The 144,179-nt window shown below is 41.0% G+C and overlaps 1 protein-coding gene across 1 annotated transcript; it reads right to left on the bottom strand.

Annotated features, from left to right (window-relative positions):
* Positions 1–45,516: 45,516 nt before the first annotated feature.
* LOC145397160 (uncharacterized) lies at positions 45,517–140,319 on the bottom strand. The gene is made up of 14 exons (XM_080270357.1): positions 140,244–140,319; positions 138,137–138,261; positions 132,979–133,092; positions 130,786–131,009; positions 126,401–126,529; positions 125,218–125,346; positions 123,831–123,921; positions 87,674–87,974; positions 85,083–85,300; positions 62,414–62,594; positions 61,692–61,795; positions 59,116–59,408; positions 56,203–56,348; positions 45,517–45,716 (listed from the first exon to the last, which is right to left on the bottom strand). The coding sequence occupies exons 1-14, from the start codon at positions 140,317–140,319 to the stop codon at positions 45,517–45,519; spliced, it is 2,331 nt and encodes a 776-aa protein (XP_080126483.1).
* Positions 140,320–144,179: the final 3,860 nt, after the last annotated feature.

The following is a 144,179-nucleotide window of genomic DNA, read 5'->3' as shown; positions in this document are numbered from 1 at the left end:
CAACAACAACCACCACCATCACAAAAACAAACACCACAACACTAACCACAAGCACAACAATAACCACCACAACAACAACAACCACATAACCTACACCACCACACAACAACCACCATCACTACAACACGCACCACCACAACAAAAACAACCACAAAACCTACACCACCACACAACAACCACCATCACTACAACACGCACCACCACAACAACCACCAACACAACAACAACCACAACAATAACTACCACAGCAACAACCACAACAACAATCACCACAACAATAACCACCACCACCACAACAACAACAATCACAACAACAACAATCACAACAACAACCATCACAACAACAACAACCACAATAACAACCACAACAACAACCACAACAACAATCACCGCAGCAATAACCACCACAGTAACAACAACAACAGCAACAACCAACACAACCACAACCACAAGAACAACCACCACCACCACAACAACAGCAACAACGACAACAACCACCACCACCACCACCAATGCAACAACCACCAACACAACAACCACCACCACCATAACAACAACAAGAACAACAACCAACACAACCACAACCACCACCACTACAAGAACAACCACCACCACCACCACCACAACAACAGCAACAACGATAACAACCATAAAAAAAACATCACCACCACCACACCACCACTACAACCATCACCACAACCACGACCACCACAACAAGAACAGCAGCAACAACTATAACCACCATCACAACAATGACCACCACAACAACCACCACCACAACAACCACCACCATAACAACTACAACATCCACCGCAACCACCACCACAACCACCACAACACTAACAACAACCACAATCACCACCACAACAGCCACCATTATAACCACCATCACAACAACCACCACCACCACAACAACCACCACAACAACAACAACCACAACAACAACAACAACCACAACAACAACAACAACCACAACAACAACAACCACAACAACAACAACCACAACAACAACAACCACAACAACAACAACAACAACAACCACAACAACAACAGCAACAAAAACTACCATCACCACCACCACCACCACAGCAACAACAACAAAAACCACCATCACCACCACCACCACCACAGCAACAACAACAAAAACCCCCATCACCACCACCACAACAACAACAACAAAAACCACCATCACCACCACCACCACCACAACAACAACAAAAACCACCATCACCACCACCACCACAACAACAACAACAACAAAAACCCCCATCACCACCACCACAACAACAACAACAAAAACCACCATCACCACCACCACCACCACAGCAACAACCACCACTACCACTACAATAACCACCATCACCACCAACACAACAACAACAACAAAAACCACCATCACCACCACCACCACCACCACGGCAACAACCACCACTACCACTACAATAACCACCATCACCACCACCACAACAGTAACCACCATCACCACCTCCACCACTACAACATTCATTTTCATAGTCTGAATTCACTCTAAAATAAAAGCCCCACTATTACATGCTTGTCCGCTCCAACATGGCGGCCACAAAGACGCATAGCCGTTGTGCTGAGGAATGGGAGATTTTTTTCTTTTTTCCTATCGACCATTGAGGCCGGAGCCTCTGGTCATTAAGGCATATATATATATATATATATATATATATATATATATATATATATATATATATATATATATATATATATATATATATATATATATATTGACACATATATACATATATCCGAACACATATATATACATACATACATACATACACTCATCCATGCATATGAACATACACACTTTCATGCACACGTGCATATATATATATATATATATATATATATATATATATATATATATATATATATATATATATATATATATATAATAATTTTAATTTTATTATTTTTTTTTAGTTTTATTTTTATTTTTATTCATTTTTCATATTTTTAACCTTATATTACTTATAATCATAAATACCTAATCTAAATACCCTAAAACTAATCACCTAACAGACAAATCGCTAACCTATACTAAATTCTAAGAGACAAATAACTAGACCTACACTAATGATAAAAAAGTCTCGACCAAGAGAACACCATCGACTGCAGATATGTAATGCCTTTCTACATTACATACCTGCACTCATCACCTGGTAACTGTTAGTCGAGGCACAACCTAATATAGGGGACATCAATATATGAAAGGGAACCAGACGAGTCAGGAACATTTCCATATACGTCAGGTGTCGTCCCTAATTAGAATAACTTAAGCAAGATAGTATAATGTATTTACATAATTTGTACAAAAAATGAAGAACCTCGCCCAGCAGACCACCATCGACTGCAAGTGCCCAATACCTTCCCATATTGCACACTTGCACTCATCAGCTGGTGACTGTCAGGCGAGGAACTTGGCTTAATGTAGGGGACATCTATATTAGAAATAGACCGGTGGGAGGAGGAACTATTTATAATATGTCAACTGTCAACCCTAATTAATATTACAATATATACATAATTACCGTTGATAAAAACCATAACCACACAGTAAAAAAGTCACATCACTCTGATCAGTCCGGTCTCTCTCAAGAAAGCCATCAATTTATCAGTCATAACAATCTCCCCATCACCCAGGATCGTGGAAAGGGTGAAGGGGACGTCTACTGCGCCGCAGTAATTTATAAGTGAAGCACGTTCACGAATAAATCGCCGACAGCGCAGGACGATATGACTGATAGATAACACTGCATTACAGATGTCACAGTGCGGTGGGAAGCGTCTTTCCATGTATGGTTTCATGTGAGTTAAAATGGTGGCATTGAGCCGTAACCGTGCCAACACTTTTTCTTCTAGGCGACTGGGATGGTTGGCAGTGTCCCAGTCGCCCAGGTACGGCTTACAAGTTGGAATATTTAGTCTGGTCCACTGACCTTGCACACAGAAGATTTATTGATTTCTTTCCGAGAGATAGACTTGACCGTATTTCACGAGGAACGTCCCAAGTCTCCTCAAGCTCTACAGCCAACTTTGCAAGTAAGTCAGCCTGCTCATTGCCGTAGATACGACAATGACCAGGCACCCAGATCAGCGTGAATGACTTGTTGCATGAATGCAACTTATTAACGATGCGGCCCTGGATCTCGTGAAAGTCCGTAGTGCAAGATGCAATTGCCTGAAGGGCTGATTTTGAATCTGAGAATATGACAAATGAGTCATGCCTAGAATTGAGAGCATAGTCTATGGCTTTGTCAATAGCAAAAAGTTCTGAAGTAAACACAGATGTATGAGTCGGCAACCGAAACCTGAGGGCACATTCAGTCGACCACACACTTGCACCCACACATTAACTCGACTTGGAGCCGTCGGTGTACAATTGATGGGACCCCAAGTGGCGAACAATGATGTTACGAAACAAGTGATGGACCTCCGCCTCCAGCACCTTGGCCTTTGGTGCTGGGAGCCATGTAACATCCACTGTAAAGCCGGGTGGCTCCCAAGGCGCTATATTTTTAAGCACCAACTTGTCACAGTCACTGGGGTCCACACCAAGCTCCTGAGTCAGTAAGTGGAGGTGAGCGGCACGTGGCCAACGCACCCCCCGAAGAAGGTGGTGGTATTGACACAGGGGGGTACAGGCCACATTGCCGATATTACTTTTCCTAAATGTCCTTATGCCATAGGACACGGCCAGGTGGTCACGGCGAATACGGAAGGGAGGCACATTCGCCCCCACTTCCATACGAGCCACACGGGTATACCGGACGGCTCCAAGACACATTCACAAACATTTGTTCTGTAGCACATCCAATCCTTTCAGCGTGGCATCAGATACCGAGCCATACACCTGTGCGCCATAGTCTAGCTTCAATCGAATAAGGGACTTATACACCATTAATAAAGATTTTCTGTCGGCACCCCAGGTAGTACCCGCTAGGTACTTGAGGACATTTAACGGTTTATCACAACGAGCAAGCAAAGTCTTAATGTGAAGTTTAAAATTCATTCTACGATCAAAATGTATTCCTAAAAATTTTACAGAATTTTGAAAAGGTACCGCCTGATTATCCAAAGTTAAGCACAAATTAGGTACGTTACGATTAGTGAAGACTGCAGCGGCACACTTACGGATGGAAAACTTGAATCCCCACTGCAAGGCCCAATGGTGGACGGAGTCAAGGGCTGCTTGAATCCACCCAGCCGAAAATTGTGCATTACGGGAGTAGTGCCATATTGCATAATCGTCAGCGTTAAGCGAGTGTTTAAGATTCCTCGGGATGGGAGCTGATGACAGATGTTACATAGCCTATGATTTCATAATCCTTTGTGTAATTCTAACGTACAGTATGCTGCATGTTTGATCACGAGCTTGTTCTACCTCACTCCCCCCCTCCTCCCTTATAGTAGAGTAAGTTGTTCTTTCTGTTGTTCAGAGCAGGATTGTCAACTCTTTGTCCCCATGGCTTCATTTGCGCGTCCTTCTTACAAGTTGTATCAAGCTCTGCCGGCCCCTATATAATGAGCTCAGTCTCTGCATTATTCCCACTTAGATCTACTCCTCATTTTGTTCACATCTCTGTCCTCCCCTGTACAGTTGTTATTACTGTGAGTGCTCAGGAAGTCTCCAACCATCTAGCAGCTGTGTGATTTGAGTATAAGTGTTATTGCATTTTGTTCTTGTACTGTATAGCATAAGGTGTTAATTTGTAGGCCTAGTGAGGTTTTTGTGATTAATGTAAAGTTTGGATGTCAGTCATTGTTAATAATATTTTGTATCTGTAATAATATATCTTGCATTCACTGAGTATTATCTAGTATTCTCATTTTATCAGGGCTGACTTAGATAAATTTACTCTTACTAATTTCGTGTTAATAGAGGCTATTGCAGTTAACCATATATTTAACCTGTTTTTTGCCATTACATTATCCTTATGAGTCCTGAATGTTTTGTTGTTAGTTTGAGCATTAAACTTTAACTTGTAATTTTACCTAACTCTTTTTTTTTTTTTTAACCTGGAACTTTACGGGACAGTAGTGATTTTTAGTATTCTCACTTAAAGTGTACATTATCTTTCTCTGTTCCGTAACATAAATTTGGCAACCTCTTATCAGGATATTCAGGATATTATCATAAGGATATTGCTTGATATTTTGTGACTGTGATTTATTCATGATGTCTACTATTACTACTCTTCATGAAGCCAAAGATTTTTTGTCAAATGTGCAAACAGTGTGTGATGTAGAAAACAGAACAAAGAATGAAATTAAGCTTGTTGCCCAACAACTGAGAATTGCTGTTCGCTCTCATCATTCTAAAGATCAAATTGTTGACATGATTAATGAAAGTTTGTTTAATGTAACTCCTCCAAATGAGCAAACGCAGATTGAATTAGCTAAGTTACAGCTAGCCCTGCAGGAGGCCCGTGCTAAGGAGGCTGAATTTCAGGCAAAAGCTAAGGAGGCTGAGTTTCAGGCACAAGTTGAACTTGCTAGGATTCAGGCAGACCATGAGTATCGCATGAAACAAGGTGGAACTGGATCATCTAGCTCTGATGATTTTGATGTGGCTAAAAATGTTAAACTTGTCCCTCCTTTTAATGAACCTGATTTAACGAAGTATTTTCAGTTGTTTGAGAAGGTAGCTACAGGTTTTAATTGGCCCAAAAAGTATTGGCCAGTACTCCTTCAAACTGTTCTCACCGGTAAAGCTCAAGTAACTTATGCATCTTTGCCTCAGGATCAATGTGATAATTATGATGTAGTTAAGAGCTTGATTCTTAAGGCCTATGAGCTTGTTCCTGAAGCCTATAGAGTAAAATTTAGGACAACTTATAAGCAAGATAAGCAGTCTCATGTTGAGTATGCAAAAATCAAAGAAGATCTGTTAGAGCAGTGGTTAAATTCTAAGAATGTGGATTCTGATTTTGACAAATTTAAGCAGATGATTTTGCTGGAGGACTTCAAAAGATGTATTTATAAAGATGTAAGGCTATATCTTGATGAGAGAAGAATAGATAATTTGTCTGATGCTGCAGTTTTAGCTGATGAATATGTTCTCACTCACAAGAGATATTCTAAAGAAAAAGGGAAAGCTGAGAGTAAGTACGTTGCCTCTACTCAGAGTACAGGTAACAGGAAGGAGAATAAAGATGATGTTTCTCAGGAAGTAAATACCAGCTTCACCTCTAGATTTCAGAAAAGTAAATGTACTTATTGTAGTAAGCTTGGTCATACTACGGAGAAATGTTTCAGGAGACAGCGTGATGTGAACAAAAAGGAGTCTTTAAATATTCAGTCAATTGGTCTAGTGTCCACCCTTGAGAGTTCCCAGAATTCTTTAACTGAGTTAACTGAACCTGCTTTGAGGGGTAACTTAAATTCTCATGATGGAGCTCCTCTTTTGAGCAGTAACGTGGGTGACACTCTCAAGAGTTCATGTGCTAATTTCCTGTCTGATGGTTTTGTCAGTCCTCTGGACAGTAATGACAGGAAATCAGTTAAAATATATCGTGATACAGGTGCTTGCCAATCCCTTATACTGACCAGTGTTCTAGGCTCTAATGTTAATTCCTCTGATGAAACTGTAATATTACAAGGTGTAGGGAATAATTACTTCTCTGTCCCTCTGTGCAGAGTGAATTTAGAGTCTGGTTTTGTTAATGGTTCCGTTATGGTTGGGTTGGTTGAGACACTCCCAATGTCAGGTGTAACTTTCTTACTTGGAAATGATATTGGTGGAAGTCAAGTGTGTCCAGCTCCTCAGTTGTCTAGTGAGCCAGTGGCTGCAGCCCAGGATTGTGATGTCCCTGATGTGTTCCCTGCATGTGCTGTCACTAGGGCTAAGTCTAAAGTTACTGGTGACTTAGAGGATAATGATGATGATGATGTTATCCTAGCTGACACTTTTCTTGCTAATTTGGACCACTCACCAGATGAGGCAGTACCCCGTAGTGTTGATAATTTGTCTCGTCAAGAGTTGGTTGAGTTGCAGGTTGCTGACCCTGAGTTGAAAGGTCTAGCTAACTCTGCTTGCAGTGAGGAAGAGTCAGCTGGTGCTTCTACTTGTTATTATATAAAGTCAGGAGTACTTATGAGGAAGTGGAGACCCCCATCAGCATCAGCCGACTGTGAATGGGAGGTTGTACATCAAGTTGTCATCCCTCGTGTTTGTAGGCAGGATATCATTAGAGTGGCTCATGATTCCAGTTTGGCAGGACACCTTGGAGTGAGGAAGACTGTGGCACGCATTTTGAAACACTTCTACTGGCCAGGTATCTTCAGGGATGTTTCCTGGTATTGTAAGTCTTGTCACACCTGTCAAGTTGTGGGGAAGTGTAATCAGACCGAAAAGGTTGCACCTCTAGTTCCCATTCCTCCTTTTGAGGCGCCATTCACCCGTGTGTTGGTGGATATTGTGGGCCCTCTTCCTAAGACTTCTTCAGGATTTTCTTATGTGTTGACCCTGATTGATATGGCTACTCGTTATCCTGAAGCCATTCCACTTAGAAATATCTCAGCAAAGAACGTGGTTAAGGAAATGCTAGAGTTCTTCACAAAGTTTGGTCTGCCCAAGGAGGTACAGTCAGACCGGGGAAGTAATTCATGTCAAATGTTTTCAAGCAGTCTCTGAAAGACTTGGGCATCACCCAGATCACGTTTTCAGCTTACCATCCCCAGACCCAAGGAGCGTTGGAGAGATATCATCAAACACTCAAATCGATGCTCAAGAAATACTGTTTGGAACATCAGAAAGACTGGGATAAAGGTCTTCCATTCGTTGTATTTGCCGCAAGAGAATCTCCAAATGAATCACTGGGCTTCTCACCTTTTGAACTACTGTTTGGCCATGAAGTAAGAGGACCCCTTAAGCTACTCAATGAATGCTGGCTGTCGGAGGAAGATGACGTCAACCTGCTGGAGTATGTGATGAAGTTCAAAGAACGGCTGTCCACTGCTTTACAGCTGGCGAGAGAGAATTTAGGAGCTGCTCAGGAGAAGATGAAGACTTGGTATGATAAGAAGTCCAGATTACGCCACTTTCAGCCAGGAGATCAGGTTTTGATTCTGCTACCGGTGCATGGGCAAACTCTCCAAGCCAAGTTTAGTGGTCCTTATTTCGTGGAGAAGAAACTCAGTGATGTCAACTATGTCATCGCCACACCAGATCGTAGAAAGAACAAGCAACTTTGTCACATCAACATGCTAAAGTTATATCACAGGCGGGACGAAAATAACCCAGTCTGCACTGTAGCTGTTCCACCTGAGTCTGCAAGTGAAGTTCTCCCATGCAGCATGAGCCTGAGTGATAGTTTGGAGAAGAATCCTGATATCATGAATGATCTCCAGACTAAGCTTTCTCATCTAGCTCCCGAGGAAAGGCAGGAGTTTTCGGCATTACTGCAGGAGTACCTGCAAGTGTTCCGTGCCACTCCAGGAAGAACCACTGTGTTGATGCATGATGTCGATGTTGGAGACGCAAAGCCAATTAAACTGCCTCCTTACCGTGTGAACCCAGTGAAAGTTCCTCTCATCCAGAAGGAGCTTGGCTACCTGTTGGACCACAAGATGATTGAGCCCTGTCAGAGCGAGTGGAGTTCTCCTGTCACTCTAGTCCCTAAGCCAGGTGGGTCACAGCGGCTTTGCATCGACTACAGACGTGTTAATCAGATAACCAAAACAGACACTTACCCTCTCCCTCACGTGGAAGATTGCATAGACAAGATCGGAAAGGCTAGGTACATAAGTAAGTTTAATTTGTTAAAGGGATACTGGCAAGTACCTATGACTGAACGTGCTAGGGAGATCTCATGTTTTGTAACACTAGGAAAGACTTTTGCATGTTCTGTAATGCCATATGGTATGAAGAATGCACCAACCACATTTCAGAAGCTCATGAATGTTGTAACAGAGGGTTTGGCAGGGTGTGTTGTTTATATTGATGATGTATTAATCTTCAGTGACAACTGGAAAGATCACCTATGCCATGTCAGTAAATTTCTTGAGCGTTTGGTTCAGGCTAATCTTGTAGCTAATTTATCAAAGTGTGAGTTTGGTCAAGCTAAAGTTCAGTACCTTGGGTACGTAATTGGTGATGGACATGTTGCACCACCAGGAGCTAAGGTTCAGGTTATAAGTGATCTTCCCAGACCTAAAAGTAGGAAAGAGCTACAAAGATTTTTGGGAATGGTAGGTTATTACAGGAGATTTGTTCTTAACTTTTCAATTCTTGTATCACCGCTTACAGACCTACTGAAAAAGGGAGTTAAATTTGTCTGGACCGATAACTGTGAATCCTCTTTCAGCAAACTTAAAGCTATCCTATTAAGTCAGCCATTGCTCGCTACTCCAAATTTTGCTAAGCCTTTTAAGATGGCTGTTGATGCAAGTGATACAGGAGCTGAGGCTGTTTTGCTGCAAGAGGATGATCAGGGTATTGAACACCCTGTATCTTATTACAGTAAGAAGTTCACTCCACCTCAAAAGAACTACTCAACTATTGAGAAAGAGCTTTTGGCCTTGATTTTGGGTTTACAGCATTTTTCATTTTATTTGTGTTCTGGTTTTGACCCCATAGTCATTTATACTGATCATAACCCACTGAAATTCCTTAGTAAGTTTAAAGATAAAAATCAGAGATTGACAAGATGGAGTCTACTTCTTCAGGAGTATTCATTAGACATACAACATGTCAAGGGGAAAGAAAATGTTATTGCAGATTGCTTATCTGGACTTTAGACAGATTGTTTTAGAGTAATAAGAAATTTCCTTTGTAAATTTCTTTTTTCTTTGTCGGGAGGTGTTACATAGCCTATGATTTCATCATCCTTTGTGTAATTCTAACGTACAGTATGCTGCATGTTTGATCACGAGCTTGTTCTACCTCACTCCCCCCCTCCTCCCTTATAGTAGAGTAAGTCGTTCTTTCTGTTGTTCAGAGCAGGATTGTCAACTCTTTGTCCCCATGGCTTCATTTGCGCGTCCTTCTTACAAGTTGTATCAAGCTCTGCCGGCCCCTATATAATGAGCTCAGTCTCTGCATTATTGCCACTTAGATCTACTCCTCATTTTGTTCACATCTCTGTCCTCCCCTGTACAGTTGTTATTATTGTGAGTGCTCAGGAAGTCTCCAACCATCTAGCAGCTGTGTGATTTGAGTATAAGTGTTATTGCATTTTGTTCTTGTACTGTATAGCATAAGGTGTTAATTTGTAGGCCTAGTGAGGTTTTTGTGATTAATGTAAAGTTTGGATGTCAGTCATTGTTAATAATATTTTGTATCTGTAATAATATATCTTGCATTCACTGAGTATTATCTAGTATTCTCATTTTATCAGGGCTGACTTAGATAAATTTACTCTTACTAATTTCGTGTTAATAGAGGCTATTGCAGTTAACCATATATTTAACCTGTTTTTTGCCATTACATTATCCTTATGAGTCCTGAATGTTTTGTTGTTAGTTTGAGCATTAAACTTTAACTTGTAATTTTACCTAACTCTTTTGTTTTGAACCTGGAACTTTACGGGACAGTAGTGATTTTTAGTATTCTCACTTAAAGTGTACATTATCTTTCTCTGTTCCGTAACACAGAATATCATTGAGCATAATGCTAAATAAAGTAGGACTAAGCACACTTCCCTGTGGCACCCCGTTTTCCTGGATAAATATATCCGATGTTATGTTACGGGGCAATTTGACAGAGAAAGTTCTGTCCCTTAAGAAATTTGAAATAAAAATAGGCAATTTTCCTCTTAAACCATAAGCATAGAGCTTCATTAGTATACCGTGTCGCCATGTCATGTCATAGGCTTTATGGATGTCCAAGAACACCCCTATCATGAATTCTTTATTGGCAAATGCCTCTGCAATACAATGCTCCAAATTCATTAAATGATCTAGTGAACTGTATTTATGGAATTGTTGATCATTTAACAAATTCTTCAACTCTAAAACAAAAAGAAGCCTATTGTTTACCATACGTTCCATGACCTTACATAGACAAGAAGTCAACACAATAGGACGAAATGAAGTGGGATTCATAAGACGACCAGCCTCTTTGGGTATCGGTATGACGTGTGCAAAGTGCCATGAGTTTAGGAACGTTCGAGACGCCCAAATCTCATTGTACAATGCTAACATCTTAATCAGGTTGTCCTGATTAAGATGCTGGATCATACCATACGTGATGGTGTCTGGTCCAGGGCTGGTGACTTTACAGAATTTAAGGGCAAGGAGCAGTTCATCTAGCATAAACTCTTGGTTGTATGGGGAGTCTACGTCTTCTGTGGCAAAGTCTAATATCTGTAGCTCAGCCATGCGTTTATGATGTTGAAAACGCGGATCATAATTGGCTGAGCTACTTACATGAGAAAAACTCCTGGCGAGGATGTTAGCAATGTCGATGGGCTCATCATAGATGTTATTATTTACCTGACGGGTGGTGATCGGGAAATATGGGCCTTTATTATTTAATATTCTTATAGTGGACCAGACTTTACGTAATGGTGTTGTACGAGTCACCGTGGACACAAAGGACCGCCAGCAGTCACGTTTGGCCCTTCTTATTATTCTCCTTGCCTCAGCCCGTGCCTGTTTGTATGCAATAAAATTTTTCTCAGTGGGCTGACTATCAAAAATCCTGTATCTCTTATTGCGTTTTCTTAATGCTTGTCGGCAATCCGGCGTCCACCAATGTGCTCTATTCTTTGCATGAACTGTAGAAGTCTTGGGAATAGCAGCCTCAGCTGCATGTAATATGGATTGAGTTATATTTTCAACCTTAACATCCATGATCTCCCCAGATATATCTAAATTGGCGATCCTTGAGAAGGATCCCCAATCTGCTTTCTTATAGTTAAATTTTGGAGGTGGAGGGTCCGAAACAATGTCGCATGTATAAGAAAGACAGATGGGTAAGTGATCACTTCCCAAGGAGTCGTCATAAGGATTCCATAAATAATCTTGATGTATACCAGGGGAAGCCAAAGATAAGTCAATGGCCGAAAAGTTACCAGTGTGATCATCTACACGAGTTGCTCTACCATCGTTCAGAAGACAGAGGTTGGACTGTAGTATTAGGTCGGCTACTCGCTCCCAACGACCATCGATCCTCAAGCTACCCCATTGATAGTGATGGGCGTTAAAATCGCCCAACACTAACTTATTCCCAGGGAGATGTTCAACTAGTGAATTTAAAGCATCACTATCAATGGGGCCATGTGGAGGACAGTACAGAGAGCAAATAGACAGATATGTGTTATTAAATTTTACTCTGCACGCGACCGCTTCCAAAGTAGAATTTAGAATCGATTCCGTTTGTGGGTGTGATTTGTGTGTGTAGACTGTAGCACCAGTCGAGCAGGGCAGTACTCCCGAGGTGGATGGAAAGCTGATGACAGGGAGTGCTGGAGCTCCCGTTTCATCAGCCCTCAGGACTAGTTCCTGACCATCCCCCTTTGCTGAACTTTTTCAGTGTCTCAGTTACACAGAGAGTAGGCCAGCATGCTCTCCAGTACAAATTTCTCTAACTATCTTCACCAAACTACATGCACAGTACACACTACACTTGCTATTCAAAATTCACAAAAATGGCGTCGATTAATCAAGCCTCGGAGTCCCCGGGGGGGGGACCATAAATGCCCCACCATCTGCCCCTCTCCCGGTGACGACTCGAGGTGCCTGGAACCACTGTCTGACTCTCTTCTTCTTCATTTCTGCAACATTTGCGGCCTTTCATCTAACTTTCGCTCTGTTGAGCACCACCTCTCCTCCTCTAAACCTCACCTTCTTTTTCTGACGGAGACTCAGCTGTCTGAGGCAACCGACAGCAAACCCTTTTCTGTATCCTCCTACTTTCTCTATACTCATTTCAAAGCCAAAGGTGGCTGTTGTGTATACATACGCAACGACTTATCTTGCTCTCGTGTTCCTGAACTTGATTCTTCTGAATTCTCCACACTCTGGCTTCGGCTTTCCTGTCATTCTCTGACTAAATATATCTGTGCTGTTTACTTATCCCCTAATTCTACTGACTATCAAAAATTCTTCGACTATCTTACTTCTACGATGGAACACATTCTGTCCATTTCTCCTTTCTCTGAAATCTCCATTCTTGGAGATTTCAATGTTCACCACCACCTTTGGCTCTCCTCTCCTTTCACGGATCCACCTGGTGAACAAGCCTACATCTTTTCTATCCTTAATGACCTAGAGCAGCTTGTACAGCACCCTACCCGTATCCCTGACCGCCTTGGAGAGAGCTCCAACATACTTGACCTCTTCCTCACAACTAATCCTTCTGCTTACTCTGTTAATCTTTTCTCTCCGTTGGGCTCCTCCGATCACAACCTTATTACCTTAACCTGTCCTATCACTCCGGTACGGCCTGTGGACCCTCCAGAGAAACGTCGTCTGTGGCATTTTGGAGCCGCGAACTGGGAGGCCCTCAGGCAGTACTTCTTTGATTTTCCCTGGAATGATTATTGCTTCCATGGCCGTGAGCCATCTGAGTGTGCCTTGCGCATTACGGAGGTTATTCTCTCGGGCATGGAAGCATACATTCCTTTCTCATATCCTTTGACTAACGCAAGAAAGCCTTGGTTTAATCACGCTTGTTCTCATGCTGTCCGCAACAAGGAGAGGGCCTACAAAAGGTACCGGAGCCAACCCACCCCTGAATCACATCATCTTTACGTTTCTGCCCGGAATCGTGCTAAGTCTGTTCTTCGCTCTACTAAAAATAATTTCATCCATACTAAATGCTCTCAACTCTCCAACTCGAATTCTTCCCGCTCCTTCTGGCACCTTGCCAAAAATCTTTCTAACAACTTTACCTCATCATCCTTCCCTCCTCTTTTCTACTCTGATGGTTCTGTAGCTATTTCTTCTACTGATAAAGCAGATCTCTTCCCACAGACTTTCTCCTCCAATTCCACCTTAGACGATCCCGGTGCTGTTCCTCCATCACTTCTCCCCTCTGACTTCCTCATGGCTGACATTAAAATTTCTTCAGTTGATGTATTTTCTGCCATCACTGGCCTCAGTACTAACAAGGCATATGGGCCTGATGGGGTCCCTCCTGTTGTTCTCAAGAACTGTGCTTCTGTGCTTACACCCTGCCTAGGCAAACTCTTTCGCCTTTGTCTGTCAACTTGTACCTTTCCTTCTTGCTGGAAGTTTGCTCTCATTCAGCCAGTCCCAAAGAAGGGTGACCACTCCCAACCCTCCAACTATCGTCCAATTGCTTTAACGTCCTGTATTTCAAAAGTTTTCGAGTCAATTCTTAATAGAAAAATTTTAAGGAATCTTTCCTATCACAAGATTCTTTCCGATCGTCAGTAGGGGTTCCGGCAGGGGCGCTCCTCTGGCGAGCTTCTCCCTACCTTTCAGACTCCTGGTCATCCTCCTTTCGGGACTTGGCGAAAGCTTTGCCATTGCACTTGACATCTCAAAGGCTTTCGATCGAGTCTGGCATAAATCTTTAATTTCCAAACTGCCCTCCTACGGTTTCTATCCTTCTATCTGTGCCTTCATCGCTAGCTTCCTTTCTGGTCGTTCTATAGCCACTGTTGTAGACGGCCATCGTTCTTCTCCTAGATCTATCAACAGTGGTGTTCCTCAGGGCTCTGTCCTGTCACCAACTCTCTTCCTTTTATTCATCAATGATCTTCTAAGCTGTACATCTAACCCTATCCACTCATACGCTGATGACTCCACCCTTCACCTTTCCATTCGGTTCCCGCAACGCCCATCTCAACAGTTACTTCAAGAAACAAGGGATGAGGCTATGGCACACCTAATGTCTGACTTGGCTCATGTATCTCTGAAAGCTGGGGTAAAAATAATATGGTTGTCTTTAATGCATCTAAGACTCAGTTCTTACACCTATCAACCCGACAAAATCTTCCACAGGTATACCCATTAATGTTTAATAATACTCAGCTTAATCCTGCGTCATCCTTGAACATGCTTGGGGTTTCATTTACTCGGGACTTATCTTGGAAAGATCATATTACATCTCTTGTAAAATCTGCTTCCAAAAGATTGGGTTTGCTAAGCCGACTCCGCTCTTTCTTTACCCCTGCACAATTGTTGTCTCTATACAGGGGTTTTATCCGCCCCTGTGTGGAGTTCAACTCTCATGTGTGGGGAGGCTCCCCACACACAGCTCTTCTCAATAGGGTGGAGTCAAAGGCTTTCCGTCTCATTAACTCTCCTCCTCTTACTGACTCCCTTCAACCTCTGTCTCTTCGCCGCACTGTTGCATCTTTATCTCTTTTCTATCGCTACTTTAATGGTCACTGCTCCTCTGAACTGTCTGCTTGCATTCCTCCACCTCTACGACGTGCGCGTAGCACCCGTCTGGCAGCAAACTCTCATCCATTTTCTGTCCAACTCTCTAATGCAAGAGTTAACCGTTACTCCCAGTCTTTCATTTATGCAACAGGTCAGCTCTGGAACTGTCTCCCTCTATCTGTATTTCCTGCTGCCTATGATCTCCAGTCTTTCAAACACAGTGTGTCCAGGCATCTCAAAATGATCGGATCTTGAATTTGGCTCTCTATTGTATTTTGTTTTTCTCTTGGAGGGAACTGTTACTGCGGGCTCATGGCCTTTGATTCCTTCTTCCTCGCATAAAAAAAAAAAAAAAAAAAATATGGCGACTCCGTGACCTTCATATCTTCTATATGAGTGGTAGTGTTTTAACTGTGGAGGATCAGGGAGATCCTCCAGGCGCGTCTCCTGTAAACAAATAACGTCTGGCCTGTGTATTAACAGCAAAATTGCTATATTTGGTAACTTATTCCCGACACCTCTACAAATCCACTGTAACAGAGTGAATGCTGCAGTTTAAGATTTTCGTTGGGGACCAGTGTGCTTTGTCATTTTTGGTCGCCCGCCAGAAGGTGAGCGACTACAGGGGGACCTATCCCGGTGCTTTTTGACGGAAACCTCCATATTTTCATCAATAACTAGGTTCCCAGCCTCCCCCAAGGAAGAGCTAACCTTTCTCTCCCTCGCTGGAGTAGGAACCGGAAGGACATGAGGACGTGACTGTTTCGTGAGGGTGGTCATGTTATTCTCAGTAGGCTTGTCAGGCTTCGCTTTAGACCGTACTGATGGAGAGGCAGCAGCAGCCTGAGAATAAGTTGAAGCCTTAGGGATGTCAATGAGAGAGTTGGAGCGGATAGGAGGTCGAGATGGAGATGTACTGTGAGTGGCAGAAGGGAGAAGGACAGGATCAGTCTGCGTCTCTACAGAGCACATCACAGGACGGGACATTACCGCCGAAGCATAGGACCTATTCGGCGTGGGAGTTGCATGCAACTCCTTCACCTTTTTCCTAGCTTTGTAATAGGAAATGCCCTCAGTTGCCTTCACTGTGCAGACCTCCTTCTCCTCCTTCCACTTGGGACAGTCCCTAGAGGAAGTGGAGTGATTGCCCTTGCAGTGAAAGCAACATACCGTCTCAGATGTACAATGTTCTGCATCATGACCTTGGCTTGCACATTTGCCACACACTGGCTGGGAAGCCTGACAAGTCTTTGCGCCATGCCCATATAACTGGCATTTCATACAACGGAAAGGGTTGGGGATGTATGGCCGGACATGAACAATTTCGTAGCCGATTTTTACTTGGCTAGGCAGTGACACTTTACCAAAAGTTAGAATGACGGTTGCAGTCTTTGTCCTGACATCTTCCGAAAATCTAGTGATAAATCTAGCATCGATCACATCTTGCTGAGCGAGTTCCTCTATGATCTCTTCCTCACTCATCACCATGAGATCCCTGAAGTGATAACAACCTTGCAGGAATTCATGGAAGTTGGGATCTTGGCTTTGACATCATAGATATGAAACTTGCACAGCTTCAACAAGTCCTTAACCTGGGAAGAATTGCAAGTCTTTATGAGGAGGTCTCCGTTTGCAAGTTTTTTTACTTGTTCCACCTCCCCAGCACAGTCATCAATAACCTTCTTAATCATGAAGGGATTGAGACTGCTCAAGGAAGTGGAACCTAGAGCATGGACGAGAACGAATTCAGCATTATTTACATTTATGTCACGGGGCAGACAAGTCTGGGGCCGTTCTGTCTGGAGGCTGTCAGTCCGTGGTTCAGTCGGGGATCGGTCAGGACCACCTCCCCCCCTTAAGGGGGGGGAGACAGTAGGGGCGTCCACCATAGTACCACTCCCCCCTAATGGGGGAAGTGGGAAGGAGGAGAGAAAACAAGCAAGGGCCAATCAACCTGGGACCAAACACCTATGTCTGAGGTTGCCCTCTCAAACCACTCCAGGGAGGCCCGACTGTGTCAATTCACGCCCCAGAGCGATCAGTGGGGGGAACCCTCCATGGGCAATAAGCAAAGGTAAACTCAGTATAATAGAACAGACACCTACTGTTCTAACTAACAGGGAGGGGAGGAAAATGAGTACTAACTATCCTATCGACCACCAGAAGGGTGAAAAAAAAAAAACTAAAGCCAGTAAGGCAACCCTACAAGCTAGAGAAGAGCTCAACACATGTCCACTCTCTTCACAAACATGCATCAAAGTCCCGTGGGAGATGCGGCATCTAGTCTTATTTATATCTATGCTGTTGCCATCCAGTGGGAATGGTTGTCCTATCCCTACGCGACGTCTTAGCTGCATGCCCTCTCTGGTCAAAATTTGTGCCAGTTAATGCCGCTAATTCATAAATAATTATTACGGTATATATGATGCCAATACCCACATATAGTGGCACATGTTTTTTTACTTCTTGGAAACTGCTAAATTGCAGACTGATTGAAGAAATGTTGGCCCCTGTCAATAAACGCAGATTATTATATTATGGAGGAGAAACCATAAGAATATGGTAATATCAATGCTATGAGGAGTAATACGCTTCAGATCACCTGGTTACAGTTCTTTGCCCCATCCACTAGTGCGGAGGCTGTGTTTGAATGCGTGGCTCGTGTGTGGTCATAACACTGCCCGACTCGTGTCCCTGGTCAGAGATTAGTCATCATGAGTGTTGTTACATAGCCTATGATTTCATTATCCTTTGTGTAATTCTAACGTACAGTATGCTGCATGTTTGATCACGAGCTTGTTCTACCTCACTCCCCCCCTCCTCCCTTATAGTAGAGTAAGTCGTTCTTTCTGTTGTTCAGAGCAGGATTGTCAACTCTTTGTCCCCATGGCTTCATTTGCGCGTCCTTCTTACAAGTTGTATCAAGCTCTGCCGGCCCCTATATAATGAGCTCAGTCTCTGCATTATTCCCACTTAGATCTATTCCTCATTTTGTTCACATCTCTGTCCTCCCCTGTACAGTTGTTATTGTTGTGAGTGCTCAGGAAGTCTCCAACCATCTAGCTGCTGTGTGATTTGAGTATAAGTGTTATTGCATTTTGTTCTTGTACTGTATAGTATAAAGTGTTAATTTGTAGGCCTAGTGAGGTTTTTGTGATTAATGTAATGTTTGGATGTCAGTCATTGTTAATAATATTTTGTATCTGTAATAATATATCTTGCATTCACTGAGTATTATCTAGTATTCTCATTTTATCAGGGCTGACTTAGATAAATTTACTCTTACTAATTTCGTGTTAATAGAGGCTATTGCAGTTAACCATATATTTAACCTGTTTTTTGCCATTACATTATCCTTATGAGTCCTGAATGTTTTGTTGTTAGTTTGAGCATTAAACTTTAACTTGTAATTTTACCTAACTCTTTTGTTTTGAACCTGGAACTTTACGGGACAGTAGTGATTTTTAGTATTCTCACTTAAAGTGTACATTATCTTTCTCTGTTCCGTAACAGTGTACCTTGATGCAGGCTTCTAACAATATTTACAAACTTTTCTGGCATACCATAGCTCCATGTGAAACACTATGCAACGCCTTTTCAGATCAACAAAACACATATTAAATGGCATTTTCATCTCATTAGCTTGTTGCATTAGATGCCTTACAATAAAAATTTGATCATTACAACCTCGACCCTTTCTAAATCCCGCTTGTTCTTCTCTTAAAGGTTATCAATTTCTGGCTTTATTCTGTTCAACAGGATTTTGGAAAATACTTTTGCAACTGCAGGTGTCAAAGTTATCCCCCTCCAATTTCCACACACACTTAAATCTTCTTTTTTTGGTATTTTTATAATCACTCCATTTTTCCACTCTTCTGGAATTCCACCATTATCCCAAGCCATACTAAAAAGTTTCAAAAGCGCATTCATTTACTCATCGTTTTCCACCTTAAGCATTTCAGGAAATATTCCATCCTCTCCTGGGGCCTTTAAATTCTTTAATTCCTTTACAGATTTTGCTACCTCCTCCAAGGTTATATCCCCTGTTTCTATCTGCAAATCTCTCTTAGCTGGCAAAATGTCCTCTTCAGCTGGGATTGGACTGGTTAGAATGATTACAGTATCAACATGCGGCTGGTACATAAATTGGACATGCTGGGATTGGACTGTTTAGAATGATTACAATATCAACATGTGGCTGGTAGATAAATTGGACATGCTGGGATTGGACTGTTTAGAATGATTACAATATCAACATGCGGGTGTTAGATAAATCTGACATGCAAGTTGGTGAGGTCGATTGCCTACGTAACTCCTGCAGGTGGTATATACAAAAGGTGTTCTGACACCTTCTTGATATCGCCGTCCTGAACAGTTTCATACTGTTCAAGGAGTTTGTTGGGAAACCTCTCTCTCTACGAGAGTTTAAGAGAGAGCTTGCACGCGAACTCCTTGAGCAATATTCAACTGCTCAGGTGACATGTCTAGGCGGGGGACAATGGCTCCAGCGGACAGGCTCAGGTGTGCTGAGTATTTCCGCAGCACTAGATTGTGGTGATCGGGAGAACCGCAGCAGGTCGTCTGGCATACAAGCGGTGCCACGTCTGCCGCACAACCAAACGCCGTCCCCCAGCACGAAAAGAGACCTTGTACCAATGTGCAGGATGCAAGGTTCCCCTATGCCCCAAATACTTCTCAGAGTATCACTAGGAGCGTGACTACTGAGCAGGTGTGTGGGGAAGTGTAAATAGTGTAGAGCAATGCACAAGTTTGTGTATTTTCATAAATGAGTGAAAAGTGTGATATTATAAGTGAATTATAGTAAGTACTAAGACATGTCTTTTATAAGTTCTACAAGTGCATATAAGTGATTTATGGTAAGTGCAATACAGAAATTTATACTGTGTATTGGATATTGGTTAGAAAATTATTGGTAATACTTTGAGTTTGCCTACCTGTTACGTGAAAGAAAACAACTCGTGAGCGGGCCACAAAGAACAATACCTGCTTCGCTATACCTAAATTATTTCACTCAGTACTCAGGGGGATTGTGCCAAATATGAGCATCATTGTATCTGTGACGTGAAGTACAATAATGTTACGTGTGTAAAACATTTATATGATTTTCACTATAACCTTGATTACTACAAAGCAATCTGACTTTAGGTACAAATCATTACCTCATGCTCTACAATAATGTGTGAAAGAGCAACAGCATTTATATACTTGTCGAAGTGTAATTACCCGTAATCGTGATGTGCAGTGCAGTTCTAAGTGTCTTAGTAAAGGAGAAATATGATTATTTACGGAAGAAGTGAGTACAGAAAAACGAAGTTAAGGAGAAATACTCTACGGAAGAAGTGAGTACAGAAAAACGACGAGATATTTCCTTTCCCACACACCTACATGGCATAGCCTAGAGGCATAATGAAGCGTGCGGTAAATCCTTGGGTGAGCCACATGAACCGGGTGATGACTCATTTTCATGGCGGTGAGTAAGGAGGAGTAGAAAAAACGAGTGGAATCTTCCGCAGTCCATCCAAGGACGCACGTGCGGTGGCTCAATCGGTAGAGAGGTGGTCTGCAGTCCTAACGGACCCAGGTTCGAATCCCGGCTGGGGCAGGAAACAGTTTAAGGATTTGAATATCATTAAATCAGGATTTAATGATCTACCAGAAGACCCGCCGACATGTCGTAAAAATACCCCAGCTAATACCAGTACACCAGTCCTGTATGAGACAGCCCTAGCATGTATTCAATATGGACGGTGGGTGTTAACGCCGAAGTGGTGACATGTAGAGGTGTATGGTATGTAGGAGGACTGCTGGGCCTTGATAACAGGCTGTAAAGCCTATGCCCGGAGTTGGAGACATAAAAAAATAAAAAAATAAAAAAAAAACTCCAGGCAGTGCTGCCAACGCTAGCCGGCTGGGCCAAGGCCATGGCCAGTGGCGCGTGCTCAGAGCCGCCCGCCAAAACATGAAAAAACACTCGTCTTCAACTCATCCTTACTCATCGAAGGGACCACCTAGAGACCTCGGGATACCTTCATTGGAAAGAGGAAGAGTTGGTGAGTCTTTTGAACTTCATTTGATTCTCTAGCTACTATAATTTTTCAGATTTAAGGGTTCGAAGTAAGGGTATTTTTCCCAAAATCTCAGAAATCACACGTAGGGAGGAATGTCCAGCGGCCAGGAACCCCCCGGCGGCTAAGGATTAAACATTCCACCAACTTTGATCCAAATCTTTGTGGCATAGAACCATTGACATTCCCCTGTTACCTATAATTTTTAAAAGCCATTTATGACGCCATTATACTCGCCACCAGACAACTTGTCTCGTAAGTTTCCCCTTGCCCCCGTGCCCACTGCCCTAGGAATAGGTGAGGAGGGGTGGGGCTACGACATCAGGAAGGGGCAGGGCTTAAGTGACAAGTAGCCTGACATCAGGTGTACTCAAAGGTGATAATTATAAAACCAGGAGGTGGTCGTACCTATAATATTTTGAAGAGTCATTAATAGTCATGATTATGGCATTCATTGATTTAAATGTCTTATGTAGGATTCGATGATGAGTAACAGGGATACGGGTGATGGCGAGGAGCCTTGTTGACCACACCAGGAGGCGGCCCTTGAGGGACCACTCGGCAAAAGCGGAGAGGAAGGCTGGGTCGTCACTCACCACCACCACCATCACAGACCACGACGCCAGCCGCAGCTGGTGGATTAATTGATTGATATCATTAAAGAGAATATGGCGGGTTAAATTACCTGTTAAGGTCATTGCCGCCATACAAGCCTAGTAAAGGCAGAACATGGATAAAATATATACATATCTATATGTTTATACATAAGTATATAATACATAAAACGAGTACATATAGATGTAAAAAATCAAGGACACAACATAAAAAGTATGCAAACAGCAGCTACAGTTAAAACTTCACATAAAAATTAAAGTTTCCTCAGCAAAGGAGAATGTGGCTCCTCTCGTCATGCACGCGTCCTCTTCGAGCGCTGAGAAGAGAGTAATATGATGAAAGTACTCTAAGAAATCAGTACGATTGTCTACACTTATAACTTCTACAGAAGCTGGTATGTTAAGGGTCGTGTGTGGCACCAATGTATTTGTTTACATGTCATGTCCTCTGGTGTGCTGAAGGTCGCATGTGGCACCAGTGTATACGTGTCATGTCTCCTGGTGTGTCGTATGTGGCACCAGTGTATTTGTTTACAGGTCATGTCTACTGGTGTGTTGAGGGTCGTATGTGGCACTAGTTTAATTGATTACGTGTCATGCCTCCTGGTGTGTTGTGGGTCGTATGTGACACCAGTGTATTTGTTTACATGTCATGTCTACTGGTGTGTTGTGGGTCGTATGTGGCATCAGTGTATTTGTTTACGTGTCATATCTACTGGTGTGTTGTGGGTCGTACATGGCATCAGTGTATTGGTGTTGGGAGTCTTGTATGACAGCGGTGTATCTGTCTATGTCCCGTATCTAAAGATACGAGACATGACACATATGTAGCACTCTGTATTGTGTCACCAAAGATCTCCAACGCATGACATTCTGTACTTATATTTGGTGGAGCTTGTACACATCCACGAGCAAAAGTTTACAGACAATTTCCTGACCATATCTTGTCCAGCCTTCCATATTTCTTATTCGTCTCATAGTGTTAGTAATCATCCTTAATCCCCTCTTAATACTGAAAAGCTTTCTCACACCTCCCTTAATGTAAAAAATAATCCTCTTTCATCCCTTAATATTAAAAATTTTCGTCATTCCTCCCTAAAATTTAGAAAACATCATTTCTCCCTTAACGTTAAAAAGCATCCTCATTCCTCCCTTAACATTCAAAAGCATCCCCATTCTCTTAACGTTCAACGGCATCCTTCCCTCTCATATCCTTTCGTTGTGTGCTTCGTTTTGCAGTCACAAACAACCATTTCATATAACGCTTTCCATCACTTCAGTCGTCAGGGAAGTGTCGCTGAACTTACGCCCACAGGTGAACAATATGCCAGTACTATAATAAATATTTATCATATAGAACTGTGTTATGCACAAATGCGTGGATTACATTCACCGAACTGTATAATATTAAACTGTTATATTAGTTTGTATATTATGTCTTGCTACATATTTGCCTATTACAACTTTTACCCAGTGACCTATTTCTGGATGTATACTATAAAGCAGAGTTGCAGTGCTGATGTGGATGCAGTGGAAGACGTTAAGGGAAATACATATGGTTTTGTCATGTGGGGAGAATGAAGAGCATTTTGAAACAGGCGGGGCAATGTGGGCGGTGGGTCATGCCTATTTGAGTCTTACCGGCGTGTGTCCTTAATAAGAGAGAGAAACTTACCTGGCGAGCTTGGGAGACGAGCCGAGAGAGTTGTGCCTGTGTCGTGTTATCGTCCTGGCCATCTGACACCTCAAACGCACTTACCCCTATGTGCGTACGACGGCTCAAAAATGCCTGCAGCGAGAAAATAGTATCCTTAAACCTTTTAACTCCAGAGGCGTGATCATAATTGTATTCATGCCGCTTCTGCGCAATTTTACGCCAAATAGTGAAGTCAGTTTTAAGACTCGTTTTACTGAAGGGGTTTATGAAACTATCTCTAACCTCGCCACTTACAAAAGCGTCTCGTAAGTTGAACGAAATCGCCTTAAGTTGCCAATAATAAATGAGAGAGAGAGAGAGAGAGAGAGAGAGTCACCTGATAGAAGTTAGCAACATGATATTCCAGCATCTGACGCATGTATGTATTTTTATTTATTAATCTTTTGCGCACAAAATTACGTAATGAGCATAGATCTAAATGCTGTTATTGATGTTGCCGTGGTCCCAGGCTCATATCAACGTGAACCAATGGACTGCAGGCTGATAGTGGCATTTTCCTGCTGTCCACCATCTCTGGTTCCAAGGATAGATTGATAGATAGATAGACAAATAGATAGATAGGTAGATAGGTAGATATCCAAGTAATGTTGTTAATATTTTTACTACTAATAATCACAAACTACCGAAGTGTTAGTAAACACAGTAGGCTCTTTTCATTTGTTTTTACATACTTGCATTTTGTTCAGGTTTTCTAGATACACTGAGACTCTCCAACAACAAACTTTCCACATGAACTTCTCTCCCAACACACCAGAAGCCTTCCACACGTATATCCATGTGTGAAGCTGTGGATGAGGTAAGCTACTTCTTTGACAATAAGTGTTCTATTTTGGCCAAATGGATTATACCCTTTTTATCTTAACTTGGCTAATATTTTCGTTCTCTTGCACCTAATTGCACGCAGATCATTGAGGGAAAAAGAGAACACTACGCCTCTACATCCTTTCTATAACATTTCTTCCTGATTAGCATCGTATTTTATTGTTAATTTATCGTTATAGCTGAGTACTGGAAATGGAGAGAGAACAATTTTAGGCCAGGTTAAAGTAAAAACAGTATAGCGGTTCGGCAGGAGCCACAAAATACGACTTAAACGAATATAACAGAGACACTTATGTGGGTGGATTACTGCGGTGCACTAAAATACTATAACTGATGACTCACAAGAAGAAGGGAGGTGGTAGTGTTGGTGCCATCAATGACAAACACCAGTGAGCTGCGCGCGTCACTCAGTGTTGTCAGAACTGACTCCAGGGCGTTGATGTTCAGAGTGTTGTCCATTGGCAATCCTGAAATGACACAAAGAAATGTTAGAAATGATGACGAAGAGATATCATATTTTCCAAAGTTCAGCTCAGACGATGCCCGCCACATTATTGTTCACAGGGAATCCTGAAATGACCCAAATAGTTATAAGGAATAAATAAGAAATGAAATTAAACTATGGAATGAAATATGATCGATTCATATGATGCCTTCCCAAACTTTTATGTATGCCAGCCGTATTAATCCATTTGCTGGTTTTAGCCTAATTTATTTATTTATTTTGCATTTTTATGATTCGTATTTTGTATTGTTCTAAGGCCATTTGTAACAATTAACTTAGTTGATATTGCTTCAAGTGTAGGTGAATTTCCCATCCACACCATCCCCTCCCACATAATCACTGTGGCTCGCAGTGAATATGTGCGCATAGCTGTGCCTTGCCAGTGCCATCGTGACATCTGCTACCGTCGATAAGAAAGAAGTTAGAAAGCTCTAGAAAGAAGTGTGTTGTATGTACTGTATGTGTGACTCTCAGCTTGGACCTTAATTCAGTATACTTGTGGCTCTCTGTCTTGGTGCAAAATATTTGCATGGCTTGTTATCGAAGCAGTAGTAACCTTCAACCTCTTTAAATGGTGCTCCAGAGGGACGTCTTCGCGTGGTGGCACTGATATGACCGGATGGCTCTGCTGCCTGATCATACAAACGTCCCTCAGTTCCCTCCCTCTCTCCCATCCCTCTCTCTCCCCCAAAAGGAGGAGGATGGACTGCAGGAGATGGGCGATTTCAGCCTTCAGTCCACTGGGTTCACATCCAGTTGATTCTGGGGCTGCAGCTATTACACCTACTGCTACTACTACTACGACCACTGCTGCTGCTGCTGCTGCTACCACTCACTCTTCATACTTCTACTGAAGGGGCTATGAAGGTACTCTTGGTCATATGCAGTGAATCTGGTGACATCCTGTTCTGCTGTGTCTTATTATCTCAGCGCTGCGACTTGATGACCTGGCAGAATTGTAAATACATAAGAGTATTTTTTTAGGGAGGGGGTGGGGAGAAGATGCAATCAGATTTGAAATTAGCTGTCGTCCGTTCGTCCAGGAGTATACCCTGTTCACTTTTACTTGACCTGAAATTGTCATCGTTCCATCTCGAATGATGAGCTATGACAAGAGATTAATACAAGAATATGGAGCTGGTCATGAAAAAGTGCTGTGGAGAGGATGTAGAGCCTTAGTATTGCTTTATTCTGCACAGATTACGATAACTATGACGCACAAGGATAAAATCTAGGTCAAGTTTAAGTGAATGAACTGTTCCAGAATTTATGACGGACTACAAAATTTCCAGCACTGCTAGTCCGATGCACTAACAAAACACTACAAGATCTGACCTGTTGAAAAAATAACAAAAAAAATAACTAAATAAATCTAATGTTGTAGTAGTTATGGTTTATGATTGATTATATCCCGTCTTTAAATCCAAATAAACACTTTATGTCGTATTCATTTTAAAAAATTCTGGTTTTATATATATATATATATATATATATATATATATATATATATATATATATATATATATATATATATATATATATCATCATCATCATGAGCCGTTTAAGTATCCACTGCAGGATCGGCCTATCCCGACCGAAGTCGGGACGATACAGCCATATATATATATATATATATATATATATATATATATATATATATATATATATATATCGGAGCCTCTGTGGTACAGTGGTAGAGTGTGCAATTCGCACGCTGGTGAGCGCGGGTTCGCCTCCCCCCAGAGTTGTAAAAACTTTGGGAAGCGTTCACCACTTGCTACTTTGGCGGACACAAGGGGTGCTGTGGTTGAACCAGTGTTGCATACTAGTATGCTTGCACCTAATCCGCTTAAGGCGGGCCGATTACATTTGATTCACAGACTACATACACATTCAAAGTCACTACAATCACACTCACAAGCTCTTCTCACCCTACATGCAGTCTCTACCAGACAGCCTAAGCCACTGGCTAGAGATACATTGGCTGTATCGTCCTTGCTTCGATAGGGATAGGCCGGTCCTTCAGTGGATTTCAACGGCTGATGATGATGATATATATATATATATATATGTGTGTGTGTGTGTGTGAACTAACTTACATCTCAGTGGACCGCCCATTTGTCAAGTCTGGCACTCCAGAGTACAATTTGTCTAGTTTTACTCATTACACAACCTGGATTCAAGGGTATCGTCCGGACAATCTTCCTGTATTGATGAGAAGGAAACAAACCTGCTCACATTCCCTTCCTAGCAATATATAACGACGGTCCGTGTTTCTGAAGCTGCTATATCACCTCAGAACAACTTTCTAAATGAGGAAATGCCTTCTAATATACAATAGCAGTAACTGTGTGTGTGTGTGTGTGTGTGTGTGTGTGTGTGTGTGTGTGTGTGTGTGTGTGTGTGTGTGTGTGTGTGTGTGTGTGTGTTTTGGTCAGCCGAAACTACACATTCAAATCGCACCAACATTGGCACAAAAATTGCAATAAATTCGCTGATGTGAAAAAACTTGGTCCCATCACGATTGGAAAACTTTTACTATCTGACCAAAAAACGCCGCTCCCAGCGTGAGTGCATGAAATTAGGGTTGCGTTCACCGTACAGTTTTTGATGGCTTTATATCGATGTCGCCTTGACGGCCGATTGTGACAACGTTAGACTAGAACAGCACATAAACGTGACTCAGTTTACGTGAAATGATCGCAACGAACGCGCGATGTGTGAGAAAATGAATGCGAAGCACGAGAAAGCGAGCACGCAGCGCGAAAGCCCTCCACAGGAGCAAATGTGAGAGGCCCCGAAGGGCCCACGAACACTTGGCTTCTACTATGAAACTGTTTCTTATCTTATTCAAGTTAAGAAAGCCCTCTCAAATTCACAGGGTTCACTATGGTTTCATCTACCAGGACCAGTCTGAAAACTCTTTCTCAGTCTGAATAAATTAGTCTGTAGCTGGCATGAATAAAATGTAAAAGACATCCTCGGGTTGAAAGGGTGAATGAATTGCTGGAGAACTGACCAGCTTGATGCAGGAGGGGCGTAGGCGACACCAGAGCGGCAGCCAGTGTCCCTATTAAGAGGGGAGCGACTTTCATGTTCACCCCACCAGGATCTGAAAGGGATAAAATGAGAGAGAGAGAGAGAGAGAGAGAGAGAGAGAGGTTAATTCGGGAACGATAGAGACTATAGTCTAGATGAACTGTTCATGCCTTATTCCTTACAGAACTTGGTCCTCAGTTACAAAAATATGGGAGATATAATATATTCATATAAACAATTTATGCATACAAATACTTTAATAAATAATATATTCATATAATTTCCCATTTTCAACACCAGATATCCACAGTTATCATCAGGACCAGCAACTTTTAAACGTTTTTCCGGCAACCGTGTTTACAATCAAATTAGTTGAATGCACTTACTCATATTCTTTTACATACAACTATAGAGTTAAGGAGTTATATGTTCACTACGTTTCAATGCATTTCAAGAAAAGCGCTGGAAGTCCCTGCGTGTTTGTAGCAAATGCCATGATTTACAGTACAATAGGGCTCTCTGTAAAAAAAAATTAGAAAACGTGATAAATGCATCTCATATATTTCATCTGTAAAAGGAAGCTGAATACCAGGTATCCTGAATACTAATGGACTTAAATATTATTCTTTGCGGCACCAGTGAACTCAGATTCTTTCGTTAGACAATAATTATTCTCCCTGTTAGGAGTGGTAGGCAAGAGAGAGAGAGGAATCATGTACTGAAGCCCATGAACTATTGGAAATCATATAAAACAATTGTTAGCCTTATTATTTATTAAAATGTTCAATTATATATACATAAGAGGTAAAATTATCTTTACAGTAAATATATTTTGCTCTGCTGCATCACAATACGCGGAAACTTGTCGGTTGGACTCGATACTTTGAGCCTTAACACATCTATACTCTTCTCACCTTAACTTGGTCCAGATTTTCGTCCTTGTGCATCTATTTTCACGTAGTTCAGTGGCAGGAACAGACAATAACACAGCTTTCCATCCTTACTATAGCATTTCTTCCTGACTAGCATAATTTTCTTGGATTAGTCTATTGTTACAACTTAGTATTCATGAGAGAGAGGTAGCAGATTTAGGCCAAGTTAGACTACTAAGAGCATAGTTTAGTTGATGTGGGTTTGTGTAACGCAAACAACAATTGCAACCCTGATATGAAGGGATTAAAAATGGGAAGATGGCAAGAGATGACTATCTTTAGTACAGATAAATTGATGGATAGATAGATAGCTATATAGACAGATAAACAGATTGATAGATAGACAGATGGGTAGATGTGGATAGACAAATAGACAGATATGGATAGACAGATAGATGTGAACTTCATCCCTTGCATATGAAGAGTATTAGATATTTACTTCGTGCATTTAGGGTGTAATGTTCAACACACATTAACACTTTTTGTAGTGAAGGGTTTGGGTATCTGTCAACCCCTTCAGTACGATGACGTCTTATTCATCTTATGGGAGATTTCTTGTAATCATGATCTTATAAACTATCTTACAGTAAATCCTTCTTTACAATTTTTACACTACATTCTGGCAATCGTAACACATTTTAATTCAACTTAGGAAACAACACTCCTACAAAACATTAAAGCTGCAAAAAATGACATTTCTTTCCTCAGCAGCTTTGATATTATAGGTAATTTTGTAGACTGTTCCTTTCACGAAGTGGTCATAATTTATATCTAACTCCATATATTGTTGCAGCGTTTATTGTATTAGTCTTCATGTACATACTGTACAAACATACACAGAGGGCCTGACTTAATCTGTGTAATTCCTCTGCCTAGTAATCCCCCCTGAAAGTGATATTTTATATATATTTTATTTTGGTTACTGCCAAGAATTAGAATCAGTGAGGCAGTCTGATAAGGCAAATACTACATTAAGTATGCCTACTGCTCATTCTGAAAATACTGTGACCTGATTGTAATTGTATATTTCATGTGACTAACGTAAACACTGAATAAAAAGAAATGTTTGTTTGATTTTAGTGTTAATTATCGTTCATTTATTAATGGGCGCATTCTCTGGACAGTTTCTTGCATAAATACATTGATGATGTTTAATACACTGCATATTTATGGGATCCGGTGCTGTAAGTTAGGTTCAGGGTAGTTGAACATCTTATCAAAATTTGCCAGTAATGGATATATTCATCCTATCTTTGAAAGCAGATACAAGTAATCAATGTAGGAAACCATGTGGTTAGTGTAATTACTCTCAGCTGAATTACTAACACATGCCAAATCTAGGCTCTGAGCAAGGAGATAGAGAGTTTCGGTTGGTATAGGGTAGTTTAAGGGCATAAGGATATTAGAATGTAACATGTCTGCTCTGGGATAGTTCAAGGATAAGGCATCTGAGTTTGGTGTTTTGGTGAGGTGTTTGTGGGGTAGCTTTGTTTTCGAGGTACAGGAGAATCACTCACTCTGTGTAGCAGGGTATGTGAATGAACTTTTGCTTCTACTCCTGAAATCATGTGCTTCCATTGTTCAGGGTAGTGATGCACGCAAGTCAGACCTCTCGTTATATCGTTTCTTAGGGAGATCATGTATTAAAGACATTGAAGGAAGTGATATGTGTAAGTCTGAATTTTCAATAATTTGTTTACCAGGAGGATCGTGTGCTTGAGCCATTCAGGGTTGTGGTACATGGAGATCAGAGTTCTCGTTTTGTTTGCTAGGGCGATGTTGCGTATTAGCACCTAAAGGTAGTGATGCATTTACGTCTGAATTCTCACCCATTTGGTTCCCAGGTGGATCTTGCGGGGGAGCCACCGAGGGAAGTGATAAGTGAAAGTCTGAGGTTGCATTAATTCATTTCCCAGGTGGATCAAGTATTGGAGCCATAAGGGGAAGAGACAGTGGTGCTTGAAGTTTCAGTGAATTCTTTTAGATGGATTGTCTGTCTCGGTCGATAAGAAAGTGATACATGGAGGAGGGAGGCATTATGTTTTCAAGGTAAATCTTCCCCAGTGTATCTTCGAAGACTTATGTTGCTGACGTAGATTAAGCATTGGGTGTGTCCACAGAAGTGATACAGTTCACCAGCGATTTCACCGAGCTGCATTCTAAATTGATCTTCCCCTGCATAATTAGGAAGGCTGTTATGGTTTTGTCGCAGATTATGCAATCTAGTAAATGAGGGAAGAGATTCGTTTGACATTTCACTAAACTGCTCTCGACACTGATCTTCACTAGTGTATTTAAATGGATTATTAAGGTGGTGATGTTGCCGGGCTTGCGGTATGCGTCCAGATAATCTGGTGTTGACGTGTCCTTCTCTCTGCCAACGATGTATCCACCTGTACACCGTTGTGACGCTTGCCCCTGTGTGTTTAGCGATGGTGCGCAGTGACATCCCCCCCACCCACAGCAACACAAACATCGCCCTTTCCTTCATGTCGGTCGGTTTAGCTCCTCTGTGCCGCTCCATTGACTGCTGTGTGGGGAAATGACCTCACTTGTAGGGTATAAGGGACATGAATCTAAATGAAGTATTTCATCTTCTTCAGATCTGATGGTTATCATCACATTATATTACCGAGTTTCGGTTTATGCTGCTGTATCACAAATTACACAGATCTGTCAGTACATTACACTTATCCTAATCAAGATTCTCCAACATATCTCAACAAACACGATTCATTGCTACTGTTCAATGAGATGTGTGAGGGTGTATGTTTAGATTACCTGATCTCACGCAACAAGCTTCCTAGCCGTTGTCCTGAGTCGAATATATGAGTTTAAGAAGGTAAAAAATTTTCATGCACAGATGGCAATGTTTATGTGGATTAAAGAGATTAATCAAGCCACTTGTTGCCCGAGAGGCTTCTAAGCTAACTTATATTGTCTGATTTTAATCAAAATAAAATTCAAAAGACGACTTCCTTATGAAAGGATTAAAGTCCATGGGTTTTCCTTAGTATGTTGTTTCTCGAGAATTTCAAGAACTAGTTAATTACAGTAATGAATTCATTCTAATGGGGCAAGATCGACATTAAGGAAGTTTTGTCATTTTTAAACCACTTCATTAACGAGGATAGTATTAAATGCTCTACTATAACTGCTAAGGATATTGAGACTATACTAGAATGTTTTCTGAGCTTTACGAAAGGAATGCAGTAGACTGAAATGGTTGTAATTTTGCTTTATTAGTTAGGAACATCAAACTTGCAAAAGGATCCGTCATCAGAACTGTATGCAGTGTAGCCCGAAACATATGTGGCCATCGAACAGAGTAAGAACCACTTTTAAGTCGGCAAATACCAGAATTGAGTGCAGGATCACCCCAGAAGATACGTACATTAACTTCAGTAACCCACTGATAAACATTGATAAATAAATAAATAAATATCTGTCTATCTCTCTATCTGTCTATCTATCTATCTATCTATGTGTGTGTGTGTGTGTGTGTGTGTGTGTGTGTGTGTGTGTGTGGTGTTCCATTATATGTGTAATAATGTGCTGGATTATTATACAAGCGGGTGCTGTGTAGTATTCCATTATGTTTCTTGGACTATGTATAAGGCTCAGGGAAGACCAAATGCAATTTATGGACCATCCTGTACTTTTCATACTTTCATACTATCTTATTCAACTTGGGGAAAACTTTGCTACCCACATCCTCATTAGAAGATTGAGCTGTCTCTTCAACACATAAAATACTACCAAATGACTTTCCAATGAGGCGTTATTTAATGACCACCTTGTATTTTTGCTGATGCATTTATTCAGCTTAGGAAAAAACTTAGGTATCCATACCCACACCAGTAGACTGAGCAGTCTCCAAAACATATAACGTACCTCCAGGTGATTTTCTAGTGGAGTGTTATGTACAGAGTACCCTATATTTTTGCGACTTCCTCTCTCATTCAACTTCGAGAAAACATTGGTTGTAAAACAGTCCCCCATTCCAGAATTAAGGCGTCTGGCTATAGATGCATAGATAAGTAAAGGTTTAATCACAAGCAAATAAAAATTAATGAGGTTCCCTAACACCTTTTCTGAAGCCATTTATTTTGCCTATTATACCTTACTGTCCTATCTTGTGCTATATAAATCCTTCTAACATTGCCATACTCCGCATAAACAATAACCAGCCATATTCAAAAATAATCACTAAGAAAGAGGTGTTACAGACCAACTTTACCCAACGATAATACTGGTCATAGTGATAAGCACACATTCTGTTTCTGAGGGTTAAGCTTGTAAGACTGTCAGGTATTTGGTAACTAGGACTGAAGCTACTAGCATAAAGAGGTAATAGTACAAGTAATTGGTCACCTAGGGAATGTACTGATCTACTACCTGACATTAGCTTCAAGAATCCTTGTTGGTGCAGAAGAGGAAATGTCGTGGAAGTAATCACGTTCCTACACAGGAGACAGTATCATATCTGGCAAATGCCACAATAGAGGGAGAAGTGTTCGCCTTGATTACCAGTAAGTCTTTTTGTAGTCTGAGTAATAAGTGTCTGATCAGTAGCTTCACACACAGAGGAAAGTTCTCTGGGATGGGCAGACAAAGACGAACACTCACTGGGTCGGGAACACACACTGGCAGATGAATATTCTCCAGGAGGGGCATCCGCTGCCAAAAGCTCTCTGGTACTGGGACACAGCCTGGACGAAAGCTCTCTGGGATAGTAAGACACAGACGATAGCTTTCTGGTATGGTTAGACACACTGATCGAATGCTCTCTGGAATAGGGAGACACACATGTAAACGAAATCTCACTGGGACTGTAGGCAAACTGTGACTCTTGTGGACAAAACAACAATAGTCTGATAAAAGAAGAGTAGAGTTTATCACTCGACTTTCTGGAGCACAGGCTGCCTTCCCTCCTCCACCGCTGCACCCATCTGCGCACTGTGGATGTGCTAGTGCCTGTTTGCTCGGCTAAGGTCCGTAGGGAGAGGCCTGCGGTGCTCAGTCTTATTAAGTTCACACGCTGCTCTGTTACAGTCTTCTTGAATGATGTTCGAGTTTCATTATTTCGCTCTGCGTGAGAGACTGACTGGAATAAGAAATGGAATGGTAAGGGACAAACTCATGTTCTTTAACCCCTTCACTGCGAGAAGCCCTCAGTTAGCTAAAACAAAAACAAAAAAATCAACAAAATACGGATGCAAAAACAACTGTCCATAGCAGTAATAAAAAAAACAAAAAAAAACAAGTAGACTGAGGCCCCCCCCCAAAAAAAAAAAAAATCTTAGATATAAAAATGAAAACCTCAACAAAACAGAATTTCTCCCCTCGCCCTTTTCAGTGTCATTTCTTCTTTTTTAATCTAGGAGATATAGGAGGCTTTTTAGCATCTGCTCCTTCGCGATTTATTTTCATTTCTACACCAAAAAAAAGTATACGACGAATGGCAGTTTGCAGTATACCGGCCTCGTAGCCGCCTCACCACTGTGGGTCTAAAGGTGTGAGAGCACCACACATGGTGATGTTTCCTTTCAGATTCCCACACGTCGACCCATTGCAGAGGGGGCGACAGTGAATACCCGCAGCAGCGATGTGACTACGAAGCCTTGCTCTTAGTGGTGTTTAATCGACCTGATGGTATACTGCAACCTGCCATTCTGCATATATTACTCAACTATTGTGGCCGCATTAACTTAAATCACTCAATTTTCCAGTGCCATGGGTCGGGGTGTGGGAATCCGAAAAGAAACATGACAATGCGTGGTGCTCTCATACCTTTCAGTTCCGCAGCAGCGAGGTGGATATGAGGCCCCGCTCTTAGTAGAGTTTAATCGACCTGATGGTCTATTAAAGAATGCAAAGTAGAGAGTTTTTAACCCCATTTGTATTAAAAAAAGAAATGGATTAATAGGTAAAGTAGTTGGATCCAAATAAGAAAAGAGCATGCAGATCTTGTTAATTTTTCAGGTATGTCAATATTTTCGTGTGAATATTCCGGACATCCTCGTATGGAAAAGAAAAGAAGCTCAATAAAGTATGGCAATGTGTTGAAAAATGGATTATAATGAGAGAGAGAGAGAGAGAGAGAGAGAGAGAGAGAGAGCGACTTGGAATGAAAGATACTACAGTACAACAGCTGCTGCTACTGTAGAGGACTCCATGTTATTGTTCGTATTTTTATTACCAACGCCGAGAATACAGCTAACGTAATGTAATCCGTTTCTATCTATTTATATGTGTCTGTATATTTACTTATGCTGTATTAACAAAGCATCTCGTCATAGCTTAATCCGGTTTCGATCAGCCTTGGCACATAAATCTTGTATGGAGATGGAAAGAAGTTATCTGAATTTATTGAAGACTTATCAATGTTCAGGTCATGGTTCACACTCAAACTTCGGGTGAGGCGTTGCTGAGCTGTTCAAGCACTTTTAATCTACTGTATTTATAATTGCTTTTCCAAGGACTCCTGTGGTGTTATACTCATTAAACTGCTTTTATTTTAACTTGGCCTAAAATTACCATCTCCTCATCTTGAATGCTATGTTGTAACCCTAAATTAACGCTAGAAAATAACACAAGTTACGAAGAGTGCAGTGGAAAGTGTGTATAGCCAGAGTAATTTTGTGCCACTGCGGAACGTGAAAAATGACACAAAGAGATGAAAAATCTGGTACAGGTTACGGTGAAAGGAAAAAACTCATTTATCATTTAAACGTTTCACTACGAAAGATATCCCCCTGTGAACAGCATCTCATTGTCAAGACTTACACGTACCCAGTAATAATGTAACACAAAGACAAAAGGCCAGTCTTTTAAAGCGTACAGGCTTGGCATTTCGAAGCTAAAGGATTACACAAGTACAGCCTATTTTGATTTATTTTATTATTATTATTATTATTATTATTCCATGTGGTTTTTGTATAGTTTTGGTTGATGAGCTCAAAAATGAAAACCACTTTGTAGTAATCAATTACATGTTTTTTTTTTCTTAATTCGCAGTGTATAATTATTTACTTACACAATGATAATGTATCTGAATTTATTACATTCTAATATTAAAATCTGTGTTCAAAACAACACTGCTATTTTATTTGATAATAAGCCATAATATAGCTGGAACAGAACAGAGTGATGAGTCATACCTGTATTGAAGTGCAGCAAACATACCTCAGTGTGACTCAGTTGACCAGCGCGCTTGTAAACTATTTTCACTGGGGTGTTCTTTTTTACCACACTGATATTTATTAAATATAGTGGTGTATTATAGAAATAGTGATATTTATTGTTTTTCCATTCTTTACAAATAAATTTAAACTTTGTTGTACTGTTAATGATCGGTGTCTAGAGGCTGTGTGGTCTTTTTTTTTTTTTTTTTTTTTTTGCTACATTTCTTGAAAAATTTTAGTGAATAAACAGAGACAGAACGTAACAGATTTTGTTAACAAAGTTTATTACGCCAACTTTGGAATAAAACTTGGTGACCAGGACAAAAATTGGGTCCCTCACAACGTCTGCTCTGTTGTGCTGAAGAACTAAGACAAGAGACAAATGGTAAATAAGAAGGCTCTAGCTTTTAGCATGCTGATGACATGAAGGGAACTCAAAAATCATTACAACGATTGTTATTTTTATTCCTGCAAAATTCAAGGATACAACAATAAGAATGAGAAAGAAATACTTTATCCTAATCTTCCACATGGACCTCTCTGCCAATCTCTACTCCCCATGATAGCCTTGATTACGTTGAAAATCACTCAGAGGAAGGGAGTGCTGCGGTAGGCGATGAACCAACGTGTTCAAACAATGAGCCATAACCATTCTATCATGATGAACTTAATGATTTAGTAGGAGATCTGTTTCTCCCTAAAGATGCTGCAGAGCTCTTTGGGTCCCGATTAAATGATAAACTCTTACTACATTCAGATACAACTTTCTTTTAATATGGAAATAAGGAAATTTTGAGTTTGCACCACATGTCAATAAAGATATATCCTTGCTTTATTGCACTGACGTAAGTAGCCTAGTGCAGATACTTGGTAGAGATTATAATTCAGAAGAATGAAGACTATTTATAGATTCATTTACAAGAAGCCTGAAGGAGATACTTTTTTCATACTGGTAATAAATATGCATCAAAACATGTTGCTCATTATGTGCATTTAAAAGAAACGTACCAGAATTTGGCAAATCTCCTCGAGAATATCACCTACAATGAACTCCGTTTGTTCATACGTGGGGACCTGAAAGTTCTGTGAATCTTACCGAGTCAGCAGTCAGGGTATACAAAATTTCCATATTTTCTCTGTGACTGGGACAATAGAGCCAAGGATATACAATGGTTTTAGAAGGAATGGCCAAATAGAAAAAAAAATCTACAGCTTGGTGCCACCATCACCATCAGACCAAGCTTGAAGAATCCAGATAAAGTGCTGCTGCCACCGTTTCATATTAACCTTCGATTAATGAAGCAGTTTGTCAAAGCCGTATCAAAGACAGAGCCTGTTTTATGTGTTTGTGCCAAAAGTTTCCTGGTTTATCTGAGGCTAAATTAAAAGAAGACGAGTTTATGGACCTGGTATGAAAACTGAATTCTGACCCAGAATCTGATGGTGTGATGAAGGGCCAGGAATGAAAGGATTGGATATCATTCAAAAAAGTAATTTCTAAGTTTTTACATAACAGTAAGGGTCCAACTTACGAGGAAATCGTGAGAAATTTTGGAGGTAAGTATCCCTTTTTTAATTTGCATTTTAAACATTTCCCCGAAAATCTTGGAGTGGTGAGTGAAGAACAGGGTGAAAGATTCCATCAGGATATCAAGAGTAGGTTATGGAAAGAAGGTACCAGGGACGCAGGGATGTCAGTATGATGGAAGAACTACTGTTGGATGATTCATAGGGACTCACCAGAGTAGGTGCACTGGATTCTTCTGAATTCTCTACACTCTGGCTTCGGCTTTCCTGTCATTCTTTGACTAATTATATCTGTGCTGTTTACTTCTCTCCTAATTCTACTGACTATGAAGAATTCTTTGACTATCTTACTTCTGCGATGGAACACATTCTATCCATTTCTCCTTTCTCTGAAATCTCCATTCTAGGAGATTTCAGTGTTCACCACCACCTTTGCCTCTTTTCTCCTTTCAGTGATCCATCTGGTGAACTAGCCTACACCTTTTCTATCCTTAATGACCTAGAGCAGCTTGTACAGCACCCTACCCTTATCCCTGACCGCCTTGGAGGGAGCTCCAACATACTTGACCTCATCCCTACTACTAATCCTTCTGCTTACACTGTTAATCTTTTCTCTCCGTTGGGCTCCTCCAATCACAACCTTATCACCTTAACCTGTCCTATCGCTCTGCTACGGCCTGTGGACCCTCCAAAGAAACGTCGTCTGTGGCACTGTGGAGCTGCGGATTGGGAGGCCCTCAGGTAGTACTTTTTTGATTTTCCCTGGAGTGATTATTGCTCCATGGCCGGGAGCAATCTGAGTGTGCATTGCACGTTACAGAGGTTATTCTCTCGGGCATGAAAGCATACATTCCTTTCTCATATCCTCGGACTAATGGAAGAAATCCTTGGTTTAATCACGCTTGTTCTAATGCTGTCCACAACAAGGAGAGGGCCTATAAAAGGTACCGGAGCCAACCCACCTCTGAGTCACATCTTTTATACGTTTCTGCCCAGAATTGTGCTAAGTCTGTTCTTCTCTCTCCTAAAAATAATTTCATCCGTAATAAATGCTCTCAACTCTCCAACTCGAATTCTTCCCGGTCCTTCTGGGATCTTGCCAAAAACCTTTCTAACAACTTTACCTCATCATCCTTCCCTCCTCTTTTCTACTCTGATGGCTCTGTAGCTATTTCTCCTACTGATAAAGCAGATCTCTTCTCTCAGACTTTCTCCTCCAGTTCCACCTTAGATGATTCCAGTGCTGTTCCTCCATCACTTCCCTCCTCTGACTTCTTTAATGGGTGACATTAAAATTTCTTCAGCTGATGTATTTTCTGCCATCGCAGGCCTCAATACAAATAAGGCATATGTGCCTGATGGAGTCCCTCCTGTCGTTCTTAAGAACTGTGCTTCTGTGCTTACACCCTGCCTAGGTAAACTCTTTCGCCTTGGTCTATCAACTTGTACCTTTCCTTCTTGCTGGAAGTTTGCACTCATTCAGCCAGTCCCAAAGAAGGGTGACCATTCCCAACCTTCTAACTATCGTCCAATTGCTTTAAAATCCAGTATCTCAAAAGTTTTTGAGTCAATTCTTAATAGAAAAATTTTAAAGCATCTGTCCTGTCACAACCTTCTTTCTGATCGTCATTATGGGTTCCGTCAGGGACGTTCCACTGGCGACCTTCTCACCTACTGACTCCTCGTCATCCTCCTTTCGGGACTTTGTGAAAGCTTTGCCATTGCACTTGACATCTCTAAGGCTTTCGATCGAGTCTGGCATAAATCTTTAATCTCCAAACTGCCCCCTTACAGATTCTATCCTTCTATCTGTGCCTTCATCTCTAGCTTCATTTCTGGTCGTTCTATAGTCACTGTTGTAGACGGCCATCGTTCTTCTCATAGATCTATCAACACTGGTGTTCCTCAGGGCTCTGTCCTAACACCATCTCTCTTCCTTTCATTCATCAGTGACCTTCTAAGCCGTACATCTAACCCTATCCACTCTTATGCTGATGACTCCACCCTTCACCTTTCCATTCGGTTCCCGCAACGTCCATCTCAGCAGTTACTGCAACAAAGGGATGAGGCTATGGCACACCTAATGTTTGACTTGGCTCGTATCTCTGACTGGGGTAAAAATAATCTGGTTGTTTTTAATGCATCAAAGACTCAGTTTTTACACCTATCAACTTGACAAAATCTTCCACAGGTATACCCACTAATGTTTAATAATATTCAGCTTAATCCTGCATCATCCTTGAACATGCTTGGGGTTTTCATTTACTCGGGACTTATCTTGGAAAGATCATATTACACCTCTTGTAAAATCTGCTTCCAAGAGATTAGGTGTGCTAAGCCGACTCTGTTCCTTCTTTACCCCTGCACAATTGTTGACTCTATGCAGAGGTTTTATCCGCCCCTGTGTGGAGTTCAACTCTTATGTGTGGGGAGGCTCCCCACATACAGCTCTTCTCAATAGGGTGGAGTCAAAGGCTTTTCGTGTCATTAACTCTCCTCCTCTTACTGGCTCCCATCAACCTCTGTCTCTTCGTCGCACTGTTGCATCTTTATCTCTTTTCTATCGCTACTTCAATGGTTACTGCTCCTCTGAACTGTCTGCATGCATTCCTGCACTTCTACAATGGGCACGTACCACCCGTCTAGCAGGAAACTCTGATCCCTTTTTTGTACAACTCTCTAATGCAAGAGTTAACTGTTACTCCCAGTCTTTCATTTATGCAACAGGTCAACTCTGGAACTGTCTCCCTCTGTACTTTCTGCTTCCTATGATCTCCAGTCTTTCAAACGCAGTGTGTCCAGGCATCTCGAAATGATCGGATCTTGAATTTGGCTCTCTCTTGTATTTTGTTTTTCTCTTGGAAGGAACTACAATTGCGGGCTCGCGACCTTTGGTTCCTTCTTCCTAGCATAAAAAAAAAAAAAAATGGCCACCAAATGAATTTTTTTTGGAAAAAAAAAGCTGAGAAGTGACAAAGCCTAGAGAAGTTATATGTGAGTCATATAATATATATAGTGTTATTTGCTTCATGTGTATGTTTAAAAAATTACAATGACTAAATATTTTCATTTTAAAATTATTTTGAATAATATTGTACAGATCGATTGAAATGTATATTTTCTTGTATTTTGATTAAATTTCTTTTTATTTTGTATATAGGCCTAATGTGATGTGATGGAAACATCCTAAATGTAGTGTCCGCTGTGTTCATCAGCACAATAAAAGATTATCTACTCAGAATTAAAACAATTTTTAATGACTTTCATTTTTCAGAATGATAATTATGGCTTTCTCTTGATTACCTGTCATTGAAATGGATCTCTCTAGCCTCCCCTCAAACTTCGTTTTTATCTACGTACATCTATTTCATTTTTATCTGTCTATAGATAGACTCCTCAGTTCTGCAGGGGATGGCTACAGACAAATCACTTTCACGTGGGCCTGTCCTGTGCCATTAGGCTGCCGTTCCTCCATCTCACCCCACTGTTTCATATACCTCTCTACCCCGTCCCTCCACTTCACCCTCCCTCTTCCTCACTGTGTGCACGACTATACTCAAACCCTTTTTATTCTAATCTGACCTAAAATTGCACTCTCCATCTTAGATGCTGATTTGCAACATTAGATAACACTAGTGTATGGTGTTATTCTCGAAATAGTGCTATGGAAGGTTTGTAGAGCCGTATCACTCTTTCCACCACCGAGCTATGCGAGAAAAGCTGCAAAAGGACGATTATGTGGCCTAAGTTAAAGTAATACTAGTCAGCCTCTCATTCTCAGCTTAATCAACATAACCAAACCCTCTCACCATACGCAAATCGACATCTACTTCTCAGCATAGGCTAATCCACATCAACACCACAACACTCCCTGATTTCCTCATTTATCTGTATTCCTCTCCACGAAGCTCCACCTGCTCCTCTCAAGTAACTCATTTCCTCTATTCCAACTATTGACTTGTTGCCCACGCAACTTAAAAATCAATATAGTTGCTTTTCATTTTCTTATTTCTAAAAGAAAGTATATTATCAATTATTTTTTTTTAAGTTTCTGTCATTAGTTTTTGTGAATGCAAAATATGACGGACAATAAATATAAGTGGGCATTATGTTCAACGTTTCCTTTAAAAATGGAACATTCCCTCTCCATCGACCTGCCGAGTAAACGATACTTTTATTTTCAGGCTCAAGATTTCCTTACCATCTGCATTTCATATTCTGACCACCTTTCTAAAAATTCTTATTTCTGCCGAAGGACAGTGTCATAAGCATGCTGCATACAATTTTATATAACTCTGCAGCCTCCACAACCCCACCCCTGACCTGTATCCACACTCGCGTATTGAATCAGTCTCACTGTTCGTACTTTAATCCTTTTACAGCAACGCACCACACTCTCAAGACTTACCAGAGGAGAGGCGATGGTCAGGCAGCGGCGGGTGATGTAGTCAGCCGCACAGGGTCAGGCGACCAGTGAGGCAGACACCCCAGCACGACCGAATTTATTGCAGTGATCTCTCTCTCTCTCTCTCTCACACACACACACACACACACACACACACACACTCACGTACTCTCTTTGACATATACTGGAGGATACTTTATAGCACTTCTTCCTTGATGACTATTCTGCATTTTACACCTTAATAAATTCAAGTATGATTTTTTTATGCCTTCATTCACTGAGAAGAAAGTCAAATTCTATTCTGGACTTAAAAGTCTGTAATTATAGTGAATGATGAACAGACCTCCTGTACTCTTTTTATTCTGACTTGGCCTAAAATTGCCATCTCTCCAGTTTGAATGCCGAGTTGTAACATTGGACTGGCATTAGAATATGACACTAGTCACAAGGAAGTGTTCTGGAAAGGATGTAGAGCTATAGCATTGTCTTTTTCTGTCAGTGAGCTGCGTGAAATTAGCTGCAAAAAAAAGGGAAATCTGTCCCTAATTAGTGTAAAAGCATTACGGTATTAGTAAAGAAAAGTAGTAATCAAATCTTCTGCACTAATTGCTTTATTATGCATTCACAGGGTCACAGGTAATTACATATTAAGCGATCTCAACCCAGACCATTTCATCCTTCTTATGGGAGTGCTCTTGTGCTGATGCCCATTCTTTGTTATATTTTTGTTCTTATTTCTTTTTCAGGAAGTGTATATTTGGTTGAGCGTGTTTTCTTACTATAAGGTTAGGTTACTCTGATAGTTAAGTTAAATGTTGGATCAGGATACGATAGGTTAATTTAGAGAGAGAGAGAGAGAGAGAGAGAGAGAGAGAGAGAGAGAGAAGGGGAGGGGGAATGAATGGGTGATCATCCGGGGTAAATAAAACCTAGAAAGTAGTGTAAAAATAGTGTAAAGACCTGATGTGCTGCCAATTAGTGGAGGGGTTAATGAAGGCTGTATTTAACCTTACCATCACCAAAAGTGTCCTGAACGGCATGGAGGTAACAGGAATATGATGATACAATACTGTACTGTAGAGAAGTACTACGCAACCGTTTCTACTTCACGGCACATTATACAATTTGTTGAACTATTGTGGCACACCTATAATATACAGGGTGTTTCAAAAATAGTGTTCATAAAATTCAGAACGAGTAGAGTAGGAAAATATATATATATAAATTATACTTTACTATGTGACATTTTTGGGAATTTGTCATATTTACCGTGATAGGTTTAATAGGAAACTCTAGGGGATGAAAACGATCAGTAGCTTATCATCACCTCAATACCTTTATTTTTTCATAATCTTGTGTACACCGATGTTATGTACATTATTAACGAAACCTACATAAATGTGAACCTGAAGCAGCAAATCATGTTTGCCTCATGGGTTTGAACGAAGCTTCGTGATTTGAAGGTACTGTGAGAAGGTGTGAGAAAGAAGGATGTACCGGCAGTCATAAGTCAGCACCGGACATGGAGCCATACACGTCTGCAGAGTACACAGACATGTTACTTACGTTGGGTGCAGCAGGAGGAAATGCAGCTGAAGCAGTAAGGATGTATGGTGAGCGATATCCTAACTGGAGGCAACCATCTCGGCCTACTTTCCTCCATGTAGAACGACGACTACGGGAATATGGCACACTGAATCCACGTGCAGTAAACAGAGGAACGCCTCATGCTGAGCACCTACTCGATGCAGAAAAGGATATTCTCAACGCCATCTGAGATGAACCATCTACATGTACACGTCGACTTGGTGCACAATTCGGTGTGGCTCATGCATCTGTATGGAGGATTGTACACAGACAAGACCTGTACCTGTATCATAATCAGCCCATCCACTCTGACCGAATGTGATTATCCCCTGCAAGTGGCTTCTTACTCATGCGAGGGAGAACAACGGTTTTCTTGCACATGTTTTGTGGAGTGATGAGGCTGTGTTCACAAGGGGTGGCATGCTAAACCAACATAATAAACACATATGGGCGACAGAAAACCCACATGTAACAACAACAAGGGGACATCAAGAACGCCTTGCGATCAATGTGTGGGCCAGTATTCTTGGTGATCGTCTAATCGGACCATTTTTGCTACCACAACGACTTACAGGCAATGTGTACACGAGATTTCTTCAGGATGACCTCCCCATACTACTTGAAGATGTGCCCCTCAGAATACATACGAGAATGTGGTTCCAGCATGATGGGGCTGCACCTCACTTTGCACGAGGTACGAGGGATTTCCTTAATGCTAAGTACCCTGACAAGTGGATAGGCCACGGAGGTCCCATTGCCTGGCCACCTAGATCACCCGACCTAACTCCACTTGACTTTTATCTCTGGGGACACCTGAAGAACAGGGTGTGTGCTACACCAGTCAACATCCGTCTGGAACTGTGGCAAAGAGTTCAAGAGGCGTGCAGACAGGTAAGGAACACACGAGGGGTATTTAAACGTGTACGCCAGTCACTTCTACGCCAAGCCCAAGCCTATATCAACGAGGAGGGGAGGGGGGATTTCGAGCACCTATTGTAATTCTGTAATGTACAATACATCGGTGTACACAAATGTATGAAAAAAATTAAGGTACTGAGGTGATTGTAAGCTACTACTCGTTTTCATCCCCTAGGGCTTCCTATTAAACATAAAATGTGTAAATCACGGTAAATATGACAAATTTCCAAAAATGTTACATAGTAATGTAGATTTATATTTTCCTACTCTGTTCATTCTGCAATTTACGAACACAATTTTTAAAACACCCTGTATATGACTCCAGATGTGGACCTTCGTGTGGGTCTTTCTATAACAGAACAAGGCATTACAAACCTGTGTTCCTCAAAACAGGCACAAGTTTCTCATTAATTTTCAGTGAAAGTATCATATATTTATTTTCTAGGAAAAATATTTTGACTTGTTATTATTACAGAAAGTTTCAGTGGTAATTTTAATTTTACTGGGCCCAGTAAATATTAATTTTGTAAAATGAGTTCGGTTAATACCCTATCACAGTAAAATTGACTGAGTTTATCCACTGAGAAAAACATTTTTTTTTTTTTTTTTTGAAAAATTATCCCATGTGAAGTAAGCAAATATATAATAGTGCATGCACCCACAATAGTCTCTTATTTAAGGATTTTGTAAATATCCTGAACACTAGATAATTCAGTACGTTACCTTAAACACGCGGTGCTGTACAATGAGGAGCAGTAGTTTCCTTTCATCATTTAAGAAAATTTAAATTAACTTTATGCAATTAAATTCTGACATGACAAATATATATGTGTTAATACTGAAAAACTTAGGTGACAAATGTTGTTGCAACTGACAGTATCACGTCAGTAACACACTTGGAGATACTTGGGTAATCTCTTTTCAGCTCTGCCCAGAATATGTCTAAGGATACGTCACTGGATGTTACTTTGAGGTTACGGTAATTCTTAATATCCAGAAGTTCCTCTCGTACCCTTGGAAAGATATAACCAAATAATGCTTCTGCAGCTGAAGCAAAAGGATCACGATCACATAGTTCTGTATAACACAAGTTTTCTCCTAAGACAATCCTTCCAAGTAAATAACTCATTTCTAGGGAGGTGTGACTGTGTGTTCCAACACAAGTTAATGTGATATGGTGCATAAGGTGTGGGTGATGAAAAAGAGGACCTATGTACCTAGAGAAAAAATGGAAGTCGAATAACCAAGCAGTAAGGGATATCTTCTACTGCGAGATAAGTAGAATGGTGGCTGAACAGGGAGACGTTGATAGCGGCGTTAACGAAGAGACAAGAGCCCCCCAAAACAACCTCTTGAGAGTTACTGATTCAGTGTGTGAGTGGACAAGGAGCCCTCCAAGACTCAAAGTAACTTGGTGGTAGGATGAGGGTGTAAAAGCTGCAGTTAAGGAGAAAAGAAGGTTTCTCCGGGAGTGGAGAGAGGGTGGTAGAAGAGAGGAATACTTGGCTGCCAAGCTTAGGCCTAGAAGAGAGGTTTAGAAGGCAAAGTCTGAATCTCAGTTACATTTACTGGACAATCTAAATAGATGGGAAAGGAAGAATATGATATTTAAGGTGGCAAATCAGATGAAGAGGGAGAATAGGGTTATCATAGGTCAGCAGGGTGTGAAGAATGATGATGGAAAGGTAGTGGTGAACAGTGGAGATATTAAAGACGCCTGGAGACAGCACTACAATCGGTTGTTGAATGAGGAGTTTGACTGTGACGGGGAAGGTTTGGAGTAGAGATGTATTGGATATCCATATCCGCATATGTGGAAGATCCGCATCATTCTTTACAGCCGCATCTGCATCTGCTTTTGTGATATAAAAAAAAAAAAATCTGCATCCGAATCTGCATTCGCAGTTTAATAAACATCAGCATCCAAATCTGCATCCTCACCACACTCAAACAGGATGTGGTGGATAAAAAAAGAAGACAGAAAAACAAGAACTGGCAACACTAAACACTTCTTATCACTCGGTGATACAGTGCAGCGTGGCCAGATGTTGCATAATTATGTTAAAGTTAGCATATTTCTCCGGCAAATCATGGTTAGCATGAAGTTTAACATATTGTCAAATTGTTCATATTACCAGAGAATTTTTGTTCATTAAACACTCAGAGACATGATCAATTATTAATATGTTGGTTTTTGTCACAAGATAGAGATGTATCGGATGTCCTCATCCGCATATGTGGAAAATCCACATCATTTTTGAAATCCACATCCACATCTGCATCTGCATCCGCGTTTGTGATAAAATCAACCTCCGTATCTGTATCTGCATCTGCACCAACATTCGCTATTTAATAAATATCCGCATCCAAGGATCTCTGAATTCAGACATCCAATACAGTACATCCCCACAGTACGCGAGTTCCGAGTACGCAATCCCCCTTGTACACGAGGGCCTTTTTTTGTTTTTTTAGTGTATTTTTTATTAGTACGCGGAGTGAACTCCTTGTAAGCAAGACGGTCAGCGAAGAGTGGCCCAAATCCGGGGTTACCCTGAGTTCGTGACATTGCCCCTCCAAGAAGCAATAATGGTTGCCTATGTTCCGCCCACCTGGAGCAGGAGATAGCAGCAGAAAAGGCAGCAACACCAGTGATTGAGAGTGAAGATTTGACCATGATGGAGATCAGCAGGGTACTGTGTGCGCTTGATAAATTCAAGGAACAATTCAGGACATCGAACACTCTCAGTTGCAAGTGGAGGAGGTGATGTCTTCACTGGACAGAACCTTCTGCTACTACACCGACAAGCACAACCAGGAAGTAAACAGACGGAAGCAAATAATCATCACCCGTTTCCTTTGGCTTGGACAAAGTGAGGAATCACTCCCTTCAACATCAGAAAAGCCATATCCTGAGGAGGATCAAGAGGCAGATTCGATGACTGAGGTGTCAGAAATAGACTTTGAAGGGTTTATGAACGAAGTGAGTACATTAGGTAGTGAAAGTGTCGAAAGTGCTGATGACGAAAGTGGCGAGGAAAGTGGTGTGTCGGCTGGTGTGGTAGGTGATGCAGGAGACCTACGCTAGGTGTCTCATCCTGCCTCGGATCCTCTTCTTACTTCCATCACGTCTGTTGTCCTCTTGGGTAAAGGTGAGCAGCCATATTCTTGTTGGTTTAGTTAAGCCATATCCTTGTTGATCCTAGTAAAGCCAAAATCTTGTTGGTTTACTTTATCTTAAGTAATATGTCTTAGATAGTTTCCCTGTATAGTACAATACTTAGGTCTGAAAGGCATCTCAAGGGCCGCCCATATGTAATTTCTTCCATAAGTTTATGTATTCACAGTACGCAAATTACAGGTACGCAACGTCCTCTGCTGCCCATATAGGCGCATACTAGGGGGATGTACTGTACATCTCTAGTCTGGAGCCAGCAGATCCAGTGTTTGGCCGTTGACAAAGTGTCAAGGGCCAAACACTGGATACTGTGAGTAGGGCAATAGGCAGGATGCAGGTGGGGAAGTCAGCAGGTATGTCTGGGTAGACTGCTGAAATGTTGAAAACCTCAAGAGATATTGGAGTGGGGTTGGTCACTGATTAGATAAATACAGTTATATATGAGTGTGTTGTCCCAGATAATTGGTTGAAGAGTAGATAAAATGTGTACAAGGGGAATGGTGATGACCTGGAAAGAGGAAATTATAGAGGCATAAAGCTTTCTGACCAGATAATAAAGGCAATGGAGAGAGTTCTAGAAGGTTTGATTAGAGAATGGGTGAATCTTGATGAGATGCAGTTTGGGTTTAAGCCAGGCAAAAGGATCACTGATGCCATTATCAAATGTTCGACAGCTTCAGGAAAGATGTATAGAAAACAAACATTCTCTTCTACCATGATTGATGAGAATTAGGAATGGCAAAAGTGCACAGATGAAAAAAAAAAAAAACAGAAACAAGAGACCATTCAGAATGGGGGGAGATTTGGAGATCCATACTCATAACTACATTCCACACTTTAGCCACAAACTTGTAACTGGTGGAATGAAGTAATGGGTCTACAGTAGGTTTCCAAATCTCCTTCCATCCTGAATGCTCTCTCGTTTCTTTGCCTGTTCCATCTCTTATCTGTGCACTTTTGCCATTACCACTTCTTAACAATCATTTTAGAAGAAAATTTTTGTTTTCTAGTTAATGATCTCTTGGTGGAAGTATAATTATGCATAAAGCAAGTGTTAGATTTGGCTTTATACATGCACAGCACACTGAAAGACAAAAAAGAAGGTGCCTTCCCATGCAAAGAAGTGTTTTGGGAAGTTCTTTAACTGTGGACGAGCTACAGCTAACCAATATTGTACAAAATGGCGTACTTACGGGTGACTGCAATGCGGTTTTGAGGCTGTAACGTAAGAGCCGTAGCCTTAATGCTTTTTTTAACACTGAGAGCAACATCTACACTCGACAAGTAGCGCTATGGTGTATGGTACGCTCACGTACTCCTTTTTGTTGTGGAGTTATAACTGATGAGGAAGAAAAAAAGAATGAAAGAAGAACACAATTTATATTTTTGCGGTTCGATTTTGCGACATCTGCTAAGGTTGGCATGACTTTGCAAGTAGTTTTGCACTTGAATGCCGAAAGTCTCTTATTTCGTAAGCTTAGAACTGGGTTTTGCGACCGTTTTAGCGTGAATGCTCCTATACCCAATGTACAGGACACTATTTTGAACCTGCACCATTCCTTCTTACGGAGTGGCTACCGCACTCCGTGACAGGATAGAAAAGGGAACTGTACTTTGTTTTTGCTGATTTGGAGAAGGCCTTTGACAGGGTCCCTTGAGAGGTGGTGAATTGGGCAATGAGAAAGCTTGGGATTGCGGAGTGACTTGATAGGGTGGTTATGGCCACATATGTGGGTGATCTCACCCAGGAAAATTTGAATGGAGTTTCGAGTGAGTAGTTTTCCGTGACTGTTGGTGCGAATCAGGAGTCAATCTTGAGCCCCTTTTTGTTTATTATTGTACTTGAAGCCCTCTCACGTGACTTCAGAAATGGACTCCCGTGGGAGATGTTGTATGCTGATGATTTTGTGTTGATTGCAGAAAATGAAAGGGAAGCAGAGGAAAGAGTTAGGAAATGGAGAGATGGTATGGGGCACAAGGGTTTAAGAGTAAATGCAGATAAAGCAATAGTGATGGTATGTAGGGCTAGGGGCAGAACAGTCAAAGAAGAGGGGGTGTGGCCATGATCGATTTGCCATGAAGGCGTGGGAAGTAATATTATTCCATCTTGCGCAGTGTTTGTGATATGTGGGTGCATAAGAGATGTGATGGTTTTAGAGGTACACTGCAGGGATAAGGGACTAAGCAGCAAAGCTGCCAGAAATCGAGCAGCATGGAGAGCCGCCATTAGGTGACCAAGGTCAACGCATGCAAGCATGTTGGAGTCTTCAGAAACGAAACGAAATGTCAGGATAAACTCTTATAATAATAACAATAAATCACAAGCAACCAATCTCGCGTATAGAGCACTCTAAAGGGCCAAACCGCATCACACTGAATTACATACACTCCAAAACATCATATCCATGTCCAAAAGAGAATTCTTGGCGACGGTTTCATAAAATGCTTACTCGTACTACAGGAAAATAAAGTACTGCAGCACATAGGAAACTTCGGGTGGAGATCATGTAGCAGATATTATAGGGAGAAATTCTGATGCATGAATGGGCACAACAGGGAAGGAAGGTTGTTGGTTCACTGAAAGCAGTGATGAGAAATAGGGAGGTGAGTATGGAAGTTAAGAAGTCACTGCATGACAGTATTGTGATCCCTACCCTGACCTATGGAAGAGAGGCATGGACCTTGCTAGAGGGGAACAAGTCAAGAGCGAGAGCAGTGGAAATGAGTTACCTGAGAGGAGCATGTGGAGTGACATGGAGGGACAGGTTGACTAATGAAGAAGTGAAAGACGGTTGTGGGGTGGACGTGGATGTGATTGAGAAAATTATGAGAAATACACTGAGGTGGTTTTGACATGTGGAGTGAATGGAAAATGAGAGACTATGAGGGTGTATGTAGGTGAAGTGGAGGAAAGGAGAGGGTCGGGGAGACCAGGGATGAGGTGGAGGGATGGAGTTGAGAGGTATATGAGGGAGAGGGAAGTGAGTTTGGGGGGAGGGCAGTCAAATGGTGGGTGACAGAGCGATATGGAGGCATTTTGTCTGCTGCCATCCTTTGCGGGATTAGGGCGTCGGGCTATAGGTAGGTAGATAGAATTCTGGTGGTCTTGCTACGTGGAATGAATGGAAGGTTTGAGACTGACAAGGGAGATTGTGGTGACTTATTTGGACTGCTGGCTGGGGATTGGGTGGGGAATGCATGGTTATGGGTTGAATTCTGGTTATTGCTGAGATTATTTTGTGGATCTCAGAAGAGAGAGAGATGGAGGGAGACACACACACACACACAGGTAGACAGCTACAGAAACCTGTCAGATATGTTCCCGAATATCCAGCTTCAGGTTCACATAACAGGGACGGGGGGAAGAGCATCTGCATTTGTCCATCTTCCAGCAGCTTTACTAACAAATTCAAAGAGCAGAATCAACAGACTGGCAGCGTGTCCACCAGCCAGAACTGCAAACATGCCCTGGAATGAGATTTGACGACTTAGGCTATCCACTTAGATGATTTTGTTAGATTAACGTTTGACCTAGCCCCGTCACCTTGATCTTTGACCTACTGGTCTAAAAAAAATTAGTAGGTTTACCATGTTCTTACCCTTAACTAAGTATAATTAAAATCGGATGAGAAATATCTGAAATATTTTGTTCACACACACACACACACACACACACCGAGTAGGCACCAAGGAGAGCAGACGCAGGCCGACAACTCTCCATACCGGGCCAGCATTGGCCAGTGGTATTACCTAAATAAGTATCTCTATATGAGTCAAGCTCTGTACCAGGTTAGACTAAATGGTTTTCTATTATTTAAAAAAATAAAAAAAAATTAAGAAGTAGAAGCTTAAGCAAGACTTGTTCAAACAGAAAAGAGAACAAAGTAGCGAAAGAATGCGCTCAGTCAGCTGATTGTTTGTTTAGACTACAGCTGCCCCAGGGAATGTAAGTACTCTATGTGCTTTTAGTACTGCAAAATGGCCACATACTTTAGTAAAGCAAATTTGGAAAAGAAAAGGGATAAAGGTAGAAAGCAGGATGATGATTTCTACCAGGAACTGGTTGAAATGGAGACTCACAATAAACTGGTGGAGTGTGTACACAAACTGGAGATGGCTTTTCAGAATGAGAATGATGAAATTAAGAAGCAGATGCACTTGCAAAAGGAAGAAATAGATAAACTAGGAAGGGAGGTCAACAAGAATGGCACAACCATAAATGAACTAACAGTGGAGGTGAGTACACTTAGGAGGAAAATTAGTGAAATGGCAAGTACAGTAGTCAACCACAAGAGTATTATGGAAGAGTTCAAAAATGATACAGAGACAATTAGGCAAGTAAGCAGTCTGATAGACCAGAGCAGTGATACTGAGGAGAAGATAACACAGGTAAATGAAGCTGTGCAAAGCTACAAAAATGATGTGGAAACCACGTGTGCTGAAATGGTGAAAGTAAAGAAAGACTTAGAAACAAGGGTGGCGGAAAAAAAGCATTAAACAGGAAGTGAAAGGAATAATCCAAAACAATCCAAAGTTAGTCAGAGATTCAGTAGATGTCAACAAATCTATAGTAATCACTGGTATAGAAGAGGAAGAAGTAAAAAACAAGATCTCAAGAGACAAAAAGGAGATGGCAAATGTAATGAGCTTATTGAAAGAAGTATCAGAGGAAATCTGTAGTAAAGACATAGAGGAACAAAAAAGGTTAGGGAAATACGAGAAAAGCAAGTCAAGACCTCTAAAGGTAACCATCCAGAGTATAAACACCGTGGAGGAGATACTAAAAAATGCAAAGAATCTTATGGAAAAAGAGGAGTTCAAAAATGTATGGATAAAAAGATGCCTAGCACAAGAGGAACTGGAATTACTGAAAGAGAAGAGGGAGGAAGCAAAAACAAAAAATAAGGGAAGATCAGAAGAGGAGAAGAAGAATTTTTTTTAACAAAATAATAGGATTGCAGGTGCTAAAGTAGTACATAAACAGGAGGGAATAAAAAGGAGGAAGGTAGTAGAACCATGTCATTACAAGTATATAAACAAGATGATGTTGATGTACTCAAATATGGATGGAATGGTAACTAAATTATTAGAGATGAATGATTATGTCAGAGAAAATGAACCATATATAATATGCCTAACTGAAACAAAATTAACACCAAGGATGTCGAATGACATCCTAAACTTAAAGGAATATAATATATGGAGAAGAGATAGGAACTTAAAAAAGGAAGAGGAATTAGAATATTAACTAAGAAAAATCTAAAAATCAAAGAAATAGAACTAGATATACCTTCACAAGTAGAATTGATTGCAGTAGAGATCAACAGAACTGAAGGGAAGGTAATTGTAGCCAAATTGTATATGCCACCTAGATCAAACACATGGGAAAGAGACGAATATGAGAACCTGGCAGAGAGTACAATTCAGAGTTTAAGAGCATTACTACATAAAATGGAAGAGAAATCGGAACGAATTATACTAACTGGAGATTTTAATACAAATATAAATTGGAATCCTCTAGATATAATAAGCCAGGAAAGCTGTTGGGGCCAAAAGCTCCTGGATCTCGTGCAAGAGTTTTTCCTAACGCAACAGGTGAGGGAAACCACCAGAAAAAGAGGACTCGATGTACCCTCAATGCTAGATCTCATATTTACTAGGCAAGAAAATGATATTGACAGTTTAATATATCGCCCTCCATTCGGCACAAGCGATCATGCAGTACTAAATTACAACTTCAGGATAGCATATGACATAGTTAACAGCAATGAAAGTTACAAAAAGAGCCTAAACTATAAAAAGGGAAATTATCATGACCTAAAAAAGTACTTCTTAGAAACTAATTGGGAAAAAGGAACTTAGAGGACAAGATTTAAATGCTGTATATAAAAAATTCTGTGAATTTTATGAATTAGGAATCCAAAAGGACATCCCTCAGCACAAAGAAGCAGAAAAGAATATAGAGAAATGGTTCAATACAGAATGTAAAAAACCAAAAGAAAGAAGAGATTTGTTGTGGAATAGATACAGAAGACATAATAGTGAAAGGGCATATAATAATTACAAACAGGCAAGAAACGATTATACAAGAATAAGGAGGGAAATCCAAAAACAATTTGAGGAGGATATCATAAATAAAAGTAGCGATCAACCGAAGCTATTTTACAGCTACATCAGAAGCAAAACCAAAGTAAAAGATAACATACAATCCATTATGGACGAAGGAATCACCTATACACAAGAGAAGGATATTTGTGAAGCACTAAATAAGAATTTCCAATCAGTTTTTACAGAAAAAAAAAATTGAGAGGAACTATGTGGAACATACATGCCCACACATACTACCAGATATACAAACATCAGAAAAAGAAATACAGTAGGAGCTAAGTAAATTAGACAAAGGAAAATCAAATGGTCCTGATGAAATGTCATGTTGGGTGCTACGTGAATGTGCAAAGGAGTTAAGTAAACCATTATATTTAATTTTCAAGAAATCCTTGAGCCAAGGTAAACTACCTGATATTTGGAAGAAAGCAAACATTGTCCCCTTATTCAAGAAAGGGAATAGACAAAATCCACTCAACTACCGACCATTATCACTGACCAGTGTTGTAAGCAAGGTATTAGAAAAGCTTATAAGAAAGGCTTGGGTAAATCATCTAGAAGAACTCAATATGATAACAGAAAGACAGTTTGGTTTCAGGAAAGGAAAATCATGTGTTACTAATCTGCTGAGCTACTATGACAGAGTAACAGACACAATACAGGAAAGAGAAGGATGGGTGGACGGTATCTATTTAGATTTCAAGAAAGCATTTGACACAGTACCACACCAAAGACTTTTATGGAAACTGTACCATCAGGGAGGAATTCGAGGCAAACTGTATTGTTGGATGCAAGATTTTCTCATAAAAAGAGAAATGAGAACAGTACTAAGGGGAAATTAATCATCATAGAAAGAAGTGACTAGTGGAGTACCACAGGGCTCCAATCATGTTTTTAGTGTATATAAATGATATAGACAGTAACACTGGAAATGACAGCTATCTAAATATGTTTGCAGATGATGCAAAAATACAAAGGAGATTTACTAACACAGACTCTTGTAAAGAGCTACAAGAAGAATTAAATAAACTTCATGAATGGAGTAATACATGGCAAACGGAATCCAATGTGGACAAGTGTCAAGTAATCAAGTTTGGTAAAAGTGGAAAAAGACCTGATTGGGACTATACGTTAGGAAATAAAACCCTACACACATCAGAAAGAGAGAAGGACCTAGGTGTGATTATCAATAACATACTATCTCCGGCTTACCACATCAGTGAGAAAGTACGGAACATGTATACTATCTATCTATTGCCAGACACCACAATCCCGCAAAGGGTGGCCATTTGACACTGAGTTAGTTGTTTTACAGGGAGGGGCACCAACCCTCCACCATCCCACTTGTTGACACGTAGGGAGCACGTATGGTTTAGTTATATGGTTACCACCCAGCGTTGTAAATGGTTTCTTGGCTTACAGGAAACCATTTGGTTTGTCACTCAATGTAAAGCCACCTGTAAAGGAAAAAAAAGGGAATAAGAAGTGACAGGAAAGACAGGAGAAATAGGAAGAGAGGAGGGCAGGCACAGAAAAAGAATGATAAAAGCTAAGGAGGTAGGCAGCACTACATCGTGAGTGGATGATGGTCGCCACCACCTACCGCAAAACATGTATACACTGCTTACAAATATGAGAATAGCATTCACATACATAAATGAAGACATGCTAAGAAGGATAATAATATCATTCATCAGACCAACCCTGGAGTATGCATCAGTAGTCTGGAGTCCTCATCTCAAAAAACACAGACAAGATCGAAAAAGTTCAAAGGGCCGCTACAAGATGAGTACCAAGCTTAAGGGATCTAAGCTACGAAAAAAGACTAAATAAACTGAATCTACCAACACTACAGGAGTGAAGGAAAAGAGGTGACATGATAATGCTATATAAATGCATATCAGGGAAGGAGAAAATAGACATAAATGATTACTTAACCTATGGGGAAGCATTGCAAGAGGACACTGCAAAAAACTGCACAAGAAGAGAGGTGATAAAGACGTAAGGAAATTTAGTTTCCCAAACAGAGCAACTGATCAGTGGAATGTACTACCGAATGAAATAGTGTGTGCCAAAACAATTCACAAATTTAAGGATATGTACAATAAATATGGTTTAAGACACGGGACAGTACGAGCTTGACCCATTCCAGTAAAGATACAATTAGGTAAGAACAATTAGGTAAGAACACACACACACACACACACAGCATGAAAAATATCACCCATTATGAGTTGAAAGAGCGAGCCATACAGCTGTCAAGACCCACCCATAGGTTTGAGAGGGTGAGTGTTGTACTGACGGTGATCCTGGTGGAAAGGTTGTGGCAGGAGGTGGAGTTGGGAACCATTTTCTTGATCCACTGGTAGTACAAGCCAGCCTCAGCCATGGAAGACATTCTGTACAACAAGAAAAATGTTTTTTTTATGTGTCCGACTATGGGCATACACCTAACAGCCCATTCCCCAAGAACCAGCAGCCTCTTACATACAATGCATCTCCACATGCCACTGCTTCGGAGGAAACACCCACCGTCCATACTGAATTCATGCTAGGGTTGTCTCATACAGAACTGGTGTACTGTTATTAGTGGACATGTTTTTACGAAATGTCGGCGGGTCTTATGGTATATCATTAAGGTCTGCATGAACGCAATTCAGTTCCTTAACCCCTTAACCGCGGGCTTGTTTTGCTTTGACTTGCAGCTCCCGCGGGCATATTCGTGTTCTGACAGACTCTCTAAAAATATTTGCCAAAAATCAGTTATTAGTCATAGAATATTAAAATCATATATGCATATAGCACATACCTTCAGCTTTCTCCTGGGATGTTTGTTGAGCCTTCGTCGAGTACCATAGGACTTGTGGAGACCTCTGAAGTTGGGTAACGAAGTCTCCACTTTACACTTCCCAACAACCCGTAATATGATTACCACAGCCTGATAGTATCACTAGAAACACTATTCTATGATTCTCAAATAGTTTGGAATCCATACTCCAGAAAAAAACAAAAAAAAACAGTGAAAGCAATGAAAATTATGAGCGTGTATATGACCTTCCCACTTGAGATCATTCGCCGCTGGTGTTCTGTCATTTATTGTTCATAAAACCCCTCACACTTTATATTTTTGTTACTATATAACACTTATATATATCTACAGTCTTTATCTATAAGTTTCTTTCAGTAATAGTAGTTTATTGTCACTGAAGGCATTCAATTTCTCTTTCAGTAAAGTACGTAGCATTCACTTTCTCGTCCTGTATACTAGCGTTGAGAGTGAATGTCACTTTCACCTTCACTTTCATAACTCACAGTATTCATAAATGCTAGAGTGAAACTTTCACTTTCATTACTCCTAGTATATATACTCGTATTCTTATAACACTACTCATTTACATTTCTATTTACATTCTTTATTTTATTTACATTATTTACATTTCTATATTATTTACACTGGGTTATGCACTGTCACTTGCAGTAACTTATAAAACTATTTTCCATTTTTCACTTATATTTACATTCATTGCTTTCACTTGCTGTTTACACATTATTTACATTTCCACATGACTTGTTTTACTCACCAGAAAGATCATAATCACTCTATATCATTTGTCAGCCCTTTACCTCTGTCCACATGAGGTTTAGTAGGGGGTAGAGGTCACAGGGCCCTTTGCATGGGGCTAAAAATTGGCGGAATTTGGCAGGCACGAATCCGACGTACTTTCACATTGAAAGACGACAGTAAACTGGTACTGGTGGCCTGCCTAGGGAGAGTGTAATACTGCCAACGTCAGCCTTGTGAGAGCTGCTAATATATAGCTATGAAATGATTGGCAGGAAATCTAGACAATACATAATAAATTAGGTAGTTCCAGGTGAATGTAAATATCACTTAGGCTTCTCCCTTCCCTCCTTATATATATTTTTATTACGAGAATAGATTATATGGCATACTTCAAGGAGAAATAAACAGTTAAAATTAGCGAACGAGTGCACGTGAGGAGTTGTCAGGTGATAATTAGCCAATTCCAGGTGTATGGTGGTATCACTTATCTTATTTTTTTTTTTATATACTGTATATTATTTAGTATAAGAATAGGGCATAGGGCTTGTTTCAATGGATGAAATCATTAGAAAATTCCAGGGAAGATTTACTTAGCGTAGCACGGCCGGCCAGGCGAGAGGAGAGGGTAATGGAGGGGAGGTAAGGAGGGGAGTCAACAACGGGGAGAAATGGCTAAATTGTCAACAATGGATAGGAGTACAGATGAGATTAGGAGTGCTGACGTAGTGTTGGACATTGGCAGTACTGATGGATGATACAAGCCACCACTTGAAAGCCTGGACAAGTTCAAAATAACACAGAATCACAAAAGTGATGCCCCGCAGTATGATCCCTTGCTCCCAAGCATCACAAAAGTGATTCCCCTGTGGTTAAGGGGTTAAACTGTCCCTGCTCCAGTCAGGATTTGAAACCGCTTCCACTGGGACTGCAAGTCACCTCTACCGACTCAGCCACCGTCGAAAAGTTGTGTCAGGTGAAATACTAGTTTCAAAAGAGGAAGTATTATCAAATTAAACAATAGTACCATTAAATACAGGCAGTCCATGAGACTCCGTTACCTAGGAAGAAAATGGGATCAATTTTAGTGTACAAAGCTTCAAAATACTCAGAAGCCTGAAAAGCAGTGAAACAAATCCTCAGAAAATACATTAGTGCTAATAACACTTTTCGAGGTAAAAAAATCAAGCCCATATTTTTTTATTGCTTGTTTTTAGAACAATTATGGGGATAATTCATTCACTGGTCAACAGCCAAAATGGTTCTTATATGTGAGTATATGTCCCTGGCTAATTTGATAGCACTGATTTAAAATCTGATATTCATTTTGCACTATTGAGCCAGGTTTCCTGAATATGACACTGAAAACATTCAGCGTGGCATAACTCGTCTCAACCTTGTAACATATTTGAGGTACACACTGATAATACTTTAATGATTTATGGTACAAAAATATGGAAATCCAATGCACATTATATTAGCAAGCAATGAAGTTCTAAAAGTGCTTCTGCACTTTGCTTTTCTGCTTGTTCAGCTGACTCGCTTCATGTTGCAGCATCCAGCAAAAGTCGCCCATCATGTTGGGTCTAAATCAGCCTTGATACCTGCTTTCCATTATAGCAATGTCTTGGTAAAACCTTTCACCGTGCTCATCATTGATGTCTCTGAGGTTATATGGGAAGAAATCAAGGTGGGAGTGAAAGAAATGAATCTTCAAGGACATCTGTGAGCCCAAAGCTCGATAACTCCATAACATGCTTGCCACAGTTTCCTCGTAGATGTCTGCACGATGGTTTCCAAGGTAGTTCTGTGAGACATTCACGAATGATTCCCATGCATCCCTCTCCAGCGGGTTTATTGCACTGATGAAGTCACAACCATTAACCAGCATGCGGATCTGAGGACCATTCAAGACCCCAGCTTTCAAATTGGCTTTGGATACAATGCCACCGAGCTTCATAGACAAGTATTGAAACCCAGTACCCGTTTGATCCATGGCTTTTACGAAATTTATCGTCAAGCCCAGCTTGAGATGCAGTGGAGGCAAGAATTTGTTTTCTGGATCCACAAGGGGTTTGTGAAGAGTGAAGACAGCTGAACCTTCCGGGTGTATCATTTGGTCTTGCTGGCCATTCTTTTCATACATAATGCTCAACATTAGCTCTACTGTTCCACAAGCAGAGAAAGCACATGTGCTTTGTGTAACCACTCTGAAGGCTCAGAAGTAACCTAATTACTTTGAGGTTACCACATATTTTCCACTGATGCTTCTCATACTCGATTGCAGAAAGCACAATCTTCATAGTTTCATAGCTCTCGGTCATCTTCTCCACATGTGCTATTGGCATGGATGGAAGCCGATTCCCATTGTGTAGAAGGATTGCCTTCAGGGTGACTTTTCCTGAATCTATAAACAGACTACAATCATCCGTCTTGTATGGATCAGACTTGCAGAGTTGTTGCATGAGAGACACCATGTCATCACAATAGCAAAGGTTGTCTGCCATTTTGAAAAATGCAGAAGTTGTCTATGCCTTTGATGTGCCGTAGTGATGCGCACTCCGTCTTCCAGCAGGTTACGTTGTTTCAGTCATGATCCCAGGAGCTCTGTCTTTTCTTTAGGCAAATCAAGGTCCCTTATGAGATAATGAAGAGCTCCCTGGTTGAATGGTTTGGGCCCACTGTTTCCTGATTCATCCTGGTAGTCATCATCCATGAGGCTATGACTGGAATCAGATTCGCTGCTTGGCTCGTGTTCAGCAGGTGGGTTTGGAACCAGTAGTTCTGCACTGTGTGGCACTAGTCGGATTGCAGAAGCGATACTGGGGTACTGTACTGTGGCTCATATCTTGATGTTATTGAGACAAAAGTAGCAGTCGTTTCTGTGATCTTTGGACTCTCGCCACACCACTGGTACGGTGAATGGTAAACCCGAACTTCGTTTTCCATGCATCCATTCACTCAGGTGATTGACACAGGACCTACACGCTATGTGAGGCACCCATTTCTTATCTTGGTCTCCCAATGGACATTTGAAGTAGCTTTTGCAGTTCACTCGAACAGCCTTTGTGGTGGGTTTCTTGAAGCTTTCTGGGGTGAACGCTCCACAAATATAAAAAAAAACGGTCAGGATCGTTTACACACTTGCGGTGTTCCATCTTTCACCACTGTCAAAGTAATTGAGAATTTCTGCAAGAAGAGAAGTGGATACCTACAACAAAAACCCATATTTAATCGAAGGAACTAAACAATCAAATGTATGAGTCAAATCCTGTGACCAAGATACACCGATATACTGATTTTCAAGAACCGGACCTGATACATCCTTACTGGTGCCATATTCGAGTTCAGCACCTTTGATTACCCTACAATCAGACCATTTCAATTCACAATCATAAAGTAATTTTATTTTTGTTGACCAGTGTTATGGTTGGTCTGCATACTACGTTATATAATAGATTCAAGGGTCACGCAGAGATTAATATATCTATATCTTATCACTATAGTTCTTTCACTTTAACTTGGTCCAGATTTTTGTCCTTCAAATCTGTCGTTAGGCAATGTGGCCTGTGTTCTCGTTGATTAAAGAAGCTCCCCAGCACCTATACCTGTGCAATTTATTTCGTTTATTACTTCATACTGTCTTCCTCTGTGTCATTTAAATCATTCAAGTATCATCATACTCTAGCATAAATAACAAATCGCTAAGGAAGAGATGCAAAGGAGCTTCATAAACAGACGAGAATCACGATCCCCCCCGTCTCTTAAGCTATTGCCCTCTTCCTGAAGCCGTAGCCCCGTCCCTCTTCGTCCACTCTTCGGGCGGTGGATGAGACAGGACGGGCTTAAGAGGTAAGCTGACTGGCGCCAGGTACAGTAGTCCCTTTCACATAATTCAGTAGTAGAAACTGATACAGCTACGAATTATCACTCTCTCTACCGCACTCCTTTACCAGTATCATTTTCCAGTGTTTTTTCTGTCGTTTACACTTCAGTATTCAAGACTGAGAAATAGCTATTTTATTTTAGGTTAATAAAAAAAAAGTATATCGTCCAACTATCTTTGTACGTCATAGTATAGAGTTCATCTATTTTTAACACTTTAGCATTCAAGATTGAGAGATAGCAAATTTAGGTCAGGTTAGAAAGAAGAGTATACCCAACACGTCTAAGCATCCACTTCCCTTTTGCTAAGTGCTGGAACAAGAGGACTGTCCTTCTGGCCTATCATTGACAGGATCACGGGCAGGAACCGCTCCTTTGACGTGTAGAAGTCACATCTCCCTGGAGAACGATGACAATATTATTACTCTTCTCAGTCTAACATGGCTCAGTTTTTCCTCCGTTTTTAGCTTATTTCACCTAAATTAGTGGCAAAGAAAAAAAAAAAAATACCAGCACTACATTCTTTTCATGACACTTTTTTGTGACTAACATCATATTCTATTGTTATTCTGTTGTTATAATTCTGCATTCAAGATGAAATGATGTCATTTTTAGGACAAGTTAGAGAAAAATTAATTTAGTTCTTTTCACATTAACTTGGCCCACATTCACGTTGCCCACTGGCAGAAAAATAACAAGTGTTCCGGCTCTACGTCCTTTCCGTAGCACTTCCTCGTGACCATGGGTTTGTGTTTTAGTGTTAATCTATTGGTATAACTCAACATTGAAGATGGAGAGATGGCAGTTTGGGGCCAAATGAAAGTAAACAGAGTATTGGATCTCTGCTCAAGACAATTTCCACATTAGTAACACTCCCACCCCACACACCCATATTTATCGGAGACGTCAGATGATATTAATTAGCAATAGATTGAGGTCCATTAGTATCCTAAAGTACAAATGACTCTCTCTCCCTCTCTCTCTCTCTCTCTCTCTCTCTCTCTCTCTCTCTCTTACCTGTATTGGTGTAGTCTTGTCCAATCATCATAAGCAGCATCAACTCAAGCTCCACAAGTACATGGTGTCCGGGTCGAACCATTGTGTTCATCACGTTGGAGAATTCCATCAGTGTGTGATGTCTGACCCTCCCAGCCTCCTCTGCCTCCCTCACCTCTCGATATATCCCGGATTCCACTGACTGGGGGAGGAGGGTGAGAGAGGTCATCATTATCATCATCACTTTCATCATCATCATCATCATCATCATCGTCATAAGAATTCTAGGTAAGCAGAGCAAGAATTTCTGAGAAGTGAAGAGACGGTGTTAGAAAGATCTGAAGTTAAGTCTGCTCACCTGTAGTAGTGCACAATAAAGGTGTGTTCTGCCATACCAGAATGGCGAGATAATAACAATGGATATCTGACACGTTAGCCTGGTTTTTCTTGTGTTATTTTTCCAAAGCAAAATTTTACCTTCGGTTTGGAAACGCAAAAATGCCATTACGTTGATATTTCTTGAAGTTTCCAGATGATTTAGTTAAGATTTAAAGTCATTTTTGTACCACCATACTTCTGAGTTGTTGTTATTGAGTAACCTCGGTTTGTCTGGCCGAGCAGACCCATTAATACCAGGTAAGCAACCGCCCCTGCATGGCCGTCCTGTGCCATGCACTGATATACCTTTGTGTCAGACAGTGCCTCGCGACAGCAAAGCGCCGGTAAGAGATTAGAGGTTTGGTCCTGGATGGATGCCGCACCTGCGTCCCTCAATTCTGGCAAAAGGGGCATCATATTAGGCTCCACATCACTCCATTATTTGTTTATATGATTATTACCTAGCATTGTAAATGGATCGTCGGTTACAGGAAGTATGAGGCTTATCACTCAGTGTAGCGTCGCCGGAGGTGGAAAGAAGAGTGATAAAAGTTAACAGGAAAGATGGGAGAAAAAGGAAGGGAGGAGGGCAGACAGAGAGAAGGGATGGTAAAGATGATGGAAAGAGTAGGTAGCACTGCTTCAGGTGAGTGGATGATAGTTGCCACCACCTCCTCCCATACTTCTGAGCAGTTATCTTATGTCAAGATTAGCTGGCAACACATCAGTTTTTGCCTCCAGATGCTGCAAGTGACAGCTCCCTTATGTAATTATTGGCTAATCCACACAGGGGCAGTAAAACGGAAATCTGTATAATGAAACTTTACAGAAGGATCTTGAAATATTTATCAATGCAGAGAACGTTTGGAAGACTTAAGCAGTGCAGAGGGATCATGAAATAATTACCAGTAAGGAGAGCAATTTTGTAAGAACGTTGATCACATTTTCTCAAATGAACGTCGCTGAGGGGGATCACCATGACGTGGTAGCAAAGCTTGAAGCTTGGCTGGCAGTGCCCCCTACTCTGGAGGCCCGCCTACCTTTGTAGGGTTCGGCATTTGTCGATCTCGTGGACCAAGAACGACCCCCAACCTATAACACTGGTAGAGGAAGCCTGCTTGTGATGTTGCTTGCCCCTACCCACCTTCCTTCTTGGGTGGGTTTTCTTGTCCCCTAACGTGTTTGGGATTCGTGGCATCCTATAACGCTGGGAAACGGGAGTCCAGGGGGTTAAGTGATGCTGCACAATGCGCCCTGCAGCTTGCATCACACCTCTTTGGTCCCCCTATTCTGGCTAGATGGGTGGCCTGGTTTGGCCCGATTAAGTCAATTGGCTGGTCACTTGTTGGCATGGGTCAAGTGGGCACTGCATGGCCTTGTGACTCCTATTGTCCTGGACACATCCTTGTCCGGGTCCCACAGTGGTTACCTGCGTGTTCTCCCTCACTACCTCTGGGGTTGCCAGTGATGTTATCCCTGGCATATGACCTCCCCCTGTTGGGCTCTGTGGTAGGCGGATGGGTGGGGGAATGAAGTTTTTCAGTTGCTATACATGGTGTCTTCAGTAAGTGTTGTTGACGATGCTCGGACAATCTTTAGATGTTTCCTCCGCTATTGCTACTCTTGAGCCTTACCAAGCACCTGGGAACTGTCGTCCTTTGAAAGAACGTCGGCATGGTGGGACTCTGGGGTTAGGCCCAGGCAAAGCGGTGCCCATGTCATACGCGAAATATCTAATGCTGAAGCCCTCTGAGGGCAGGTCAGTCCTAGATATTGATATATTTGCTTTGCACTGATCCATTGTTTCTGCATGTGGCAGAGAACCTAAAATATCTTCTTCAAGGGATATAGACATCGTTGTTGAGGTGTCCTCCCCAGAAGAGAGCTCCCAATTATTGGCTCTGACCTCTGTTTCTGGTGATGATGTTACCTGTGTTCCTTATGCAGCCTTTAACTGATGAGAAGGAGTCATTCTTTCCCGTGACCTATTCCGATACTCAGAGGCACGGCTGTTGGAGGAACTGCAGGTGTGTTGAATGTTCAGCACCTGCAGAAGAAAATAGTTGGTGTCCTGACCCCAACTCTGACCTTGTTCCTGGCATTTGACAAGTTAACCTTACCTGCTTCTCTGAAACTCAGTTGTCACTTCCAGTGAAGCTGTATCTGCCAACTCCAAAGTGGTGTTTCCACTATCAGCGTTATAGACATGGTAGCTGCATTTGCTCCCATGCACACGCTTGTCTTCCTGGTGTAAGTGTCTCCTGTGGCGAACCAAGCCGTACCGATATATGTCCATGACCCTTTAAATGCTATCACTGTGGGGTCCTTAACCCTATTCGGTGCAACCCGTGATAGGCTCTAACTAATTTTTACCAATACTCTAGTTTGTAAGCAATGCATGGTCTTACGATGGTTTTCTTATTAATTCACTGGAAACACAAGTGGTGATTCTGAGCGAAAAAACTGGGTTGAAACGAGCGTTTTCTCTAAAATTAACGATTTTTCCCCGTGGAGAGCGCTAAACAAAAAAAAAACGCTCGATGATGAGTGGAATATTTGGGACCTTAGCCTACGCAAGCCTAGCGATCATCAACACAGCTTCCAGACGTACGATCGTTTCCTATTTTCATTAAAACTATTTTCTATGTATTATTCATTGTTCATACTTTATGCTCCTCATACCTAGTGAAATGGTTATTTCATGCACTAATTTTTTTTATCTATGTATTATTCATTGTTTATTCTCTATGACTCCTCATAGCCAATGAAATGCTTGTTCGTACGCATACACACAGATACACACACGTGCATTGTAATGTGCACACACACACACACACACACACGAACCTCGCGGCTCTTGTAGGCGTACCGGACGGACGGTTAGTTAGGCATTAATTAGGGGACGGGGAAGACGTGTTGACGGACGTAGTCATGGCTTTTACTTTCGACTATGTTGACGACCCAGACGAAGATTACTCGGCAGAGGTAGTTGGCGATGATGATGATGATGACCTTGCCTTGGATAGAGTAACTGAGGATGACGATGAAGCTGAGGATCAGAATGATGACATTATGAATGAAGAAGAGTGGGTACCCGTCAGAAACAGAAAGCCACTGGTGAGAAATTGATTAATCAGTTCTTTGGACCAATGCTTGAACAAACAAAATTATGACGAATTTGTCCTGCCACACGAGCTCAGGGAATATAACTGCATTTTAGAGAAACCCCAGAGAAAATCAGATAACGGTAAGTCAATAACATGGACCAATCATACAGAAGGTAGTGTGTGTGTGTTGATTCGTCCACCTTACTGAGAACAGAAGGTAGGCATGTTGAGAAGATATTGGCCAGTGAAGGATGTTTGTTAGGAGAGGCAAGGTCGGCTAATACAGAACTAATGGCATGGGAGTTGTTTATAACATCTAATATGATTGATGGTATTGTAACCCATACTAACAAGAAAATTCAAGGTATAATTACCGAAATTTCTAATACTGACAGTGCTGAAATACCAACACACGTCAAGGTGACTGATGCCATAGAATTGAAAAGCTTTTTTGGCCTGCTGTATGCAAGAGGCTTGTTAGGACAAAATAAATATTGCTATAAACGTCTCACTATGGAAGGGTTTGGTCATCCAATATTTGGAGCCGTCATGTCTGTAAAACGATTTGGTTTCTTACATGCCAACATAACTTTTGACAACACTGATACCAGACACCAGAGATGGGTACACGATCGGTCTGCAGCAATTAGCTTTTTGAACAGTTCAATAATTGTTGTTGCTCAGTGTTAGAGCCAGGTGACTTCTTGACCATTGATGAAATGTTGTATGGGTGTAGAACACAAATAGGGTTCAGACAGTACAATAAGAGCAAACCCGTACGCTACGGCCTACTATATAAATCTATTAATGCTGTTAGATATCCATTTACCTTTAGGACAGCTGTATATTCAGGTAAACCTTCTGGAGAGCCAGGACCACACTACATACGCGGTACAGTCCCAACAGTGAAAGCTCTGGTAAGTCAGTTACAAGCCTCAGTCGACCTTAGAGGTAGGATTATTAGTCTGGATAGATTGTACACAAGTATAGAGTTATTGGAGTGGCTTCAAGCACAAGGTATCTCAGCCTTAGGTACTATAGATTCTACCAGGAAAGGCATACCACCAGAGATAAAGACAGTCACACAAAGGGAAGATAGGTCATACAAAGTTTACTGGAAGAAGCACGGGGAGGAAATGACACTGAACTCCTATGTAACACCCACCAAAAGGAAAGGTAAGAAAAATGTGTTACTTCTGAGCACAGTCTCCCCTATATTAGGCATTACCAAGGATGATGATCTGAAAAAAAACAGCTATATTTAAATTGTATGATTTCACTAAAGGAGGCACTGACATTATGGATCAGAGAATAAGTTTTCATACAGTACACACTAAATCTAGATGGACAGTGAATGCCCTTGGCTACATCCTCGACACTGCCAGAGTAAATTCACAGACAATTTATTCACCGCATAATAATCAGGACCCAAGAAAAATTGCTTCAATCTCCTATGGCTGGCAGTTAGTGAAGGCATTGTGTAATATGCAAATTGAAAGAAGAAAAGTTCAGGCTTGTGGTTTGACCAGGAATACAATAGCTAAGATGAATCTGATGCTCGGACAGGGAGATGTAGAGGAGGCCGTCCCAGAAGTATCACATGAGATTAGGTCAGGGAAGTGGCGCAAATGTCATTCATGCCTGGAGTCTATTTATGGTCCAGGATACACTCAGAATCGCCCTAAAGTAAAACTGTCCACGAAACAATGTCAAGTATGTCACAAGCACACCTGTGATCAGCATTTAAATAAAATATGTACGAAATGCTATGGTAACATGCCCAATCAGTGAAAGTCATGTTTTGGAAATTAAAAATGACTGTGCACGTCTGCGAATATGTATAGATTATGACTGAGTTTACTTTATTACGGATTATATTTTTATGTTTAAAAATTTCCTTATATGATAGATGTAGAGATACGGAAGGTGAGGATTTTGCAGCATAAGAATCCTCCAGCTTACTTATATTAGTTGGAAGTATAGAGTAATAAGGATGTTCGAGTGTGTAGGATCAAATACCGCCGGACAATACATAGACTAGGAGCATAGGCATCGATAGCCCCGAGTTAACGGTTACTGCTATTACTTTCGACCTGTGATGGGCTGTGGGTCACTGAGGGCCCTGTTAGTTAATTGGCACCCGTCGGAATCTTTTTAACGTACCAGGGGTCGATGCTGCAGGGGCTGGATCAGCTGAAATGAAGCATGGTCTCGCAGTGGAGAGGAGCTGGGGCCTGATTGACTGCTGTCTCCCTTGAAAGCGCCAGGCAAGGCTCTGGACCTCACCCCTCATATCTACACTGTGTCTGTGCATTAACCAGGGAACAGCTTGTTCTCCAGTTAATAGAGATATAGGGTTTAACCAGGAAGCTACGGGCTGCTCTAAGCGATTCAGTAATCCAAGGACTGGCACGTTTCCTGGTTAATAATCTACTCGTAAGAATTTAATGGTGACCTCGCATGTACGGAGCTCTGGCTGGCAGCTGCATTTCCTCGTGGTGACTACTAACAAAGGATCAAGGGACTGACTGGCTGACCGACAAAGGTCTCATTGATAGGCTAGTGATTGACCAGTGGGAAATTACTAAAAAACTGACATCAGAAGGACAGTCTACTGACTGATTTGTAGGTATTTAGGGATTGACTGCCTCACTGAGTAACAGTTTATATACTGATGCTATTTTGGATATAACTATACATAACTGAATGTTTGTTATTGCATTGTTCAGAATACTCCTTGGGGCGTAGCATGAGCAGATAGAGCTACCGTGCCCTTTGAATAATTGGTTATAACTGAATATTTTTCTGTGCCCTTCAATTATAATTTGCAGTACTCGAATTTAGAAATTCCTATATATTTGTGACAGATTTGGCCTTCTCAAGGACCCCATTCAGATGTAAGTAAGGAGTGACAAGCAGGTAGACCTTTATTATACAACACAGGGGCGGGCAGAACAGGAGGTAGATAAGGCACAAGGCTGTTGATGTGGAATTATGCAATTAATATTCTTTTTCAAGCATTTTTTTCCCGTACATCTACCGCCTTGTGCCTTATCTACCTCCTGTTCTCCCCGGCCCTTTCTTACTCGCCATCCATTTGTATGATAAAGGTCTACCTGTTTCTCACTCCTTAGTTACACGTGAAGTGGGTCCATGAGAAGGTCGAATCTGTTTTGTTCTCACGAATAGATTAGATTTCACACACCAACACAATCCTCACAAACCACCACAGTCCTCACACACCACCACAGTCCTCACACACCACCACAGTCCTCGCACACAACACAGTCCTCACACAACTAAACAGTCCTCACACACCAGCACGGTCCTCACACACCAACAGTCCTCACACACCACCACAGTCCTCAGACACCAACACAGCCCTTACATACCAACACAGTCCTCACACACCAGCACAGTCCTCACACACCAACACAGTCCTCACACACCACACACGTGTATAATTAATTAATAAGGATAATACTGTAATTCATTATTATAGTGGTAATGACATTTGAATAATTAATGTAACCACTTTCTAAAGGGAGGAGGTTGGGGAAAGTGGTTGGTGGGATACATAGCGAGTTGGGTCCTCGTCCCGTATACTGGTAACACACTTTTTTTTAGTGTGGCTGAAACTCGCTTGGCTAAATATTATATTCAGTCATTAGAAAGAAATATATAGTAGCATTATCATCATCATCACCATCATCATTATGTACTTTCCGTTTTTAGTCCACAGCAGGACTGGACTCTTTACTTAGGGAGGTTTTAGTCAGGAAGCCCTAACCCACGGCCCTGCACAGTTGTTGTCTTTATACTCGGGGTTTTATTCGCCCCTGTGTAGAGCACAACTCTCATGTGCTGGGGAGGCTCCCCACACACAGTTCTTCTCAACAGGGTGGAGTCGAATGCTTTTCGTCTCATTAACTTTACTGGCTCCCTTCAGCCTCTGTCTCTTCGCCGCATTGTTGCATCATTGTCTCTTTTCTATCGCTACTTCAATGGTCACTGCTCCTCTGAACTGTCTGTTTGCATCCTTCTACCACCACGGCGGGCACGTAGCACCCGTATAGCCAACAAACTCATCCCTTTTCTGTCCAACTCTCTAAAGCAAGAGTTAACCGTTGCTCCAGTCATTCATGTATGCAACAGGTCAACTCTAGAATTGTTTCCATCTCTGTTTTTCTTACTGCCTACGGTCTTCTGTCTTTCATACGCAGTGTGTCCAGGATTCTCGAAATGAATGGATCTTGAATTTGGCCCTGCTGTCTTGTTTTCTTGAAGGGAGCAGTTTGCAGGCCCCTGCCCTTTGGTTCCTTCTTTCTTGCATAAAAAAATTATTTGTATGTATAACCAGTAATTATATACATGCTTACATTATTTGATTTCCTTTACTGATACCTCTCTCTCCATCAACTAGTCTACCTAGTAGAGGAAAAAATAAATCCACTGAAAGTGAGTTTAGGAGTTATGATGGTGAGGGAGAAAGAGAGCATTAGTGGTGTAGAGTGAGTGAGAGAAATAGTGGTGAGAAAAAAGCGGTGGTGGTGAGACAGGGAGAGTAGGGTAGAAGGAAATACAGTGGTGAGTGTGAGGGTGATGGAGGGAGGGAAGGTGGTGGTGAGGGAGGAAGATGGGAGGTGGTGAGTGTGAGGGAGGAAGAGTGGTGATGATGATGAAGGTGTGTAGGCTATCAATTCCATGTTATGGTCGGTGTGTGTGTGTGTGTGTGTGTGTGTGTGACAACAGTAAACGGTTTATTGATACTGCAGCCCTGTGTGTGTGTGACAACAGTAAACGGTTTATTGATACTGCAGCCCTCAGACAGAAAATATAGCTTTGATTTATGGCAAACATGATAAGCGTTGGTGAATGGTAAAATATTTGGTCATTTGATATTTGCATTAATTTTAAATTTGATAATAGTTAAACGTGTGTGTGTGTGTGTGTGTGTGTGTGTGTGTGTGTTTGTTTGTGCGGTACGATATGTTTGGCGGCGCTTGCCTTGCAACGGCGCCGACGTGTCCGAATGCGTTCCTTTCACTTCGTCAAACCAATAACATTACTCAAGATTCTTTTCACGATACTAGGGTCGTAAGTGTGGGAAATCACCAAGTGATGCATCGAATAAGGTTAAGCTGGATAGGTCAGAAACTGTCCTCGATACTCCCTGGAGAAGGAGATTCTGTCCATTTGTACATGTGAGCGAGTATCGTTTCCTGAAGCAAAGAGGAGAGCACAGACCCATTTCTTCCAGCCCAGGGTTACTTATGATTCTGTCTTTCTGGAGAGTTTGTGCGCTGTCCTGTTTCTCAGAAGCAGCCTCAACCCATTCCATTGCCCACCTCTTCATCTGGTGATTTGACCGATGTTGTCCCCTATGTTGGTACTGCATGTAAGATTGGTGTTCGCCCACCCTCGACTCCGACTGTTTCTGCCCCCACTTTGGTGCCTGAGGGTTTGCTCACTTCCATGGTGGTGGCAGATGTCCATGTTGATGTGTCTCCTTGTCCTGCCTTGTCCAGCACGCTTGAAGTTCCATCTGTCCCAGGAGAACGTCACTGTGGTTCGACAGAGTCCTCACAGCCTGAAGACCGTCCACTTAAGGTTTCTGTTTTGGAACCTAGTGTCGACCTCTCTGCTGTTCCCTCTGCCCTGGAGGTTGTGATGTATGGCCATTTGGAGGCTGAAGTTTATGGTTTGTCTGTAGTCCAGTCCCCACCAGGGGATGATGTAGCACAGACCGTTGGTGTTTCAGTTGTGCCGCATACCATTTCACCCGCACAGGGTTCTGGTCCTGTGGACTCAGCTTCTACTTCTGTGGCTACTGATGGTGGCACTTGTTGTCCTGCATCATCGAAGGCAGCCTCCAAGCCACCTTCCAAGCAAACTGTTGTTCCCCCACAGGAGGAGTATTGTAAAACTTTCTTCTTCCTCGTCTCCACATTTGCCTTGGGATGTTCGGCATAGGGTGTGGGTTGCTGGTGCTGGGCAGGCTCTTCCTAAGGACATTCCTAAGCATCAATCCTGCTTGCTTGTGAGGAGTTGTAAAGTCCTGCACCTTAACCTGATCCATTATCTATTATGGGTTCTATCATTCAGTGGAATTGTCGTGGTCTATGTCCCAGCTATGAGGAACTGTGTCATTTTGGAGTACAATTTTCTCCTACCTGCATGTGTATCCAGGAGACCATGGTTGGTGATGATGTTCCTTCTGGTCCATCTGGCTACGATGCCTTATATTCTCATCCTCTGCCAGGGGAAAGTCATAATGGAGATGTTGCTATCTTCTTTCGTCAGGATATTCCAATCACTTGCCTGAACATTTTCATTCCCTTGCAAGCTGTTGCTGTCCAGATGTTTTTACATTGTAATTATACAAGTACTAGTCTTTACCTTACTCCTATAGTCAAGGTGCCCGACTCTGAGGTTGTCATTATTGTACACTTGCAACCTACCATTCAAAAGTGCGTCTGATTTCATATCATATTATACACGAATCATATTATTATGCACAAATATATTATAAAAGAATATTATTATACACGAATCATACACATCTCATACACGAAATCGGACGCACTGTTGAGGGGTAAGATGCCGGGGCATGTTAATGAGAACCTCAGAGTCGCGCGCTGCAACTGTAGTACTACTGTCGAATGGGCGGATCTGGAACACCTTATTCATGGCCTTCTTTCTCCTTTTCTGTTACTAGGAGATATGAACATTATCATCCATTATGGGGTGGCGGTGAAGCCAATCCCTGAGGTGTTACGCTGGCTTCTTTAGTGGTCTATGAGGAGTTTGAACATTTTAAGTTTTAAGGAAATTACTAAGTTCCATAGCAGTAATGTAACTTTTACTGCTATTGATTTGTCCTTGCGCTCAGCTGATTTTAATTTGGATGTGTTGCCTGACCTGTAAGAGAGCGACCACATCCCATTACTTTCAACTGCAGCTGTTGATGGACTTTACCCTCGGCTTCATCACTAGCGACTGGGAACTTTTCGTGGAATTAAGTTCCAACACCTTTTCTGTTAAGGAGTTTGGTTGTCTTGCTGAGGTTGTGTGTTACTACACTGAAGGTTTGCATTCAGCGGCCCTGTTATCCAATCCAGGAACAAAGGGTCAGTGTCCGATACGTCTGGTTCCATAGTGGAACCCTAAGTGTAGTTCCACAATGAGAGCCAAACAAGTTGCCTTCTTTCAACTTCGTCGCCACCGTCAGGATCATCAGTATTTTGTGGTATATCGGAGGACGCAAACTCATATAAGGCGGATTTTAAAGGAGGCCCAGCGTTCATTCTAAGAAGGTTATGTTTCCTCAATCAGTTCCAGGACTTCCTTCACTCAGGTGGGGAAGTGAGGAAGAAAAATTTCGGGAAAATTTATTATTCCCGCCCTTCCTATTTAATCTGCAGCATGTGGAGCTGTGGCTGATCCTTTTGCTGTTGCAGAGTTGCTTGTTGATCATTTTGCCAGTGTGTCACAGAAGGATACAGATTAGACTTTGGCTTGCCACTGTCGGTGCCTAGAGGCTCGTGGCCTCAGTTTTGCCTTTTCTGGGGGAGAGTCTTATAATGTCCCCTTTTCTGTTTCCGAACTTCAGGTGGCTGTGTCGAAGTACAGTGATTCCTCCTGGTGGTGATGATATTCCTTATACCTATTAACATCACCTTTCTGATAATTCCCTTGCACTTTTGCTGTCATTGTTTAATAAGCTCTGGTATCCTGGTGAGTTTCCGGCTTGTTGGGATCCTGCTGTAGTTATCCCCATTCCCAAGCCAGGTAAGGGTCTTCTACAGGTAAGGAATTACCGGCCCATTTCTCTGACTTCTTCTATGTGCAGGGTCTTAGAGAAGATGGTCAATGTTAGGCTTATGTGGTTTGTGGAGAGAGGTGACTTCTTATCCCCTGTCCAGTATGTCTGTCTATCTATTGCCAGATGCCTCAATCCCGTTTGGGGTGGCCACAAACAAATAGCCTCCAAGTCGCCCTGTCCCCCGCCATTTCACTGCCCTGCTCCCAACTCACACCCCCATCTCTCATATACCTATCCACCCCATCCCTCCATCTCATCCTCGGCCTCCCCCTCCCTCTTCCCCCCTCCACCTCACTCACATACACTCTCGTCGTCAGTCTTTCACCCTCCATTCTCTCCACATGGCCAAACCACCTCAGTGTGTTCCTCATAACGCTTCCTATCACATCCACATCCACAACACAATGCTCCTTTATATCCTCATTCGTCACCTGTCTCTCCATGTGACTCCACAGGCTCCTCTTAAATAACTCATTTCCACTGCTCTCACTCTTGTGTCCTTCCAACAACGTCCAAGCTTCACTTCCATGCTCACCTCTCTGTTTCTTATCACTGCTTTCAAAGAACCAGCAACCTTTCTTCCCTACTGTACCCTTTCAAGCACTTCACCCTCCAAACCTCCATCCTTACTCATCACGATACCCAAGTACTTAAACGTACTCACATTTCCAATTCCTCACCATCCAACCTTGCTGTGCATTCACTGACTTCACCTCTCTCAAAGACCATCACTTTACTCTTCCCTACATTCACCTTTAGATTCCGTTTCTTACACACTCTTTCAAACTCATCCACCAAGCCTTGCAGCTCCCCTTCGTCTTCACTCAACAACACATTATCATCTGCAAACAACAGTACAGGGAGTTTCCAAACACTATCCTCTCTCATCAGGGCCACTCCAACATCCACTACCCTACCTTGTACCTCTTTTATTACCCGATCCATGTACAGATTGAACAACCATGGAGACATGACACATCCCTGTTTCAACCCAACTTTCAAAGAGAAAAATTCACTTAGTTCACCATCCACACGCACTGCAGCCTTCGCACCATCGTACATACTCTTCACAGCATTCAACAACTTCCCATCTACTCCATATATTCTTAACACTTTCCACAATCCTTGTCTATCCACCCTGTCATATGCTTTCTCCAAATCCATGAAAGCCGCATACAACTTCTTTCCCTTCTCTAGAAACTTTTCCACTAAAGCTCTATGAATGAATATCTGATCTACACAACCTCTTCCCTTCCTAAAGCCTCCCTGTTCTTCTCCAACTAATTTCTCTGTTCTTTCTCTAACTCTGCCAATAAGTATCCTACCAAACACTTTTCCTATTATACTAAGAAGACAAATGCCCCTATGATTACCACACACTTCTTTTTCCCCTTTTCCTTTGTACAAGGGAATAATTATACCTGACTTCCAATCCTCCAGGACTACCTTCCTCCCAGGCCAATCTGCACATCTTCCACATCCATTCTACTACTATCTCTCCCCCATGCTTCAGCATTTCACCACACACTCCATCAATTCCTGGGGCTTTCCCCGATTTAACTTTCTTCATTGCTTCCACAACTTCTATCCTACTGATTTCTTCCTGTCTTCTTACCTCCTTCCTTCTCCCAGCCATTCCCCAGCCACTTATACTCGCATTACTTCCATCCTCTATGTTCAACAATTCTTTAAAGTGTTCTCTCCATCTGCTCACTTTTTCTCCCTTCTCCACTAGTAATCTACCATTTTTATCTTTCACTCCCCTGCTACCTTCACTTCCACCCTGTCTTACTCTTTTCACCTCTTTCCAGAACATTTTCTTACAGGCCCTCCACTTTACACTCAAATTCCTTCCAAATTCCTCATCCACTCTCTTCTTTCTCTCACTAATCTTTTCACCTCTCTCTTTCTTTCTACATAAAACTCTCTCTTCTGCCTCTCAACTTCTTCCACGCCCCTATTTCTCATCCATTCATTGTATGCTTTCTTCTTTTGTGCCACAGCCTGTCTCACCTCTTCAGTCCACCACGCTGTTACTTGCACCGCCCTCCGTCTTCTCTTCCTTCCACACACCACATCACATGCTGCACATATTTCTTCTGTAAATATCCTACACACACCTTCCACGTCTCCCATCTGCTCCAATTCATATTTGCCCAATCGTTCCTCCACTTCTCTCTTATACTCTGCCTTTTTCTCATCCACTTGTAACCTTTCCACTCTCCTTGCAACTACTCCTTCCTCTCTTCTTTCCCTTCTTCTATTCCTCCATCTTACTTGAATCCTAATTCTGGCCACCACCAAGTAGTGGTCAGTCTACCTCTGGTGCCCTACTGTCTTTGGATTCTGTCTGTGAGGCTTTCTTCACTAACCAACAGCAGGTCATTCTTCGACCTTGAGAAGCCATACAACACTGCCTGGCATCATGGTAATTTATTTTCTCTTCATGAGTTTGCTGTTTGTGGGTGCCTGCCTATTTTTATTCATCAGCTCTTATCTAACCGTTTTTTTTAAGGGTCTGAGTGGGAAGAGTGCTTTGTAATGCCCTTGCACTTGTACATGGGGTACCACAGGGGAGTATCATTAGTGTTCTGTGGCCATCAACAGTGTAATCAGTGGACTTCCTGATGGTGTACTATACCCACTATGTGTAGATAACCTCTCACATTCAGTCACTGCATCTAGAATGTATCTGATAAAGAGGAACTTGCAAACTGGCTCTTGACAGAATTTCTGAGTGGACTGAGCCTCGTGGCTTCCGCTTTTCTTTAAGAAAGACTGTGGCTTTGCATTTTTGTCGTTTACAGGGGTTCACTCAGACCCTGTCTCGTATCTCTATAGTCGGTGAATATTCTCTATAGTCGGTGAATATTCTGTGTGGAAGAGTCTCAGCTTCTGGGTCTTATATTTGAAAGACGACTGACTTGGATTCCTCATATTCATTCTGCTAAGGCAGCATGTATTTAAGCTTTGAGTTTTCTGAGGGTTTTTGCTCATATCTCTTGGGGTGCTGACTTCCAGACCCTGCACCCCTTGCATAGGTCCGTTATCCTTCCTAAACATGAATATGGGTTTGAGATCTGCTCCTCTGCAACAGATGCTCGTCTCTGGATATTAGATTCTGTGCATCATGCTGGTGTACGTCTGGCAACTGGGGTATTCAGGTCATCCTCGATTTCGAGTATGCTGGCGGATGCTGATTCCCTCCCTTTGAATATACGCCGCCAAACCTTGATGATGTGTTGGTCTCGTCTTCACTTCCCTCTGGACTCAGTTCTTTGTGCTATGGGCTCCCAGGATTCCCGATCTTCTTTTTATGACACGTTCCAGTTTCCCGAAGCCCTTTGGCTGCAGGGTCTGGTCTGTTTTGTTAGCCCCCTGTTCCAAGACTGGCATCTAGTCCACATCAGATCCCGAGGATGGGTTTTTGGCAACTCCCTCATGTGACATTTTGTAGGTCCTTTGTTGGCAAAAAGAGGTCACTTCCCTTTCAGGTGTCCCTCTCTCCCTCTTTTCAAAACATGCCTCAACTCATGATCTCTCTGTCCCAGTCAGTACTGACTGATCTAAGACAGATGCTGGAGTAAGCTTTGGCATCGTCCTCCCTTCCTTTAGTCAGGGCCGAAGCCTTCCCTGTAATACATGAGTATATTCAGTGGAACTGACTGATATTTTATCTATCTATCTATCTATTGCCAGACGCCTTATTCCTGTAAGAGGTGGCCGCAAACAAATCGCCTCCATTTCACCCTGTCCCTCGCCATTTCACTGCCGTGCTCCCAGCTCACACCATCCTCTCTCATACCTCTCCACTCCATCCCTCCATCTCATCCTCGGTCTTCCTCTCCCTCTTCCCCCTCCACCTCTCTCTCACACACTCTTCTCGTCAGGCTCTCACTCTCCGTCCTTTCCACATGGCCAGACCACCTCAAAATATTTCTCCTAACGTTTCCTATCACATCCACATCCACACTACAACTTTCCTACACTTCCTCATTCGTCAGTCGGTCTCTCCATGTGACTTCACATGCTCCTCTCAAATAACAAATTTCCACTGGTCTCACTTTTGACTTGTGTCTCTCCAACAAGGTCCAAGCTTCACTTCCATACTTTAGAGTTGGTATCAGAATACTCTCATGCAGTAACTTTTTTCACTTGCATGCTCACATTCCTGTTTCTTATCACTGCTTTCAAGGAACCAGCAATCTTTCTTCCTTTGTGTACCCTTTCAAGCACTTCACATACTAAACTTCCATTCTTACTCTTCACACTACCCAAGTACTTAAATGCACTCATATATTCCATTTCCTCCTCATTCATCCTCACTATACATTCAGTGGCTTCTTTTCTCTCGAAGACCATAACTTTACTCTTCCCTACATTCACCTTTAGACTCCGTTTCTTACACACTCTCCGACACTCATTCACCAAGCCTTGCAGCTCCCCATCGTCTCCACTTAACAACACAGTATCATATGCAAACAACAGTACAGGGAGTTTCCACACAGTATCCTCTCTCATTAGGGTTGTTCCAACTTTCACTGCCCTGCCTTGTATCTCTTTTATAATTCCATCCATATACAGATCGAACAACCATGGAGACATGAAACATCCCTGTTTCAATCCAACATTCAAATAGAAAAATTCACTCAGTTCACTATCCACACGCACTGCAGCCTTAGCACCCTCGTACATAGTCTTCACAGAGTACAACAACTTCCCATTTATCCCATATATTCTTAATACTTTCCACAATCCTTGTCTATCCACCCTGTCATATGCTTTCCCCAAATCCAGGAAGGCGGCATACAACTTCTTTCCCTTCTTTAGACATTTTTTCACTAAAGACATGAGAAAAATTATCTTTAATCACTCAACCTCTTCTGTTCCTAAAGCCTCCCTGTTCTTCTCCAACTAATTTCTCTGTTGTTTCCCTAACTTTGCCAATAAGTATCCTCCCATATACTTTTTTCCTATTACACCAAGAAGACACATGCCTCTATGATTGTCACACACTTCATTTTCCCCCTTTCCTTTGAACAGGGGGATAATTATACCTGACTTTCAATCCTCCGTGACTTTACCTTCCTCCCAAGCCATTCTGTACATCTTCCACATCCATTCTACTACTATCTCTTCCTCATGTTTCAGCATTTCATCAAACACCCCTTCAGTTCCTGGGGCTCTCCCCATTTTGACTTTCTTCATTGCTTCTACAATCCCACCCAACTGATTTCTTCCTCTCATCTCACCTCCCACCTTCTCCCAGCCATTCCCCAGCCACTTATAATCCCATTGCTTTCACTATCTGTGTTCAAAAATTCCATAAAGTGTTCTCTCAGTCTGCTCACTTTTTCTCCGTGCTCCACTAGTAATCTACCATTTTTATCTTTCACTCCCCGAGGGGCTTCTTTAATACCCTGTCTAACACTCTTTATCTCATTCCTGAACATTTTCTGAGATTCTCTCCATTTCTCTAATTCCTTCCAAATTTCTTATCCACTCTCTTCTTACACTCTCTCTTACTAATCTTTTCACATCCCTCTTGCTCTCTACATATAACACTCTCGTCTGTCCCTCAACTTCCTTCACACCCCTGATCCTCATCCACACACTATATGTATTCTTTGTGTCACAGTCTGTCTCACCTCTTCATTCCACCATGCCTTTCCGTTCACCCTTTTTCGTTTTCTCTTCACTCCAAACATCGCCTCACATACTGCACAGATTTCTTCTGTGAATATCTTGCACACACCTTCCACGTCTCCCATCTGCTCCAAACCATTTACCCAATCGCTCCTCCACGTCTCTTATAATCTTCCCTTTTTTCATCCTCTTGCAACCTTTCCACCCTCCTTGTAAGAACTACTTCCTTCTGTCCTTCCCTTCTTCTATTATTCCACTTCATTTCAACCTTAATTAGTCCACTCCCCCATCTTCTACATGCTCTTGCATCCATTACACACCTTTTCGTTCTATCATCCACAAACCTTATCAGTCATTGCCTTCCGTTCATTTAGCTCACCATCCACCCTTTTCACCACTCGCCATAAATACCTGTAAATCATTTTGTGTCTGAAGAGGGCATTGGCTATCACCAACCCCCTCCCAGCACAAATGTCCACTAGAGTACTGCCATTCTCATTCACTACTGCAGGCACACCCCTCTCCCGCTACTCCTTCCACCTTCACTTTCCCTAATTTTCTATTCATATCTCTAATCAAAAACACTCTCATTCCCTTCAGACTTTTCCATGCATGCTTTCACATTTGTCCAAAAGTCTTCCTTCACTCTCTTTGCACAATCTTGCACTGGCGCACACATACGTATCTTGCATTGGCGCTCACACACGTACCCAATTGACCACATTTGTTGTCCAACTTTCAATCTTACCCACACAATTCTTGAGCCAACTGATCTACACTCTCTTCTATTCTCCTTCCATCTCCTGCACACAATACACACTTCTTCTTTTGCCCTCTCATTCTCACCCACTCCGATGCATTTACTCCATCCATACTCTTATTCTCACCCTCTCACCATTTAGTTTCAGCTAAACCACACACATCCACGTTTCACCATCAAGAACCTGGACAATCTCTCTCTCTCTCTCTTACCTCATCATTTGCACCCATTACATTCCATGTCGCAATCTGTACCATGACCTTTGTTGGTCAGTCCTGGTCCGAGGCTTCGTGTTCGTATTTTTAGTTAGTTGTTTTCCGGGGAGGGGCACTTACCCCCCACCAACCCACTTGCTGGGCTTTTAAGTGGTGGCTTGTATCATCTGTCAGTACTGCCAATGTCCAACACTACGTCAGCACTCCTAATCTCATCTGTACTCCCATCCATTGTTGACAATTTAGCCATTTCTCCCCGTTCTTGACTCCCCTCCCTACCTCCCCTCCGTTACCCTATCCTCTCGCCTGCCCGGCCGTGCCATGCTAAGTCAATCTTCCCTGGAATTTTTCACTGATTTCATCCATTGAAATAAGCCCTATGCCCTATTCTTATACCAAATAATATATACAAAAAAAAAATAAGATAAGTGATACCACCATACACCTGGAATTGGCTAATTATCACCTGACAACACCGCCCGTGCACTCGTTCGCTAATTTTCGCTGTTTATTTCCCCTTGAAATATGCCGTATAATCTATTTTCGTAATAAAAATATATATAAGAAAGGAAGGGAGAAGCCTAAGTGATATTTACATTCACCTGGAACTACCTAATTATTGCAGGCCACCACACTGTATTGTATGCTAAGTAAATCTTCCCTGGAATTTTCCACTGATTTCATCCATTGAAATAAGCCCTATGCCCTATTCTTATACCAAGTAATATATACAAAAAAGAAATAAGATAAGTGATAGTGCCATACACCTGGAATTGGCTAATTATCACCTGACAACACGTGTACTCATTCGCCAATTTTCGCTGTTTATTTCCCCTTGAAATATGCCATATAATTTATTTTCGTAATAAATATACATATAAAGAGGGAAGGGAGAAGCCTAAGTGATATTTACATTCACCTGGAACTACCCCAATTTATTATGTATTGTCTTGGATTCCTGCCAATCATTTCATTGCTATATATTAGCAGGTCTCACAAGGCTAAAGTTGGTAGTATTGCACTCACCCTAGCCAGGTGGCAGGAGGCCACCACCATCAGTTCACTGTCGTCTTTCAAGGTTAAGGTATGTCTGATTTGCTCCTGCTAACTTCCGCCACTTTTTAGCCCAATGCAAAGGGCCCTGTGACCTTTACCCCCTACTAAACCTCGTGTGGAAAGAGGTAAAGGGCTGACAATTGATAAAGTATGACTACGATCTTTCTACTGAGCAAAACAGTGCAAGTGGCATTGTAAATAATGTGTAAATAATGTGTAAACAGCAAGTGAAAGCAATGAATGTAAATATACGTGAACAGTGGAAAACAGTTTTATAAGTTACTTCAAGTGACAGTGCATATAGTGTAAATAAAATAGAAATGTAAATAATGTAAATAAAAGAGAACGTAAATAGAAACGTAAATGAGTTGTAGTATAAGAATACGAGTATATACACAAGGAGTAATGAAAGTGAAAGTTTCACTCTAGCATGTATGAATACTATGAGTTATGAGAGTGAAGGTGAAAGTGACATTCACTCTCAATGCTAGTATACAGGACGAGAAAGTGAATGCAACATATTTTACTGAAAGAAATTGAATGCCTACAGTGACAATAAACTACTATTACTGAAGGAAACTTATGGATAAAGACTGTAGATATATATATGTTATATAGTAATAGATATATAAACTGTGAGTGTTTTTATGAATAATAAATGACAGAACACCAGCGGCGAACTAGCGCAAGTGGGAAGATCATACGCCCTCGTAATTTTCATTGCTTTCACAGCTTTTTTTTTTTTTTTTTTTTTTTTGGAGTATGGATTCCAAACTATTTGAGAATCATAGAATAGTGTTTCTAGTGATAATATCAGGCTGTGGTAATTATATTACGGCTTGTCGGGAAGTGTAAAGTGGAGACTTTGTTACCCAACTTCAGAGGTCTCTACAAGTCCTACGGTACTCGACGAAGGCTCAGCAAACACCCCAATAGAAAGCTGAAGGCATGTGTCATAAGCATTTATGATTTTAATGTTCGAGGACTAATAACTGAGTTTGGGCAAATATTTTTAGAGAGTCTATCGGAGCGCGAATATGCCCGCGGGAGCCGCAAGAAAAAGCAAAACAAGCCCGCGGTTAAAGGGTTAATCTCTCCAAGTCTGTTTTCGTGATTTCTAGCGACTCCTGCTGTACTCCATTTTTTTTTTTCCAATTTTAGAATGACTATCTCCTCGACCATCGTGGCCATCTTGTGGACTTCAGTTGGGTTCCCACGCATGTTGGTGAGGTGGGCAATGGGAGGGCGGATACATTAGCTAAAGCTGCGTCTTCTCGATGGCCCGCTACCAACTATTTATTTCCCACTTCCGATATGACACCTTCCCTGAAGTACACGATTCGTACATGTTGGGAGAGACAGTGGGATGGTGTTGCTCGTAATAAGCTAAAAGAAATTTTTCAGAGAATGGTTGTGCCGAGAGTTCTCCCGTACATGCCTCGGCGATTGGAGGTGACTGTTGCCTGGCTTCACATTGGGCACTCACGGCTTAAGCAGTTCCTGATGTGCGGTGGTACTTAACCGTACTTTTATGATTGCCTTGTTCTCCTTACTGTCCATCACTTGCTGGTTCAGTCCCAAGTCTGGGGGACCTTCGTCAGAGATTCCTCCATAGGCAAACGCAGGTGGATGGTGCATAATGTCAGGTCGATGCTTAGAGGAGTCTACGGCCATTTTACCGATTTTTTTTTTTTTTTCTTTCTTTTTTAGTTTTCTTCAAAAGGGGGGGTTCCTACCACTTTTTATAGGTAATTGAAGAAAGAGTTATATGTAGAGAGGAAGAGAGAGGTGAAAAGATTAGTAAGAGAGAGTAAGAAGAGCGTGGATAAGTAATTTGGAATTTGAGTGTAAAGTGGAGGGGAGTCTTAAAAAAAAAAAAAAAATCTGTTAAAGGTAAAGTGAGTTAGGGTGTTAAAGAAGTTAGTCGGGGAGTGAAAGATAAAAATGCTAGATTACTAGTGGAGAAGGGAGAAGATGGATATAACACTCTAAGGAATTGTTGAAAATAGAGAATGAAAGTAATGCGAGTGTAAATGGCTGAGGAATGGCTGGGAGAAGGAGGGATGTGAGAAAAGAGGAGGAAATCAGTAGGACGGATGTTGTGGAAGCAATGATGAAAGTCACAATAGGAAAAGCCCCTGGAGTTGATGAAGTGTGTGGTGAAATGCTGAAGCACGGGGGAGAGATAGTAGAATGGGTGGAGAAGATCCGCAGATTGGTCTGGGAGGACAGTAAAGTGCCGGAGGATTGAAAGGCGGGTATAATTATTTCCATGTTCAAAGGAAGGGGAAAAACAAGTGTGTGGTAATCATTGAGGCATTTGTCTTCTTAGTGCGACTGGAAAAGTATATGGTAGGATACTTTTTGACAGAGGTAGGGAAATAACTGAGGAATTAGTTGGAGAAGAACAAGAAGGTTTTAGAAAGGGAAGAGGTTGTGTAGATCAGATATTCATTCTTAGATTTTTAGGGGAAAAGTTTCTAAAGAAGAGAAAGAAGTTGTATGAGGCCTTCATGGATTTGGAGAAGGCATTTGACAGGGTGGATAAAAAAGGATTGTGGAAAGCATTAAGAATGTATGGAGAAAACGGAAAGTTGTTGAATGCCGTGAAGAATATGAATAGGATGTTAAGGCTGTAGTGCGTGTGGATAGTGATCTGAGGGAATTTTTCTATTTGAAGGTTGGATTGCAAGAAGGATGAGTTATGTCTCCATGGTTGTTCAGTCTGTATATGGATGGGGTTGTAAACGAGATACAAGGTTGGGAAGTGGATGTTAGAGCGGCCCTAATGAGAGAGGGCAGTGTGTCGAAATTCTCTGTTCTGCTGTTTGCAGATGATACCGTGTTGTTAAGTGAGGAAGAAGGGAATATGCAAGGCTTGGTGAAAGATTTTCGGAGAACATGTCAGAAACGGAAACTAAAAGTGAAGAGTAAAGTTATGGTCTTCGAGAGAAATTAAGTCAGTGACTGTACAGTGAGGCTGGATGAGGAGGAAATGGAAAATGTGAGTGCATTTAAGTACCTGGGTAGTGTGATGAGTAGGGATGGAAGTTAAGAGGGTGAAGTGCTTGAAAAGGTACAACAAGAAAGAAAAGTTGCTGGTTCTTTTAAAGCAGTGATAAGAAACTAGGTAGTTAGCAAGGAAGTGAAAAAGTTACTGCATGACAGTATTGTGATTCCAAGTCTAATGTATGGAAGTGAAGTTTGGACCTTGTTGGAAGGACACACGTCAAAAGTGAGACCAGTGGAAATGAGTTATTTGAAAGAAGCATGTGGAGTCATATGGAGAGACAGACTGACAAGTGAAGAAGTGAAGCAGTGTTGTGGTATAGATGTGGATGTGATAGAAAGTTAGGAGAAACACATTCAGGTGGTTTGGCCATATGGAGAGAATGGAGAGCAAGAGACTGACGACGAGGGTGTGAGTGAGGTGGAGGAGGGGGCGAGGGAGGGGGAAGCCAATGATGAGATGGAGGGATGGAGTGGAGAGGTATATGAGAGGGGAGTGTGAGCTTGGAGCAGGGCAGTGAAATGGCTAGGGACAGGGCGACATGCAGGCTATTTATTTGTGGGTACCCTTACGGGATTAAGGCGTCTGGCAATAGATAGACAGATAGATTGAATTAATCAATTAAACAAGGAAGCAACTGCTCACGTGGATAAAACTTTACAAAAAAACTAAGACAAGGTACAAGCTGCTCACCCTGTAGTACTGTACATTAGAGGTGTTGGTTTGCCAGACCATAGTGACGTGAGGGTCGTCCAGCACGTGTCTGAGGCTCTGATACGGCTGCTGGATGTGCCGCACTGCCAACACCGACATCAGGTTCCCAGCGTAGCTCCTTACTACCACCACAGCTGCAAACATCCAGCCAGCCAGTCCTACTCGTCTCCACCACCGCCAGCCACTTAACCAGGTGTCTAATTGTGCACACATCATCACCTTCATTATCAGTGCAGTAATAACCATTACCATCATCATTATAGGAATAATAGTCACCATTACCATCACAGTAACCATCATCACCATCTTTAGCATGACAATAATAGTGATAAAATAATAATAATAATTATGTGGTAGGTGGGGGGGCTCACCATCCACTCAGTCGATGTAGTACTATTCTTGTTTGTCTGTCCTTTCCTTTCCTCCTTCCTTCTTTCTTTCCTTCTTCTTCTGTCGTTCTTTACTTCATTGCTTTTTCGTCCTTCTCCCTACGGTTGATTTCACACTCCCCCGTCTATCTATCTTCCCTTCATTCTTTCCTTTTCCTTCTGCCTGTGGGTGATTCTACACTGAGTGACAAGCCAAATGGTTTCCTGTACACCAGGAAACCATTTACTACGCTGGGTGGTAACCACATAACCAAATTTTGGCGCCTGGTGGTTTAGTGGGTAATTACAGCACCCCAATCGGATTGAGCCGGTGAAGGGGTATATCCAAGGGGTGCTTAGGGTTTATGCGTCACGTAATGCCACTCAGGGATGAGTGAGGCTGGTCACTCTCATCTTAAATGTCAGGACCAACTTGCCTAGCCCCGGGCTGCTACGCTTCGCATGGAGCAACCTAGGATTGGATTGATGGATGGATGGATGAATAATAATAATAATACTAATAATAAAATAATCAATAACAATAATAAAAACAATAATAATAATAATTATTATTATTATTATTATTATTATTATTTATTATTGATGTCACTGTTAAATCCCTGACCTCAGAGTGGCTATCCAAAAACAAATGCTACAAGTCATTACAATAATCATGTACTGAGGTTTTGACACATCTGTCTCCTGATTTGGACAGCATACCACTGGACTGCTTAAACGCCTCTAAGAGCGAGATCTCGATGTGGACTAAAGATTTAAAGCGACAACTGATATTTCCTTTTGGATTCTGACATACTGACATTCTGAACGTGCTGAAGAAGTGAATATTAACAAACGTGGCCAAATTTGTTGAGAAATATATGCAGAATCGGAATTTGCAATATATCAGTAGGTCAGTTAAACACATCTGAGGGCGAGACCAGGATGCCACCTTGCCACTGCCACCTCACTAGGTCAGGATGTGAGAATACAAATTGAAGCGTCAAAAAATATGATGTCATATATTTCAGACCTGCAGTTGAGAGGGAGCATACAGGCCTCTCTCCTGGGGATTTTGCCGACTCCATAGTAAATTGCAGTTTTTCATATGGATTTACAGTGCTTCTGGATTGTCTCTTATTTCTTATCGGGACAGAAGGAACCCTGTTATTTTTAATGCCTTCTTTCCCCATCTCTCATCTTGGCAATTATCTTGCACATGACACTCCCATACCTTCAACTACATACTTATCTTCATCTTCTCTTACTGTTCTTCGTCTCATCTGTTCTTCTGACCTATCTTAGAAGGATCATATATCTTAATAATGACAGCAGCTTCGCAAAAAGGCGTACTTTCCCTCCCCTTCATATATGCAGTGCAAAGTATCCATTCACCGTGAAATGAAGCACCTTTGAATTTGGCTTTCTAACTAAGCTAGCTTTGCAGGCTATAAGCCTTGGATTCTTTTTTTTTTATCCAACTCATTTCTCTGACAGAAAAAGGGAAGTGGTAGCCTGCAACCGCTAGTTCAGAAAGTACTGGCGTGTATACTGGCAGCACTGTTGCTTTTCAAATGCATTATTCTCAAACACAGCTTCTCATACTCAAGATTAACTGACAAAAAGTATTACTGTGATCTTAAATAAAAATCTGAGATATAGCATACAGGGAACATAAAGATCCTCCCGTAGTTCAAGTTCCCAGGATTAGTGGCAGTGTCATGGCCAGTTTGGCATTCCCTTACCAGGTTTCTCCTCCCCTTTGCTTGGTACACTGAGAACGTAGCTAAAGTGCATGACCAAGGGAATAAGTAGAAAAGAAATATGGTAGTCACTCGACAACTTGTAAAACTATTTTGTTGTGAAAGAACTCGAACCCCAATAAGGGATTATTTTGCAAGCTTTCCCTACCCCGTCCTCGGTGTGTTAGCAGTGGGAGAGGAGATAAAGGATATAGGAATAGCCAGGAAACAGATAACAGTAGCTATTCTATCAACAACTACGTTTTTACTGCTGTTTTGTTCAATTACGATGTTGAAGTTGTACTCAGGCCATAGTAAAGGTATCTTCTGGCCAGCTTTCTCCACACTTGTTCTCGGTGTTTAGGTAGCAGGAAAGAAGTTAAAAGACCGTAGAAATAGCCAGACAGGAGTTTACAACAATACAAAAAACAAGTTATAGAGTAGCCACTGTTTAATTACTTACCCTGTTGAAGCAGCACTCGGACCATAGTAAAAGTATCCTCTGGCCAGCTTTCGCCACCCCGGTTCTCGGTGTGTTGGCAGTAGGAGAGGAGGTACATAAGAGTAGGAAGAGCCAAGAGGGAGATGGCGATAGCGAGCCACACAATAGGCTGAAGAGGGAGGAGAAATCCCCAGGGATTGATTTCAGGACTGCCCCTTGCCCCAAGGATCATGGCGTATTGCACCAGCACAGGGTAAGTGAAGTCTATTACCTCGGAACGACTACCTGACAGGCTGAATTGCCCCATCGAGAAGTCGGCCTCCTAGACGTCACCAATGAAGAAATAAGAATGATAATTACATATATAAATATATAAATACATACACACATACACACATTATATATATATATATATATATATATATATATATATATATATATACACACACAAACATAGATAGATAGACAGATAGATATAGATATGATATTGGGGGCGCCCATGATCCACCCACTTCGTGCGGCGATCCTTTGAGAGTAGCGCTAAATTTTGTACATTAAGTGACAAGCCAAATTATTTCCTATAAACCGGTAAATCATTTACAATGCTGGATGGTAACCTTATAACCAACCAACACGTCTTCCCTAAGTGACAACAAGTTGGTTTGCGGAGGGTTAGTGCTCCTCCCCGGAAAACAACTATTTAAAATTTTCAAACAGGAAACCTCGGACTAGGCCTGACCAACAGGTGACGACTAAGAACCGAACAAAGGACATTGTACGGATTGTGACACGGAATGTAAGGGATGCAAATAATGAGGTGAAAGAAGGAGAGATTGTTCAGGTGCCTGAGGATGCAAAAGTCAAAAACACCTGAATCACTCTCCCAATTTAAAATTGCTAGAAATCATGCAAAAGCTGTATTAAATCTATCTAAATCAAACTTTCTTCAAAAGCAAGCATCAAAACTACTTAACAACCCTAATGACAACAGAATATTCTGGTCAACTCTTAATTTTTTCAATAATAACTTTAACAAGTCATCTTCCATTCCCCCACTAAAATCTTCAGATGGCAATATTACAAATGACCCACGTGGGAAAGCAGATATCTTTGCTAGTACCTTTGCAAGAAACTCTACCATAGATGATACCAGCCAGAATGTCTCAGTACTGGAACTTGATTCTCCCGAAATTGCCCCACTTAAAATACAGACAAGATTTGTAAAATCCATCCTAGACAATTTACCTTCCAACAAAGCTCCAGGTCCAGATGGAATTCCGCCAATTGTTTTGAAAAAGTGTTCCCCTGAACTTGCCTCTGTCCTAGCTAAATTATTCAGACTATGCATACGTACTTCTTTATTCCCAAATTCATGGAAAGAAGCCAATATCCACCCAGTTCCGAAGAAAGGAAGTTCGTCTGACCCCTCCAATTACAGACCAATAGCTATCACATCTTCTCTTGGTAAGGTATTTGAAACTTTAATTAATAAGCATATTGTTAAACATCTTGAATCCAACAACTTAATTAATGATAGACAATACGGTTTTCGCCACGAAAGATCCACCATTGACATACTCAATCTCTTAACTCATACCATCCATCAATCAATTGATCTTTTTGGAGAAACTCATGCAGTAGCTCTTGATATCTCTAAAGCTTTCGACAGAGTATGGCACTGTTCCCTGCTGTCCAAACTCCCTTGCTATGGACTAACGTCTTTTGTTCCTTTGATTTCTTCTTATCTTAGTGACAGGAAAATAAGAGTAAAAGTAGATGATGTATATTCGAATTTCCACTCAATTAACGCCGGCGTGCCACAGGGATCAGTTCTGGCGCCAACCCTATTTCTGGTTCATATTAATGATCTCTTATCTGTCACTCACAATCCCATTCACTCATATGCAGATGACTCAACACTACATAGTTCATTCACACTCAGACATCCATTTACAAAGTCTAATATCTCTACCTCTCAACTCAATACAGCCATCTCCATAAATCACGATCTATCTACAATCAGTGAATGGGGACAAAACAACCTTGTCTCTTTTAATGCTAGTAAAACTAAATATATACAGTTTACTAATAGACAGATATTGCCAGATTCGTACATTACCTTCAGTGCTACTAATATTCCCATCTCCAAAAGTATTGAAATTCTTGGTGTCTCACTTAACAGTGCCCTCAGCTGGACCTCTCATGTCAGATCACTTGCTAAAACCGCCTCAAGAAAACTTGGATTATTGTACAGAGTCCGTAACTTCTTCGCCGATGAGCAGTTAGCTATAATTTATAAGAGTCATGTGCGCTCTCAGCTTGAATATTGCTCACCCTTGTGGAATGGTTGTGGAGAGGTTGCATTAAGACAACTAGACAAAATTCAGAATAAAGCTGTTAGAATCATTAACAACCCTGCCATTACATATAAACTACCTCCCCTGCAAGTAAGAAGGAATGTTGCCTCCCTTGCATTATTTTACAGATATTTTTTTGGCAAATGCTCAGACGAAGTTGCGTCCATGGTGCCACCTCTCCATGCCTTCCCTCGTGCTACACGGGCATCTGGTAACGCTCATGACTGGAATGTCACTCAACCACATTGCAGAACTTCTGCCTATCAGAATTCTTTCATTCCCCGAACTGCATCTCTCTGGAACTCGCTTCCCCAGAGTTGTTTTCCTCCAAATTTCAACCTACAACTGTTCAAGTCTAATTCTTACAGATATTTTATGAACAGAGGACACCAGTAATCTGGTGTATGGATTATTTTTTTTTCTCCATTTGTTTTTCCTTCCTCCGTTCTGTTATTTAAAAAAAAAAAAAAAAAAAAAAAAACTTAAACTAAATGGTAAGGTGAGAGTGTGAGAGTGAGAGAATGGATGGGGTATATGTGCAGTAGGTGAGAATGACAGGGAAAGGGAAGGAGTATGTACAGTAAGCTCTCCTCAATCATGTTCTCGCCGAACGCAATCGCAATTATATGCGGTTAGTGCTGGGATGCATATAAGACAACGTAAGATTAACCCGCCCCATCCCGACGTTTTCTGGGCAGTGGTACGCCCCAGTCCCGACATTTTTGGATCTTTTTTTTTTTTTTTTTTGCTCAAACATCCGCTTTTGGTGAGAAACATCGAAAATTCATAGAGAAATCGCTCACCTGAGGTTTAAAATACTCGATTTAGGTACGAGTACTTCCTTACCTGACTGGGTTTTCTAACAGGCTGGCACCAAAGAAAACGAGTTCCATGGGAGGGTTACTATTTTATCCACTCATAAACAGTATTTATTTATTTACTTGGTACGAATTTATATGTAGTACAAGAGTATATTGGTTTTCAAACAGTAATATAGGCATTATAAGCATTGTTTCACTCACTAACTCATCACCATTCATGACCTTTTTTTTTCCCACATTACCTGATCATCATTTCTGACTGTTTCTTCCTCTAATGCTATGTAAACTTTGTCCTCCACATTGTCATCGATTGGGGAATCATTCTGGCCCTGAATGTCTTTATTGGCCAGGTCACTGGTAACAGGTGAATTGCCGAGACAATGGCGTGCAGGGGGGGGGGAGAGGTTATGCAGTGTAAGGCATTGTCCCTGCTTGGCATCTTGTAGAGGAATAGAGGAAGGTGCCTCGTGTATACATGCCAAAAATCACTCGCGAAATCACTCGCGAAAATTGAAAATTGTGCAAATTAGGGACCTTGCAATGTTGCCGCGTTAATTCACGTCGCCAGGACATGACTGCACATCATGTGCGGACGTTAATTCACATCGCCGGGACGGCGCAGGTTAAAGAACCATTACAAAAACTAAAAATTTACGCAAGAGAGGCCATTGAAAGGCCAAATCCTCGAACATCAGTGCAGCGCGCATAGTTTGTTTTGATCATGTGATCATATGATTTGCTGTACTGCTTTTCCACAGTACTGTATTTGTAAGTTAAATATTTACGTTACTGTTCTGGTAAGTTTATGTGCAAGTTAAATTACTATTAAATAACGTTAAAGCAAGAAATGAAGGCTTATAACCAGTTTACCTGATAGGCGTCGGAATATTGCCTTTTTTATTTGTTCGTTAAATATTTGCTGCACTGCTTTTCCACACAACTGTATTTATAAGTTAAATATTTACTGTTCTCGTATGTAAGTTAAAGCACTTAAAAAAAGTTAAAACCTTAAATAAAGCCTTGTAACCAGTTATCCTGATTCATATGATTACCTATGATTGGCGGGTTCCGACACAATTCTCCGTCAAGTCAATTCGCCGTCCAATTCCCCGTCAAAACATGGACAATTCCCCGTCAGGACATTTCGCACACTGAACGATTCCCCGTCATGCTATAAATATACTTATTTCGCCTTTGAATTATATTCTAGTGTCACCCATCATTGTCTTCATTATTGTCGGCGAATTACCTTGTTATTGTTGTGATGGCGAATTAACTTGTTGACGAATTGTTCCGAAATGAATCGGCTTTGGAATGTTGCCTTGTGTTTATGTATTTGTATCTTGAAGTTTTGCTGTGCAATACTGTATTTGTAAGTTATAACTTTAAATAAACCTTCTAACCACTTAAAGTGTTTCATATTGATTACCAATGGCAGATAACAGCAAAATACCACATTTAGGGGGTCTAGGGAGCAAAATAAGGAGTAGTTAAAACTTACGCGGTTTCGCGCCGAATGCACCATGGTTGGAACGAAACCCTCGCGTTAGCGGCAAGCTTGCTGCACTCTTGTGTGCAGGGGTGGAAGATCAATATAAGAGAGTATGGATCCATTGGCTCAAGGATTGTCTGGGTAAGATTGAAAGTACGACTACAAATGTGGGTGACTGTGTGTGTGTGTATATATCAATGTAAAATCGTGCAAATAGTGTGAAAGAAGAATTCTGGGCAAATGTGGAACTGGGCAGGGAAAGTTTGAAATGAATAAAAGAGTGTTTTTGATTGGAGATATGAAAGGAAAAGTAGGGAATGTGAAAGTTAATGGAGTAGTTGCTGAGTGGGGTGTGCCTGAGGAAACGGATTCGAATGGCAGTAGTATACATTTGTGCTGGGAGGGGGTTGTTGATAGTTAATACAATTTTCGGACACAAAATGATCCACAGCTATACGTGGCGAGGTGAATGGAAGGCAGTGATTATGTTTGTGTGGTTCACTGAATGAGATAAGAGAAGACGAAAGCGGATGCAAAGAACAGCATGGTGGAATGAAGAGGTGAGACAAGCTGTATTGCAAAAGAAAAAAGCATATAGTGAGTGGATGGGAAGCAGGGGCGTGGAGGAAGCTGAGAGATGGAAGAGATTTATATGTAGAGAGAAAGAGAGAGGTGAAGAGACTGATAAGAGAGTGAGGAGAGAGTGGATGTAGAATTAGGAAGGAATCTGTTTGCAGAGTGAGGGGAATGTAAGAAAATGTTCGCGAAAGAGGTAAAGAGTGTTAGACAATGTGATAAAGAAGTTAGTAGGGAAGTAATACATAAAAATGATACGTTGCTTGTGGAGAAGGAAGAAAAAGTGAGCAGATGGAGAGAACACTTTCACGAACTGTTGAAAATAGACAAGGAAAGTAATGTGGGTATAATTGGTTTAGGAATGGTTGGGAGAAGGAGGGAGAAGGGAAAAGAGGAAAAAATCAGTAGGATGAAAGTAGTGGAGGCAATGAAGAAAGTCAAAATGGGGAAAGCCCCAGAACTGATTAAGTGTTTGGTGAAATGCTGAAGCATGGGGGAGAGATAGTAGTAGAATGTATATGGAGGATGTGCAGATTGGCCTGGGAGGAAGGTAGAGTCCCGGAGAGATTGAAAGTCAGGTATAATTATTCCACTATACAAAGAAAAGGGGGAAAATGAAGTGTGTGATCATCATAAGGGTATTTGTCTTCTTAATGTAAGAGGAAAAGTATATTGTACTCTCGGAGGATTGGAAGTCAGGTATAATTATTTCCCTGTACAAAGAAAATCGGAAAAAGAAGTATCTGGTCATCATAATGGGCATTTGTCTTCTTAGTGTAATAGGAAAAGTATATGGTAAGATACTTATTGACAGAGGGAAATAACAGAGGAATTTGTTGGGGAAGAATAAGGAGGTTTTAGGAAAGGAAGAGGTTGCGTACATCAGATATTCATTCCTAGGGCTTTAGTGGAAAAGTTTTTAGCGATGGGAAAGAAGTTGTATGCGCCCTTCACGGATTTGGAGAAAGCATATGACAGGGTGGATCGACAAGGAATGTGGATAATATTAAGAATATATTGAGTAAATGAGAAGTTATTGAATGCTGTGAAGAGTATGTATGATGGGGCTAAGGCTGCAGTGCGTGTGGATGGTGAACTGAATGAATTTTTCTATTTGAATGTTGGATTGAAACAGGGACTTATTTTTCCATGGTTGTTCAATCTGTATATGGATGAGGTTATAAAAGAGAAATAAGGTTGGGCAGTGGATATTGGAGCGGCCTTAATGAGGGAGGGCATGCATAATTATGGAAACGCCCTGTACTGATGTTTGCAGATGATATTGTAGTGTTAAGAGAAGACGAAAGGGAACTGCAAGACTTGGTGAATGAGTTTGGAAGAGTGTGTAGGAAACGGAATTTAAAGATGAATGTAGGGAAGATTAAATTTATAATCTTCGAGGGTAATGAAGTCACTGGATGTACAGTGAGGTTGGATGTACAGTGAGTTGGAATTGGAAAATGTGAGCACATTTACGTACTAGGGTAGTGTGACGAGTAAGGATGGAAGTTTGGAGGATGAATTGCTTGAAAGGGTACAACAAGGAAGAAAGTTTGCTGGTTCTCTGAAGGCATTGTTAAGAAGCAGGGAAGTGGACATGCATTGGATGACAGTATTGTGATACCAACTCTAAAGTATGCAAGTGAAGTTTGGGCGTTGTTGGAAAGACACAAGTCAAGAGTGAGAAAAGTGGAAATAAGTTGTCTGAGAGGAGCATGTGGAGTTACATTGAGAGACAGACTGACAAATGAGGAAGTGAAGGAGCATTGTGATGTGGATGTGATAGAAAGTATTAGGAGAAATACACTGAGGTGGTTTGGACATGTGGAGAGGATGGAGAGCGAGAGACTAACTAGGAGAGTGTATGTGAATGAGGTGGAGGGTGGGGTAGAGGAAGGGGGAGGCCAAGGATGAGATGCAGGGATGGAGTGGAGTGGCAAATGGGAGAGGGAGGTGTGGGCTGGGAGCAGGGCAGTGAAGTGGCTGGGAACAAGGCGACATGGAGACGATTTGTTTGTGGCGACCCCATACGAGATTAAGGCGTCTGGCAATACATAGATAGATATTTATATGTAAGTATAAATACACACACACACACACACACACACACACATATATATATATATATATATATATATATATATATATATATATATATAAGACAAATAAGGATGGAGATGACACCCGCCAGCATTTTCCTTCAATATATTTCTCCGAATTATCAGACACTTCACGTGGCCATCATCAGGGTACATATGTGGGATCCTACCAAAGAGCAACACTCGTTGTACTACAACAGATATGGATCTAAAGTTCACCGTTTTCTCTCTCTCTCTCTCTCTCTCTCTCTCTCTCTCTATATATATATATATATATATATATATATATATATATATATATGTATTATTAAAATGAAGAACATGAACAAAAATTATCTATCTATCTATCTATATACCTAGGCTGCTTCCCCCAAGGAAAGGGAGGTAGCCGAGACAGGACGACTCACTCTCCATTTACTCATCCATTCAAACACATTCATTCGCATCTTAGCCCCAAAGGGGAGAACGGACAGATCCTCACCGCATCACACCGCACAAGGGTCAACTGCGCAATGCAATCGGTGACATCCACAGCAGGGCCCGACAGCAGAACTGGTTTACCCCTGCCACATCATAACAGACCCATCCCCTTACCCGCACCTGACCTGACTAGCTGATCATACCAAATGCGGGAGAATATCCCCTCAGGGCTGCGTCATCACTTATTCATTCACAATTTCTTTCCATTTATTTCTGTCACAAAAATTATAAAGTAACATAAACCAAACTTATCAAATCTATAGTCTTCGTATAGTATAAATAAAGACAAGGAAAGGAAACTACAGCAAAAATGCACATATAATATTAATACACAAAAGCAATGCACAAAAAAAATATACAGCTCACCAATCGGAAGTAAAGCCCCCAAGACACTAAGCTGAATAGAGCTCGTAAGGAACTGGTACAACTATGTCAAATGACAGGTCAGACATCAGCAACGTAACAAAGAGTAGTGAACACAACAGAAACCCCATCAGACCACTAAGTATTGTTTACAAGATTTAATTCCGGAACAAGCTTTTTAATTAACAGTTTTTCTCCCAATAATGCATCCCCGTGAGTCCCAAACCTACCAATAATTTGAAAAACATTCAGCGTGAAAGGGTGATCATCGTTCAGTGAATGATCCCTAACAGCAGAGAAGGACATCTTACGCAAAAACTTTCCAGACCTGTAACTTTTCCCAATGTGCTCGAATACTCGTATTCGGAATGCCCTACTAGAGCACCCCACATACCTAGCCTGACAACCAGGACAAGTGAACTTGTAAACAATATTCGAGCACAGAGGGTCCGGCACACGATCCTTGAAGTTGAAAAAAAGATTCTATTCTGAAATCGTTGGTAAAGATAATCCTAAAATTTGCGGCAGGGAAACTATTTCTTAAAATATTCAGAACTAACTTACGATACTCATAACTAATTTTACCATAAAATGGCATCTTAACATATTTCACCAACTTAGGTACATCACATTTCTTTCTGTAGTCCTGTGTTAGCCTGTTGCTAAGAAATTTCTTAAGAATACAGTCAAACAATTCTTCCTTATAGTTGTTACTTACAAAATAGCTTCTCAATTTACATGTCATATAGCTGGAGCAGATATCATAGGCCCTATTTAGCAAGGTTGTGACTGAATTAATCTTCTAGATCTGAGGGCAAAAACTAAACCAACTTAATCCAAGACCTGTGTTTGTAGGTTTTCTATAGACCCCAGTAACTAACCCATAACCAGACACTGTAATAAGATGGCCACATGAAGTGTCCGAAAATTCGGAGAAAAATATTGAAGGAAATTGCTGGCGGGTGTCATCTCCATCCTTATTTGTCTTTTATGGAAGTTACGGTGCCATGGGTCCATTGCTGATGTGCTATATATATATATATATATATATATATATACATATTGTTACATAGCCTATGATTTCATCATCCTTTGTGTAATTTTAACGCACAGTATGCTGCATGTTTGATCACGAGCGTGTTCTGCCTCAGTTCCCCCCTTCTACCGTTATAGTAGAGTAAGTCGTTCTCTCTGTTGTCCAGAGCGGGATTGTCAACTCTATGTCCCCATGGCTTCATTTGCGCGTCCTTATTACAAGTTGTATCAAGCTCTCCTGGCTCCTATATAATGAGCTCAGTCTCTGCATCATTGCCACTTAGATCTGCTCCTCATTTTGTTCACATCTCTGTCCTCCCCTGTACAGATATTATTATTGTGAGTGCTCAAGAAGTCTCCAACCATCTAGCAGCTGTGTGTAATTTGAGTATAACTGTTGTTGCATTTTTTCTTGTACTGTATAGCATAAGTTTAATTTGTAGGCCTAGTGAAGTTTTTGTAATTCGTGTGGGGTTCTTTATGTCAGTTATTTTTGATAATAGTTTGTATCTGTAATTATTTATCTGGCATTCACTGAGTATTATCTGGTATCTCATTTTATCAGGGCTGACTTAGATAAATTTACTCTTGCTAATTTCGTGTTAATAGAGGCTATTGCAGTTAACCATATATTTAACCTGTTTTTGCCATTACATTATCCTTATGAGTCCTGAATGTTTTGTTGTTAGTTTGTGCATTAAACTTTAACTTGTAATTTTACCTAACTCTTTTGTTTTGAACCTGGAACTTTACGGGACAGTAGTGACTCTTCGTATTCTCACTTAAAGTGTACATTATCTTTCTCTGTTCCGTAACATAAATTTGGCGACCTCATATCAGGATATTCAGGATATTATCATAAGGATATTGTTTGATATTTTGTGACTGTGATATATTCATGATGGCTACTATTTCTACACTTGATGAAGCCAAAGATTTTTTGTCAAATGTGCAAACAGTGTGTGATATAGAAAACAGAACAAAGAATGAACTTAAGCTTGTTGCTCAACAATTGGGAATTGCAGTTCACTCTCATCATTCTAAAGATCAAATTGTTGGCATGATTAATAAAAGCTTGTTTAATGTAACTCCTCCAAATGAGCAAACGCAGATTGAATTAGCTAAGTTACAGCTAGCTCTGCAGGAGGCTAAGGCTAAGGAGGCGGAGTCTCGTGTTAAGGAAGCAAATGCTCGTATTGAAGAGGCACAGGTACAGGCTCAGGCACAAATTGAACTTGCCAGGATTCAGGCAGACCATGAGTATCGCATGAAACAAGGTGGAACTGGATCATCTAGCTCTGATGATTTTGATGTGGCTAAAAATGTTAAACTTGTCCCTCCTTTTAATGAATCTGATTTAACAAAGTATTTTCAGTTGTTTGAGAGGGTAGCTACAGGTTTTAATTGGCCTAAGGAGTATTGGCCAGTACTCCTTCAAACTGTTCTCACCGGTAAAGCTCAAGTAACTTATGCATCTTTGCCTCAGGATCAGTCTGATAATTATGATGTAGTTAAGAGCTTGATTCTTAAGGCCTATGAGCTTGTTCCTGAAGCCTATAGAGTAAAATTTAGGACAACTTACAAGCAAGATAAGCAATCCCATGTTGAGTATGCAAAAATCAAAGAAGATTTGTTGGAGCAGTGGTTAAATTCTAAGAATGTGGATTCTGATTTTGACAAATTTAAGCAGATGATTTTGCTGGAGGACTTCAAAAGGTGTATTTATAAAGATGTAAGCCTGTATCTTGATGAGAAAAGAATAGATAATTTGTCTGATGCTGCAGTTTTAGCTGATGAGTATGTTCTCACTCACAAGAGATATTCTAGAGAAAAGGGAAAGCTGAGAGTAAGTACGTTGCCTCTACTCAGAGTACAGGTAACAGGAAAGAGAATAAGGATGATGTTTCTCAGGAAGTAAATACCAGCTTCACCTCTAGATTTCAGAAAAGTAAATGTACTTATTGTAGTAAGCTTGGTCATACTACGGAGAGATGTTTCAGGAGACAGCGTGATGTGAACAAAAAGGAGTCTTTAAATATTCAGTCAATTGGTCTAGTGTCCACTCTTGAGAGTTCCCAGAATTCTTTAACTGAGTTGACTGAACCTGCTTTGAGGGGTAACTTAAATTCTCATGATGGAGCTCCTCTTTTGAGCAGTAACGTGGGTGACACTCTCAAGAGTTCATGTGCTAATTTCCTGTCTGATAGTTTTGTCAGTCCTCTGGACAGTAATGACAGGAAATCAGTTCAAATATATCGTGATACAGGTGCTTGCCAATCCCTTATGCTGACCAGTGTTCTAGGCTCTAATGTTAATTCCTCTGATGAAACTGTAATCTTACAAGGTGTAGGGAAAAATTACTTCTCTGTCCCTCTGTGCAGAGTGAATTTAGAGTCTGGTTTTGTTAATGGTTCCGTTATGGTTGGGTTGGTTGAGACACTCCCAATGTCAGGTGTAACTTTCTTACTTGGAAATGATATTGGTGGAAGTCAAGTGTGTCCAGCTCCTCAGTTGTCTAGTGAGCCAGTGGCTGCGGCCCAGGATTGTGATGTCCCTGATGTGTTCCCTGCATGTGCTGTCACTAGGGCTAAGTCTAAAGTTACTGGTGATTTAGAGGATAATGATGATGATGATGTTATCCTAGCTGACACTTTTCTTGCTAATTTGGACCACTCACCAGATGAGGCAGTACCCCGTAGTGTTGATAATTTGTCTCGTCAAGAGTTGGTTGAATTGCAGGTTGCTGACCCTGAGTTGAAAGGTCTAGCTAACTCTGCTTACAGTGAAGAAGAGTCAGCCGGTGCTTCTACTTATTATTATGTAAAGTCAGGAGTACTTATGAGGAAGTGGAGACCCCCAACAGCATCAGCCGACTGTGAATGGAAGGTTGTACATCAAGTTGTCATCCCTCGTGTTTGTAGGCAGGATATCATTCGAGTGGCTCATGATTCCAGTTTGGCAGGACACCTTGGAGTGAGGAAGACTGTGGCATGCATTTTGAAACACTTCTACTGGCCAGGTATCTTCAGGGATGTTTCCTGGTATTGTAAGTCTTGTCACACCTGTCAAGTTGTGGGGAAGTGTAATCAGACCGAAAAGGTTGCACCTCTAGTTCCCATTCCTCCTTTTGAGGCGCCTTTCACCCGTGTGTTGGTGGATATTGTGGGCCCTCTTCCTAAGACTTCTTCAGGATTTTCTTATGTGTTGACCATGATTGATATGGCTACTCGTTATCCTGAAGCCATTCCACTTAGAAACATCTCAGCAAAGAACGTGGTTAAGGAAATGCTAGGGTTCTTCACCAAGTTTGGTCTGCCCAAGGAGGTACAGTCAGACCGGGGAAGTAATTTCATGTCAAACGTTTTCAAGCAGTCTCTGAAAGAGTTGGGCATCACCCAGATCACGTCTTCAGCTTACCATCCCCAGACCCAAGGAGCGTTGGAGAGATATCATCAAACACTCAAATCGATGCTCAAGAAATACTGTTTGGAACATCAGAAAGACTGGGATAAAGGTCTTCCATTCGTTGTGTTTGCTGCAAGAGAATCTCCAAATGAATCACTGGGCTTCTCACCTTTTGAACTACTGTTTGGCCATGAAGTAAGAGGACCCCTTAAGCTACTCAAGGAATGCTGGCTGTCGGAGGAAGATGACGTCAACCTGCTGGAGTATGTGATGAATTTCAAAGAACGGCTGTCCACTGCTTTACAGCTGGCGAGAGAGAATTTAGGAGCTGCTCAGGAGAAGATGAAGACTTGGTATGACAAGAAGTCCAGGTTACGCCACTTTCAGCCAGGAGATCAGGTTTTGATTCTGCTACCAGTTCATGGGCAACCTCTTCAAGCCAAGTTTAGTGGCCCTTATTTCGTGGAGAAGAAACTCAGTGATGTCAGCTATGTCATCGCCACACCAGATCGTAGAAAGAGCAAGCAACTATGTCACATCAACATGCTAAAGTTATATCACAGGCGGGACGAAAATAATCCAGTCTGCACTGTAGCTGTTCCACCCGAGTCTGCAAGTGAAGCTCTCCCATGCAGTATGAGCCTGAGTGATAGTTTGGGGAAGAATCCTGATATCATGAATGATCTCCAGACTAAGCTTTCTCAACTACCACCCAAGGAAAGGCAGGAGTTTTCGGCATTACTGCAGGAGTACCCGCAAGTGTTCCGTGCCACTCCAGGAAGAACCACTGTGTTGATGCATGATGTCGATGTTGGAGACGCAAAGCCAATTAAATTGCCTCCTTACCGTGTGAACCCAGTGAAAGTTCCTCTCATCCAGAAGGAGCTTGGCTACCTGTTGGACCACAAGATGATTGAGCCCTGTCAGAGCGAGTGGAGTTCTCCTGTCACTCTAGTCCCTAAGCCAGGTGGGTCACAGAGGCTTTGCATTGACTACAGACGTGTTAATCAGATAACTAAAACAGACACTTACCCTCTCCCTCGTGTGGAATATTGCATAGACAAGATCGGAAAGGCTAGGTACATAAGTAAGTTTGATTTGTTAAAGGGATACTGGCAAGTACCTATGACTGAACGTGCTAGGGAGATCTCATGTTTTGTAACACTAGGAAAGGCTTTTGCATGTTCTGTAATGCCGTATGGTATGAAGAATGCACCAGCCACATTTCAGAAGCTCATGAATGTTGTAACAGAGGGTTTGGCAGGGTGTGTTGTTTATATTGATGATGTATTAATCTTCAGTGACAACTGGAAAGATCACCTATGCCATGTCAGTAAATTTCTTGACCGTTTAGTTCATGCTAATCTTGTAGCTAATTTATCAAAGTGTGAGTTTGGTCAAGCTAAAGTTCAGTACCTTGGGTATGTAATTGGTGATGGACATGTTGCACCACCAGGAGCTAAGGTTCAGGTTATAAGTGATCTTCCCAGACCTAAAAGTAGGAAAGAGCTACAAAGATTTTTGGGAATGGTAGGTTATTACAGGAGATTTGTTCTTAACTTTTCTATTCTTGTATCACCACTTACAGACCTACTGAAAAAGGGAGTTGAATTTGTCTGGACCGATAACTGTGAATCCTCTTTCAACAAACTTAAAGCTATTCTATTAAGTCAGCCAGTGCTCGCTACTCCAAATTTTGCTAAGCCTTTTAAGATGGCTGTTGATGCAAGTGATACAGGAGCTGGGGCTGTTTTGCTGCAAGAGGATGATCAGGGTATTGAACATCCTGTATCTTATTACAGTAAGAAGTTCACTCCACCTCAAAAGAACTACTCAACTATTGAGAAAGAGCTTTTGGCCTTGATTTTGGGTTTACAGCATTTTTCATTTTATTTGTGTTCTGGTTTTGACCCCATAGTCATTTATACCGATCATAACCCACTGAAATTCCTTAGTAAGTTTAAAGATAAAAATCAGAGATTGACAAGATGGAGTCTACTTCTTCAGGAGTATTCATTAGACATACAACATGTCAAGGGGAAAGAAAATGTTATTGCAGATTGCTTATCCAGACTTTAGACAGATTGTTTTAGAGTAATAAGAAATTTCCTTTGTAAATTTCTTTTTTCTTTGTGGGGAGGTGTTACATAGCCTATGATTTCATCATCCTTTGTGTAATTTTAACGCACAGTATGCTGCATGTTTGATCACGAGCGTGTTCTGCCTCAGTTCCCCCTTCTACCGTTATAGTAGAGTAAGTCGTTCTCTCTGTTGTCCAGAGCGGGATTGTCAACTCTATGTCCCCATGGCTTCATTTGCGCGTCCTTATTACAAGTTGTATCAAGCTCTCCTGGCTCCTATATAATGAGCTCAGTCTCTGCATCATTGCCACTTAGATCTGCTCCTCATTTTGTTCACATCTCTGTCCTCCCCTGTACAGATATTATTATTGTGAGTGCTCAAGAAGTCTCCAACCATCTAGCAGCTGTGTGTAATTTGAGTATAACTGTTGTTGCATTTTTTCTTGTACTGTATAGCATAAGTTTAATTTGTAGGCCTAGTGAAGTTTTTGTAATTCGTGTGGTGTTCTTTATGTCAGTCATTTTTGATAATAGTTTGTATCTGTAATTATTTATCTGGCATTCACTGAGTATTATCTGGTATCTCATTTTATCAGGGCTGACTTAGATAAATTTACTCTTGCTAATTTCGTGTTAATAGAGGCTATTGCAGTTAACCATATATTTAACCTGTTTTTGCCATTACATTATCCTTATGAGTCCTGAATGTTTTGTTGTTAGTTTGTGCATTAAACTTTAACTTGTAATTTTACCTAACTCTTTTGTTTTGAACCTGGAACTTTACGGGACAGTAGTGACTCTTCGTATTCTCACTTAAAGTGTACATTATCTTTCTCTGTTCCGTAACAATATATATATATATATATATATATATATATATATATATACACATACATATATATATATATATATATATATATATAAAATAGAGAGAGAGAGAGAGACAGACAGATGGCAAGAGACAAATATTGGTGGAGAGTTCATTGAGGCCCTATGCATCCCGTGGGGTGTCACAGGAAATGATTGACTGATTGATTGATTGATATATATATATATATATATATATATATATATATATATATATATATATATATATCATGTACACCAGGAAACCATTTACTACGCTGGGTGGTAACATATACCCAAATTATGACACCTGGTGGTTAAAGTGAGTATTGAAGGTGCTGCAATCGGATTGAGCTGTGCAGGTTTATATCCAAGGGGTGGATAGGGTTTATTGCCCATGCAATACCACTCAGGGATGAATGAGGCTGGTCACTCTCATCTTAATCCAACTTGCCTAGCCCCGGGCTCCTACGCTCCTCATGGGGCAACACAAGATTGGATGATGGATGGATGGATGGATGTATATATATAATTATCACTATCATCATTAGGCTTGTGCAGTGCTTCTCAAATGTTTCCACGTCATTCCCCAGTTGTGGGTATCTTGACATCCTCGTGGCCCCCATAAGTTTTTCCTCAAGTCCCCCACAAATAGTGATCAAGAAAACTGTTTCGGTGTTTTACATTTATTGTAATGCTTACAACTATCACTCAGAATGCATATTTTCTTACATATCAAAGTGATGGATGACTGTTTGGTTTCAGTCAGTCGCCTGATTCGACTGAGTCACTGATAACGCACGTCTGATATCTGGGTCCATATCGAACTGGTTTCGGTTTTTACATTTTATGTGTGGGTGGGTGGAGACACCAGATTCACATTAATATGTTATGGAAAAGGGAAGAGGACTCTAAGTGCGATTTCACTAACTTTTGGGTATGACTGATACAAAGAGCACCAGAACACACTCAGAGGTTTTTCCGCATTAAAGTCTCTGGCAGCAGATTCATTCTTGAGGTGAAGGAATTCGTCCTGAACATCATCGGGAATGGCAGCAACATCAGGAGTGTCAGAAATGATTCCTCACCAATTTCCCTTCTTCCTCCTTGAATTCTGGGAAGTATTTTATGAGCTCACTTTCCAAGGATTTCAGATGCTGAGTTATTTCACTTTTGAGTGATGGGTGAAGCAGGAGATCCTTTTCAATCTCATCAAGAAGACGAAAGATTTCCAAACATGGCAAAATTTTCTGCATTCACTTTCCTTTGCCAGTGCTGGAGTTTAGTAAGAAATGCAAGCATGCAGTCCATAAGGTGAAATACTTTTCTTTCCTTGCCTTGCAGTTTGGGTTTCAGAAAATTTAGCTGCTCAAAAATGTCGTCCAGTTACGCAAAACCTGACTCCCTCAACACCTGGTTGAAGAGACAATATATTAAAATCATCCTTCCCTTTCATTTCCAGGAACACTTTAAATTCTCTCCGAAGCTCAAATACTCTGATCACAACACTGTCCTTGGAAAGCTTTCGCACTTTTGTGTAATAGAGGAGCAATTAATGCTCTGAATCCATGTCTTCACGGAGTTGCTGGAGAAGGCGAGAGTTCAGATTTCCTGTTTTCACAAAGTTGGCACATTTAACCATTGCCTCCAGGATCTTGCAAACGCATTTTGACGCCAGTGCAAAACGATGAATCATACAGTGAAACATTTGCACATTCGGAGACACTTCCTTGACATTGGCATCACCAGGGCCACATCAGTACAGACTCCACAATTATTTTCCCAGGATGTTCGGTAGCTAAGAACAAATCGTCATCTTTTCCATCACATCTAAATCCTTTGTGGTAACATTAAACTGCGTACAGAACGTATATTCATGTTTGTTGTCATGTATGCATACATACTGTACCTAACAAACACGAATAGCTGTGCACAAAACTCATCCCTTGCCTCATACAACTGTACTGTGAACATACCAACTGGAGATAGTTTAATCTCCCTTTTCACTTGTTCCATGATATCAGCAAACATTTCACTGATATTCCAATTTACTCTGTAGTTTGACGAAGACTGAATTTAATGTGCACTTGGCTTTCCAAGAACCCACTTGACCATCTTTATACCACAGGGCTTAATGAAAGTTTCACCAATCAGCTGGGCTTTTTCTTCCTTGTTGTTTCACAGGAAACCTCATATGATGTTGTAATGCCGGTAATTTATATTATAAAGATGCCGCTACTCACCAGTGTATTGCTGGAAATAATTTATATACCACCGCTGACCACCAGTGTAATGGTCCGAACTTTAGGGGGTATCGTCACTTAATACAACCAGTGTGATGTTCAGAAAATTTTTAAATCACCTTCAATGTATTACAGAAACTACTTGGATATCACCACTGGCCACCAGGGTACTGTACCGAATTTAAAGATGAGACTATTAATAGGGTCAGTATGGTAATGGGAATTGAGTATGTTACATAGCCTATGATTTCATCATCCTTTGTGTAATTTTAACGCACAGTATGCTGCATGTTTGATCACGAGCGTGTTCTGCCTCAGTTCCCCCCTTCTACCGTTATAATGGACTGAGTCGTCCTTTCTGTTGTTCAGAGCAGGATTTTCAGCTCTTTGTCCCCATGGCTTCATTTGCGCGTCCTTCTTACAAGTTGTATCAAGCTCTGCTGGCCCCTATATAATGAGCTCAGTCTCTGCTTCATTGCCACTTAGATCTACTCCTCATTTTGTTCACATCTCTGTCCTCCCCTGTACCGTTATTATTGTTGTGAGTGCTCCGGAAGTCTCCAACCATCTAGCAGCTGTGTAATTTGAGTATAACTGTTATTGCATTTTTTCCTTGTACTGTATAGCATAAGTTTAATTTGTAGGCCTAGTGAAGTTTTTGTAAATCATGTAGTGTTCTTTATGTCAGTCATCATTAATAATATTTTGTATCTGTAATAATTTATCTTGCATTTACTGAGCATTACCCAGTGTATTTTCATTTTAACAGGGCTGACTTAGATAAATTTACTCATGCTAATTTCGTGTTAATAGAGGCTATTGCAGTTAACCATATATTTAACCTGTTTTTTGCCATTACATTATCCTTATGAGTCCTGAATGTTTTGCTGTTAGTTTGAGCATTAAACTTTAACTTGTAATTTTACCTAACTCTTTTGTTTTGAACCTGGAACTTTACGGGACTGTAGTGATTTTTAGTATTCTCACTTAAAGTGTACATTATCTTTCTCTGTTCCGTAACATAAATTTGGCGACCTCATATCAGGATATTCAGGATATTATCATAAGGATATTGCTTGATATTTTGTGACTGTGATTTATTCATGATGTCTACTATTACTACACTTGATGAAGCCAAAGATTTTTTGTCAAATGTGCAAACAGTGTGTGATGTAGAAAACAGAACAAACAATGAACTTAAGCTTGTTGCTCAATTGGGAATTGCAGTTCACTCTCATCATTCTAAAGATCAAATTGTTGGCATGATTAATAAAAGCTTGTTTAATGTAACTCCTCCAAATGAGCAAATGCAGATTGAATTAGCTAAGTTACAGCTAGCCCTGCAGGAGGCTCGTGTGCAGGAAGCTGAATTTCAAGCACGTGCTAAGGAGGCTGAGTCTCAGGCTAAGGAGGCTTGTGTTAAGGAGGCTGAATTTCAAGCAAATGCTAAGGAGGCGGAGTCTCAGGCTCGTATTCAGGAGGCTGAATTTCAGGCAAATGCTCGTATTCAAGAGGCACAGGTACAGGCTCAGGCACAAATTGAACTTGCTAGGATTCAGGCAGACCATGAGTATCGCATGAAACAAGGTGGAACTGGATCATCTAGCTCTGATGATTTTGATGTGGCTAAAAATGTTAAACTTCTCCCTCCTTTTAATGAATCTGATTTAACCAAGTATTTTCAGTTGTTTGAGAGGGTAGCTACAGGTTTTAATTGGCCCAAAAAGTATTGGCCAGTACTCCTTCAAACTGTTCTCACCGGTAAAGCTCAAGTAACTTATGCATCTTTGCCTCAGGATCAATCTGATAATTATGATGTAGTTAAGAGCTTGATTCTTAAGGCCTATGAGCTTGTTCCTGAAGCCTATAGAGTAAAATTTAGGACAACCTACAAGCAAGATAAGCAATCCCATGTTGAGTATGCAAAAATCAAAGAAGATCTGTTAGAGCAGTGGTTAAATTCTAAGAATGTGGATTCTGATTTTGGTAAATTTAAGCAGATGATTTTGCTGGAGGACTTCAAGAGGTGTATTTATAAAGATGTAAGCCTATATCTTGATGAGAGAAGAATAGATAATTTGTCTGATGCTGCAGTTTTAGCTGATGAATATGTTCTCACTCACAAGAGATATTCTAAAGAAAAAGGGAAAGCTGAGAGTAAGTACGTTGCCTCTACTCAGAGTACAGGTACCAGGAAAGAGAATAAAGATGATGTTTCTCAGGAAGTAAATACCAGCTCCACCTCTAGATTTCAGAAAAGTAAATGTACTTATTGTAGTAAGCTTGGTCATACTACGAAGAAATGTTTCAGGAGACAGCGTGATGTGAACAAAAAGGAGTCTTTAAATATTCAGTCAATTGGTCTAGTGTCCACTCTTGAGAGTTCCCAGAATTATTTAACTGAGTTAACTGAACCTGCTTTGAGGGGTAACTTAAATTTTTATGATGGAGCTCCTCTTTTGAGCAGTAACGTGGGTGACACTCTCAAGAGTTCATGTGCTAATTTCCTGTCTGATGGTTTTGTCAGTCCTCTGGACAGTAATGACAGGAAATCAGTTAAAATATATCGTGATACAGGTGCTTGCCAATCCCTTATGCTGACCAGTGTTCTAGGCTCTAATGTTAATTCCTCTGATGAAACTGTAATCTTACAAGGTGTAGGGAATAATTACTTCTCTGTCCCTCTCTGCAGAGTGAATTTAGAGTCTGGTTTTGTTAATGGTTCCGTTATGGTTGGGTTGGTTGAGACACTCCCAATGTCAGGTGTAACTTTCTTACTTGGAAATGATATTGGTGGAAGTTAAGTGTGTCCAGCTCCTCAGTTGTCTAGTGAGCCAGTGGCTGCATCCCAGGATTGTGGTGTCCCTGATGTGTTCCCTGCATGTGCTGTCACTAGGGCTAAGTCTAAAGTTACTGGTGATTTAGAGGATAATGATGATGATGATGTTATCCTAGCTGACACTTTTCTTGCTATTTTGGACCACTCACCCAGATGAGGCAGTACCCCGTAGTGTTGATAATTTGTCTTGTCAAGAGTTGGTTGAGTTGCAGGTTGCTGACCCTGAGTTGAAAGGTCTAGCTAACTCTGCTTGCAGTGAGGAAGAGTCAGCTGGTGCTTCTACTTGTTATTATATAAAGTCAGGAGTACTTATGAGGAAGTGGAGAGCCCCAACAGTATCAGCCGACTGTGAATGGGAGGTTGTACATCAAGTTGTCATCCCTCGTGTTTGTAGGCAGGATATCATTAGAGTGGCTCATGATTCCAGTTTGGCAGGACACCTTGGAGTGAGGAAGACTGTGGCACGCATTTTGAAACACTTCTACTGGCCAGGTATCTTCAGGGATGTTTCCTGGTATTGTAAGTCTTGTCACACCTGTCAAGTTGTGGGGAAGTGTAATCAGACCGAAAAGGTTGCACCTCTAGTTCCCATTCCTCCTTTTGAGGCGCCTTTCACCCGTGTGTTGGTGGATATTGTGGGCCCTCTTCCTAAGACTTCTTCAGGATTTTCCTATGTGTTGACCCTGATTGATATGGCTACTCGTTATCCTGAAGCCATTCCACTTAGAAATATCTCAACAAAGAACGTGGTTAAGGAAATGCTAGGGTTCTTCACAAAGTTTGGTCTGCCCAAGGAGGTACAGTCAGATCGGGGAAGTAGTTTCATGTCAAATGTTTTCAAGCAGTCTCTGAAAGAGTTGGGCATCACCCAGATCACGTCTTCAGCTTACCATCCCCAGACTCAAGGAGCGTTGGAGAGATATCATCAAACACTCAAATCGATGCTCAAGAAATACTGTTTGGAACATCAGAAAGACTGGGATAAAGGTCTTCCATTTGTTGTATTTGCCGCAAGAGAATCTCCAAATGAATCACTGGGTTTCTCACCTTTTGAACTACTGTTTGGCCATGAAGTAAGAGGACCCCTTAAGCTACTCAAGGAATGCTGGCTGTCGGAGGAAGATGATATCAACCTGCTGGAGTATGTGATGAAGTTCAAAGAACGGCTGTCCACTGCTTTACAGTTGACGAGAGAGAATTTAGGAGCTGCTCAGGAGAAGATGAAGACTTGGTATGATAAGAAGTCCAGGTTATGCCACTTTCAGCCAGGAGATCAGGTTTTGATTCTGCTACCGGTTCATGGGCAACCTCTTCAAGCTAAGTTTAGTGGTCCTTATTTCGTGGAGAAGAAACTCAGTGATGTCAACTATATCATCGCCACACCAGATCGTAGAAAGAACAAGCAGCTTTGTCACATCAACATGCTAAAATTATATCACAGGCGGGACGAAAATAATCCAGTCTGCACTGTAGCTGTTCCACCCGAGTCTGCAAGTGAAGCTCTCCCATGCAGCATGAGCCTGAGTGATAGTTTGGGAAAGAATCCTGATATCATGAATGATCTCCAGACTAAGCTTTCTCATCTACCTCCCAAGGAAAGGCAGGAGTTTTCGGCATTACTGCAGGAGTACCCGCAAGTGTTCCGTGCCACTCCAGGAAGAACTACTGTGTTGATGCATGATGTCGATATTGGAGACGCAAAGCCAATTAAACTGCCTCCTTACTGTGTGAACCCAGTGAAAGTTCCTCTCATCCAGAAGGAGCTTGGCTACCTGTTGGACCACAAGATGATTGAGCCCTGTCAGAGCGAGTGGAGTTCTCCTGTCACTCTAGTCCCTAAGCCAGGTGGGTCACAGCGGCTTTGCATTGACTACAGACGTGTTAATCAGATAACTAAAACAGACACTTACCCTCTCCCTTGTGTGGAAGATTGCATAGACAAGATCGGAAAGGCTAGGTACATAAGTAAGTTTGATTTGTTAAAGGGATACTGGCAAGTACCTATGACTGAACGTGCTAGGGAGATCTCATGTTTTGTAACACTAGGAAAGACTTTTGCATGTTCTGTAATGCCATATACAGATTGTTTTAGAGTAATAAGAAATTTCCTTTGTAAATTTCTTTTTTCTTTGTGGGGAGGTGTTACATAGCCTATGATTTCATCATCCTTTGTTTAATTTTAACGCACAGTATGCTGCATGTTTGATCACGAGCGTGTTCTGCCTCAGTTCCCCCCTTCTACCGTTATAGTGGAGTGAGTCGTCCTTTCTGTTGTTCAGAGCAGGATTTTCAGCTCTTTGTCCCCATGGCTTCATTTGCGCATCCTTCTTACAAGTTGTGTCAAGCTCTGCTGGCCCCTATATAATGAGCTCAATCTCTGCTTCATTGCCACTTAGATCTACTCCTCATTTTGTTCACATCTCTGTCCTCCCCTGTACCGTTATTATTGTTGTGAGTGCTTCGGAAGTCTCCAACCATCTAGCAGCTGTGTAATTTGAGTATAACTGTTATTGCATTTTTTCCTTGTACTGTATAGCATAAGTTTAATTTGTAGGCCTAGTGAAGTTTTTGTAATTCATGTAGGGTTCTTTATGTCAGTCATCATTAATAATATTTTGTATCTGTAATAATTTATCTTGCATTTACTGAGCATTACCCAGTGTATTTTCATTTTAACAGGGCTGACTTAGATAAATTTACTCATGCTAATTTCGTGTTAATAGAGGCTATTGCAGTTAACCATATATTTAACCTGTTTTTTGCCATTACATTATCCTTATGAGTCCTGAATGTTTTGTTGTTAGTTTGAGCATTAAACTTTAACTTGTAATTTTACCTAACTCTTTTGTTTTGAACCTGGAACTTTACGGGACTGTAGTGATTTTTAGTATTCTCACTTAAAGTGTACATTATCTTTCTCTGTTCCGTAACAAGTAACACAAAGTTCTGAAACAATTCTAGTTATCAGTGAACAGCTAAGGGATTTATTAAAAATTATAGGGGGGATGGGAGGTGTGGTATCGTGATCCTCCTTATGGCTAAGCCACCCATGTATTGACCTTGTATTATTCCTTTAAACTTCCCAAAGCAGCTGCCATTAAGGAACCGAGCTTGTTTTAGGGTAAAGTCCGAACTATTTGGTGTGATTTTATCCCCTTTACTTCGAATTAGATACTAATGAATTACCTGGTATGTGTCCAAACAGTTAGGATCAATTTTTTGGCTGAATAGGGTAGCGTGATATTTAAGCTGGCTCGGGTTCACGTGTCTGTTTTTCTCCCTAGTACACCTTGCGGGCCGCCCATTACATGCTTATCAGAGAAGGATACTTGGAAACCCAAACTGGGATGTTGCATTAATTTTGATGATATTATCATTGTTCAAACTCTGTTTACTCACTACTCCCGTCACTATTTCCTCTGACATCACTTTAACCAGAATGACCCGCGGGCTACATCAGGCGTCGTCCTCCTTGGTCACTGGAGGACTTGGGGAGGGACGATACTAAACAATATGAAATGTCACTTTCTTAATAATACACTCTATACGCTTTGCAACAATAAAATTGCAATTCAATGGTGAGAACTGTTCATAACCACTCAGTACAGTTAACAGTAAAACTCGAAGGACCTGACAATATTTACAAATCCTCCTAGCATTTATCCCAGTAAATCCACTCTAATTACATTATTCCCCTTATGAATTATAATAAAGTAAACTCCCCAACCTTTTTTAATGTACACTTATCTAGATTTTTGCCTAACACAACGAATGGAGGGGGAGGGGGGTATGAAAAGTCTGTAAGTGTGGTGACGTGACTGGCAGCTTATGACTTGCTTGGTGTTAAGATCTGCGGATGGAACGGGAACTGATGGTAGAGTCACGGAAGAATTTTTGCTGTTGAACACGACTATTAATTATTCTATCCTCCGTAACTCTCAATGTGAAAACAACGGACGGGGAGAATATAAGGGCTTTATCACTAACCTGCGGATGGAACGGGAACTGATGGTAGAGTCACGCGCTTATAGCATGCTCTCGTCTTATATAAGCTAGGATACCGGTCCGATTGCATCCAAGGATGTCAACTTCCGGTTAACAAACATGTCTTGTATCACTCATTTTGGGACTGACCTTTTTAGAGCTTAGGGTGTCTCACAATGATTACACGACGATGGTGAAAATTTGAGTATTATCGATAATGATCTCATCACTTGATATTAAGGGACGGATGGCTGTATTTGTTATGGATAATGAAATAATGGGCTAATTTTAATGCAATTTTACTAAGTGGTGTGATACCTACTTACGTGTGTAGAGTGCTGAGGCGATACATGAAATAGAGAGAAAAAAAATAAAATTTGAAAAAAAATGCTTGAAACTAGGCCTATTTTGGATGACTTCTCGGTAATAAATATATTGACATTTGCAAATTATCAGTGCATCGGTAATAAATAAATATATTGACATTTGCAAATTATCAGTGCATCGGTAATAAATAAATATATTGACATTTGCAAATTATCAGTGCATAACTTATTCAATGATTAATTATTCCAAGAAAAAAATCTTTCGAAATAAGGGATTTTTTTGTTAAGAAAACAATATAAAACTTAAAAGATTTACACTATGGTGAAAAATCTGCATCTATGCATTTAAATAATATTTAAGATATGTTATTTATAAAAATTTCTCTTGCGATTGAAGAAAATTTCATGACAAACACACACAAAAAAAATGAAGTAAATATCATGAAAACTAAGGATACAGTTACACTTTAAAGATGAATAACTTACATTTGAGAAAAACAGGCTTTTCTTGCAGCGACTGGGGTCTCAGAACGAACCAGCAGTATACTCCAGATCTTTCCTGAGTCTACTGTTCCTACTTTTCCTTTTGTATGGAGTGTCCAATCTTGCTTCCCTATTCTTGAGGTACCTACTTGTACATGGATGTTGTGAGTTTGATGCCAAAATCTTCTACCAGACAACTCGCAATGTAGCCAGCATTATAATCACTCACAGCGGTTGCGGTCGCAAACCCCACAATCCTCCTCGATGTTGACTTGATTTGGGGGGATATTTTCCAGATCCGTGAGTGCAAATGTTCATTTCTGTTTTGTGTTAATCCTTTAATACACCGTGTCATTATTTCATCTGTTGTATGTTGATATATAGCTTCCACCTCTTGCTCTTTGTTCAGATGGAAAAATACCTTCATTTTGGAGTGGGACTCGGGTATTTCTCCCTTTGCAATACTCTTGTTATAAAAACACCAAGATGTTTCACCTGTAGGACACTTGTCATGCTTGGGATCTAATTCTGTAGATGTGCAGTGATAAAATGTAGAAAGAATTTCATCCCTCATTTCACTAGCACATGTCCCAATTTTTCTACCCAGGCTAAGTTGATAGTAATACTGGAGATTATCGATTACTACAGCTGTCAGTTTGTTTCTTCCTCCAAAAGAACCTTTTCTTTTCTTCCCTGAAGCCTTTTTCAAGTTCCGTAGGGCAGTACCAAGCCGTTTAGCAACATGATTTACACATTCTACCTTGATAATCTCACATGCATCACCATAGGGTCCTTTACCGTCATTCACTTTTTGTACAGAGAGGAAAGCTGTAGAATACTGTCGCCATCGGAGACAAATGATGTGTAGAACAAACTGTGTTCTTTTGACCTTCCCCATATCTTCACAGCTGCAGCAGCCTCCATTCCTCCAGGTGAACCTTCATAATTTTTCTCACAATGAGGGCGGTGCTCATCCATCCACATCTCATACTCGGCCTCTGTCATCTTTGCGTTTTTCACTTGCTTTTTCTTACCAACACACAGAGAACAAAGCTTGCTGCATATTTCATAGTCCACTATCAGTCCCGTGTTTACATCAACGACTGCACCAACTCCAAAATTAGACTTGTGTCCCCTCCTGTGCCAAGATCCATCAAATGAAACGTCACACTTCACATCTCCGTCCACACACTCATTCAGTTCTGCATTTCTTTCATACACAGCTCTCCTACACACATCTAAAACACTTTTTGCTTTAGCTACAGCAGTTTCTGTTATGTGCTTGGCATAGCGTATGAAGGTTTTCTGTGTGAATGTCTTCAAACCCAAGAATGACACGACTTTCATAACCCACACCTAAAAGCATCATACAGTAAACTAATAACTGGGTAAGAGGATGGTATTTTTTCTCTTTCACTGTTTTCGGTGTGTCAAGCACCACATGACCACACTCACACTGCACTAGCATGTAAGTATCAATTTGGTGATGGATAAATTTCACTCTAACTCGTGGAGTGGCACATGAGGGACACAACATATTCTTCAATATATGTTCTATATATTTCTCATCAACAATTATCTTCGTCACTTCAGTAGTTTCTGGTTTTTCTTCATGTTCTGTAATAAATTATCTTCTTTTCTGATAGCTCGACGGTGGTTTAGTGGTGGTGGTGGTGGTCGAGGTGTCGCCACGTGTTACATCACCGGTGATAGCGGCGGCGGCGGCCTGTTCACGTTTTACCCTCCTTGCCTCTGCCAACGGATTTCTAGCAAATCTTTGCATACTTCAGCGATGCAGCTTTTCTCTTGTTAGCTTTTGGCATGATGTAGATGTTCCCAGGAAGAAAATACAAGACGTAGCATATCAGAAAACACGGGGAAAAACTCGCGTACAAGCAGCCTTTCCTCCCCCTCCAACCACTTGTTGCACACTGAATCGATCGGGCCAGCCAAGCTCACAGCAGGGCTTCCTTGAGCTCCGCTCATCCTACCCCTGTATCAAGTCAGTTTTACCCTAAATTCCTATGTTTTACCCTAAATAGTCGGCAACACTGACTTCGATAATATATCATACATAGACACAGTATGTATATAAGATAAAGGCAAATTGGATGAAATATGTAAAGAACCATATATTTATTTTAAGAAAACAAAAATACAGTATTTATGTAAAAAGGCAACCTAGATGAAATATGTAAAGAACTCCATATCCTGCATTTAAAGAAAACAGAAATACAGTATTTATATTAGAAAAGGGCAAATTGGATGAAATATGGAAAGAATTCCATATTTTGCATTAAAAGAAAACAAAAAACAAGTAGAGTAAAAGCAACCTAGTTTCTCTATGATTTATCTTATTTCCATTAGAATTGTTTTTGTTTAATCAGAGAACACAAGTATATTAAGAATAATAAGTTTTGAAAATAATTGTAACTTGAAATTATATACAGAGTTTCTCTATGTTTTATCTTATTTCCATTAGAATTTTTTTTGTTTAATCAGAGAACACAAGTATATTTAGAATAATAAAAAGTTTTGAAAATAACTGTACCTTGAAATCATATACAGACCAACAAATTTTTCAAACCCCTTTAAAGTTATTAGATATTTGCAGCCTCTGAACATGTTGCATCACTTTTAACATTATTCATTGCTTTTAGCATGTTGTCCCCAAAGTTCAGGTTATGAGAAGATATTTTCAAGCGTTTCATGTGATATATTGCATGCATTAGGCCACGTAATGTTTCATTTTTAAGAGAGGGTCTGAGAAAAGTTTTGGTTAGATTTAGCTGGCTAAAAAAACGTTCAACCGCTGCATTTGAAAAGGGTAGCGAGAGGAGGGTGGATATGACTATGGCTAAATTGGGATAACATGGCAGTCCTGCATCATTTTTCCTATTCAGCACAATATTCCAGTACTTTGTGAAATGGAGTTGATTTGAAAGTTCTTCATCTAAATAGTGCATTCTCCATTCCTCATCAACAAGATTTTTATTAGCATACTTTGCTAACTGTGGCAGTTCATCAAATAAACATGCTAAGGATGGAGGATTCAGAGTGGATGCAGAACGAGGGTTTATGCAGGCCACTACTTCGTGAATTTTGTCATTTAGTGAAAATCTGTTCTGAATTTGGAATACAGCTTCTATCAAGAAAGACTGACATGATTTATAAAACTGTGAAAGTTCCTGTTTAGTTACTGTTCCTGATTCTTTTTAGGTCACTTAATGTTGCTGATGCACTCACTCCTAGATATATATTCTCAACTGGAATAAAAGCACTTGAAAAAATGGGCAGAGCAGGACTAATGAATGAAATGTCAGCATTCTTAACAAAACTCACATCCATAAAGTCAGAACACAAGCTTCTGATGAGTTTACATGTCTCAGTTTTCAATGTGAAGAAATTTGGAGCCTCAGACTGGAAGAGAGTATTATAACTGTTAAACTTACCCAAGTTGTAGTCAAGAAATTCGAGGTAGGCTCGAGTAAATTTGTTTTTTAATGCAGTAACAATCATGTCATTGACCTGTGTTGGGTCACTAAAAGCCAGTTCTGTAAAATACAACTCCAGTGCATCCCATTGTTCCAACAGTCTCTTCACACATGCCTACAGAGATAGCCATCTGGTTTGGCCTGGAGCCAGGATTTTATGAGGTTCAATGTCAACGAATTTTTGAAATTCTTGGAATGCTCTTTTCCTCTTGGAGTTAAGACTAAAGTGTGCAAAAATGCTACGGCATAAATCTTCAACATATTTAGCAAGTTTGAGGCATATATTTGATACACAGAGATGAATCATGTGGCATGAACATTTGACAGTTATGACATGAGGCAAAGATTCTCTTAATAATGAAGCTACTGAATGGTTGGCTCCCATCATAACATTGGTAGTGTCAGAACAAAACCCAACAATATTATCAAGAGGAATGTCTTTTGATGTGAAACATTCTTTTAGGGCACTGAACAGTCCTACAGCTGAACTATCATTAACCTCTATCAAATCTATAAAGGTGTTTTCAAGCTTCCCTTTCTCAAAATACTGTGCTAATACACACAATTATTTTGTGGTACTCCTGTCTGTCGTCTCATCTATAATGACAGAAAAAAGCCTTTCACGTAAGATTCAAAATAGTTCATTACCAAAATGCTTTCCAAACACTTGCCTAATTATGTTTGAGGCTCTCTGCTTCCCCAATTTTACTTTCTTTAGAGACATCATATCAGGAAACATTGCTTTTAACAGGTCTAGAAAGGGTTCACACAATGAAATGGGCAAGTGATGCTCTGACAGAAAAGCACACACCTGAAATTCAATTTTGCGTGCCGATTTTTCTATTGGGTCATTTGCTATCACATAACTGGCAATTGTCTCTGTCTTTGAAATTTGCATACTAAGGTGTTTGTGTCTTTGAGAACGTGAATGTCTAGTAATTTCAGATTCTCCACATGTTATGTCCATGTTACAAATTTTATAGAAAGCATAGTCTTTCCTACTAGTTGATCTGATTTTGATATCCACCCAGCAAACTGAGGTTCAGCCTTCCAACTTTCACGCCATTTTTGAGGGTACATATTCATTTTACAAGCTTTACTTTTCTTCTTAGGAGGGGTGTTTGGGCCACCTTGAACTTTTGAGGTTGTTGGTGTTCCTGGGTCATCACAACTAGAAGAGCCTGTTTCATCATCCATCTTGCAGGAAACAACAAACATTTTAAACTGATAAGATTTAAGGATTTTCATATGATTAGAGGTGGCATCATGTCATTGTGGTACAGTTACGTAGGACTCCCTGAAACCTGCCGAAATCCTTTCATTTACGATCCCCACATATCACACTGCTCAAAAACATGACTGTGCTCATCCCTCAACAAACGAAATAAAACAAACTGTCTAAGTGTCGGCTTCTTTGGTCTACACTCTGGCCACCTACAGACTCAAACACCACAACCACAAATCCACAACATATAATTTCGTACAGTGTGCCAACCATTCTCAAATTACCAACTTCACTGTAGTCATATTACCAGTACAAACAGTAGTTACTTGAGTAAACAAAAGAACAGAATTACACCCGACTTGCACACGCTATACCGTCTCCCAGCCTCCAGCCCAACGTCTCTCAGCCACGTGAGTCAGATGACGTTGCCACATCTGAGCCAATCCGGCACAACCGTTTCGGTATTCAGTGTGGCGCGCAGTTTGAAACCAGAGTTTTTTGTGTTCATTTCTATAAAAGGTTTGTATATTAATCTTATTTTTCGATTGACTGTGACGCATTTCTCTTTTTTTTTTTTTTTTTTTTTGCATTTTGGCTAAATTACCCTAAAATTACCCTATATTATGCATTACCCTAAACACTACTCCAGAAGGAGTCTGATTACCCTAGTTAGGGTAATTTACCCTAAAATGGAAGCCCTGGCTCACAGCTGCTAGCCAAGAAGCTGCCAGACACCTCTAGCATAAATATTTACAAAAACACAAATAAAATGCAAAAAAATGCCGAAAAATCATGGGACATAGTCAAACCATTTGGAGCACCACATGCAGCGAGGGGGTGTGGCTTGTTTACAGCGGGACCTTTAAACTACGCATAAACATTTAAATATTATGCGTGCCACCCCAGAAACGCCTGGAAACTATTCCCGAGACGTTTGTTCATTTTCAGAGCGCTTCAACTCTTTTTCACCATTTTGGTCGATTTTTCGCTTAAAATACAGCGTTTTCGTCATGACGTTCGGACGTTATTTTGTTGGTTAAGCTTGGCTTGGTATTGCGCACAGCGATCGATATTTTGAGATTAACAATACATAGGATATTATGAACTGTTTCTTCCCTTCTGGCATGTTCTCAATTAGTATTTCTATCACTAGAATGGATTAGGACTGAAAGATAACTTTGAATTTACTCAATTGGAAGATTATGAAGACTCGGCTAATTTAAATGTTCGCCAAACTCTGCTACCAGTGTGTTTTATGGTGGGGGGAGGGGGGAAGGAGAGGGAGGAAGTGTGGTCGGCTGATGTAATACCTAATGTGACCTACATAATACAGTTATCGAGCTCCTAACTTAGTTCTACAATATAAAAAATAAATCACACTTTTACTATACTTATATCTTAACTTACTGACACTATATTGCACTTGAGTTATGTTGTTGGAAAGTATCACTCCCATCCAATCTCTGTTTTGCCACACTCCGGTCATAGCACTTGAAGAAACTGGGGTCTTTCTCCGAATACTGAAGGTGGACTGTCGTCAGATGATGACTCAGCTTACTAGGCATCGTAGCATCATTCCCTAGCACTTTGAGACACAGCACACACTAAGCTTTCTCGGCATCGAGGATTGATGTAAATCCGTGGTTAATGTACACATCATTGTACTTCCACTTCTTTGCACCACAGGCAGCCATGGCATATATATATATATATATATATATATATATATATATATATATATATATATATATATATATATACAAATAGAAACAGACAAATATATATATATATATATATATATATACAAATAGAAACAGACAAATATATATATATATATATATATATATATATACAGACATACAAATAGAAACAGACAAATATATATATATATATATATATATATATATATATATATATATATACCTAGGCTGCTTCCCCCAAGGAAAGGGAGGTAGCCGAGACAGGACGACACACTCCCCATTTACTCATCCATTCATACACATTCATTTGCATCTTAGCCCCAAGGGGAGAACGGACAGATCCTCACCGCACCACACCGCACAAGGGTCAACTGCACAATGCAATCAGTGACATCTGCAGCAGGGCCCGACAGCAGAGCTGGTTTACCCTGCCACATCATAACAGACCCATCCCCTTACCCGCACCTGACCTGAGTAGCTGATCAGACCAAATGCGGGAGAATATCCCCTCAGGGCTGCGTCATCACTTATTCATTCACAATTTCTCTCCACACCTGACCTGAGTAGCTGATCAGACCAAATGCGGGAGAATATCCCCTCAGGGCTGCGTCATCACTTATTCATTCACAATTTCTCTCCATTTATTTGTCACTCACAGCCATTCTTCCTTGCTCAACAGACATCCCTCTCACATCCAGTGCTCTCTTCACACAGTCCATCCATCCTATTCGTAGTCTTCCTCTCAGCCTTACACCTCTCACGTCAGATCTAGCTATCTTTTTCACCAATCGCTCATTATCCATTATCTCCATATGCCCAAACCATCACAACACCCTCTGCTCAACTCTACCAGCCATCTCCCGAACAACTCCAGTCCTCCTTCGCACTTCATCATTTCACACTCGATTCATACGCGTCACTACACACATACTCCTCAGACACCTCATCTCCATTACATTCAAACTTTTCCTCTCTGCTACACCCATATTCCATGTTTCAGCCCCATATAACGCAGTCGGTACCACAACACCCTCATACAACCTTCTCTTTACATCCATTCTAAGCGAACAACATCTAAACACTTTTTTCATTCCTCCCAGCACCTTTCCTACTTCATTTATTCTAAACTTCACTTCTGCATCTATTCTTCCATCCACAGCAACATGTGACCCTAGATATTTAAAACACTCTACCTCCTCAAGCAACTCGCCATTCAAATCTATATTCATCCCCCTACCATCTACCAACCTCGTACACTTCATCACTTTACTCTTATTCTCATTCACTTTCAATTTCCTCCTTTCACACACCCTTCCAAACTCCTCTACCAACTGTCTCAATCTCTCCTCTGAATCAGCCACCAGTGCAGTATCATCTGCAAACAGCAGCTGCTTCAGATTCCACTCTCCACCATCAACATTCACCAGACTCAGACCTCCACCTAAAACTCTTGCATTCACCTCCCTTACAACACCATCCATGTAAATATTAAACAACCAAGGCGACATCACACATCCCTGTCGCAGCCCCACTCTCACAGGAAACCAGTCACTCACAGCATTTCCCACTCTTACACACGCTCTACTATTTACATAAAAACTTTTCACCCCTTTTAGTAACCTACCATCAAGTCCATACAATCTTAAAACAGTCCACAAAGCCTTCCTATCAATTCTGTCATACGCTCTCTCTCTCTCTCTCTCTCTCTCTCTCTATATATATATTTATATATTTATATATATATATATATATATATATATATATATATATATATATATATATATATATATATACACACACACAAATAGAAACAGACGAAATGTAAAGTTTAAAATGATGTGGCCACTTGTGCCAAACTGAATTAAATTCACAACACTGATTTTAAATCAATGCCGAAAATAAATCACCAGCATCATATGACTTTCACCAAAGTAGCATGACGAATTAATGAATTAAATTGAATACAGTATGAAGTCATTGATTTTTTTTTTTTTTTTTTTTTTGCAAACAATACTGCATTCATTTTTCCATAATATCTTTGTTTCTAAAATTTTAGAATGTTTCATTAAAGAAACGTTTGAGTTAATAAGGCATATGTTACGATTAGCCCAGTTTAAGGAAAATTCGCCCGGCAATCTACCATCTATTAAATTCTCCAAAATCTCCACTTGTGATAGCCGGGTTCTGTCATCGTCTCTTCTTATGCAAACACTATGTAAAATCATGGTTACACTATAAGAAAACAATGTGAAATATCGTGTGAAAATGCTAAATGCGGCATTGCACTTTGAATTATCATATCTATCACTACCGTGTGAGTTTCACACTGTCACACATTTTGACAGTAAACAGCAGATGTTGATACAAAAAAAGGGCAGAGATGTCATATGCAACAAAAGAAACATAAGACAATACATATGAATGTGTAATCATCCAAAAACATCGATAATTATAAGAAAGTGGCAAAAATAAATAGTTTTAAATGTGTATCCGACTCTACCCTGCATTAAAATTTCACATTGTTTGTCATAAATTTCAGGTTAGAGCTGCTAACCTGCATTGAAACTGGGTTTGGTGAAAGCCATTTGATTTAAATTCAACGTAACATGGCGATTCTTTTACGGCATTGATTTTAATTAAGATCATTTAGTGGCAGTTAATTAGTTCAATTTCGTCACATAAGTTAAATCAATGTTGTATTTTTGGGGGGTGCAAATGGCCAGTGATAATTTTAAAAAATGTAATAAATGAGAAAAAGAACAAAAATGAGATTACAAAGAGAATATGTGAGAACAATATCAAAGGTAGAGGTGTGATAGGGAGACCACCAGTCAGCTGGGAAGGCAGAGTGGAGGAATACATAAACTATAAAACTGTGGTATATATCTAAGGACATCAACAGGTGGATGGATAGACAAACAGATAGAAAAAGAAAACTAATATAAGGCAGTTTCACAATGCTAATATCAAATTAAATATTCCACAGACAACACCAGAATACTGTACAGAAAGCAGTAGATATTTCTCACAAGCTTACATCTGCAGGTGCCAACTCTGGTCATAGTCAAGAGGGAGGGTATAACAGGGAGAGAGAGAGACTTGCATCCTCTACACAGTCCTAAGCCTGTTGGAAGAATCCCTCCTAATGTGGGCAAATAGGAATTTATATATGGTTTGCTCAAAAACAAGTTTATTCCTGCATATTGCATAAAAAGTGTTGCCACTTATCCACATTTTTTTCTTGCCTGTTCATTGGTCCATTGGTGTTGAAACATTGCAAGCATATGCTGCAGTGGGAGGGTGTAAGGAAACAAGCTTAAACTCTCAAATGCCGGGCTACTTTTACCAGTCATCACCTCATTATGGGCAATTTCCCGGAAACCGTTGAAAATTTCTTGTTTTCAAACCTTTATACCTCGAAAATCATAGCACTTATGGAAACAAATTAATGACTATTCTACTCAACAACACTTCCTCTTTAGAATGAAAGTGTTCTCAGGTCTCTAGGTCGTTGCACTGATGAGTAATGACGTGAGGAAGACAACTAATTTTTGCCGCGAGAGCAGGATGTCTTCATGCTTCTGCCCACAGTGCCGACAATGGTTTTGCTCTCAACATGATAACTTCTCCACTGCTAGATAAAACTAAACACTGTTGCATCCAAAACACGCCTTATGGCACTATCACTGAGCCCATTTCTAGTATCCTTAGATAGAGGCTTGGCAGGGGTTGATGATGCAATTGCCTACAGGGGTGCGGATGGAATCTGACAAATAGGAACCTGAAGATATCGTTGTACACCTGGCAGAAGCATGCAACAGACTGACTCTCGCCTGCGTGCTACCCTTTGGTGGCAAGATGAAATGGCGGCCAGTCCAATAGGTGGTGGGAAGACATTTGCGTGTATAGACGTCACCCAGCGGCCCCGTAGCAGCCAGATTGTGACGTGTATAGACTTTACCTGGCGGATGGGGGTTAAAAATGTGATCTCACCAGACTGTCAGGCAGACACACTCTGACATACAACTTACACTAGCCCACCATGGCCCCCCTTGAATTCTGCCGTGGGGGCCATGGCTCCCACTTTGAGAACCAGTGGCTTATCAAATTATACTGTAAATCATGTAGCAAATAGTTGTAATTAAGACTTAGAGCACACAAGGAAATGGTAGACAAAAGTTCACACACAAACACAGAACAGAGAAAGTTATCACACACACACACACACACACACACACACACACACACACACACACAAAGATAACTGATATAAATAGACTTCCATACAAACACAGATACACTATAACTGGTTTAGGTAGAATGACTTACCCTCCTGGCCACCAATCCAGTCATACCGGACCATGAACCATCTTGTTGCTTGGAGCCGTAGGTACCATCTTGGGTGTGCACGTACCGGTACCTGACACACACGAGAACATCAACCAAAAAATTATACCAACAAAACACACAATAGATAGGTACAGATGTATAGATATACCGGGAGAATGAATTTATATATTTATTAATTTAATATATAAATACATAAATGTATGTGTGTGTGTGTGTGTGTGTGTGTGTGTGTGTGAAGGGAAGATCCCTATGGCCGATGACCATATGGGGTCAGCGCACTCATTAAATGCCTCGAAACCATTTGCCAAGGCCTTTTTTTTTTTTAAATCTGGGAACACGAATGTTCCCACACTTTTCGAGTTTTACTAGTGTCACGTCATAGGCATGGTGGGACCCCCCAGTGCCGCCCCACAGAGGGGGAGTGGCTCCAGGGGTCCTGGCCAAAGACTCTATGCACGGTTATGGTTTTGAACCTAAGAACACACACTTTTGCATAATGGTAGACGCTTATCCCTGCCACGGTTTAGGCAGGGCGCGACCCCAGATGCCCCCTCCCCCCCGAGGAGGGTACTATCACTAGGGGTTACTACGCCATAGTTTTTCCGTAGGTACACGAAATTTGGCACAATATAGACCTTCACCCAGATCAGTGTTTGTAGAGGGTGGGAGTCTGGGGTTCACCCCTCCACCTCTCCTATAAAGAATAATTAGTTTTCCCTTACAAGATTCCAGGGCAGGTGCTGCTGTCAGAGATGTCATTTGACTTCTTGCAGCTTTTCCCCAAAAGCAATACCTGCTGAATGTTGTTAAGAGCTGAATGATGGTATGAAAGTAGTGAAGTGAGTGTCAGTGTTGGGATGCTATAAGGAAGTGTGATATTGCATCGGCTGTGCAATACTGTGGTCATATGGATGGGATTATTTGTGATTAAAAACTCGAGCGACAGAGACGGGAACAAGAATAGTACTGAATGTAGAAGGGTGACGTATAACCGATGAATGCAGATGATGCTGTGCTGCTGGCTATTAGTTAATAGGAAGTAAATTGACAGTCTTTAAAAAAATGTAGGAAGTGTAAAATAATGGTTGTAGAGAGAGAAGGTGACTTATCATATAACGTCCTGGTGAATAAAAGACACTCGTATTGGTGAAAGAGATTGGTACGGCCAAAGACACGAGTATCTTCCCAAAGTCTTATGATTACATAGCGGAAAATTGATCTATCTGAAACATGCACTAGTAGAGCTATGGTTTTCATTCTATTCGGCACTTGTAAATTTTCTGCAGCCAGAATAGGGAAGATAGTTGTTTCTTTGACTGTTCTAAGGTACCAAAGTCAGTGAACAAAGAGAACAAACCGCACCTACGAGAAATTCATGCCTTGAGCCAAGTACTCTGCTGTGTGGTCTATTCTGCGGCCACTTGGATCGGCCTCTTGAACCTCGCTGGAATGGAAGGCCTCAATTGCCACGGCCAGGGTGGGCCGCTGCTGGAACCTGAAAGAATAACCCCAAAGGATTAAGTCTAGCAGAGTTAACCCTCGTTACAAGCCATTTTCTTACAAATTTTTGCTCCTAACAATTTTCATCCGATGACATAATTTGAATTTTTCATAACCCTAGAAGACTGTCATCAGCTTTATGCACACTTTTCAAAACAGAGTAATATTTTCAATGGCCCACAATGCATTCCTCCCTCAGCATTCTCAGACAATTCCAAATCTTCACACATCCTCATCATTACTAGCATCATAAGCTCGTCTCAAGCTACACTCCTTAAGGGTCAACCCACTCAAAGAGAACTGACCCCCATGGAGAGCCATCCCTTCCAGAGGAGCCACTACCCCATCATGGAGGGTGTTCATCTTCTTTGATACATGAACTATGACAGCTCCACATTTGAAGATTGAAATTTAATGTTTTTTCCTCCAGGAACCCACTACCACCAACTCGCTAACCCACTCAAACAGTGCAGTGTGTTTCCTACACAGTCGTCTCTCATAAAACTCCTAACCACAGGAGGAGCTGAACTCCCTTCGCTGAGCTTTGCCCATTATCCTACCCAGTCAGTGGGAAATGAGAATGTCCATGATATAAAATCCTCTGGTTCCTCCCTTACTATGGTCAACCATAGGCACATACCCCATCGCTCCCTTAAGCTCAACCACTAGGATGGCTCAGCAAGTTTCTAAACACACACACACACACACACACACACACACACACACACACACAGATCCTATGGGTGTAGTAGTTACATTTAAAGATGCAAAAAGATTGAATCACGTGGTAACTGGTGCTAGAGAGGGGTGCCTTCACCTGGTGGCACTGATACAACTGGGTGTTGGATAAACGTCCTTCACTAACTTCCCTGTCTCCCGAAATAAAGATGATGTCTTGAAGGATAAGGGCAACTTCAGTCTGCAGTCCACTGCGTTCATGATTTGGATGAACCTGGGGCTACATCTACAACAACAATAACTACTACTACTACTGCTACTATTACTACTACTACTACTACTACTACTACTAGTACTACTACTACTACCACCTGGTGTACTTATCAGGAAAGAGCGGCAGGAGTGTAGTATAAACGAGGGATCTTCCAGGTGTCCATGTTGCCAGGAGAAGTGGCTTTTGCTGAGGCGAAGTGTATGGCAGGTAGATGAAGATCCTGCAGCTGTTTTAATAATGATTTTAATAACACTGTGAGATTTTTTTCTTTTAATCATTTGAAATATTGTCTTTATTTATTTATATATTTTTCTATTGCCAAACGCCTTAATCTCATAAGGTGTGGCCACGAATAAATCTCCTCCACTTCGCCCTGCAGTGCCCGAAAGTGATAATGAGTTGTATCTGGTTCATTTTAGGACCAAAAGTCCGGTTTAGTGAGAGAGTGTGGCCAGGGTATGGCTGTTTCCATATGAACGTGATAAGAATGTAGATTAAGTTACCTAGTGCTTTCATTTTTTTTTCTACTGAAATTTATTAGAATTAAGTCTCTTTATAATAATAATATCGAGCGGGTTGGAAAATGTGCCTGTGGTAACGTAATCCAGCATAATGTACGCATGCGCAAAGTGGTGTGAAGCACAATGACTTTAAGTTTTTTTTTTTTTTTTTTTTTGGTGTATTGAGAGAGGTTATGGAGAGTGATTTTTGTAACTAGGGAATATCATTTTTTTTCGGGTAATCAATTGTAAGGGGAAAGGCATCACACTGAGTCTATCACGAGTCTGTAGTAATGAAAATTTTAAATTGTGTAAGCCACCATCCTCCCCCCCCCCCTTCCACCATGCAAGATTGGCGTGTTACTCGCTCACCGACCATGAACTGTGACGGATGGTCGGTACTGTCGTCATCCTTCCCCCCCCCCCTCCAAGGAATTCTGTAATTTGATAATATTGATGTTTGATATGTTGAAGTGCGAGTAAGTGATACCCCACGAGTGATAATAGTGGTATAAATAGAGAAATAGACTCGCGTTAGTATCAAGTGTTGTCGTTCCCCAGGTAGTGTTGTGTCTGATCACGCGAGTAATGCCTTTGGCCTCTTGGAAGATAGAGTCCTGAGTTCCCGCTCACCTCCCTAGTATTCCTTGAGCTCGATAGTGAGGTATTTCCCATATATTTGTGTACTGTACATTATATATATTATTTAGTGTGTAACTGGAATACGAGAATGTTAGCTACAGAGTTCTGTCTGAGCCTCAGATAAATGTGTAATTTTTGTGGCCCAAATATCAGGTGCCTTGGAACTGTGAATTGTTTATTAATGTGTTGGGATGACTTTGCAATTCAGTACTTATTAGGGCTGTGTTAGTTGTGAGTTAATGTTCACGTAGATGCTTTGTGAAGCACAATGATATCGACTCAATGATGTTTTTCATGTTTAGGTTAGTTATTCATGCTTATTTGTTATAGTACTTTTCTATGTTATCCCTACAATAAGTATTATTTTGAGCAGACCTATGTGTCTGTAGTGCCATGTGTTATTCTGTTTCTAACTGAAATGCCGAATGTTGTAACTCATGTTTCTTTATTATGAGACTTTCCCGATCATGTGAAGGGATTACTTGCATTAGGGAGAATAGTTATTCAATGTACATATTAATTTCTAGTGGGTCCCAGTGAAGGAGTCAAGGTCCCAGTGAGTGAGTCAAGGTCCCAGTTGAGGGAGTCAAGGTCCCAGTGCGTGAGTCGGAGTCCAAGTGTGGAAGTCAAGGTCAAGAATATTAGAAGACTGGACCAGTGAACTATGAGCTCAGAAGGACGATTATGGAGAGCTACAGTGGACTGAACCTGGAACAAAGGAGCCAAGTTTTATGGAATTTGATATTAGGGCCATATGTTTGTTGAATAACGTGCCAACTGATTCAGGATTATTTTGTAAGGCTAGTGGACGGGAAGATTTCTACCTTCTTTTCTTTTGGTCTTGTTAATACACATTTCGTCCCATTCGAACTTTATTGTTTGTATAACCCTTGAGAACTGGTGGTATACAGTCGATCTAGTAGCTTGTTAATGTGTAACTCAGGAACGTCTTGGGGAAATTGCTAAGGTTTCGGGCTTGGGTTGGCCGAGTTGGAGACTGACCTCGTCATTTTGGCATGCTACCATTCTTAACTTGGTCACTTGAAAAGTAACAAACGCAACCGAAGAGGTCGCTATTGGGAGAGAGTCTCCGTCAATCTGAGTTCCCGACCGTTCCAGCACCCGGTGGTCATCACCAGTAACTTGATTTTTTCCCCCTTTTTGACCACGCAAAGGTCTGGATCACAGGGCGTACTAGTACACCCTGTCCTCTGCTATTTGTCTGCCCTCCCTCCAACTCACATACCCCTCTTTCATATATCTCTCCACTTCCTTCTTCCACCTTAATATTGGTCTCTTCCCCTTCCTCCTCCTCTTCCTCTCTTGGTAACTTACATACACCCTCTTCTGACCGGACTCATATTCTCCATTTTTTCCACATGGACAAACCATCTCATATAATTCTCTTACCACTTTCAGCCACATCCATATCAACGCCACATAACTCGTTAACCTCCACATTTGCCTGTCTGTCTTTTTATGATATTCCATACTTGCCTCTCAGATTCCTCATTTCCACAGCTGTCACTCCTCACTTACAGGTCGTATTTAACTACCTTAATTTTCGTCAGTGCAGTAGTATATTTTAATAATAATGATAAATACTTCATTTAATTATCTGTTAGAAATGGTGTCTTTAACTGTCATTATTTTTGTCAATACAATAGTTATATTCAAATAATACTGAGAAATATTCACCTTAGCTTGTAGAAATTTTTTCTTATGTCGCCACATAATTTGTCAGCACTCTAGTTATGTTTTGATAATACTGAGCAATATTCCCTTTAATTAACTGTTAAATATGTCGCTGTATATTTCGCCACTGAGGCAGTAAAAAGTGTTCTTTAATCCCTTCTGTTCGGGGAAGTATCTTCTGTTATATTCCTACTAACATTAGGCGATTTTATTAACCTCAAGCGGGACTTTTTTTCTTTTTTTTTTCACTGAAAGGATTTACTAAGGCTGTCTCTAACCCCTCCAGTTGCAAATTTCTCTTAAACTTAAAATAATATTGTTTGGAGGAAGCAAAAACAAAATAAACACAAGAAGGAGCACACACAGAGTGCATCACCCGCATCCACAAAATGGTTTAAGAGCCAAACATCTTTGTCCGACGACACTGACCTTCGACCAATTACTTTCAAATTCAAAGTAGTTCATTCTTGCCTCTCTCTTAACCCTTCGTTAATCACCTGGGGTGTTTGGCCATTCACCCCAAATTATAAAAGCTTATATATTACAGTTGGAAGCTTGGCCGTTCCTATCCTTTCTAGTACTTTCCTGAGTTGGTGAGGGTAGGGAGCACCAAGAGCCGTGCATACCTGACCCTGCTCTTGTGAAGACCTGACGTGCTTTTGTCCTCTTGGGGTGTGCCGTAATGGTGAGGATGTTTGGGAAAAACACATTTTCATGATTTTCTCAATTTATCTTACTTAAAATTTCCTTGTCATATAATTTTTACTGGAACGGTTTGCGATAATTTTCATGTGCCATACATATTCTAATATTGTTTTGATGTGTTTCAACAAGAATAAACAACATTTTTTTTTTGTAACAGAAACATTTTTGTCACAACATTGACATATCTCTTTAGTTATAATTGAAAATAATGTTTTGTATCTTGTTTTTGTCGCTTGTTTATAATGACGCATATTAAAAAAATCATATCATGTATAATCCCATGTGACTTTACCTGATAAATGAGTATTAGAATCAAAATTTTATTTTTTTTCAGTTTTTAATACAAAAAAAGTATAAATATCAGCTATAATGACATCAGTCTGTTCACTAGTGAGTTGAGGAATATGCTGAAAGAGTTATATGAACATATTTTGAAAATTAGTAACAATACATGAATCTTTCCTACCGCGGTGTCCAAACACCCCAGGGTATGAACGGTGTGACAGCACCCCAGGCAGTAAAGGTAAGGTTAACCTTGCCAATAGCCTTGGGCCATACTGAATAAAAAAGAGAATAAATGACATTGGTTTATGGCCTAGGCCTTTAGCCTCTTGTTCTTCACATGAAACTTCTTCATTATGAGGTTGCCCCTTAAACAGTCCACCAAGCTTGATCCAAGTCATATCTTTGTGGTATGGAACATTTGACCTCCCTCAGTTACCTATAATTTTTTAAAGTCATTTATGACGCCATTATACTCGCCACCAGACAACTTGTCTCGTAAGCTACCTCGCCCCCCCCCCCCGCTCCTGCTACCACTGCCCTAAGAATGGGTGAGGAGGGGTGGGGCTACGACTTCAGGAAGGGGCGGGGCTTAAGTGACAAGTTGCCTGACAGCAGGTGTAAAGCTGATAATTATAAAACCAAGAGGTGGTCGTACCTGTAATACTTTGAAGAGTCATTAATAGTCATGATCATGGCATTCATTGATGAAAATGTCTTGTGCAGGATTCGATGACGAGTAACAGGTATACGGGTGACAGCGAGGAGCCTTGTTGACCACACCAGGAGGCGGCCCTTGAGGGACCACTCGGCAAAAGCAGAGAGGAAGGCTGGGTCGTCACTCACCACCACCACCATCACAGACCACGACACATGCTTCAGCTGGTAGATTGTTTGATATCGCTAAAAAGAACAGGGCGGCTTAACTAGAGAGGCCATTACCGCCAAACAAGACTAGTAAAGGCAGAACAAGGATAAAATATATACAGATCTATACATTTATACATAATAATGTAATACACAAAACGAGTACATATGGTCATCTAACATTAGTATTCATATTAAAGCATCAAGGACACACCATAAAAAGTATGCAAACAGCAGCTACAGTTAAAACTTCACATAAAAATTAAAGCTTTCTCAACAAAGAAGGTAATTCCTCTCATCATACACGCATCCTCTTCCAGTGCTGAGAAAAGAATATTATGATGAAAATTCTTTAAGAAATCAGTACAGTTGCCTCCATTTATAACACCTACAGGGACTGGTGGGTTAAGGGTCGTATGTGGCACCAGTGTATATGTTTATGTGTCATGTCTCATGGTGTGTTGAGGGTCGCATGTGACACCAGTGAATTTGTCTACTGGTGTGTTGGGGATTTTGTATGGCCGTAGCGTATTTGTTTATATCTCGAATCTCCCGTGGTATGATCATTATATGGTATATTCCAATACAGTAGACATGACACATAATTAGTACTTTGTTTTATGTCACCAAAGATCTCCAACGCATGACATCCTGTACTACTTATATTTGGTGGAGATTGTACACATCATTGAGCAAAAGTTTACAGATAGTTTCCTGACAGCATTTTGTCCTGCCTCCCATATTTCTTATTCCTCCCGTAGTGTCAATAGTCATCCTTAATCCCCCCCTTAATATTGAAAACCATTCTCACTTCTCCCTTAATGAAAAACAAATCCTCATTCCACCCATTACAGTATATTAATAATTATCCTCATTCTTCCCTTAACGTTATAAAGCATCCTTATTCCCTTAACGTTCAACAGCATCTTTCCCTCTCACGCCTTTTCTTTGTGTGCTTCATATTTTAGTCACAAACAACCTTTTCATATAACACCTTCCATTACTGCAGTCGTCAGGGAAGTGTCGCTGAACCTGTGCCCACAGGTGATTAATTTGCCAGTACAATAATAAATATTTATTAAATCGAACTGAAACACAAACGCGAGGATTACAACCACCGAACTGTATAATAATTAACTGTTATATTTGTGCTGTTTTTCTTCCTACATGTATGCCTGTTACAACTTTTACCCAGTGAATCATTTGTTTGATGTATAGTATATAACAAGTGCTCGTGGGCCCTTCAGGCCCTCTCGCACTTGCTCCTGTGGAGGGCTCTGGCACTGCACGCTCGCTTTCTCGTGCTTCGCATTCGTTTCCTATTGCTTCTCATTTCCTTGTGCTTTGCGCTCGTGTTGCGATCATTTCAGGTAAGCTGAGTCACGTTTATGTGCTGTTCTAGTCTAACGTTGTCACTATCAGCCGTCAAGGCTACATTGAAGGGCCCATGATGGTCCGTTTATGTGCTGTTCTAGTCTAACGTTGTCACTTGGATTTTTTGCAGCTAACCAACTGTTCGTGTTATTTGCAGCTTCGGGAATGGAACCCAAGTTGTCCCCATGCAAGGCCGAGATATTAACCACTCGGCCACGGCAACCGACCGAGATATTAACGGGGAGCGGCATTTTTTGGTCAAAATTTGATCGCTCATTAAATATAGTAAATGTGTTTCAATCGTGATGGGACTAAGTTTTTTCACATGAGCGAATTTTTTGCAATTTATGTGCCAATTTTGGTGCGATTTGAATGTGTAGTTTCAGCTGCCCAAAATACACACACTGACACACACAAACAAGGTTACTGCTATAGTATATTAGATAAAGGTGAGCAGATGTGGACGCGATAGAAAACATTACGAGAAATACTCATAATTTGGTCATGTTGAGAGGATGCAGAGCATTTTGTAACATGCAGGGCAATGGGGGCGATGGGTCATGCCTGTCTGAGTCTTACCTGTGCGTGACCCTAATTATCAGAAACTTACCTGGCGAGCTTGGGAGACAAGCCGAGAGAGTTGTACCTGTGTCGTGTTAGCGTCCTGGCCATCTGACAACTCAAACACACTTATCCCTATGTGAGGACGACGGCTCAGAAATGCCTGCAGCGAGAAAATAGTATCCTTTAACATTTTAATCCAGCGGTGTGATTATAATCTTATTTAGGCCGCTTCTTCGCAATTTTACTCAAACTAGTGAAGCCATTTTTAAGACTTGCTTTACTGAAAGAGTTCATGAAACTTATTTAACCCCGCCACTTCGAAAAGCGTCTCGTAAGATGAACGAAATCGTCTTAAGTTGCCAACAATAAAGAAGAGAGAGAGAGAGAGAGTCCACCTGATAGATGTTAACAAAAATGGTATCGCAGTATCTGGTTATGTATGTATCTATGTAATATTATTTATTTATCTTTTGCGCACAAAATTACGTAGTGCGAGTAGATCTAAATGCTGTTATTGATGCTGCCGTGGTCCAAGGCTCATATCAACCTGACCCAATGGATGGTCGACAGACAATGGCATTTTCCTGCCGCCTACCTTGTCTGTTTGGAAGGATAGATAGATAGACAAATAGAGAGATAGACAGACAGATATCCAAGAAATATTTTTGATATTTTTACTAATATTAATCACAAACTACCGAAGTGGTAGTAAACACAGTAGGCTCCTTTCATTTCTTACATATTTGCATTTGTCCAGGTTTTCTAGATACACTGAGAATCTCCAACAAAATTTCCACATGAACTTCTTTCCCTACACACCAGAAACCTTCCACACATATATCCATGTATGAAGCTTTGGATGAGCTGAGCTACTTCTCCTCTGACAATAAAGTGTTCTATTTTGGCCGTATGGATTCGTTCTCTTGCACCTTTTTCATGCAGATCAGTGAAGGACGAAGACAACACTACACCGCTACATCCTTTCCATTGCATTTCTTCATGTTTGCATTGTATTTTACTGTTAATCTATCGTTATAGCTGAGCACTGAAGATGGAGAGATGACAATTTTAGACCAGATTAAAGTAAAAGCAGTAGAGCGGTTCTACAGGAGCCACAGAATACTGCTTAAACGAATATAATAGAGACGCTTATGTGGGTGGATTACTATCTGTCTACTATCTACTACCAGACGCCTTAATCCCATATAGGGGTGGCCACAAACAAATCGCCTCCAAGTCACCCTGTCCCCCACCATTTCACTGCCCTGGTCCCAATTCACACCCCTCTCTCTCATTTACCTCTCCACTCCATCCCTCCATCTCATCCTTCTCCCCCCCTCCACTTCACTCACATACACTCTTCTCCTCAGTCTATCACTCTCCATCCTCTCCAAATGGCCAAACCACCTCAATGTGTTTCTCCTAACTTCCTGTCACATCCACATCCACACCACAATGCTCTTTCACATCCTCATTTGTCAGTCTCTCTCTCCTTGTGACTTCACACGCTCCTCTCAAATAACTCATTTCCACTGCTCTCACTCTTGACTTGTGTCCCTCCAACAACATCCAAGCTTCACTTCCATACGTCAGAGTTGGTATCACAATACTGTCATGTAATTTTTTCACTTCCATGCTCACATCCCTGTTTCTTATCACTGCCTTCAAGGAACAAGCAACCTTTCTTCCTTGTTGTACCCTTTGAAGCACTTCATCCTCCAAACTTCCATCCTTATTCATGACACTACCCAAGTACTTAAATATACTCACATTTTCCATTTCCTCATCATCTAATCTCACTTTCATTCACTGACTTCATCTCTCTTGAAGACCATAACTTTACTCTTCCCTACATTCATCTTTAGATTCCGTTTCTTGCACACTCTCCCAAACTCATCCACCAAGCCTTGCAGCTCCCCTTTGTCTTCACTTAACAACACAGTATCATCTGCAAACAACAGTACAGGGAGTTTCCAAACACTGCCCTCTCTCATTAGGGCCACTCCAACATCCACTGCCCTACCTTGTATCTCATTCATAACTCCCTCCATATACAGATTGAACAACCATGGGGACATGACACATCCCTGTTTCAACCCAGCCTTCAGATAGAAAAACTCACTCAGTTCACTATCCACACGCTCTGCAGCCTTAGCACCGTCGTACATACTCTTCGCAGCATTCAACAACCTCCCATCCACTCCATATATTCTTAACCCGGCGTGTGCCAGCTATTTTTAGCCCTATGGGTCACCCCAGTGCTAGCCATTTTTCGACCTTTTTTCTTGGTTAAAATGATAGATTTTGATGTGGAAACAACGAGTTTCGCCATGAAAATGCTCACCTAGTCTCGGAAATGAGTTTTATTGAGTCCAGCATACTCGTGTACAGGTATAGCCGCTCTCTCACGCTCACACGTACGTGAGAGAAAGCTGTTTTCTGTATAAGGTATACTCACGTATTTATGCTAGGAAGGTATAGCAATGTTCAGTACATTTTCTGATTACTTATTACTTCAGCATGTATCAAAATTTTCGCGTCTTTCTCATTGTGAATGCATTATCTTACACGTACTTGAAGATAGGTATAACCTGACTTCATTACGTACAGTCCTGGCACTTACAAGAAGGTATTTACAACCTGACTTCACTATATAGTCCTTACACTTACAAGAAAATATTTACAACTTACACTTACATGAAAATATTTACAAAATACCTTCACTATGTACGGCACTGGGTGAGGCACACAGGCAGTGTGAGCGTGAAGGGGGGGAGTGAGTGTATGGCCTTGACTGCCTGGGGGATGGTAGAGGAACAGTTAACTTACATGCCTGCCAATTTTTACACGCGAATCTTGAAAAGTGCAGTGACAGTGAATGTTTTTATTTTAGACTGTTTTAAAACAGCACTGGCACTGGCCACGGCATTATGTCAGACCGTTTTAAAATGACACTGGCACGCAGCGTGTTAATACTTTCCACAATCCTTGTCTATTCACCTTGTCATATGCTTTCTCCAAATCCATGAAGGCCGCATACAAGTTCTTTCCCTTCTCTAGAAACTTTTCCTCTAAAGATCTAAGAATGAATATCTGATCTACACAACCGTTTCCCTTCCTAAAGCCTCCCTGTTCTTCTCCAACTAATTCCTCTGATATTTCCCTAACTCTGTCAGTAAGTATCCTACTGTATACTTTTCCTAATACACTAAGAAGACAAATGTCCCTATAATTACCATACACTTCTTTTTCCCCTTTCCCTTTGTACAAGGAAATAATTATACCTGACTTCCAATCCTCCGGGACTCTACCTTCCTCCTGGGCCAATCTGCACATCTTCCACATCCATTCTACTGCTATCTCTCCCCAACGCTTCAGCATTTCACCACACACACCATCAATTCCTAGGGCTTTCCCCATTTTGACTTTCTTCATTGCTTCCACAACTTCCATCTTACTGATTTCTTCCTGTCTTCCCACCTCCCTCCTTCTCCCAGCCATTCCCCAGCCACTTATACTCGCATTACTTTCATTCTCTGTGTTCAACAATTCATTAAAGTGTTCTCTCCATCTGCTCACTTTTTCTTCCTTCTCAACTAGTACTCTACCATTTTTATCTTTCACTCCCCTACTGACTTCATTGCCACCTTGTCTGAATCTCTTTACCTCTTTCCAGAACATTTTCTTACAATCCCTCCACTTGACATTCAAATTCCTTCCAAATTCCTCATCCACTCTCTTCTTACTCTCTCTTACTAATCTTTTCACCTCTGTCTTCCTTTCTCTATATAACTCTTTCTTCCGTCTCTCAGCTTCTTCCACCTTCCTATTTCTCATCCATTCATTATATGTTCTTTTCTTTTGTGCCACAGCCTGTCTCACCTCTTCATTCCACCATGCTGTTCCTTGCACCCCCTTCCGTCTTCTCTTCACCCCACACACCACCTCACATGCTGCACTTATTTCTTCTGTGAATATCTTGCACACACCTTCCACGTCCCCCATCTGCTCCAATTCATATTTACCCAATCGTTCCTCCACTTCCCTCTTATATTCTGCCTTTTTCTCACCCTCTTTTAACCTTTCCACTCTCCTTACATATACTCCTTCCTCCCATCTTTCCCTTCTTCTGTTTCTCCATTTTACTTGGACTTTGATACAATCTCTATATGCTCTTCCATCCATTACACATCTTCGCATCCTTTCATCCACACACACGTAATCAATTATTGCCTTCCTTTCATTCAGTTCACCATCCACCCTTCTCATCACTCTCCATGTATACCTGTGGATCATCTTGTGCCTGAAGAGGGTATATGCTATCACCAAATCCATCCTGACACAAATGTCCACTAAAGCACTGCCATTCTCATCTATCTCAGCAGGCACACCCCACTCACCAACTGCTCCATCCACCTTCACATTCCCTGCTTTACCATTCATTATTATCACCCATCAAAAACACTCTCTCATCCCTTTCAAACTTTTCCATGCATACTTTCACATTTGTCCAGAACTCTTCTCTCACTCTGCTTGCAAGATCTTGTGTTGGCACATACACGCAGACAATCTCCCACATTTGTAGTCCAACTTTCAGTTTTACCCACACAATCCTAGAGCCAACTGATCCATACGCACTTATATTATCCTTCCATCTGTTACTCATAACAATACACACACCTTCTTTTGCCCTCTCATTCTCACCCACTCCTGCACTTATCCCCCATCCATACTTCCATTCTCTGACACTCTCACCCCCCCCCCACCATTTATTTTTAGTTAATCCACATACATCCACTTTTGTACCCTCAAGCACCTGGACAATCTCTCTCTCTTTCACCTCATCATATCCACCCCTTACATTCCACGTCGCCATCCGTATCATGTCCTTTGTTCGGTCCTTAGTCATCATCTTTTGGTCAGTCCTGGTCCGAAGCTTCTTGTTCGTATTTTTAATTAGTTGTTTTCCGGGGAGGGGCACTAACTCTCCGCCAACCCATTTGCTGTCACGTAGGGAACACGTGTCGGTTGGTTATAAGATTACCACCCAGCTTTGTAAATGATTTCCTGGTTTGCAGGAAATCATTTGGCTTGTCATTCGATGTAGAGCTACCGTAAAAGCAGGGTACCACGACACCAAGTGGGTGGATGATGGGCGCACCCATCTACTATGATACACTGAAATATTATAACCAAGGACTCACATTAAGAAAGGAGGTGGCAGTATTAGTACCATCAGTGAAAAACACCAGTGAGCTGCGCGTGTCACTTAGTATTGTCAGAACAGACTCCAAGGCGTTCATGTTCAGGGTATTGTTCACTGGTAATCCTGAAATGACACAATAAAAACATTAGAAATGATGACGAAAGGTATCAAATTTTTCTGAGGTAAGCTCAGATGATGCTTACCCACATTATTGTTCACTGGGAATCCTGAAATGACACAAATAGTTATGAGGAATAAATATGAGATTAAATCAAACTACAGAAAGAAATATGATCGATTCAAGTGATGCCTTCCCAAACATTTATGTATGCCTGTCGCATAAACCCATTTGCTGGTCGTAGCCAGATTTATTTATTTATTTACTTACTGTGAATTTTTATGGTTTGTATTTTGTATTGCTCTAAGGCCATTTGTAACAAAACCTTAGCTGATATTTCTTGAAGTGTAGGTGAATTTCCCATCCACACCATCCCCTCCCGTATAATCACTCTTTGTGACAACTCAGTGATTATGTGGGTTATGTTGTGTGTCATCAGTGCCATGGTGATATCTGCCCTTGATAAGAAAGAAGTTAGAAAGCTCTAAGAAGAAGTGTGTTGTAAGTTCTGTATTTGTGAATATCAGCTTGTACACTAATTCAGAATACTAGTGGCTAGCTCTCTGCCTTAGTGTAAGATATTTGCATGGCTGCTTAACGAAACTGTACTAATTTTCATCCACTTTTAATGATGCTGCAGAGGGACGCATTCAGGTGGTGGCACGGATAAGACCGGAGGGCTCCACTGCCTGATCATACAAACGTCCTTCAGTTTCCTCCCTCTGCCCTATCCCTTCTTCTTTCCCAAAAGGGGGAGGATGGACTGCAGAAGATGGGCGATGTTAACATTCAGTCCACTGTGTTCATAGCCAATTGATCCTGGGGCTGCAGCCATTACACCAACTACTGTTACTACTACTGCTGCTGCTGCTACCACCCACTCTTCATACTTCTATTGAAGGGGCTCTGAAGGTTCTCTTAGTCATATGCAGTGAATCTGGTGACATCTTATTCTGCTGTGTCTTGTAATCACAGCGCTGGGACTTGATGAACTGGCAGAATTGTAATTACATAAGAAAGTTTTTATATTGGGAAGATGCAATCAGTGCTTGTAATTGGCTGTAGTCCGTTCTTCCAGCACTATATCCTGTTCACTTTTACTTGACCTGAAATTGTCATCGTTCCATCTGGAATGATGAGCAATAACAAGAGATTAATACAGGAATATGTGGCTAGCCATGAAAAAAAAAAAAAAAAAAAGTACTTTGGAGAGGATGTAGAGCCTTAGCATGCCTTATTCTGCCATTGAGTTACGGTAACTATGATGCAAAAGGATACAACTCTGGGTCACGTTTAAGTGAACGAACTACCAAAATTTATGATGGACTGCGAAACTTTCCACACTGCTAGTCCGATGCACAACCAAAACACGACAGAATATTATCTGTTGAAAAAAATAAATAAATAAATAAAAGTAAAATAAGAAAATAAAAATGACGCACCAGTTACAGTTCATGATTGATTTCGTCCTGTCTTTAAATCCGAACAAACGCTTTTTGTCGTTTAAATTTCAGTAAATTCTGGCAATATGTCAATGTCAGGACTACGTTACATCCCTGCGGACTGCCCATTTGTCAAGTCTGGTACTCCACGGTACCATTTGTGTAATTATACTCATTTTACAACCTGAATTCAAGAGAATCGTCCAGACAGTCTTCCTATATTGATGGGAAGGAAACAAATGTGCTCACATTTCCTTCTTAGTAATACATGACGACGGTTCGTCGCTCAGAAGCTGCCATATTTCCCCAGAAGAACAACTTTTTAAATGAGGAAATAATTCTTTTTGCCTTCTACTATAACTGTTTCTTATCTTATTCAACTTAAAATAGCCCTCTCAAATTCACAGGGTTCACTGTGGTTTCATCTACCAGGACCAGTCTGAAAACTCTTTCTCAGTCTGAATAAATTAGTCTGTAGCTGGCATGAATAAAATGTAAAAGGCGTCCTCGGGTTGAAAGGGTGAATGAATTGCTGTAGTACTGACCAGCTTGATGCAGGAGGGGCGTAGGCGACACCAGAGCGGCAGCCAGTGTCCCTATTAAGAGGGGAGCGACTTTCATGTTCACCCCACCAGGATCTGAAATGGATAAAATGAGAGAGAGAGAGAGAGAGAGAAAGAGAGAGTACATGACTAGGTTAATACAAGGACTGTTTAGACTTTGGGGTCCCGACTAGGTGCTTAGGACTTAATCCTAATACAGCTTGAGTCTGAATAACTAAAGTAGAAGAAGAAGAAGAAGAAGAAGAAGAGAGAGAGAGAGAGAGAGAGAGAGAGAGAGAGAGAGAGAGAGACAGACAGACAGACAGACAGACAGACAAACAGACAGACAGACAGAGACTATAGTCTAGATGAATTGCTCATGCTTTATCCCTTTCGGAAGTTGGTCCTCAGACAAAAAACTGTAGGAGATATAATATATTCATGTAAATAATTTTAACAAACGAATAATTTAATATATAATATATTCATATCATTTTCCATTTTCAACAACATATATCCACAGTTATCATCAGTACTAGCAACTTTTAAACGTTTTTGCGACAATTGTTTCACCATCAAATTAGTTGAATGCATTTATATTTGTTTACATACACCTACAGTATTAAGGAGTTACTCATATTGAAAGCTGTTCACGACACTGCAATGCATTTTCATGGAAGCGCTGCAAATATCTGCATGTTTGGAGCAAATGCCATGATAGTTCTGGCCCTAGGGGGGTGTCTGTGTACATGTCTCTTTTACAGCCAAATCTGGTATTTTCTTGATCCACATCATTGGAGCCCAAAAAAAAGTTTGTGTAACACTTCCACACCGTGCGTTTTTTCTGCACAGGTCACTTATGGTAATTCTTTGGCGTCATTTCACCAAAAAAGGATATCTTACATTTCATGGAGTATCAGACCAAGAATCACCGTTAGAATAAAAATTTGCATTTATTTTCCAGGTTGACACACAGACAACACATTTTCTGTATGACTTACCTACACAAAATGTGTTTTTCAGCGCAAATTGGTCTTACTTAGCTCTACTTTGGTTAAAAAAAAAAGAAAAAGTCGCTTTTAATTTGAACATCAAGCAAATTTTAATGCCACCTCAGTCACTTTAAGACAGAGCAGTCAAAATTGGTCAAAAGTTTCCCTACATAGTTCTCTTATAACTACAACTAGAGTTTTTGTTTTATTACTAGATATATGGTGACAGTGAGGCTTAACATAAAGGAAAATTACCCCTACCCCCTAAAATGCCATTTTTCCCGAAATCAGTAAAATGGCTCGAACATCCAAAGTAACTGAGATAGAAAGTTATTTTTGGCATCTACCTCTATGTTTTTGATACCATGGAATTGATTAGTATCATTAGTCTAAGTGGGTTATGCTCTGATTGCATATTTTCACAACAGTCTCGAAATATCATGATTAAGGCAGTAAATTGTACAGGTTTAAACTTGTGAATGTAACAATGGAATCTCTGCTCCTTATAAAATCCTCCTATAATGAGACATGAGTGTATTCCACTCAGTATTTCAATCAGTGGAGAAGATTATAGCCAATGCATACAATTTGTATATCCCTACTGATATCAAAGCCACAAGACTTCGGCTTTTCTTCTGGGAATTTGGTAACACTTAGGGTGAAGACCTCAAACCTCAGTGACTAACAAAGTACATTGCACAAAGCACACGAGTACTTATTGGTCAGATGATAATGACCTCGTTCGTTTTCATTAGATAGCATGTATAACTAAACAACCCCATCAATATTCTAACCTACTGGATTTTTGCAATCATCCCCCTTGCACTTACAGAAATTGACACACTTGACACCAGCAGCCCTGCAAGGACAAGTTGATCTGGCACACTTGGTACATGAACAGACAACTGTCCAGTGAGAGTCCAGGGTCTTCCAAGAGGTGGAAGGTATTAAACATTCATTCTTATGCCTGAAGCCGAAGTCTTCTGGCTTTAATGAGATCTTGTATTTTTGATGAATTTCTAGTGCATGCATAATTGTGTAAACATTACAGAATGCACGCTTTATGTATGGAAGAAGGCCTTGGCTGGTTGGAGGCAGATTCTGATGAGAACTTCCCTTTTCATGGTGAAAGATTTCAATCCTTAGCTCCAAGAAATTCTTTGCCTCACTTGTAGACTTGAAAACTTTCACTAAATAGCATTCAGCATCTTGCAGAGCAGATTGAGATAGGATAGCAGTTTGCCCGAAGTGCTTTAGCAACTTCTCCAGCTGAGCTTTCAATGCAGCCTTTTTAGTGCCGACTTTGCTTGTGATGTCACATCCTGTAAGGCTGTGTACAGCCAAGAGAATTGCACAGAGCTAACTTCCAAGGCACTCAAACATAGTATGGAGTGGCACATACCGGGTTGTATCTAAAACTCCAGCTCGAACCCACAGCTCCTGGACGTTGTGTAGCAAAAAAAAAAAAAAAAAAAAAAAAAAAAAAAAAAAACGTGGTACAGAAGAGCAACAATGACATCTGTGTGATATGAATGAACAATGCATACCGTGTGCCCGTCCTTCAGTGAGTCCAAAACGTGGAGGACTAGGCGAAGGTCTGCTTTCTTAAATGTTGATTGAAGATGCACAAGTGTATTCTCCTCTCCATGGTTAATGATGATACACTAGTGTTGCTCATCCTCCCTAGTCACTTGTCCAAGTACAATGGGATGCTGCACAGGGACAATGTTGGAACGAAAATGCTATTAGATCAGTTTTTCAAGAAGTTTGTTACTGTTTGATGGTCAAAAAGTTTCCACGTCCTTTTGTAGCGAGTACTTTATCAGTACGTCTTTTCCTGTCACTGTCCTGTATAGAGGGCTCTTCAGAGTACATATCAAAGACATAGTCACAGCATCCAAACTGACGACATATGGCTGAAAATTACATGAAATTGTCCAGGAGGTCACTGAATTTGGAGAGTTTGGTGAGATTTATCTTTCGAATGGTAGCCATGACATCTATGATGAAGGAAGCATTGACACGATGACTATAGTTGCAGTCTTCAGCTTTAAGGTGAGCCTCCAGTTCCTTCAGTAACAAACTCTTTTCAGGCTTTGTCATAATTTCTTCCTCATCGAACAATAATGGAGATGGAACAGCATCATATTTCAATAGCTCATCTGTGGTAGAGCCAAGCTTCCTTGCTATTTCAGTGTTCTGTTCTGCTATATTTATCTCCTTCACTGTTTTTTTTTTTTTTTTTTTTGGGGGGGGGTTGTTTTATATGGGTTTTACTGTATTCAAATTAGTACGATGAATTCTGTAACTTATCCTGGTCATTTTCTTGAGAACTCTCTCATTCCTAAATTTCAGGTACTTGTCTTTTCTTTTCTTGAATGCATACAGGACATCATTTCTGATCTTACTGGACATGACCACTTTTGTTACAAAATTTTGCAAGATTGGAGAAACATGAACAGACAGAGGGGATCCCTTCTCTTCAACAAATTTCATCATAGGTTGAATTTGTGACTCTCTACGGTCTGTGTTCTCTTCAGATGATTGGTGATGGTTGCATGTTATATGGGTTCTCTCCATCACATTTGTCAGGAGTAGACTGTAGCACCAGTCGAGCAGGGCAGTACTCCCGAGGTGGATGGAAAGCTGATGACAGGGAGTGCTGGAGCTCCCGTTTCAACAGCCCTCAGGACTAGTTCCTGACCATCCCCCTTTGCTGAACTTTTTCAGTGTCTCAGTTACACAGAGAGTAGGCCAGCATGCTCTCCAGTACAAATTTCTCTAACTATTTTCACCAAACTACATGCACAGTACACACTACACTTCCTATTCAAAATTCACCAAAAATGGCGTCGATTCACCAAGCCTCGGAGTCCCCAGGGGGGGGGGACCATAAATGCCCCCGCCATCTGCCCCTCTCCCGGTGACGAATCGAGGTGCCTGGAAC

This window comes from Coenobita brevimanus, chromosome 40 (assembly GCF_032717465.1).
Source record: "Coenobita brevimanus isolate Jiangsu-jjx chromosome 40, ASM3271746v2, whole genome shotgun sequence".
NCBI lineage: Eukaryota > Metazoa > Arthropoda > Malacostraca > Decapoda > Coenobitidae > Coenobita > Coenobita brevimanus.
Note: the sequence above shows the minus strand (reverse complement) of the source record. Positions and strands in the feature narration are given on the sequence as shown.

What these genes read in the sequence shown, in the direction of transcription:
- LOC145397160 (XM_080270357.1), bottom strand. Translation starts at nt 140,319, where the DNA reads ATGAAAGTCGCTCCCCTCTTAATAGGGACACTGGCTGCCGCTCTGGTG. An exon ending in ACAAGACTACACCAATACAG is followed by an intron (nt 61,796 to 62,413) that starts GTAAGAGAGAGA and finishes ATCGTTCTCCAG; the next exon opens with GGAGATGTGACTTCTACACG. An exon ending in CAGCACTTAGCAAAAGGGAA is followed by an intron (nt 59,409 to 61,691) that starts GTGGATGCTTAG and finishes AATGGTCCTCAG; the next exon opens with ATCCGCATGCTGGTTAATGG.